Source organism: Ursus maritimus, unplaced genomic scaffold (assembly GCF_017311325.1).
Source record: "Ursus maritimus isolate PB19 unplaced genomic scaffold, ASM1731132v1 scaffold_22, whole genome shotgun sequence".
In the NCBI taxonomy this organism is placed as follows: Eukaryota; Metazoa; Chordata; class Mammalia; order Carnivora; family Ursidae; genus Ursus; species Ursus maritimus.
In genome coordinates, this window is record NW_024424675.1 from 22,595,941 (window position 1) to 22,714,797 (window position 118,857).

General features: G+C 48.1%; 3 protein-coding genes across 12 annotated transcripts in view; 1 reads left to right on the forward strand and 2 right to left on the reverse strand.

Moving 5' to 3' along the window:
- Positions 1-3,013: 3,013 nt before the first annotated feature.
- On the forward strand, positions 3,014-78,354 carry ASXL1 (ASXL transcriptional regulator 1). Of its 4 annotated transcripts, XM_040638148.1 has the most exons (13): positions 3,014-3,108; positions 8,539-8,621; positions 9,611-9,613; positions 10,935-11,043; positions 67,405-67,525; positions 67,602-67,699; positions 68,267-68,360; positions 68,783-68,935; positions 70,210-70,373; positions 70,469-70,565; positions 71,962-72,067; positions 72,349-72,982; positions 73,506-78,354. In XM_040638148.1, exons 1-13 carry the CDS (start codon positions 3,052-3,054, stop codon positions 76,401-76,403), a joined length of 4,617 nt encoding a protein of 1,538 aa, XP_040494082.1. In that variant the 5' UTR covers positions 3,014-3,051; the 3' UTR covers positions 76,404-78,354. The 4 variants fall into 4 exon arrangements, with proteins under 4 accessions (XP_040494082.1, XP_040494085.1, XP_040494084.1 ...); XM_040638151.1 differs by lacking the exon at positions 68,783-68,935; XM_040638150.1 differs by lacking the exon at positions 9,611-9,613.
- Positions 52,945-53,383, reverse strand: LOC103674450 (small ubiquitin-related modifier 2-like; the record flags this gene model as incomplete). The annotated part of the gene is made up of 1 exon (XM_040638647.1): positions 52,945-53,383. A coding segment is annotated over one exon (270 nt), but the record flags the coding sequence as incomplete, so codon positions are not given.
- Positions 78,355-81,819: 3,465 nt separating the features above from the next.
- Positions 81,820-118,857, reverse strand: part of NOL4L (nucleolar protein 4 like) — a 130,232-nt gene continuing 93,194 nt past the window's right edge. For 3 of the 7 annotated variants that reach the window (XM_040638153.1, XM_040638154.1, XM_040638156.1), the window contains 7 exons: positions 110,011-110,152; positions 94,002-94,279; positions 91,837-92,022; positions 91,568-91,759; positions 91,243-91,365; positions 90,724-90,913; positions 81,820-86,405 (listed from right to left, as the gene is read on the reverse strand). In XM_040638153.1, coding sequence (XP_040494087.1) covers positions 86,185-86,405; positions 90,724-90,913; positions 91,243-91,365; positions 91,568-91,759; positions 91,837-92,022; positions 94,002-94,279; positions 110,011-110,152 — 1,332 coding nt within the window. In that variant the 3' untranslated portion in view covers positions 81,820-86,184. Of the gene's footprint in view, positions 86,406-90,723; positions 90,914-91,242; positions 91,366-91,567; positions 91,760-91,836; positions 92,023-94,001; positions 94,280-110,010; positions 110,153-110,281; positions 110,379-110,440; positions 110,540-110,700; positions 110,732-118,396; positions 118,531-118,857 lie in introns of those variants that run through there. The other 4 variants (XM_040638155.1, XM_008703218.2, XM_008703216.2 and 1 more) reach the window with 4 other exon arrangements.

The following is a 118,857-nucleotide window of genomic DNA, read 5'->3' on the forward strand; positions in this document are numbered from 1 at the left end:
ATGTAGGCTTGTTTTTTGGTGCTTCTGACAACAGAATAAACGTGTCTTGCTCACTTAAAAAAATCACAGCTACTTAAGTTTTAATGACTAAAATCATTTTTTCAACATATTTTGTACAGTCCTCTGAACATACTCTTTTCACATGTAACTATGATGTCATTAGTTTCTGGTTGATTCTGTAAGGGCAGAGACCTTGAAATAGTCACATCTGGATTCCCCCATGGTTTGACCCAACTGTGAGAGCCAGTCACTATTGGCTGAAAGAATTAAAGGCATTTTCAGTGTATTCATTTTTTTTTTTTTTTTTTTTTTTTGCCGCTGGAATAAGTTACCACAGATTTAGTGGCTTAAAACAACATCCATTTATGTCTTACACTTTCTGTGGCCCAGAAGTCCGTATATAGTATGGTTCAGTTGGTTCTCCGATAAGGCTAAAATCAAGGTGTTGGCAGGATTGCATTCCTTTCTGCAGACTTGGCGGGAGGGGGGGGAATACCCGCTTGCAAGTTCATTCAGGTTGTGAGAATTCTGTTCCATGAATTTCTAGAACTGAGGTCGTGTTACTTGCTGGCAGGGCGTGTTCTCAGCTTCTAGAGGCTGCCTACGTTCCCTGGCTCCTGGCCCCCTTCAAAGCCAGCAACACTGGGTTGAGTTCCTCTCAAGCTTCAAACTTGATTCTTCTGCATCTCTCCAAAGCATGTCTTCTGTGGTGGTGGTCTACTCTTGAGGGTCCATGTGATTATACAGGGCTCATCTATATAATCCAGGACAATCTCGCTGTTGTGTAGTCCCTAATTCTATCTTCAAAAGCAATTTCCCAGTGGAATGTAACATACTCGTAGGTTCTAGGGACTAGGGCATAGATGGTTTGGGGGGGGGGTGTTGGAGAGGACATTATTCTGCCCTCAGGGCTTGTACTAAACATGTAAATTTTTGAGTGAATCTTTTCTAGTTACTCCTTGGAGGTCACAGGAGGGTGAAAGTTACTCAAGAAGAAAACAGTTGAAACAAGTCAAATGACTTGTCAAAGGTTACTGTGTCAGCTGTAGATTAAAAACAACTTTTGTCAAAAAAATCAGGTCAAACAATTTGGTGGTGGTAGGGGGTTGTTCTTCCTTTCCACTTTCTTGGGGTGAAGGAAGAAGGGGAGACATTTTTTAGTTAACCTTTTACAGTCTATTCACTTTGCGGTATTTTATTGGGCGTGAACATCTGTGTGATGAGCATTAAAGCAGGAGCACTGGATTCCACGGTGTTAGGGTTAGGCAACACGGTATGGGTCTTCTCGAGGCGCTGGCTCTTCCATGTGCTAACATCAGGGAGAGGGTTCTTTCCTCACCCAGGGAAACATTTCAAATGTGGCCTTTGACCCTGCCTCCCTAATTGTTAAGAGCTGTTCATTAATCCAGCCCAAAACTGATTTTAGGATTGTTTCTGGACAAATAAGTACAGAAAACCTGTGTGGTACTCTGAACCTCATTTCATTTCATACTCTGCAACCAAGGCTCAGAGAGGCTAAGTCCATTGTCCATTGTCTCTCAGCTTATACTAATTATTAAACACTCGTTCTATGCCAGGAGCCAAATTATATGGACCTAATGTCACACCCTCTTCCAATCTGCCAGGTGTTCTATGTTAATTTTAATCCCAATAGTGCTGTGAGGTATTAGACTAATGTAGATTAAAAAACTGAGGCTCTAGTTTTAGGTCGATACCCGGGGGGTGACTTAGCCAAGATTCCAGCATCGGTCCACTTGACTCCAGGGCCTGTGTTCTTTTCAGGGTACACCTCTAAAAAGGCCTCAAGTGTATTCTGGTCAGTATGGTCCCAAAGTCCAAGTTCTTTACCCCTCCTTATCACGAAGTTAGCCAAATAGTAAGAATGTTCTAGGCTGCGGGTGCAGCTTCTGCAAACATAGCGGTATTAGGAGCGTAATAGCACAGGAGGAAATGGGGAACTGTTTAGGTTCATCAAACGTGGAATAACCGTTTTACTGGTATGAGTGTCTCATTGTCTCATTATTATGCGGCAGTGAGTCATTTAGGGCAGGACCAAGAGGGAAAGTCCTGTCCCTTGTCATCTTCGTGAAGTGTCGGTGAGAACCGTTTAGGCGGGGAGAGGCACAAAGTGAGCACTGGGAGTCGAGCTACCACCAGTTCTCCCATCTCCACCCTTAACCGCCCAGCTGCCGGGATGCGAGAAGCGCCGGAAGGGTTAAGTGTGGCTGGAGAGCCCAGCCACCGCCCCTTCCCAGCATCGCTTCCCAGAATGCCTCAGGCTCCCAGCCAGTTCCCGCACCTCGCGAGACTCCGCCCCGTCTCTTCCCCGAACGACTGCCCGTCCCCCTTCTTTACCGAGCTCTGGGCGAGGCGGAGGAAGGTAGGGGAGGGCGGAAAAGAACCGCGAGGTACGCCGGGAAGTGTGGTCCAAGCGTTTCTTGCAGCCATATTCTTCCGGAGCGGGGGAGTCCAGAGAGGCAGTCGGGACTACAATTCCCAGCAGCCCTTTCGGTTTGTTTTTGTTCAAAAAAAAAAAAAACCCACACTCCCCCTCCTCACTCTTCACACACACTCACACACACACACACCCACGGCAGACACGCACACACCCGGGCGCCGAAGGGAAAGCCGCGTCTCGCCTTCCTGCCCCACCGCCAGTCCTGTCTCGGCCCCTCAGCAGAGCGGGAAAGCGGAGGCTGGAGCCGTGACCTCTGACCCCGTGGTTATGCGGAGCCGCCGCATTCCTTAGCGATCGCGGGGCTGCCGCCGCTGCTGCCGCCGCCGCCGCCGCCGCCGTGGGCGACTGACGCAGCGCGGGCGCGTGGAGCCGCCGCCACCCCTCCCCACCGCCGCCCTCGCGCCGGGTCTCGCGCCAGCCGGTCCCCGGGCGCCCGCCCCCTCTCCCCGGCCGCACCCGAGTCCTTGCGCGCCGCCGCCGCCACGCGCCCCCCGCCGCCACCGCTGCCCCAGCTCCGCGCCGCCGCCACCCGCCCCGCCCGGAGGTCCCGCGTGGAGCCGCCGCCGCCGCCACCGCCGCCGGGGAGGAGGAGGATGAAGGACAAACAGAAGAGGAAGAAGGAGCGCACGTGGGCCGAGGCCGCGCGCCTGGTGAGGCGGGCCGCCGAGGGGGCTCAGTGGGGGACGTGGGGGGTGGGCTAGCCGAGCCCCCTCCACGGGGAGGGGGAGGGGCGAAGCCCTGCCCACTGCAGGAGGGGGCGGGGCCACAATTTCTCTAGGAACGGGATGGCTTCCCCCCCCACCTCAGGCGTTGGGTGGGGGAGAGGTCCCCCGCCGGTTGGATGTGGCGCCTTTTTCTGCAGCTCCCCCCACCCCCTAAATTCCTGCGGAGGGGCGAGCTGGCAGGCCGGCTCCTCCCCCTCTGGGCGGCGGGGCCCCAGCCTCCCCTCCCCCACTATTTGGCGGCGTCTGGGGGTCTGGGGCAGCTTCGTTTATGCACTCGGGGGAGTTAGGTTTCCGGGAAGGGTCGGAAGCTCCTCCCTCGCTTCCTGGTGGGCATCGGGGTGGTGCGTTTGACTCCAGGGGTCGGAAAACACCCCCAGTTTTAAGGACGCGAGTGACATTTTGAGGTTTCCCAATTTAAGCCAGGTGTGTGGAGGGACGCAAGTGCTCACTCCCAGGTGGAACCCTGAGCAGTGGTTCTCAAACTTTAGTGTCTTGTTGGGGACACTTGGGAGATTCTTAGGAATGCTCGTTCTAGGGCCCTACTTAAGGTCTTCTGAGTCTGAAATTCAAACCGAGTAGAGCCTGAATGTCTTCCTTTTAACCAGTTTCCCATGTTGACTGTAATGCAGGTGGCCCGGGACCACACTTTGAGAAACGCTGACTAGTGTTTTACTTCATAAGCTAGACTGGAGATAGGCACTCCGCAGAGAACTGACTCTACTTTGCAAAGAACGTATGTGTGTGTCCTCCTCTCCTTAGTGTCCTGGTGCATGTATACATGAAGTGTTGGACAAAGACCAAGTGTCTCTGAAGGTACTGCTCACTGAGGACTTAGCAGAGGAGGGAGTAATTGGAGTGTTGAAGCTGCCTAGTGAAGAGGGTTGTGGATTTTATTTTCATAGCGTCAGAGGACTTGTAAACGAAATACCTTCCTTTTGGATTTGCACCCACAAAGCTAAGACACTGTGAGACATGTTCTTATAAAATCTTGGCAGATGACAATAGTAACTTCTCCCAGAGATGTCACTTCCTCAAGAACTGTCACAGCAGGGTTCTAGTGCGGATAGCATACATGTCTCTTGACACCTTGTAGTTTATATATAATTGCTGTAATTCACTTTTAATGATGAATGAAGTTTCACCTTCTAATCTTTTACTTTATTGGGAAGTGAGGTTCCTTTCTCAAAGATGTTGTGCAAAGAGATGACTGTTGTGTTGGGGGTCGTCACAACTCTATGGTACACCTTTTTCTTAGAGCATGTAAAACCCAGTTATTGTAAGAACTAAAGCTGTTTGGTTTACAAGAGAATTTTCACTGGTGTTCCTGATTGTCTTCCCCAGGCACTTGTTGCCCAATGGACACAAATAGCAAGTGTGTGTGCGCTCAGGTTTCATGCTTCAGTTCATTTGTTTTGGTTTGACACATGAAATTGGAAGATTCTGAAGTTCTGAATATTTTTTGATTCAGTCAAAATTGGAAGCTTTGGCTAGCCTTGAGATCTCTTGGAAATTTTAGGATTTCTCCAATGTTGCCTCACCTGGAAACAAATTTAGGCCTGAAGGAGAGGAGGGGAGAGCCAAAGGATGTGCTTGCTCTCTTTCTCCTCAGGGTTGAGTCTTGGGTGTTCATTGAAATTCTCCTCTAAGTTTCTGTTATGCAGGTGTTTATGACTCTGGGCACCAAAAGGAAATTCGCTTGCCAGAGTTTTACTTGTTAGAGGTAGGTGAAAGTACCTTCAAATCCTGTGTTATTTATGTTCTGACAGAATTCTAAAGTTCACTTGTCTCAAAGCTCTTTTGGCTCTTACTAGTTGAAAGACTTCAGGAATTCAGGGTCCACTGTTCTGTTAAGCCTCTTTAGGGTCTCGAACTTACTGTGATCTGAACTCCAGTATCAGGTTGTTAATTTTGTTTTATCATTGGCTTGACTTCATGCCAGATTATCTGAATAAGGTCTTTCTTTTTGTTTTATGGGCCTTCATTAAAAAATACTATGAACAGGAATGACTTTGTAGTGCCATTAAACACGTGAAAGACGACCTGTGGAAACATGGTGCGTAATTGTGCATATCTTTTATTGTTTTTTATTAGAATTTTCTGTCCCTTTGGATGGGACCATTTGGTAGGTGAGGGGCAACTTTTTAGAGTCTTCTCCCCATTTAAAGAAAACTGCAACACCAAGTGCTGGGGAGCTTGTGAGAGCTTATGCTGAACAGAGAACAGTTTTGGCTAGAGAAAGCTGTAATGGCATGTCAGGCAATTAAATCTACTCTTTGGACAGGTGAATTTGGAGTGCTTGCCATGGCAATCAGATGCACTTGCTTTGGGGTGGTTTCATATTGCTCCTGACCTTGCTTGGATGGGTGGCTAGAGTGATACTGGGAATTCTTAAAAACTAATTTGGTAGGAAGGAAGAGACTTCTGGAGAATTTCAGTAGTGTAGTGTACCCCAGGAGATTGACTTTTGCAGATGCTAATTATGTTGTCGAGAAGTAGATACACTTTCCAAACATTCTGTAGTATTGTCTTCTAGATATGAGGTAGACTTTAGAGGGTTGGATGGTATAAATCCTCCTGCTTATTAGGAACAATTTGTTTGGGAGAAATAGCCAAGGGGATTTCCCTTTAAATGGAATGTCCTTAAATGGATTCTCCCTGGCTTTGAGAAACTCTTCATTGTACGCTTTATCTTTCACTTTGATTCATGACTGACCATTCTTACATCAAACATTTTTTTTCTCTTTGAAGTAGGAGAAGAGATACTTTTTTTTTTTTTAAAGTGTGCTAGAAAGACAGGGACTAGGAATAGAACACTGCTGAATTGTTCTTGTACTAAAAGCTGGAGGCATTTACAATTATAATAAAAGCGAATACTTTGTATCTTTTGATATAACTTCCTTTTAGAGATTTTGTTTCCTCTGTCTTAGAGTCTCAGGCTCTTCCTGACTGCTGTTTAAATAATTGGTAACTAATTTGTCAGAGTCATGCTTCTTTTTTAAAAAAATTAGGGTACAAAAATTCGCTAGCTCAGCTCTCATTTAGTATCAAAGAAGTGATATCTGTGGCTGTGAACGTTAGTAGCTTGTAACAGGGTTTGTTGTGGGTTTGTTCAGGTCAACACTGCTTAACTTGGCACTCAGATTCTTGGAATACAGAGATGGGTAAGGTTTCCCTTGAGGAACTTACAGTCTTCTGGGAATGGAGAAGGTCTAGACCCATGAATAGCATTTTACTACGTGCGTGGTAGGTGCCATCGTAGATGTACATATGATAAACAGACATCCTGGTTCAGGCTTATTGTCCAGGCATCATCATGACTAGTTCCTCATTTCACTCACAAGTGTCCCCATTTTGTAAATTACATGTGTTGTGGACTATGAGGACACTGAAAAGAGACATTTAACTCTGCCTGGCAGAGATCAGAGAAGGCTTCCTGGAGGGAGGTGCTTTGCAAACTAAATCTTGAAGAGTGAGTAGAAGTTATGCCCATCGAGGAGGATGTTAGGAGCTGGTGACAAGGAGCTGGTGGTGTGTGCGCACGCTTCTGCACAGGGTGGAGAATGTGGGAATTGGGTAGAACTACACATAGTTATTGGAATGTGAAGTTGTGGAGTATCAGTTTGGCAGCCAGGTAGAGAGACAGGCAGAGACCAGATTCCGAGGGCCTTGTGTGCCAGGCCCGTGAGCAGGTATTTGTGCCAGGCTCCGTAGGCACTTCCATGATCTGCAGTCTGTAAAACAACTCTTAGGGGAAGACATCAATATCCTTCCATCGCAAGTGGGGCAACCGAGGCTCAGGGTGGGTAGGTAACTTGCCCAGGTTTAGAAGGCCAGCATTTAAATCCAGGTCCGTCTGGTTCTAAAGCCTGTGCTTTTCCAGTGAGCTGGTGAGCTCTTCAGAAGCTTTGGCCTTTGCTGTATGTGATTAGGTTGCTGTTGAAGAATTGTAAAGTGGGGAAAGTGTGAGGGCAGATATATTTTGTTGGGTTGACCTCAGGCTATAGCGGGTAAGTTCTGCAGGAGCAGGAATTTGGTCTTGTTTACTGCTGAATTCTGGAATTGTCCCTGGCACAAGTAAGTATTTCATGTATTTGTGGAGTGAAGGGTGGTAGCAGAGGAAGAATGGATTTGAGGAACGCAGGGCTGGTTGCAGCGATATTAGTGAAGGGGCTGTGTGTTGGGTGAGGGAAGGAACTGGGGGACAGGTGAGAGTGAGGGGTGCTGCCTAGGTCTCTGTATTAGGTGATGGAGGAAGAGGGGCAATGGATTGGAGTTGCCAGTTAGATGAATTAGAACAGATGATCAAGGTGGTCTGTCAGTACAGAAGTGAATATTTGAGTTGGAAGCTGGGGAGAAGCCCTGGCTAGAGGTGAATATTTGGGAGTTAGCAGAATATTGGTAGTAGTTGAAGCTGTGAGAGTGCTACTTGAAGAGAATGTAAAAATTGAAGAGAGAGGCTAACAACGGGAACACGGTAAATAGGGGCTTTATTTCAGCACCTGCTTCTCCAAAGCTTGACTTCCTTTAGTACTAAGGGCTCATGTTCTTCCACAGGGAGAACCTTTAGCAGCAGTCCTGACAGACTTCTTGCTTTACATTTTATTTGTGACAAAGCCGCACTTACTTAGTTGTTACAGTTAAGTGGCTGTAAGATGTTGTGTGGAGTAGCCTCAGCGGCCGCTGGTACACACAGTACAAAGATACTGACGGGCTTTTCCCTCCCCAAGAAGGAGAGCATTTCTGAAACAGCTCAGCTCCTTCTCGTGAGAGCTGCCGTTGCTCACTAAGGACCTGCTGCCATGACGTGGTTAGAGATGGTGCTAACATAAATGGGACATTCTGTTTCTCGTTGCTTTGCCTGCACCGGTCCTACAGAATCAGAGCCTCGTGTTGCCAAATGGGAAAAGGTACTGTGACAGTTAACACCAGAATTTCACAACACAGTGGCAAAAACCCATCACTTAAAAATACAGGTACTACTCAGACTTCCTCGGGAAAAAAATCTGAATGCATTTCTGTGTCGTCATTATTGTGTAGCTCTGTGTCTGCTGTGGTTTAGTCGTGTGAGTAACATGAAGTTAAGCAGTAACCGGGGTTGCTGAGGCCCCACCCATGTACCATAGCATGTACGCTAAGAAGATGGGTGTTTTTAGAATTAAGAATTAGAAAATTTACGTTTATTTCAGTCACTTTTAGCAACATCTTAGATACGTAATTTGGTTTCTGACGCAGTGCTAACTGGAAAAACTAGATTGTTAGCAGTGGTACCTCGCAGCAGAACTGTAGCTCAGGATGTAGACTGATGGATGTAAATGGAAATTGTGCACTCAAATCAGAACATTTATATTTCTTCAGGTACTAGAAAACTACTCGGATGCTCCAATGACACCAAAACAGATTCTGCAGGTCATAGAGGCAGAAGGACTAAAGGAAATGAGGTTTGTATTGTTCTTGTTGTTCAAGAGGGTTTCATGGGACATATGTCTTTCTGTAGATACTTAGTGACGTGATTAAGTGTATATATGCCTTCTCTTTCTTTCTGTCTCTCATTCTCTGTGTCTCTCCCCACCTCCCCCCGCCCCAGTCTGGTGTGGTATAAAACTATCTCCCAGGTTGTGTGTCCTCTTGGGTGGAGGGTGGGAGTGGGTGGACATCCATTTGTTTTCATTAGCGATGTAGCGGCCTTCCCTATTCTTGCTCTCCCTTAAATCTTGACATGGAGTGTGTTCCTTTTGTAAGAAATCCACGCATTTTCTTTTGTATTCTCTCTTGCGCATTTTAGTAGTAGAGAAGGGGCAGACTCTGATAGGCTCTGTCTTGTTTAAAACTTCCCTTCTTTCTGTATCCCTGAAGTTCTTTGTTTCAGGATCAAAAGAAGGGTGGGCTCATCACCATAACACCACTAGCCTTTTTTCCTCCCTACTGAGTCTTGCCATTCATCATAGGAATGTACTAAAGTTTAACGTGACCTTGACTTTATTCTCCTATGATGTAGTTTTCCTAGAAAAGCAACAAGTTAGAAACAAAAGGAATTGCAGGCATGAAAATCAGTGGCTGTGTTTAATCCTTTTTTCTCTTCACTCTCACCCCAGTCCCCTTTTTCTTTAATTTAAATGAAAGAGGAGAGCACAACACAGTCTCCCTTCTTGGGACTCAGAACAAACAGCATATGTTTTAGCTGGTTAAGCTTTAGCTGCTTGAAATTGTTGACCTTTTAGGGTCAAAAGACCCTCACTTTCCAGTTATCAGTTCAAATAGTCTCAAGCTGACAGTTTGTGGGGAGGGAGGGTTAGGATCGTGTAGATCACATTCATTTAAATAGTACCTATGCACTGTGTAGTGTTATAATTGTGCTTTATTTTTGTTTTTATGGGCTATTTCCCATCATGCTGCTGTCTGCACTGCTGTTGGACCACTGTACCTATAGAAGGTAAATTAGTCCCTTTGGGACAGATGAAATTGAGAACTTTAACTTGTTTCTGCTTCTTGCTCTTATAGGAATTAATGAAGCAGTCATGGTGGCTCGTGATGAGTGAGCAGCTCTGTAATTTGTAGACAGAGGTATAGTGTGTAGGAGTCACACTGTTCTGCTGAAGGACTCTGCCAGCATGCCGTTCCCCCTTGTAGCAGAGATGTTAGCACACCCACTTGATACTCCAGATTCTGCACAAGGTTTCTTGTATAGAGATTGGTTCTTGGTGAAAATTTTTTTAGCATCCAGTGTGTTCCAAAGCAGAATAAGTAATAAGGTTGTTTTTTTTTAATGGCTTTTTTAGACTCAGAATTTATTTTTAACACTGCATAAATTAAGGCTTCTGGTTCTGAAAGATCTTAAGAGGCTTTACTTAAGATATTTGTATATTTTTAACATACTGGCGAGACGGACGAGACGGTGCACAGGTGAATCTTAGCACTAACATGCTAGTGCCAAACTCAGTTAATATTAATAATGGACATTTGTCTGTGTTTTTGACAGCTGTTCTATTTTAAGATTCAGTAAATGGCCTCTAATTCACTGAGTTATTGTTTTGCAGCCAACTACTGTAGCAGGGAGTGTGAAATATCTTAAGGATCCATCTTTTTTTCATTATTGGGAACCAGATCCATTTGACTGACTTTTCTTTTTAAGTTTAAATTTAAGTGATTGCTCCTGGGTAGATGTAGAGTAAAACCCATTCTCTCCCCATCCCAACAGAGAAAAAGCACATGAAATACTCTTCTTTTGTGTGCTTATTTGCAAATATTTAACTGGGGATAAAAAGGTGTGCTTGTTTTCTTGGGACAGCACCGTTGATTCTGTGGTCTTTGTGTTGATAGTGTTATGTGGCAGTTTCTGAGCATGATATATGCAGGTCACATTACAGTTTTGCTTTTAATATTAAAATTTAATTTTTAAAATTTAATAAAAATATTGGGTAATACTTTTTTTTTTAACTCCCTGAATTTGAACAGTCATTGTGTACTTTTTCTAAATGTCTTTGAGAACTTGGTTGATATTGTCAAAAGGCACTAAGGAAGTGCCAGGTGTGGAACAAGGGAATCACATACCATGTCCTGCCTGGGTGTGGTTGATGGGGATTTCATTTGTTGCCCTGTGCTACTTTCAAAGTGAAATTGTCATGGGCTCTTTTCTGCTGTATTTCTTGCTCTGCTGCTTCTTGATTTAAGAATGAGTTGGAGGGTGTTGAATCTTTGAGTAAATAGGCATATAGATTTCTATAACCCTCATCCATCCTTGTATGTTTTTACAGCGGGACATCCCCTCTGGCGTGTCTCAATGCCATGTTACATTCCAATTCAAGAGGAGGAGAGGGGCTGTTTTATAAACTGCCTGGCCGAATCAGCCTGTTCACACTCAAGGTAAGTAATATCAATTCTGTTATTAAACTTTTAGTGTAAGAGTCACCTGGTAGGTCTGGGATGAGACCCGTGAATTTGCATTTCTAATAGGCAGGTGATGGTGATGTTGTTGGTCCTAAATGGTACTTTGAGATGTTCTAGGGGGAACAGGGTATTAGGAATTCTTTCGTCAGATCAGCTATTTTGTCTTTTCAGAAAGTCGTATCAGCTATTCATCTTTCCTTTGTTCATATCTTTGCAGATTGTATGCAATAGGGGGATAAGAATGTGTGGGGGTAACTGCAAATGTGCTTTAATTAGGATTTTGTTTGTAATAGTATCGTGAAAGATAAATTACTGGGCAGCTAAAATAAGACCTACTCTATGGAATATAACTGACATGTGAATATCCTTGTGGAAATTCGAAAACTCATTAGCTTTTTCTAAGTGATGCTAATTACAAAGGAAGAAAACTTAAATCAGGTAGAGTTCACAGTGAAGCTTAAATAGAGCTGAAATGAATAGGCTAATTATTTTTCTACTATTTGTGATATAAATGGCTATCATTTAAACCAGGGGTTGGCAAACTTTCTGTAAAGGGCCAGATAATAAATACTTTAGGTTTTGTGGACCGTACTGTCTCTATCATAATTATTCACCTCTGCCATTGTAGCAGGAAGGCAGGCATAGACAGATCATAAATGAGTGGGCAAGGTTGTATTCCAATAAAACTTTATTTACAAAGACAGTGAGAGAGCCAGATTTGGCTTTGGGCTATGGTTTGCTGACCTGATTTAGGCGTAGATGACCTGTTGATGAGGAAACTGAAAATTTGATGCCATCCTTTCTACTCATCCATAATGTGGTTATAAATTTCATTAGTCTGTATACAAACTTTTCCCTTTTAGTCTAATTTTCTTTAATTCAAAATTAAAACACTTGTGTGAATATCAATGATACAACCTACGGTCATTAAACTTGATGTTTATGTATACTTCAAATGTATCTTATATTCAGATGTCTGTGCTGTTTTCTATATTTTAACTTCTAAAATTTTGGACTTCTTTTGTTAAAGAGGCTGCATAATGTAATGTCAGGAACTGAACCTTGGGGAGAAATAGAGCGCTGAGTTCAAAACCTAGTTTTATAACCTGGGACACATTTAACCCTTCTTTATGTTGGTGTATGCATACCTGACACAGAGTCAGTCCTTAATAAATGGTAGCTTTTTCTGTATTCCTTTAGGTTCTTTATTATTAATGACATTTTTCTATTACATATTATGCATTGTTGTATATAATATAATGGTACGTAGTTGTGTATAATTGTAATTGTTTGTATTATGTATATTACAAATATGCATGTTGATGGCATATTTCTATTTTAAGTGGGAGGAGAAATACCTTTTTCTGTGAACACAGAGTAGGAATGGAGTTTCATTTGTCTTTATAGCTTGGCCGCAATTTGCTTTATTCCTTTCTACGTACTTTAGAATGTATGTTTCAAGAACAAGTACGTTCTCCTACAATAACCATGATTTCATTATCACATTCAAGAAAATTAACATTGATACAGTAGTATATATAGTCCGTATTCAAATTGTCTCTGGTTCCACAAATATCTTTATAGCTTATTTTTTCAGTCCAGCATCTAATCAAGGATCGTGCGTTTCAAAAATAAGACAAAAACAGAGAGGGAGGCAAACCATAAGAGACTCTTAACTCTAGGAAACAAACTGAGGATTGCTGGAGGGGAGGTAGGTTGGGGATGGGCTAACTAGGTGATGGACATTAAGGAGGGCACTTGATTTAATGAGCCCTGGGTGTTATATGCAACTGATGAATCACTAAACTCTACCTCTGAAACTAATATACTATATGTTAATTAATTTGAATTTAAATAAAAAAATTAAAAAAAAAGAATCCTGCATTTCATTTGGTTGTCATGTCTCTTTAATCTTAGTTAATGTAGAACAGTTCCCTTGCCTTGTTTTGTCTTTTATGGCATTGATATTTTTGAACAGTTCAGGTCAGTAGTTTTGTGGAATTAAATGCATTTTTGAAGGACTAATAAAAGTGTAGAAATCTTGGTTATTTCCGGACTTCTTTCTGTTTTCACTGCTAGATCATGTCCACTCCAGGTTGTAGCACAGAGCCACTCAGCGATGAAGGATGGAAATGATGGGATGTATGGTACAGTGGTAGTTTGGTCTGGTTCTTGCCTATAATAAAGGCCCGGAAGGCACAAGTTATTTAATTACATTTCTCTTTTTTTTCCTTTGGAAAATGCTAGTGATACCTCTGAAATCCTGTGGCGTTTTCTTTGCCTAACTTACCTCTCACGTGTTAAGAAAAAGCATGTGCAGAACGCCTTGTAGTTTTTCTGCCCCCTGCTTAGAAATCTCTTCTAGTGGGCCATCAAGGTCAGAATTCTATTTATCCATGGGATTTTGCTACTTAGTTGAAAACAGGAATTTTTTTTTTCGGTTCTGGATACATTTGTGTGGCTTTATCTATGATTACTAAAGGTTTACTGATAAGCTGGAGTCTTTTGGGGCATGCCACAGGGTTCCTTCTCTGATAAAAAGTTGTTTTGGGTAATGTGATGGTACATTTGACACTTTATATATAGATGTTGCATCAGTCCCCAGAGCTAGTCCTCAAGGATGGATGGGATAGATGAAATCTATCCATGCTTTGAATTCTTGATTTGAATTGCTTTCCTTAAGCCTTTCCTGAAGTCAGCTGTCAGTGTCCATCATTGCCTGGTTGGAGGTAGGATTCATACTGTTTTTTACACTTGGGATTTCCCATTCTTACAAAGCCACTCTGAGTTTCTTTGTAGTGTTCTACGTTTTTAGGACTTTGATGCTGAACTACTGTGCTTTGTCGACTTGGTGGTTGTGTCACTGGTGAGTTTAGCCTGTATTGGTTTTTGCAGTGCTCACTGTCAGGCGTTAACTGTGGTCCTGCGAATGTTGTTCATTTTTATTGTGGAGGGATTCTCACATCGGTAGGTCACTTATGTTACTTACGGCTATTTGCACTTTATTATATCTCACATATGATAAAGGGCTCAGCCTTCAGGGTCTTTTAGCCCAATTTAACAAGCCACGTTGGATTTTTTTAATATATAGAATATTTTTATAAGAGTGTGAAAAAAGAGAAATGGATGACTATACTTAAGTATCCATCCATTAAAATCCAGTTTGCAGATAAAAGAAAGGAAAAAGCAAATGGAGGAAGAGAGGGAGATAATTATTGCAGTCCCACAATGTTATTTATATGACTACAATTAAAATATTCACGTACAACTCCACACTTAAAGCAATTTCAAAGCTATTTATGTTACTGTTAAATACTGAGAAGAACAAAGGAAATAAGCCTAGACTTAGATACAGTAAAATCATGGAGTCTATCATTTGAAAGGCAGTATCAGAGAACATTTTGATTTTTTTTTTTTTAAGATTTTATTTATTTGAGACAGGGAGAGAGAGTACAGAGGGAGAGGGAGAAGCAGACTCCTCCCCCCTGAGCAGGGAGCCTTATGCCGGGCTCATTCCCAGGACCCCAAGATCATGACCTGAGCTGAAGGCAGACGCTTAACCAACTGAGCTACCCAGGCACCCCAACATTTTGCTTTTTGATATGTGCACAGCAAGTAGGGTGGTCTTTTTTTTTTTTTTTTAAGATTTTATTTATATATTTGTCAGAGTGTGAGAGCCCCAGTGCACACAAGCAGGGGGAGCTGCAGGCAGAGGGAGAAGCAGGCTCCCTGCTGAGCAAAGAGCCTGATGCTGTTAGATCCCAGGACCCTGGGATCATGACCTGAGTGGAAAGCAGATATCAACGGACTGAGCCACCCAGGCATCCCAGGGTGGTGTTTTAAAAATGCAGATCACATATCACTATCATGCATATGGCCCTTGGCTACCTCTGTGATCTGCTCTCCTAGCACTTTCCCCTTGGTCATTATACTAAAGCCACCCTGGTCTTCACTTTGTTTCTCAAACACCCACGACTTGTGTCCACTGTAGGGCCCTTGCACTTGCTAGCCCCTCTGCCTAGAAAGCTCTATGGTAACTTCTTGTCATTTGGTTCTTAATGCAAAAGTATCTTTCCAGTGAAAGTATCTCTACCCATCTAATTCCACATCATCAGGAGGGTTTTTGTTTTGTTTTTTTTTAAAGATTTTATTTATTTACTTGACAGAGACAGCCAGCGAGAGAGGGAACACAAGCAGGGGGAGTGGGAGAGGAAGAAGCAGGCTCCTAGCGGAGAAGCCTGATGTGGGGGCTCGATCGCAGAATGGTGGGATCATGCCCTGAGCCCAAGGCAGAGGCTTAACGACTGCGCCACCCAGGCGCCCTGAGGAGGGTTTTTGTTTGTTTCATAGCCCTATGGGTATCAGAAATTACTTGGCTGTTGTTAGCCTCTGCACTAGTGTAGGAGTGCAGGGATTTTGTTTTACTGTATCCCCTGTGTCTGGCACACAATAGGTACTTAGTATTGGCTGGATGAAAAGTAGATGATGGTATCATCAAAATCTTAGCTAGTCAGTTCTCCTTGTAATTCACCTTTCCTTTATATCAGTTTTATTATAGAATATGCATATTTTAGGTTATTTTTTCTTCTCAGCAAGTCGACTTCTAAGAACCCTTTTTTTTTCTTGCCCTCTTTAGAGCAGTTCTACATAAATCTGTGAAAGAATCTGCTGACACTAGAAGTAAATCTCTCCATGACTATGGCCATAATCTGGTTCCTCTTAATTGCTAAAGGCGGAAACTGAGCCATCAGAAACAATTTAAACATTTTAGGCATGTTTTAGATAGGATGTTGTTATTCATTTTAGAGGTTTGAACTTTGATCACTTTGTTAGAAAAAAGAATTTCTACTTTCGTTTAAAACAAGTAGTGACATTTTAAGACAATGTCTTCGATAGTCTGTTAGCCTTATCGAATATATCTTTTAAATGCTTAGAATCTTAGGATTTTAGTGTGGGAGGGGTTCAGGTCATCCAGTTCATTTTCATTGTGCAGTTAGATAACTGAGCTTCTAACAGATTAAACGATGTATCTGTGATCATACATTTGTGTGACAAATGCATATAGCCAAGTTGGGACTAGAACCCAGGGCCCCCACCTTTTGAGTTTAATAAAGAGTTTTTCTGTAGGTTTAATGACGTTTGGTCATTTCATCTTTTGAAGCATCTTGTGAGTTCTTTGATATTTCTCTCTGTAGTGAAAATCCTTAAAATTGTTAAGCCAAATAGCTTTTCATGTCCCTAGATGTGACTCTTTAGTTATGACTGGTTGAATTTCTGCACTCTGCATTAATTATATTGGCATTTCGGATCGTAGGTATTCTTTTCTATGCTAGAATAAGTGATCTATAGTGATATAAGAGCATTGGACTGGGTAGGAGTCAAGTTCTGGGTTCCAGCGTAGCACCTCATGTCTTACTGAATCTCCATTTATACTTCTTTGTCTCTGACACTCAGGAGTTGAAATAGATGGGTCACTTAAATACTTGAGCTGTAAAGTCCTTTTATGTCATGAAATGGAGCTCGGAAATACAAATAGATGGCTGTGAAGCTGCTCCGGAGGGCCCACCTTCTCCGTCTCTTACGAGTTCTGCCATCCCAACCCCCTGCCCCAAGCGCTCAGGGATCTTTCCCAGACCCTGAAACTCTGTTGAAAACCTTCTAGAGTAAAAATTCGGTAAAGATTCTTCCTGTGCTCCCATTCTAGCATCTAGACTATTTTGTATGAAAAGTCAGCATGGGTTATTTTTCTTTCTTGTTCTTTTGTGATGCATTTGGTATTTACTGGAGGCAGACCATTTTATTGTAAGCCCTGTTCCACTCTGAACTGTAGGAGGTCGGCACAGAAGGCCCAAGTTAGTAGAGCAGTACCATTTGCTCTGGCTAATAGTAGTAGCAGTTTGATTTTGATGGAGGCTTTGACCCCTCAGTTGGTAAAATGTTCCTTATTTGTTTGAATAATTCTCAAGGGATGTCTGGATCTGCCTGTGGAAAAGGAGGTATTCTGTTGTTTGGTAGGATTTGCAGCTGGCTCAGGGAGAAGAGAGAACTTGATTGTTCTTAGAGCCCTGGTCAGGCTCTGGTTTTATGTCTAAGAGATGAGCTGCCTTTTGTCCTTCTACTTCCTGAAGTTCAAAGCCCTGTGGGAAAGGTCAGGTACCAGAGGTTTCGAAAGCACTGCCACTGGAATGATTTTGTGGTCGTTCAGGGGGGTGGGCAGGATGATAATTTCAGGGTTGCTAAAGTGATGTATATTTTTAAAACAAAAAGCTTATACTTTTGAAGTGTGATTTTAAGGCACCAGGGTTCTAGGAAAATGAGGAGATTGTTCCAGGCTTCCTTGGGACTGTGTTTGAAAAACACTTTCTTTGGGTCAGCCAGTATGAAAACTGTATGATCTCTTCTCAGTGCTTCAGATCAGACTTTTTGGGAGAGTTATTTGAGGAACTTGTTTAGTCTAAGAAAGTTGCTTCTTCTAGCTTAGCTAAATCCGGAAGGAAAGCTGGAAACTGATGTTTGAGTGCTAACTGTATTCCAGACAGCCATCATACTTGTCACATTGGTCTCTTTGAAACATAAATATGTCTCCTAACTCCTGTAATAATGGGGAAGCAGCCCAAGAGAGAGTTTAAGTAAATGGGACCAAGTCACATTTTTTGGTTGAGAGATTTGTATTCAACACATGGAGGACAGGCTTTAGGACGTTTGAAGTTTTGACTGTATGAGTTGGTTCTCAAATGTTTGGGAGCATTTTTAAATTCTGTGTGCATCCCAAGGCAGGAAAGGGAAGGGCAGCAAAAAAGGTGTCTGTTCCTGTGTTCTGGGAGATGCTTTTTTGATTCATTTGTACTATATGGGCTTTCACATGTGTGCCTTTATGTGTCAGCTAACCCCTTGTTTTAGTCTCTTTGATTCTGTGTGCCAGTTTTTCTTGGGTCAGTTAACTCTGGACAATTTCCTTTGACTTCTAACTTCTTGTAATTTTTTTGGTCTCCATTCCCATTGCAACCACCTTAGTCTAAGTTACCCTCAGAGACTGGATACCAAAACAGCTCTTCCTTTCACTTTTGCCCCCTCAGCATCCACTTTGCTCTTTGGTAATCCACACAGCAGCCAGAGGGATTTTTTTTTTTTTTTTTAAACGTAATTTGATCATGACACATTTCTGTTTAGTGTCTCTCAATGGTTTCCTATGGCATTTACCAAAAAAATCCAGACCTTGCCCAGCCACACTGCCCTTCTCTCTGTTCTTTGAATTCCTTAAGCTCTTTTGAGTTTTGTTTTTAAAGATTTTTTGTTTATTTATTTGACAGAGATAGAGACAGCCAGCGAGAGAGGGAACACAAGCAGGGGGAGTGGGAGAGGAAGAAGCAGGCTCATAGCGGAGGAGCCTGATGTGGGGCTCGATCCCATAACGCTGGGATCACGCCCTGAGCCGAAGGCAGACGCTTAACCGCTGTGCCACCCAGGCGCCCCAGCTCTTTCGAGTTTTAGTGTCTCCCATTTGGGTCTCTCTTCTGCTTTTCCCTGGTTATAGGTCTCAAGTGTCAGTACCTCAGAAACTTTATATCTAAATTAGATTTTCCTGTTGTGCCCCGAACTTTACTTCTGATTACTTACACGTTTACGGTTATATAATTATTTAGGTGATTGTTTGATATGTCTCTTCTGACTAGATCTTGGGGTAGAGAATTGGTATTATTTTGTCCTTGGCTATATCCTCAGCATCTATCATAGGAAGTGCTCAGTAAATGTTTGTTGGATAAATGCAGTAGAAAAACCCATAGAAGGAGATCGTTATTCCATGAGTGGTAGCAGTTCTCTTTGACAAATAGTTGAATTGGTTTAGGATAGTAATTTTTAGTATCAAAGTTGAAATATACAGTATGGAATGTTTACCAGCATCTCTTTTCCATAAAATGAAGTATTTGAAAATCTCCAAAATGTAAGTTTTATTCTCTCAAAAGAAAAAAAAAAGTAAGGTCCAGTGTTGCTTTTGAAGTTTAGTGCCATTTTGATACCTGGTCTTCTGTATATGCCCCCCCACCCCTCCTCCCCTTTTTCTACTGCTAGTATTTGAAAGCTTTTAGAATTTTTTCCATGAGTATGTACTTTAGTGTGGGTCATTTTTCACCCTACGTCCCTTACTCAAATGTCTGACGATCTTGGTTGAGGGACGATTCTTTATTTAAGAGTGAGGCTCTTAAACACTAGTGGGAAATTCAGTACATTGTGGTTTTGTGGCCTCGCTTGTCTCCTGCAGCAGTGGGAATGGTTGTTGCTTAAATGCATGGTGCTGGAGTAAGGATATCTGTGTCCTCCTAATGCAGACTTTTAATAATCCCCATGTTCTCAATCCCATCCTCATCCTTGTCTGCCATGGTTTTTCGTGGTTTAAATTCTGAGCGTCTCTGGAATCTAGGGGATAAATCCACTTGGTTTTCAATACCCCTCTCTGCAACACTTAGATTTCATCTTCCTTTGTTTTTGTAACTTGTTTCCTTTGCTTCTCTGTTTCTTTTTCGTTGACAACTTCCAAAGTAGACCTCCAACCTGGATATTTTTCCCTGGACACCAAACTTGTATCTGTCCAGTTGTCTATTCAATATCTCTATTTGGTTACTGATGGCATCTCAGAATTAACATGTATAAAACCAATTTTCGATTTTCCCACCCCATACCTGTTTCACCCTTGTCTTGCCTGTATCAGTTAGGGGGAAGTCCATGTTCTAAATTGCTTAGGTTAGAAACCTTGGAGTTGTCTTTGACTCCTTTCTTTTGTTTTCATGGCACATGTAATCTTCAGTAAGCCCTGTTTGCTTAACTTTCAGAATATGTCCATTTTTCCACTACCCCGGGGCCACCTTCCTGGTTTAAACCACCATCGTCTTTATCCTTTCTCCTAGATTATTATGGTAACTTCCTAACTGGTCTCCTTGCTTTCCACTCTGGTCACTCTTCTCAGCTCTGGAGCCAGGAAGATTTTTTTTTTTTTTTTTTTTTTTTAATAGCCTCCACTCATAGTGTGGAGCGCATCACGGGGCTTGAACTCACAGTCGTGAGATAGAGACCTGAGCCAAGATTAGGATTTGGACGCTTAACTGACTGAGCCACCCAGGTGCCCCAGGCAGATTTTTTTTTTTTTTTTTTAATGTCAGATCATGTCATTTCTCTGCTCAGAACCATCCAGGGTCATGGCCCCCTCCCTCCCCTTCACTTACGGTCAAGGCCAAAAGCCTTAGAGTTGCTTGCAGGGCCCTGATGAGATTTGCCCCCACCCACACTCTCGTCGCCTTTCTTCTTACTCTCTTCCTCTGGTTCACTCTACTGGATAAACGCACTGGCCTCGTTGGTGGTCCTTGGACATGCTGCCATGGTTCTCTCAGGGCTTTTTTTCCTTGCTGTTTCAGCTGTCTGCCATGCTTCCCCCCCCCCCATACCTTTGTGCCTTGCTCCCACACCCCTTCAAGTCTTGCTCAGATCATACCCTAACCCCTCTGCACCCCTCAGTACTCCCCTCTTCCCTGCCTTATCTTTTTCTTCGTGGTATTTATAACTGGCTGATAATCTGCATATCATTTGCTGTGTATTCACTGCTATTGTCTGTCTCCTTTGACTAGAACATAAACTCCCTAGAGGAGGGGTTTTTAATTTTAGTTACTGTTGTCTCTCAGTAAATATTTGTGTGAGCAAAAGTATCATAGTTTCTTTCTTTTAATTTGATAATACAGTGAATTATGTTAATAGATTTTTTTTCCAGTGCTCAAACATCCTTGTATTCCTAGGATAAATGTCACTTTGACATGGTTTTCTTTTTAAACATACATTGACGGATTTAGTATGAATCATTTATTTAGGACTTTTACATCTGTATTCACAAGTGATAGATCTGTGATATTTTGATTTCAAACCTTATTCCGTTTTGGTATCAAAACAAGCTGTGCTGGTTTCCCGCTCTTGATGCTCTGAATTAGTCTAAGACAGGGCTTTGTTCTATTAGTAGAACACACGTAAAAAACCTGTTGGGCATTTTGAGAATATATTGTTTTTACTTTTTTTTTTATCGTGAAGTATATAATTTGCACAAAAGAGAGTCTATGCAGTTTGTGGTAAAGAGTAGCTGAAAAATAAACGGCATACTCCCGTGTTCACCAGCCAGCTCAGGAACAGAACACCCTTTACATTCTTTGAAACCTCTGAGCATGTCCCTTTCTCTCCCTGCTGAAGAGAACCACTAGTCTGATTTCCATAGTAATCACTCCCTCGCTTTTGTTTCTAGGTTTGCCCATAGGTCTGTATGGCTGAACATGCCTTTTAAAAAATAATCTTTATGTGAATGGAATCATGTATTTTTCCCTGAGTTGCTGCTTTTGCTTATCATTTCTGAGCTTGAAATGTGCTGGTGCATTTAGTTGACATACACCATGTTTTCTGCCGTGTGCTGTCTTACGGTGTGAATATGCCATGGTTTATTTGTCCATTTTCCTCTTGGTGCGTGTTTGGTTGTTGCTAGTTATCTCTGTAGCAGGCAGTGCTGCACTGAGCGCTTCTCTGCGTGTCTCCTGGTGCACGTGTGGAGTAGCTTCTCTAGGGTGTGTGTGTTGCTGGGAATGGGGCCGACCGGTGGTGGGCTTTGCGCGGGATCATCATTACTAGGAAGTACAGCTGCTTTTCAAAGTGGTCATATGAATGTACACTCCTTTCATAGTGTCTGAGAATTTCTTTTGCTTCACAGCCCAAGTATTGTGGATGTAAAATAGTATTTTGTGCTTTTTTCCCCTGTTCTTACGTTGTGGCATAATTTACATACAGTAGAATTTACCTGTTTCGATGTACTAATGTACAGTTCTGTGAGGTTTTTTTAAAGTTCATTTAATTTTTTTAGTTCACATTCGTTTTGACATTTTATTGGGCTGTTCAAAGGTATGCTGTAATGGCTTGAATGCAATTGCTCCAGTAAATGTTGGGGTTAACACGCTCCTCATTCCCCTAAAATTTAGCTTTACATTCGCATACAGAAAAATTTGCCCTTTCTAGGTTATAGTCCTTTGAGTTTGACAAATTATCATCATAATTAGTATTTAGAGCAGTACCATCATCCCCCAGAAACTTTCCCTGTGTCCTTTTATAGTCAGCTGCTCTCCACCCCAGCTCCTGGCAGCCGTTGATTTGTTTTCTATCCTTGTAGTTCTGCCTTCTCCAGAATGTCATATAAATGGAATCATGTATTATGTAGCCTTTTGAGTCTGGCTTCCTTTACTTTGTATGAGGTATTTGAGATTTAGCCATCTTGTAATGTATATCAACAGGTGGTTTCTTTTTTATTGCCGAGTGAAGTCCCATTGGGTGGATCTACCACATTTTGCTTATCCATTCGTCAGCTGATGGACATTTGGATTGTTTTCTCCTTGTGACTATTAAGAGTCATGCTATGAGTATTTGCGTACAAGTCTTTCTGTGGACATTTTCATTTTTCTTCGGTAGGTACCTTGGAGTAGAATTGCTGAGTTGTGTTGTAATTTCTGTTTTTTTGTTCTTTTTTTTTAAAGATTTTATTTATTTGACAGAGAGCATGCAAAAGAGGGGGAGAGAGAGGGGGAGAGGGAGAAGCAGGCTCCCCACTGAGCAGGGAGCCTGATGCGGGGCTTGATCCCAGAACCCTGAGATCATGTCCTGAGCTGAAGGCAGACGCTTAACCAACTGAGCTACCCAGGCGCCCCTGTAACTTCTGTTTAACTTTTCTAAGTAACAGCCAGACCGTTTTCCAAAGCGGCTATACCATCTTACATTTAAGTTTTTTTTGTTGTTTTTTGTTTGTTTGTTTAATAAAATTTCTCCTTTTTTCCTTTGGCAGTTCTTTTTTTCTTTTTTTTCTTTCTTTCTGAAATTGACTTTACTGTTGATAAAGGTGATCCAACTATTTCAAAATCAGTTTTTGCATGTTATAGTTTTTCCATCCTTTTGCTGTTAACCTATCTGTGTCTTTGTACTTAAGGTTTCTTTATATTTCTAGTTGGGTCTTGATTATTTTTTTTTTCCAGCCTAATAATTTCTGCCTTTTAATTGGGATGTTTGGACCATGTACGTTTAATGTAATTACTGATATGGTTGGATTAAGTCTCCTGTCTAGTTCTTTGTTTTTTCTTTTTGTTCTGTTTGTTCTTTCCTTTTTCCTTCTTTTCCTATCTTCTTTTGGATTATTTTTTAATATTCCTTTTTATCACCACTGTTAGCTTATTAACTATATTTCTTTAATTGTTTTCAGAAGTTGCTTTATCTTTTACAAAATGCATCTTTAACTTAAATAGGATTGAATAGGATTATGGCATTTCACATGGGATACAAGATTCTTATGATGCTGTTCTTCGGCTTACCCCCTCCTAGCCTTTGTGCTATGCTTTTCATACATTTTATTTTCTACATTTTGTGAAACATTATTATTTATTTTAAGGTCTTCTCTTTAATTTTAAAATGAGAGGAAAACCTTTTTTTTTAACCCGTGTTTACCATTTCTGGAGTTCTTTATTCGTTCGTTTTCCAGGTTTTCATTTGTTACTATTTTCCTTCCTCGGGAAGACCCTTCTTTAACACTTGCAGTGCAGATCTGCTATGACCAGTTCTCATAGCTTCTCTTTGTTTGACAGAGTCTTTATTTTGCCTTGAAGGATGTTATAGATAGATACCGTTTTTCTAGGTTTAAGAAGTGTGTTGTCCCCCCCCCCCCCAGCATTTTAAAGATATCCTTTGTCTTCTAGTTTGCATCGTCCTGACAAGTTTGTGGCAATTCTTGTGTTTGTTCCTCTCTTTTCTGTAGAAGCCTTTAAGATTCTTCTCCGTATCCTGGGTTTTGACAATTTGAGTGTCATGTATTGTGGTGAACTCAGATCTGTGAGTCAAATCTGAAAAAAAAATTTTGTTTAGGGATTTTATTTATTCATTTGAGAGAGAGAGAGAGAGCACAAACAGAGGGAGAGGCAGAGGGAGAGGGAGAAGCAGACTTCCCGCCGAGCTGGGAGCCTTACATGGGGCTCGATCCCCAGGAGATCATGACCTGAGCCGAAGGCAGATGCTTAACCATCTGAGCCACCCAGGCGCCCCAAATCTGGGAAATCTGTAACCATTATTTCTTCAGGTTTTTTTTTCCCCTGTTCTGTTTCTCCTGGGATTATGTATGTTTGACCACTTTTTATTGTCCCACATCACTTTTTCCACCCTTTTTTCTCCGTGCTTCATTTTGGGTACTTTCTGTTGCTACTGGCCTTTCCTTCTGCAGTATCTAATTTGCTGTTAATCTCAGCCAGTGAAATTTTCATTAGGTACAGTTTTTTTTTAATCTTTAGAAATTCTATTTGTTTCTTTTTTTTATCTTTCATTTTCGCCTCATGTTGTCTCTTTTAATCCTCAGTCATATTGCATGTGTTATAGTAGTTGTTTTAAGTCTTTGTCTCTTAATTCCATCTCTGTTGTTTCTCAGTCTGTGCTATTGACTGTTCTCCTGCTTATTAGTCATATTTTCCTGCTTTCTGGCATATCTAAGTAGTTTTGTTTGGGTGCTGAACAATGTGAAATTCGCATTTTGGGTTGCTACAATTTATCTTCCTTTTAAGAGTGTTGGGTTTTATTTTGGGGGGTGGTTAGGTTACTCTCTTGGAGGCTTGTTTTTAAGCTTGTCAGGGCAGGTTTAGCCCTTAGGATAGTTTAACTGTACTACTAAGGTATTTCCCTTCCGGGGTCTCTACTATAAATGCCTCGAATGTTTAACAATGGCCCTCGCCTCTGGCTGGTTTTAACTCTGTCCCTAGGCTTTCTCCTCTGGGAATTAGTCATTCACTGGCCTGCCTGTGGAGTTTCAATCTATACATATGCAGATTTCAGGAGGTCTTTTCCTGCATAGCCTCCTCCTGTGGATAATTCTGCTGTGCAACTTTGAGCCACCGCAGCCTCACCGAACTTTGATCCCTCTGTTAACTCTGGAAAGTGGTTCTGCTCTGCGTGGGATCCCCCATCCTTCTCTGTTATCTGCATTGTACCTGCAGGCAGAAAGCCAGAGCAAGTCTAGAACTCAGTTTGTTTTGTCTTCTCTTAAGGATCAGTCTTGGGTGCCTGTTTTCTAATGTTGAAAACAGTTGTTTCATGTGTTCTGTCCAGTTTTTTAGTTGGTTGTAGTGAGAGTGTAAGTTTGGCACCTGTTAGTCTAGTGTGGCTAGAGCAAAAGTTTGCTTGCTTCCGTACACATGTACGAAGGTGTGTGTGTGTATATATATATTTTTAAGGCAAAATATTTAATGAGTTCTTACTGATAATCCTGACTGAAATTCAAGACTATAGGTTTTTTGATGGAAGTTTTTGAGTTTCATATGGGTACTCTTTTCTCTCGTGTGAAGTTCTGTTCGCTGTGAAACCACATACTCCCTCATTTGCTTCTTCCAGCAATTTCAGAACAACAATACCAGCAGCACCGACATCAGCAATATGTTCTCTAAAGTGGTTTTGTTGTTGTTGGCCTTAGGGTGTATCTCATGAGACTGCAGTTTAAAATCGAAATTTCATTTGTGGTTATGCCATCAACTTGATATGCAGTTTGGGTCATTACTTTTAGCTCTTTTTTGTTTGTTTTGTAGGGTGGGAGGGATTGCTTTTATGAATTTTAATTTGGGGGCACCTGGGTGGCTCAGTCGGTTAAGTATCTGACTCTTGATTTTATCTCAGATCATGATCTCAGGGCTGTGAGTTGGAGCCTGGCATCATTGGGCTCCGCACTCAGCAAGGAGTCTGCTTGAGATTCTTTCTGTCCCTCTTCCTCTGTCCACCCCCCACTCCCTCCACCCCTGCTGTCTTGTGTGTGTGCACTTTCTCCCTCTAAAATAAATAAATCTTTAAAAAATTTTTAATTTTCCTTTATAATGATGTAAAATATTTATGTGTGGTTAGAGGTACTGCACAATGTTTATTCAGTGAAGTCTAGCTCCTATCCCATCCCCTGCACATGTTCCTTCTTTCCCCTATGGGTAAGCATTTTATTGTTTTGTTTTATTATTATTATTTTTTTTTTTAGTTTCCTTCCTTTTTAGAAATCTAAACAAACAACACATTTGTATTTGTATCTTTTTCCTTTCTTAGAAGGGTACTGTGGGAGAAAAAATAAAATTCCCTCTACCCTTCTAGGTTCTTGGCTGAGACACTCTCTGTAATAAAAGAGAGATTAATAGGAGGAAAGCAAATTTAATTTAATTTCAAATGTACGAGGATACCCAAAGATAGGAGACCCAAAAAAGTGACCAAAAGGTGACAGCTTTTGATACTTTTTAGACAAAGAAGTATTGTAGTTGTGAAGAATTGACAGCACAAAGAAGTTTGGGCCTGGGGTTGGAAATTAATGAAGAAGTTAAGACAGTTTGTTTATACAGCCTTCTGGGCCCTGAATTTCCTATCTCTGGCAATAAGGATGCCTTCTACCCTCCAAGTGCCAGAAGGGTACCCTTCACATGGGGGATTTATTTCCTGCTTTCAGGGGGACAGAGGTGGATCAATGTGTCCTTTTTGCACCAGCCGTTTCTCAAGTAACTTTAATTCAGAGTAGTAGTCCGCATGCCAGGCACATCCTGGGTGGCCTTGCCCGTCAGCAACATACACATATTTCCCCACTTTACTTTTTTCATGTAGCGGTATGTCCAGATTACTGCACAGCTGTATAGAGTCTTCGTTCCTCTTTGTAGTGGTAGAGTACTATATTTTGTGGCTTTACCATTGTCAGTGCTAGTCAAAGTGTGATCCATAGACCAGTGTCAGTTTGTAAACTTTCATTCCTGTTTGTGTTAAGTACAGAAATTGGGAGTATTTAGAAACTGTTACCACAATTTGACGTTGCTGCAACATATGAGCATGATTGGTGGACTCATCCCCACTCTAGGACAGGGTGTAGTTCAGCTTGGGCAGTTTTCCAGCTTGCGCAGTGAGTCACGTGTACTGGTCAGGTGCCAGTACAACCACACGTTGATCTTTGATGGGTTGGAGAAAAAAACCCCAGCTGATGCTTTAACTTAGAGAAATTGAGGAGGAGTGTATTTACTCTGTGTACCCTGTCGGTGGACATGACCCCACGAGTTTTGATATGTATGCTTTTATATTTTTCCAGTTCTAAGTATTTTGGGATTTCTGTTATGAAATCTCATTTAATTCATGAGTGTTTTTTTTTTTTTTTAGTTTTTACATATATATTGTGTTATCCTCCCATCTTACCAATTTTTTTAAATCAGTGTCAAAGAAGTGGTATGTGTGTTTTGGATTCTGTTGAAACTTCTTTTATGGCTTAATATATGGTTGGGTTTTTAAGTGTTTAAGATATGCTTGAATGGTATTTGTATTTTGTACTTGTCTGTTTCTGTATCACAGTATTCTGTATATGTATTATCAGTCAGTTTTTTAAATTAAGTTTTTAAATTTATGTCTTTAATTTTTAATTGGCTTTATGTATCAGTTTGAGAAATAGCCCCCTTTAATTATGGATTTGCCAATTTCTCCTTGAGATCAGATAGTTCTTCCTTTATATAGTTTGAGGCCATGATATTTATTTTTGGTTATGTATTACGGTATAGTAAACCACACCAAAGCTCAGTGTTTTAAAACAATAACCATTTTGATCATGTCTCATGAATCTGTGGATTGACTGGGCTCAGTAGAGTGGTTCTTTGGCTCTATGTGATGTCAGGCTGGTGTTGCAGATACATGGGACCTGTATTAGACTGAAAGGTCCAAAACAGCTTACATGTTTGGCTGCTTGGCAGTGGTGGCTGGAAGGCAGGGCTTAGCTTGGATGCTGGGGTGGCTGGACTTTCTTTCCATGTGGGGTTGAGGCTTTTCCCTTTTCCACAGTCCTTCCTATGCTGTTTCCCTGGCTGGGGTAGGCAACTTCTTCCATGGTAGCTTAGGGCTCTCAAAAGTACAAAAGCAGGAGTTGCCAGGCATTGCTAAAACTCAGGCCAGGACTAGCATAGGGCCACTTCCACCACCACATTCTGTTGTGCAAAGCATATCAAGGGATCAGCTCAGATTCAGCATGAGGGGACTATCCAAGAACAGAAATCCCAGGTGACCTCATTCATTGGTGCCATTTTTGGAGACTAGTTACCAGAGTGTGCATTCAGATTTTTGATTGTTAAAGCTTTTTGGATTGCTATGTGTATTGCTAAAAAATTCCCCTTTTTATCCACAATAATGTTTTTTGCTTTATAGTCTTTTGTCTTTTGTGTGGGATACGTTTGCTGTATCCTCTTCAGGTATTTTACTTTGAACTTTCTCGTTACTGTTTTGCTGTTCCTTTAAGCCTTTTTTTTTTTTTTTTAAGATTTTATTTATTTGACAGAGTGAGAGCATGAGAGTGGGGAGGGGGAGAGGAAGAGGAAGAAGCAGACCCCCTGCTGAGCAGAAAGCCTGATGGAGGGCTCTATCCCAGGACCCCGGGATTGTGACCTGAGTCAAAGGCAGATGCTTAACCGACTGAGTTACCCAGATGCCCCTGCTGTTCCTTTTAAAAAGCTTATAGCTGAAGGGCACGTGGGTTAAGTGTCCGGCCCTTGCTTTTGGCTCAGGTTGTGATCTCAGGGTTGTAAGATCTAGCCTCACACTGGGCTCTGTGCTGAGTGTAGTATCTGCTTAAGACTCTTCTTTTCCTCTCCCTCTGCTCCCTCCCTGCGTGCGCTTGCATGCACTCTCTCTTAAATCCTTAAAATGCTTATAGCAGAATTAAAATATTTAGTCTAGAATTTCCATATTTTAATACATGAATTATTGTGATTGCTAATATATTATCTTCTGTCTTCTTTTAAAAGCTATTTAGCCATACTTGTTCTTACATTATTGCTGTTTTTTACTTAAAAAAAAAAAGTTATTGTTGGGGAGCTTGGGTGGCTCAGTCAGTTAAGCATCTGCCTTTGGCTCAGGTCAGGGTCCCAAGGTCCTGGGATCGAGCCCCAAATTGGGCTCCCTGCTCAGTGGGGAGTCTACTTCTCCCTCTGCCTCTTCCCCTGCTTGTGCTCACTCACTCACTCTCTCTCTTGAATAAATAAAATCTTAAAAAACAAAGTTATTGGGTTTTTTTTTGTCAAATATATATAACATAAAATTTACAATTTTAACCTTTTTTGGGGGGGTACTTTTTTTTTTTTTTTTTTTTCTTAATAAGTGTACTCCTGGCTGGCTCAGTTTGGAAGAGCATGTGACTCGATTTCAGAGTCATGAGTTCAAGCCCCGCATTGAGTGTAAGGGATTACTTACATAAATAAAAACTTAAAAAGTGCACCAGTGGGGTGAGGAGCAGAGGGGGAGAGGGAGTGGGGGAATCTCAAGCACACTCTGCACTGAGTCCAGTCTGGGGCTGGATCTCACGACCCTGAGATTATGACCTGAGCCGAAACCAAGAGTTGGACGCTTAACTGACTGAGCCACCCAGGCGCCCTGATAAGTGTACTCTTAATTCCCTTTACATATTTCACCAGTCCTCCGACTTACCTCCCCTCTGGTAACCATCAGTTTGTTCTCTATAGTTAAGAGTCTTTCTTTTGGTTTGTCTCTCTTTTTTTTTCCTTTGTTTGTTTTGTGTCTTAGATTCCACATGAGTGAAATCATATGGTATTTGTCTTTCTCTGACTCTTTTCACATAGCATTATACTCTTTAGTTCCATTCATGTTGCTGCAAATGACAAGATTCATTTTTTATGGCTGAATAATATTCGTGTGTGTGTGTGTGTGTGTGTGTGTGTGTGTGTGTGTGTATTCTCCCCCCCCCCACCTTCCTTATCCATTCATCTATCAGTCGCTTGGGCTGCCTCCATAATTTGGCTTTTATAAATGCTGCAATAAACAGCTGTGGATATAGCCTTTCAAATTAGTGTTTTTGTATACTTTGGATAAATACTCAGTAGTGTGATTACTGGATCATAGGGCATTTCTGTTTTTAATTTTTTGAGGATGCTCCATACTGTTTTCCATGTGGCTGCACCAGTTTGCATTCCCACCACCAGTGCACGAGGGTTCCTTCTTCTTCACATCCTTGCCAACACTTGCTTCTTGGTATTTTTGATTTTAGCCATTCTCACAGGTATGGGGTGATATCTCATTGTGGTTTTGATTTTCATTTCCTTGATGATGAGTGATGTTGAGCATCATTTCATGTCTCTGTTGGCCACCTGTGTGTTATCTTTGGAGAAATGTCCTTATCTTCTGCCCATTTTTAATCAGATTATTTGGGTTTTGGTGTTGAGCTGTGTAAGTTCTTTATATATTTTGAAATACTAATCCTTTATCATGTATGTCATTTGCAAATATCTTGTCCCATTCAGTAGCTTGTCTTTTTCCTGTGCTGTGCAGAAGCTTTTTGTTTTGATGTAGTTCCAGTAGTTTATTTTTGATTTTGTTTCCTGTGCCTCAGGAGATGTATCTAGAGAAATGTTGGTACAGCTGATGTCAGAGAAATTACCACCTCTGCTCTCTTCTAGAATTTTTATGGTTTCAGGTCCCACATTTGTGTCCTTAATCCATGTTGAGTTTATTTTTGTGTGGTGTAAAGAAAGTGGTCTAGTTTCATTTTTTTTTGCACATAGCTGTGCAGTTTCCCACCACCATTTGTTGAAAAGACTATCTTTTCCCCCCTGTGTACTCTTGCCTCTTCTGTCAAAGATAAATTGACCATATAGTCATGGTTTTATTTCTGGGCTTTCTGTTCTTTTCCATTGATCTGTGTGTCTGTTTTTGTGCTAGTACCATACTGTTTTGATTACTGAAGCTTTGTAGTATAATTTGAAATCTGGAAATGTGATACCTCCAGCCTTGTTTTTCTTTCTCAGGATTGCTTTGGCTATTCAGGGTCTTTTGTGGTTCTATACAAATGTTAGGATTATTTATTCTAGTTCTGTGAAAAATGCTATTGGTTTTTTGATGGGGATTGCATTAAATCTGTAGATTGCTTTGGGTAATAGGGCCATTTTAATAATATTTGTTCTTTTAATACATGAGTATGCAATATCTTTCCTTTTTTTTTTTTTTTTTTTTCCGAAGTAGGTTCCATCCCCAGGTTGGAGCCCAGTGCAGGGCTTGAACCTCATGACTGTGAGATTGAGACCTGAGCCGAGATCAAGAGTTAGTCACTTAACCAGCTGAGCCACACACACGTCCCTGTTAACATCTTCCTTTTTGTGTTGTGTCCAGTTTCTTTCATCAGTGTTTTATAGTTTTCAGAATACAGGTCTTTCACCTCCTTGGTTAAGTTTATTCCTAAGTATTTTATTGTTTATTTTCTTAATTTCTTTTTCTGCTGCTTAGTGTATGGAGATGCAACAGATTTCTGTACATTGATTTTGTATCTTGCGACTTTACTGAATTCATTTATCAGTTCTAACAGTTTCTTGATGGAGTCTTTTGTTTTTTTTTTTAAGATTTTATTTATTTACCTGACAGAGAGAGAAAGAGAGGGAACACAAGCAAGGAAAGTGGGAGAGGGAGAAGGCTTCCTGCCGATCAGGGAGCCCGATGCGGGGCTCAATCCCAGGACCCAACGATCATGACCTGAGCCAAAGGCAGATGCTTAACAACTGAGCCATCCAGGCACCCCTAGGTTTTTTTTGTTTGTTTTTTTTTAATCTTCTAGAACTTTTTTCAAGTTTATTTTTTTAGTAAGCTCTATACCCAAAGTGGGGCTCAAACCTACAACCCTGAGATCAGGTCACATGCTTCTCTGACTGAGCCAGGCAGGCACCCCTAGGGTTTTCTATATATAGTGTCATGTCATGTGCAAATGGTGAAAGTTTTACTTCTTCCTTACCAGTTTGGATCCTTTTATTCCTCTTCCTTGTGTGATTGCTGTGACTAGGACTTCCAGTCCTATGTTGAGTAAGAGTGGTGAGAACGGACATCCTTGTCTTGTTCCAGACCTTAGGGGGAAAGCTCAGTTTTTTACCATTGAGTATGATGTTAGCTGTGGGTTTTTCATATATGGCCCTTATTATGTTGAGGTTTTATTCGCCCTAAACCTGCTTTGTTGAGGGTTTTAATCATGAATGGATGTTATACTTTATCGAATGCTTTTTCTGCTTTTATTGAAATGGCCGTATGGTTTTTCTCCTTTCTCTTATTGATGCAGTATGTCGTATTGACTGATTTGTGAATATCGAACCACCCTTGCATCTCGGGAGTAAATCCCGCTTGCTTGTGGTGAATGATTTTTTTAATGGGTGGATTCAGTTTACTGATATTTTGTTGAGGATTTTTGCATCTGTGTTCATCAGAGATATTGGGCTGTAGTCCTCTTTTTTTGTAGTATTTTTACCTTGTTTTTGTATCAGGGTCCATTTTAACCATTTTTAAGTATACATTTTTGTGGCATTAATAAGTACACTCACGTTGATATGCCACAGTCACCACCATCTATCTCCAGAATGGTCTCCAACTAAAACTCTACCTATTAAACACCAACTCTTCATTCCCTCCTCCCCCAGGTCCCAGGCAGCCACCATTTTATTTTCTTTTTACAAATTTGACCACTCTAGGAACTTCATGTAAGTGGAATCATACAGTATTTGTCCTGTGTGACAGGCTTATTTCACTACCGTAATGCCTCTAAGGTTCATCCATGTTGTAGCATGGAGTCGTTTTATAAATTTCCCCCTCTTACAAAGACTCTGCTGGCTTGGAATTTATTTATTGTATTTCTATCACACTGGTTACCTTTACATTTTTCAACATGAATAATTACAGTCTAAACTGAATGTCTGTCTCTCCTCATGAACAATAATTGCATTTTTTTAAAGTGTTTTAATTCTGAATATTTCGCACATTCCATACTCTTCTCTAGTTTTGAAGTTCTACCTTTTAAATCTCTCAAAGTTAGGCATTAATAAAAGTGTTTAAAAGTTTATATTTATGTTGAGATACTACCGATTTCTTGGTTTACTGTTGTTCTTGCATCCCACCCCCTCATTCTGTTTTCTTTTGTATTAATAAACATCATTTATCAAAATCTTTCTGTATGGATCTGTACATTACAAACGCCCTTTGTGTGTGTATCTTCAGGCCTCTGTGTTACCCTTCCTCTTAGGTGGTATTTTAGCTGTGTAATGATTTGTAGTTGACTGTTGTTTTCCCTCATAGGAAGAGGTTGCTCCCTTGTTTTCTGGCATCTCTTGTTGCATTTGAGAAGTCTGAGGTCTCATTATTCCTACTTCGTAATCACTCTTTCTCTTTTTTGGTTGCTCTATTTTTTGTTTGCCGTTATTGTTCTGCAGTTTTACTATAGTCTATATCTGAGTAAATGACCCTGGCAGTCTGAAGACTAATGTCTTCAATTTTGACTAATGTGTCTGTGTTTTTTTATTATTTTATTATTTATTATTTTTTTATTTTTGAGAGAGAGCACAGGGAGGCAGGCAGGGAGGGAGGAACAGAGAGAGAATCTTAAGCAGGCTCCATGTTCAGTGCAGAGCCCGACGTGTGGCTCAGTCTCGCAACCCTGAGATCATGACCTGAACCGAAATCAAGAGTCAGATATTTAACTGTCTGAGCCACCTGGGTGGCCTCTGCCAATACGTCTTTGAATGTTACTTTTCCTGCTTCCTCTTCTGACACTGGTATTTCACCATGTTAAAGCTTCTCATAGTGTGTTCCATACTTTCTCATATTTTCCATCTCTTTATCTTTTTGTGCTAAATTCTGTGAGATTATTTCAGATCAAGAATACAGTTCACTAATAATCTAGCTTTGACCAAATGTTCTGCTTTAAAAAAATTTTTTTTAAAGATTTTATTTATTTGAGACAGTGAGTGAGAGAGAAAGAGTGCGCACGTGTATGGGAGGGGGGCAGAGGGAGAGAGAGGAATAGACTTCCTGCTGAGCAGGGAGCCGATTTGGGGCTCCATTCCAGGACCGTGGAATCATGACCTGAACCAAAGGCAGATGCTTAACCAGCTGAGCCACCCAGGCACCTCAGTGTTCTGCTCTTGAATCACGTATTTTTATTTCTAGATTTTCTACTTGATTGTTTTGGAAATTTGCCAGTTTTTTTCTTTCTTTTTGCCTGTTCTTATCATGTGGGTTTTTTTTTTTTTTTAAGGTTTATTTTATTTAAGTAAACTCTAGTGTGGGTGCTTGAACCCACAGCCTCGCCGAGATCAAGAGTCACACGCTCTACAGACTGAGCCAGCCTGTCTTGTGTTTTGTTTTGCCTTTTTTCTTCCAAGTGTTTATTTAAATTCAAGTTAGTTAACATGTAGTGTGGTATTGGTTTTAGGAGTAGAATTTAGTGATTCATCACTTACAGATAATACCCAGTACTTATCACAGGTGCCCTCCTTAATGTCCATCACCCAGTTAGCCCATCCATCAACCCTCAGTTTGTTTTTTATAGTTAAGAGTCTCTTATGGTTTGCCTCCCTGTTTTTATCTTGTCTTATTTTTCCTTCCCCTTCCCTACGTTCATCTGGTTGGTTTCTTAAATTCAACATATGAGTAAAATCATATGATATTTGTCTTTCTCTGATGGACTTATTTTGCTTAGCATAATACACTCTAGTTCCATCCAAGTTAGTGCAAATGCAAGATGTCATTGTTTTTGATGGCTGAGTAATATTCCAGTGTGTGTGTGTGTGTGTGTGTGTGTATAAATATCTATATATATTTTTAACTTTTTGGGGAACTTCCATACTGTTTTCCAGAGTGACTGCACCAGTTTGCATTCCCACCAATGGTGTAAGAGTGTATCCCTTTCTCTGCATCCTCGCCAATGTCTGTTGTTTCCTGAGCTAATTTTAGCCATTCTGACAGGCATGAGGTGGTAACTCATTGTGGTTTTGATTTGTATTTCCCTGATGATCAGTGATGTTGAGCATCTCTTCATGTGTCTGTTGGCCATTTGTATGTCTTCTTTGGAGAAATGTCTGTTCATGTCTTCTGTCCATTTTTTAACTGGTTTATTTTTGGGTTGTTGAGTTTGATAAGTTTTTTTAATAGATTTTGGATACTAACCCTTTATCCTCTATATCATTTGCAGATGTCTTCTCCCATTCCATAGGTTGACTTTTAGTTTTGTTGATTGTTTCCTTTGCTGTGCAGAAAGTTTTTTTTTTTTTTTAAAGATTTGTTTGTTTTAGAGCGAAAATGGGAGGGAGGGGCAAAGGGAGAGGGAGAGAGGGTCCCAAATAGATTCCACACAGAGTGTGGGAGGCCAGTGTGGGGCTTGATCCCACAACCCTGAGATCAGGACCTAAGCTGAAACCAAGAGTCGGATGCTCAACCAGCTGTGCCACCCAGGCACCCCCAGAAGTTTTTTATCTTGATGGAGTCCCAAAGTTCATTTTTGCTTGTGGATTTTATTTTATTTTATTTTAAGATTTTATTTATTTATTTGACAGAGACAGCCAGCGAGAGAGGGAACACAAGCAGGGGGAGTGGGAGAGGAAGAAGCAGGCTCCCAGCGGAGGAGCCTGATGTGGGGCTCGATCCCAGATTGCCGGGATCACGCCCTGAGCCGAAGGCAGACACTTAACGACTACGCCACCCAGGCACCCCTGTGGTTTTTATTTCTAACTTTATTTCTGCATTTTTAAAAAAGATTTTATTTTATTTATTTTTATAAGTAGGCTCCATGCCCATGAACTTACAACCTTGAGATCAAGAGTTCCATGCTGTACTGACTGGGCCAGCCAGGGGCCCCTGTACGTTTTAAACATGATTATTTTAAAGCCTCTTTATTATTCTACTGTATCTATGTTTTGAGATCTGAGTTTGCCTGTCTGTTGTGTCCGTTAAAAAACCCCACCCCTTTCGGGGGTTCTATCCTTCATATACTTAAATTTAGACTTACATCTGTAGGATTTATTTTTTATGTGAGTCGGGTTGTGGAGGTATCCCTCTAGGGAAGTTTTGAGTTTCTGCTGAACCTGAGAGCTTCCCTTAGTGACATATCTACCTGTTCTTAGGCTAATTTCTTGGCTTGAGGTTTATGAACCACTTGGGTAGAGTGATTTTGGAAGCCATATCTGTGATAATGGAGTTTCATTTTCTCAGAGGTAAAACTTCTTTTTCATGGGTGGGAATTGGAGTTCATGTTATTCCTGTGTAGGTCTTTGTGGCTTTTTGGTATTTTAATGCATCTAAGTCATTTTCAGTTTCTTGTCTCTTAGTTTCTTGCAGGCATTAAAAAAAACACCTATCTAAAGCTCTAAGACCTGCATCTGGTTTAGGTAGCCCTGAGAGTTAACCTGGACTTGAGTAGCTTAATTGTTTCCAGCATCAGGAAATTTCCCTTTTCTTGCTTTTGGGCTTGCCTGTTTGCATGGGTTATATTTGCCCACCTTTTCTATGCATTTGGACTGGGTGATGAGTGCTTCTGTGTCTGGCCTGTCTGCCATATTCACTGCAAGATCTATGATACATTTGCTTACTTGTACGTACATCCTGTAAAACAGGTGTAACTCCCTAGAACTAAAAGTGCCTGAGTTTTGGGGTGCCTGGGTCGTTCAATTAGTTAAGTGTCTGCCTTCAGCTCAGGTCATGATCCTGGAGTCCTGGGATCGAGCCCCTCAGTGGGCTTCTTGCTAAGTGGAGAGCCTGCTTCTCCCTCTGCCCCTCACCCTGCTCGTGCTCTCTCTCTGTATCTCTGTTTCTCTCTCTCTCTCTCTCTCTCTCTCTCTCAAATAAATAAATAAAATCTTAAAAAAAAAGTGCCCGAGTTTTGTCAGAACTCATGTGCTACTTGTGGTGTAGCTGTGATGTCCCTCAGATTGTTTTCACCTCCCTGTAAAGCATTGTGTGAGGATGCAAGGATATGTCAGTTGACACCACAAATGGGTCCTTTGCAGCTCACTGGATCAGAGTGCCTGAGGCACAGCTCGTTCTCATCAGCAGTTCTTATGGGAAAGAATCGCTGCAGTAGCCATCTTGTTTTCTGAGGAAAAGTTTAGCTATATCTGGGGATAGAGAAAAGATTCCTCATTTTTCCTGTAATGTTCTAATCTTAAACTATCCTGCCTGAGTAGGCAGATGCCTAAATCTCTCTCTCTAATTCCAGAACTCCAGATCTGCATATCCAATAGGACATTTCCACTCAAAGATTCCACTGGTATCACAAATCCACCTCTTTCTTCATCTGCTGTGTTCTTATTGACATCACAAGTTGGCCTTCCTCTTAGATTTCTTGTTTCTGTCTGTTCTGTCCCTGTCTTCTCAGTAACTCAGACACAAAACCTGACTTACTCCAGACTGCTTTTTTTCCCTCCTGTGTGCAGTCAGCTGCTAAATCATGTTAACATTTCCCATAGAAGTCCTATCCTTTCTCTTTCCATGACATTATCAGGGTGACATATTCCAGATTAAATCTCATTCTCTGTCCTAATATCCCTCTCCGATCAGTCTGTCTGTCTACCATATCTACTTAGCTCAGACCAAGATCCCACCTTCTTATCCTCCTTTCTCATCCTAAACTTTTGGTTAAATTCCACAAGGCTGTTTGTGTGGTAGGGATATTTTTTCTTTAGGAGTATTAGGACATAACTAGAAAAAGAACCAGAAATGTATTACCCGTTTTTGTTCTGTTTTAAACAAGTTAGTGAGCTGTTATGAAATTGTGTGTCGTGGTCAGGGTGGGAAAGCCTGATCCTAGAGACTTGAGTTTTAGGCATTAACAGAATGACTTCGGTAAATTAATGATATTCTCTGAGCCTCAGTTTCATCATCTATAATATGAGAAGTTGAATTAAGTGATTGTTATAGTTAGCATTTATTCGGCTTTTAATTTGTTCCAGGAACTGGGCTAATAGCTTTCATGTATTGCCATTTTTTCAAAATTATTAACACTTAACATTTGTTAGCATGGATGTTGTATTTTCTCAAATGCATTTTCTGCATCTACTGAGATGAATACATATTTTTTTCACTTTTAGTCTGAATGTTAAAGTAACCTCTGGGGTAAAACTCATTTGATTATGATATATTATCCTTTTTATAAAATATTATTGCATTTGATTTGTTAAATTTATTAACAATTTTTGCATCTATATTCATGACACATTAAAGTGTCGTTTTCCTGTAATGTGTTTGATTTTCATGAAAGTAAAAGTACTGCTGTCCTTGTCGAGTGAATTGGTGTTTTAGTCTGTTTGGGCCACTATAACAAAATACTGCAGACTGGGTAGCTTACAGCAATAGAAATTATTTCTCAGTCTTGAAGCTGGAATTCCAAGGTTAAGGAGCCAGCATGGTCAGATGAGGGCCCTCTTCTGAGTCGTGGACTTCTTTCTGTTAACTCACTTTAATTGTAAACTCTGTGGGATTTTTTTTTTTGTAAGAGCACTAATCCGCCCTCACGACCTAATCACCTCCCAAAGGCCCCACCTTCTAATACCATCACATTGAGCCTAAGGATACCAACATGTGAATTTTGGGGGGATACCTTCAGACCATGGCAATTGGGAAATATTTCTTCCTTTCAGATTTTCTGACAGAGTCTTTATAGAATTGTTATTATTTCTTCCTTTAATGCTTGATAAAATTCACCGGTGGAGCCATCTGAGCCTGGAAATTTTTAATAACAGATTCATTTTCTTCTACAGATATAGAGCTATTTAGGTTATCTATGTATTTTGGGGTGAGTTTTAGTTTGTGTCCACTTCATCTAAATTGTCACAATTATAATCATAAGGAATAGAGTCTGTTGTCTCTGCTCTCTTCCTTACAGTAGTGATTTGTGTCTTCTGTCTTTACGATTACTCTGGCTAGTGGTCCCTGCATTTTAGTGATCATCTCAAAAAATCAGCTGTTGGTTTCATTGATGTCTCTTGTCTATTTTATTGATCTTTATTTTTATTCTTTTCTTTATGCTTGAATTGGGCTTAATTTTCTCCCTTCTCTTTTCTAGTTTCTCGTGATTAAAGGTGAAGTATTTGAGACCTTTCCTTTTTTCTAATTTAACGTGTACCACAAAATTCGATATGTTGTGCTTTTATTTTCATTCAATTCAAAATACCTTTCAGATTTTTCTTTTGATTTCTTCTTTTTTAAAAAAGATTTTATTTATTTGAGAGGAAGGGAGAGAGAGAGCACACATGCACACACACATGAGTGGAAGGAGGGCCAAAGGGAGGGAGGGGACAAGCAGACTCCTTGCTGAGCGTGGAGCCCAACATGAGGCTCCATCCCAGGACCCCAAGATTATGACCTGAGCTGAGGTCAGATGCTTACCGACTGAACCACCCAGGCACCCCTTATTTCTTTATTGGTTATTTAGAAGTGTGATGTTTAGTTTCTCTATATTTGGGAAAGAGAACTTTTCTGTTATTGATTTCTAATGTAATTCCATTGTGGTGAGAGAGTATACCTTGTATGATTTGAATCCTTTAGAATTTTCTGAAGCTTGTTTTATGGCTCGGAATAAGGTCTGTCTCAAAATTTTCCATGTGTACTTGAAAACAATGTGTATTCTGTTGTCACATGGTGTTGATTAGTTTGTTGGTTGATAGCATTGTTCCAATCTATATTTTTATTGATTTTCTATCTGCTTACCCTATCAGTTATAGAGAGAATTAAATCTCTAATTGTGGATTTATTTCTTATTTTAGTTTTATCAGATTTTACTTTATGTATTTTGCAGTTAACTTAAAAGGTTCATAAACATTTAAGATTGTCTTCTTCATGAACTGACTCCTCTGCCATTTTGAAATGACTTTCTTTAACCCTGGTAATATTCTTTGATCTGAAATTTACTTCTTTTATAGTAATACAGCCCCTCCTGCTTTCATTCAGTTAATGTTTGCATGATATACATATTTCCATCCTTTTATATGTCAAGTGGAGTTTGTTAGTTTGCAGGCATCATATAGTTATTTGATAATCTCTGCCTTTTTGTTGGGCTGTATAGACCATTTACATTTAAAGTGATTGCTGTGGACATTGGGGATGGTATGTGTTGTGGTGAGTGGTGTGTTTTGTATAAGACTGATGAATCACAGACCTGTACCCCTGAAACAAATAATACATTATAAGTTAATAATAAAAAAAATTTTTTTAAAGTGATTTCCGATGTTGTAGAGTTTAAATCTACCATCGTGTTAGTTGTTTTCTTTTTGTCCCATCTGTTCTTTTTTCTTTTTTTCTTATTTTTCTGTCTTCTTTTGGATTAAGGATTTTTAAAAAATATTTTCATTTCCCTTTTTTTCTCTTAGTTGTATGTCTTTTTTTGTTGTTTTAGTGGTTGCTTTAGTATTTATTGTATAAATATTTTTCACAATCTACCTTCAGGTAATATCATATCACTTTACCTGTAATAAGAACCTTACTAGTAGTACACTTCCACTTTCCCTCCTAAGTCTTTGTGCTGTTATCATACTCTTCATTTCCATATGTTTTAAACCCCGCAGTACATTATTATTTTTCGTTTAAACAGTCCATTGTCTTTTCAAGATATTTAAGAAATAAGAAAAAAGTCTATTTGTACCTGTATATTTTCCATTTCTGGTGCTCTTCATTGCCTGTGGGTTATATCCAGATTCCCATCTGGTATCATTTTCATTTCGATAGGACTTCCTCTAATGTTTCTTGACATGCTGTCGACTGCTGATAGTATTTTATTGATTTATTGATTTATTAGAGAACACATGAGTAGGAGGGGCAGAGGGAGAGAGAGTCTCAAGCAGACTCTGCACTGAGCTCAGAGCCCAACTTGGGGCATGATCTTAGGACCCTGAGATCACAACCTGAGCTGAAACCAAGAGTTGGTGCTTAACCGACTATGCCACCCAGGCGTCCCTACTGATGATAGTATTTTAAAGTGTTTGTATATCTGAAAAATTATTTTCTCTTTTTAAAAAGATATTTTCTTGATACAGAATTCTAGGTTGACTGTTTTTTCTCTCTGTACTTTAATGGAGTTGCTCCACTGTGTCTAGCTTGCATTATTTCTGATGGGATATCTGCTATTATTTTAATTTGTATTCCTTAATGAGTAATGGGTTTTTTCTCCTCATTTTTGGTAAATTTTAAGATTTTCTTTTTATCATTGTTTTTCAGCAGTTTGATTATAATGTACTTTGGTGTAGCTTGCTTTCATGCTTCTCGTGCCTGGGTTTTGTTAAGCTTCTTGAATCAAATTTGGTAAATTTCTAGCCATTACTTTTTCAAATATTTTTCTTCTACACTTTCCCTCTCCCTTTGGGACTGTAATTACATGTATATTTGGTCATTTGAAGTTGCAGCTTACTGATGTGCTGTTCATACTTTTTCAGTCTTTATACTTTGTTTTGGGTGGTTTCTACTGGTATATCTTCATGCTCACTCATATTTTCTTCTGCAGGGTTCATTTGGCTATTAATCCAGACCTTGTATTTTTTTCATCTCCAGAAGTTCTTTTTGGGTGTTTTTGTTTTATATTTTACACGTCTCTGATTGATGTGTTCGGTGTTCAGCACATGAAATACAGATACAAGAACTTTTTAAACCCTCTTCTAGTTCTGTCTTCTGTGTCAGTTTTGGATCTTTATCTGTTTAATTTTCTTGTCATTATGGGTCAAATTTTTCTGGTTCTTTGCATTCCTAATTTTTGATTGAATGAGACATTGTGACTTTTACTTTGGGTTCTATATATTTTTGTACTTGTGTCACTATTTTTGAGCTTTGTTCTGGAATGCAGATAAAATTACTTGGAAATGTATCCTTATGAGTTTCGTTTTTTAAGCCTGTTAGGTGGCATTTATCCTTCCTGTGTTTATGAAGCTATACAGATATATATGTTTTCTTATTTTCTTTCTTTTACAAAAATAGCTTTTGTGTCTTCTTTTCATCCATTCTTAATGCTCATCACAGTCTTTTTCCTCACAGTTCTGACATCCTTCTCCGGCAGTAATTACTTCTGGCGTGACTACTGCATTAGTCTCTCAATACTTGTCTGTTTTTCACATTCTTTGCATCTGTGATGCAGTTTTCAAACTGCTGTCAGAATGATGCTAAAGCATTACTCTGATAATGTCACTGCAGTGCTTTTCAGTGCCTGTGGCAGTGGGATTCACGTTTTATGTATTATTCCCCTGGGGCACCTGGGTATCTCAGTTGTTTAGGGGTCTGACTTTTGGTTTCAGCTCCAGTGGTGATCTTAGGATCGTGGGATAGAGCCCCCAGCCAGGCTTCACACTCAGTGCGGAATCTGCTTGGGATTCTCTCTCTCCTCTCTCTCTCTGCCCCTCTCCCCACTCACGCAAGCACGTGCGCACACACGCTCTCTAAGAAATAAATAAATAAAATCTTTAAAAAGTTATCCCCCTAATGGTAATAAAAATGTTTGAGTTTACATCCTCAGTGTATATATACTTTTTTATACATTATAACTGGGTATAAGTTAGCGTATAGTCTTTTATAATATGTCCAATGAGAAATACACTCTAAAACAGAAATTTAAAAATTATGGTATATTTAAAAAAATAATTCATTAACATTAAAGTGTATTAATGATAGAGGATATATTATATTTCAATTAGTCTTATACTTTTGGATAGTTTGGGCTAACTTCTTTTCAGGTCTAATATGCTCATCATTGATTTTACTTTTAAACATACCTGATGAAGAGCTTATATATTTGGGGTAAAAATGTCAGTCCTGCTGTTTTCTGGGTGTCCTTTGTACTCTCATATGACATCATCATCACTCATATTTTTAGTGTTATCTCAGATCTGCTGTTTCTTTATGGTAATGTTTTTAAGCCTGATTAAAACTAGATAAGAAAGTTGTTTATCTAACAAGGCATATTAAACATGTTGAGAACAAGTTAAGTGACTTTCAGAATACTGAATGTGAAGTAGGACTGATATAGGAATTGAGAAGGGGCAGCAGTGTCAATCCATATACTAAATACGTGAAGCTTCATTTCTTTTATTTTTAGATTAAGAATGTGTGTGTGTGTGTGTGTGTGTGTGTGTGTGTGTGTACATTTCCTTGTGGCATTACTGGCCCCATCAGTAGATTCATTTCTGCCTGATCATTGAGCCCCTCCTGATTATTCCATATGGCTAAGTATTTTATGTGTGTTGTGTCCATTAGCTTTTGCTCTGTAACCATTCCAAAACTTGGTGCCTTAAAACAATTGTATACTTAACTCACAATTCCTTGTGAGAGTTGGTTGGATGAGCTGGTTTTTTTGGTCTGGCCTGGGTCAGATTATCTGAGGTGATTTGGGCTGGGCTCTCATGTATCTGGTCAGCTGGAGGGATGGCTGGAGGCTAGATATGTTAGGCAGAATTCTAAGATGATCTCTGATAACCCGTGTCTTTCTGTTATCTCTTTATCTGGCATGGGGGTGAGAACTTCAGGTTGCTTCTCACAATAGAATGTGGCAAAGGCAAAGAGATTTTATAGGTGTAATTAAAGTCCCGGGTCAGATGACTTTAAGTCAGCTCAAAGAAGGATTATCTTGAGTTGGTCTGACCCAGTCAGGCAAGCCCTTTTTTAAAAGAGGACTTGGAGGTCTTGATGGAAGAACCGAACAATTCTTGCTTACTTTGAAGAAGCAAGCTGCCATATTGTGAGAGAGCCATATCACAAGAACTGTGGGGATCTTTAGGAGCTGAATTCAGGCCCCAGCTGACAGCCAGTAAGAAATTTACCTTAGTCCTACAACTGTAAGAAATTGTTTTCTGCTAATAGCCATGTGAGCTTGGAAAAGGACCCTGAGCTGTAGAAAAGAAAGCAGCTTGGTTGACACTTTGATTTGAAACTTAATGAGCCCCTGAGCAGAAGACCCAGCTAAACCATGCTCAGACCCCTCACCCCTGGAAACTTGAGAAAATAATAAATGTGTGTTGTTTTATATCACTAACTTTGTGGTAATTTGTTACACGACTATAAAATTCATCTGCTGGATAGTCTAGGATAGCCTTATTACAATTTTATACTTTTCAGAATGGAATAGAATCATATAATATGTTCCCTTTTGAGATTGGTGTTTTTCACTCAGCATAGTACTTGAGATCTATCCACATTGTTATGTTTATCAATACCATTTCTTTTATTGTTGAACTGGTATTCCATTTTATGAATATACCACAAGTTGTATATCAATTCTTCCATTGAGGAACATTTGAGTTGTTACTAGTTTGGGGCTGTTACATATAAAGCCACTGTGAAAATTCGTGTACAGGTTTCAGTGTGAAAGTGTTTTTATCTCTAGGATAAATACCTGTGAGTGGAATTGCTGGGTAATATCTAAGTTTAGCTCTGTGAGAAACTGCCACACTTTTTTTCCAAAGTGGGAGTACAGTTTTTAATTCCCACTAATGATGCTATGAGTTGTTGGTGCTTTCTCAGCAGCACTTGGTATTAACAATGTTTTTTCTTCTATCCATTCTAATAAATGCTGGGTAATCTTGCAAGACTTAATTTGCATTTACTTAATGGGTAATGGTGTTCAGTATCTTTTCATGTACTTACATTCTATTTCAGTATCTTTTGGTGTACTTTACATTCAGGTCTTCTGTTTCTTTTTTTCTTTTTTTATTTATTTATTCGACAGAGATAGAGACAGCCAGCGAAAGAGGGAACACAAACAGGGGGAGTGGGAGAGGAAGAAGCAGGCTCATAGCGGAAGAGCCTGATGTGGGGCTCGATCCCATAACGCCGGGATCACTCCCTGAGCCGAAGGCAGACGCTTAACCGCTGTGCCACCCAGGCGCCCCTCAGGTCTTCTGTTTCTTAAGATTTTATTTACTTACTTGAGAGAGAGTGAGAGAGCACAAGCCAGGGGAGCAGCAGAGGGAGAGGGAGAAGCAGGCTCCCATCTGAGCAAGGAGCTGGAAGCAGGGCTCGATCCCAGGACCCTGAGATCATGACCTGAGCTGAAGGCAGATGCTTAACTGACTGAGCCACCCAGGCATCCCTATGTTCAAGTCTTTTGTTCATTTTCTGATTGGGTTGCTTTGTTATTATTGAATATATAGAATTGTTGAAATACAAATTATTTGTTGGATATGTGATTTGCAGATATTTTTTCCAGCCTTTTGGCTTATCTTTTTATTTTCTTAAGAGCATCTTTTATAGAGTAAAAGTTTTGAATCTTGATGAAGTCTAATTTATTGATTTTAAAATTTTAATTTAGTGGTGCCTTGCTGGCTCAATTGGTGGAGTGTGTGACTCTTGATCTCGAGGTCATGAGTTTGAGCCTCATGTTGGGTGTAGAGGTTACTTAAAATTAAGATCTTTAGGGGCACCTGGGTGGCTCAGTCGTTGAGCGTTTGCCTTCGGCTCAGGGCGTGTTCCCAGAGTCCTGGGATCGAGTCCCACATCAGGCTCCTCCGCTGGGAGCCTGCTTCTTCCTCGCCCACTCCCCCTGCTTGTGTTCCCTCTCTCACTGGCTGGCTCCCTCTCTGTGAAATAAATAAATAAAATCTTTTAAAAAATAAATAAATAAAATCTTTTTTAAAAAGTGCAAAATTTTTATTTTATAGGTTTTTTTGTGTTTGTGTGTCATGTATAATAAGAACTTTGTCTAACTCTAGATAAAATTTTTCTTATATTCTAGAAGTCTTATTTTTTTTTTTAAGATTTAATTTTTAAGTAATTTTACATCCAGTGTGGAGCTTGAACGCCCCAAGATCAAGAGTTGCATGCTCCACTCACTGAGCCAGTTGGGCACCCGTAAGAGTTTTATATTTTACATTTACGTCTGTTACTCCTTTTGAGTTAATTTTTGAATTAGGTGTAAAGTCACATCAAAGTTCATTTTTTGCCTATTGGATAGCCACTTGTTAAATTACCATTTATTTGTGAAGACTATCCTTTCTCCATTAAATTGCTTTTACAGCTCTGTCAAAAATCAGTTGGCCATATTTTGTAAAAGGTTTTACTTTTGGACTCTGTTCCATTTACCTATATGTCTGTTCCTCTGTCGGTACCATGCTACTTCGATGAGTGTTGTAGTGCCGTATGATAGGATGTAAAAGCAGGTGGTATGATTCCTTCAACTTTTATTATTTTTCAAAATTGTTTCAGCTGTTCTGATTTTTTTGCCTTTCCATGTAGAATCATCCTATATCTACAAGTTTGTTTTTTGCTGAGGTTTTCATAGTAAATACATTTCAACCAGCAGATCAGTTTGGGGAGAATTGACATCTGACTATGTTGAGACTTCCAGTCTGTGGATCTAGTATGTTTTTTTATTTGTTTAGATCATCTTTGATATTTTCATGAGCATTTTGTAGTTTAGGGTACAGATTTTGCATGTTTTGTTAGTTCTGTACCTCAGTATTTAATTTTTTGGGAAGCTATTATAAATGGTATTGTGCTTTTAATTTTGGTTTCTAACTGTGGATTGCCTGCATATAGCAGTATTGATTTTTATGTGTTGACCTATGTCCTGAGGAATTTGATAAACTTAATTAGTAGTTGTAGTGATTGTTTGGGATTTTTTATTAGACCATCATGTCATCTGTGGAAAGGGCCAGTTTTATATATTCTTTCTGATCTGTGTGCCTTTTATTTTAATAGTTCTCCTGACTGATTTCACTGGCTAACATTTCAGGCTCTATGTTGAATAGGAGTGGTGAGAGTGGATATCTTTGCCTTCTTCCCAGTCTTCAAGGGAAAGCATTCAGTTTTTCACCTTTGGTATGATGTTAGCTGTGGATATTTTGTAGATATTTTGCTGTTTATCAAGTTGAGCAAGTTCCCTTCTGTTCCTAGTTTGTTGAAAGCTTTTATCATGAATGTGTGTTGAATTTTCTCAGTAACTTTTCTGCATTAATAGAAATGATCATGTTTTTCTTCATGTCTCATTGTTTTAGTTTACATTTTTTTCTGATGATAAATGATTATGAATACATTTTTGCGTGTTTATTGACCATTTTTGTCATCTTCCTATTCGAATGTTTATTGTTTTGCCCATTGAAAAAAAAATTTTTATTTTGTAACATTGATAAGCTTTCAGAAAAGTTTTTAAGTACAGAACAAAGAACTTCTTTTTTCTGTATTTAGAATTATACCTTTATTTTTTTATAATAATTTTTTATTATGTTATGTTAGTCACCATATAGTATATCCTTAGTTTTTGGTGTAATGTTCCATGATTCATTAAGAAATACACCTTTATTAACTGAGTGTTAATACTTTAGAGTTCCATTATACCTTTACAGCCCCATTTAGAGCCCCATTATACCTTTATTCCTGAGCGTTAATACTTCAATGTGTACGTGATATTTGCTACAGTGGAAGAATTGATATTGTTAAAATGTTCATGTTGCTCAAAGTAGTGTACAGATTCAGTGTAATCCCTATCAAACTACCAGTAGCATTTTTCATAAAACTAGAAGAAATAATACTAAAATTTGTGTGGAACCACAAAAGATCCTGAATAGCCAAAGCAGTTTCGAGAAAGAAAGGCAAAGCTAGAGGTATCACAATTCCAGATTTCAAGATCTATACTACAGAGCTGTAATAATCAAAACAGTGTGGTCCCGGCACAAAAACAGGTACATAGATCAGTGGAACAGAATAGAGAGCCCAGAAATAAATCCACATTATATGGTCAGTTAATCTACAACAAAGAAGGCAAGAATATACAATGCGAAAAAGACAGCCTCTTCAACAAATTGTGATGGGAAAACTGGACAGCTACATGCAGAAGAGTGAAACTGGAGTACTTTTTAACACCATACACAAAAATAAACTCAAAATATACACAAAAATAAACTCAAAATAGATTAAAGATCTAAATGTGAGACCTGAAACCATAAAAATCCTAAAAATGTCTCCTATGGCAAGGGAAACAAAAGCAAAAATAAACTATCAGTATTATATCGAAATAAAAAGCTTTTGCACAGTGAAGGAAACAAAACAAAAAGACATCCCACTGAATGGGAGAAGATGTTTGCAAATGATATATCTGATAAGGGGTTAATATCCAAAATATATGAAGAACTTATGTACAACTCAACACCAAAAAAAAAAAAAAAAAATCCAATTAAAAAATGGGCACAGAACCTGAATAGATTTTTTTTCCCCCAAAGGAGACATACAGATGGCACACAGATACGTGAAAAGATGCTCAACGTCACTCATCATCAGGGGCACCTGGGTGGCTCAGTCAGTTGAGCGTTCAACTCTTGCTTTTGTCTAAGGTCATGATCTGGGGTCCTGGGATCAAACCCTGTGTTGGGCTCCCTGCTCAGCAGGGAGTCTACTTGAGATTCTCTGTCTCCCTCTCCCCCTCACCCCCGTGTTCTCTCTCTCTCTCTCTCTCTCTCTCTCACTCTCTCTCAAATAAATAACATCTTTTCAAAAAATCCATCACTCATCATCAGGGAAATGCAAATCAGAACCACAACGATAAACCACTTTACACCTGTCAGAATGGCTAAAATCAAAAAGACAAGAAATAAGTTGATGAAGATGTTGAGAAAACCCTCATACACTGTTGGTGGAAGTGTAAACTGGTACAGCCACTGTGGAAAACAGTATGGTGATTCCTTAAAAAATTAAAATTTGAAATGCCATATGATTCAGTAATTCCATTCTTGGGTGTTTACCCAAAGAAAACAAAAACAGTAATTTGAAAAAATATACACACCCCTGTGTTCATTGCATTATTATTTACAATACCTAAGATATGGAAGCAAACTAAGTGTCCATCAATAGATGAATGGATAAGGAAGATGTACACATATATACACACATATGCGATAGAATATTATGCAGTCATAAAAAAAGGATGCGATCATGCTATTTGAAACAACATGGTTGGACTTAGAGGGTATAATGCTAAGTGAAGTAACTCAGAATGAGAAAGACAAATACCATATGATTTCACTCATGTGTAATAAAAAAAAAAACAAATGAATAAACAAAAACAGAATCAGACCTAATAAATACAGAGAACAAACTGATGCTTGCCAGAGGGGAGAGGAGTTGGGGGCAGAATGGGTGAAGGGGAGTGGGAGATACAGGCTTCCAGTTATGGAATGAGTAAGTCATGGGAATAAAAAGCACAGCATAAGGAGCAAAATCAGTGATATTGTAATAGTGATGTATGGTAATAGATGGTAGGTACACTTGTAAACATAGCATAGTGTATATAAACTTGTATATAAACTGTTTTGTACATCTGAAACTAATGTAACATTGTGTGTCAGCTAGACTCAGGAAAAAAAAAAAGGATGTCTACTACATGTCCATAATACATCCATCAAATTCAGAGAATTAATTTGAGACATTTTTATCATCTAATCAACAGATTCCATTAAAGTTCTGCTGAATGTCCCTGTAATGTCCTTTATGCCTAAAGGATCTACTTCAGAATTACATGTTACCTGTAGTTGTCATAAGTGTTTGGTCTCCTTCAGTGTAGAACAGTTCTTTCATCTTTCTTTGACTTTCATGACCTTGACTCTTTTGAAGATGACAAACCAGTTATTTCATAGAATGCTGTTCAGTTTGGGTTTTCTTAGGTTTTCTCATGATTAGATTCAGCTTATGTGTCTTCATCAGTTGTATCAGAGAAGCGTTGCTGTGTTTTTAGTGCATCCTGTCAGATGGCTCATTATTTCAGCTTGTCCTATTAATAGTGTCCACTTTTATCACTTGGTTAAGGTAGCATCTGCTAGGCTTAATCACTGTAAAACTCCTCTCTTTCCCCTGGGGAACTCTAATGTCCCATTCTCCTTCTAAATTTCAGTTTATTTATATTTAGGTAAAATCATGGTTTTCTATTTTATTCAGTGGGTTATAATCTATTATTACTTATTTAGGTGTTCAGATTGTTTCCAGTTTGGCTGCTAGGGCTTTTGTCAATCTGGCTTCTGTGTCCCTTTGACATACTCCCATCATTCTTGGAGTAGCTCTTGCCGGAAAGGTGATGTAGGTTCACTTTGTTCTTTCCTTGCCCCAGCTTTCAGTATTAGACATTTCTCCATGGAGCCCTGCTTCTTTTGGTATATAATGGTATTCAGAAGCCAAGATTTAGGTTCTAGATGTGCTTGCTGCTATTGAGGTGTTGCTGATACCAGTTCCTCCCAGGGAGAAGAGGCTAAGGGAAATTTGGGTGTATTCATGTACATATACGTACATGCAGTTACATCTGTATTTATGTCTGGCTTTATCTGAACATGTTAAAAACCATGAGCTTATACCAGTACCACAAATTCTAATGTAAGCCCAGAGGGTTCATTCTAAAGTTTTCTCCTTTTCCATATTTGTAACTACCTTCTCCAGCAGTAAGAAATCTAGCTCCTATTTTTCCTGTTATTTAATATATTTACTTGTTTAATCCTTTCATCCTCTTATATAATTAATCTCCTTCCCCATCACTATTGCTGCCTTTCCCTGATGGAGATGTCCTCTTTATCCCTCTTGGACTCTAACACCCTATATTGGACTGGTTCCCCAGGGATGATTGCCTCACCTTCTTCAGGCTCTGATTGCCCACAGCAGTGCCCTCGTATAAATGCCCTCCTCACCCAGCTTGGCTTTGATACGCTGCCCCTTGTCATTCCTTATTGGGGCATTTTATCCTTCTTGAGCTGTGACTCAACAGAGTCAACACCATGCCACCCTTGTGCATGCAGACCTTCTGTGCTCCTCTTGGGGTCTGATACCCTACTATCATACTCAGGGCTCCTCCTCTTCTCCTGATGTAAGGAAAGATTAGTTTGGGGAAGAATATGCAGCTTCTCCCTTTTAAAAAAAATAGTTTGTCCTGGGGCATCTGGGTGGCTCAGTCAGTTAGGTGTCCGGCTCTTGGTTTTGGCTCAGGTCGTGATCTCGCAGTCATGGGATAGAGCCCTGCATCTGCCTCTGAGCTCAGTTTGGAGTTTGCTTCAGATTCTCTCTCCCTCTCCCTCCCACTCACTGTCTCTCTCAAATAAATAAAATAAATAAATATAATCTTTTTTAAAAAGTTTGGTTTTTTTTTTGTAGAATTTAAAAAATATATATACTTGGATACAAGTCCTTTGTCAGATATATGTATTGCAAATATTTTTTTTCCAGTTTGTTGGCTGCCTTTTTATTTTTATTAAGGTGTCTGTGATTAGAAGTTTTCAATTTTGAAAAAGTCATTAAGAAATATATAGTTAATGTTTTTAGAAATCTATCCAATAACAATTAATTAATTAATTAATTAAAGTAGGCTTCATGCCCAGCATGGAGCCCAGTGCAGGAACCCTGAGATCAAGACCTGAGCTGAGATCAAGAGTTAGACACTTAACCAGCTGAACCACTCAGGCACCCCAACACAGAAATATTGTATTGTATTTCCTTCTAGAAACTTTACATTTTTGGCTCTGACATTGAGGTTTATGATCCAAATTAATTGTTGAGTGTAATTTGAGATAGTGGTTTAAGTTTGTATTTTCCTTTGTCTGGTTGTTTCAGCCTTATTTAATGACTTGCCTTTCCCCCTTGAATAGTCTTGGTGCCTTTGTCAAAAATGGACTGTATGTATGTAGATATGTTTTGATACTCTCCTGTTCCAGTGGTCTATTTAACTTTATACCAATATCCTTACCCTCTTGATTTTAATAAGTCAAGAAATCATGTAGTGTTATTAGTAGTGTGAATCTTATAACTTTTTCAAGATTGTTTTGACTGTTCCCTGGTCCTTTTAGTTTTCATATAAATTTTAAAATCAACTTGTTAGTTTTTCCCAAAAACAATGCCTATTGGGGTTGCATTGAATCTATAGATTAATTTGTAGATATTTCTAGATATTTGTAATTAATTAACATTTTAACATTGATTGTTAAATGTTAACATTTAACATTTTAACATTTAACATTTTACATTTTAACATTTAACAATGTTAACATTTAACATTTTAACATTGATTTCCCCCCCCCATCCATGAACATGGTATATCTTTCCATTGATTTAGGTCTTCTTTGATTTTTCTTTCTTTTTAGCAGTGTTTTATAGTTTCCATTGATGTCTTTGCCTGTCTTTTGAAATTTTTAAAGTATTTTTAAATTTTGATGCTATTACAAGTGGAAATGATCTTTAAATTTTTGGGTTTTTTTCTTTAATGTATTCAGTCGATTCTTTTAAAAATTTTTACATAATTTCTCACATTATCATATTTGCTTTGTCATTCTTTGCATATTATTTTTGTTCTGTACCAGAGTAAGTTGCAGACATAATGTCCCTTTATCTCTAAATACTTACTAAAAACAAGGAAATTCTCTTTTATAACCACATTGCATTATCAGAATCAGAGAATTAACATTGACATAGTATTGCTTGCTGGCTAATCTGCATACTTAATTCAAATTTTGCCTATTGTTTTACTAATGCTAATTATAAAATTCTGTTTGAGGGTACATCCAGTCCTGGATCACGTGGTGCATTTTTGTGTCAAGTCTCTTTCATTTCCTTTAATCTGGAAAAGTTCCCACAAATTTTGTCTTTTGTGACCTTATTATTTTTTGAGTACAGGTCGTTTACTTTCTTTTTTTTTGTTGTTTTAAACAAGAAGTTTATTTAAACAACAAGATGCTTGACTTGAAGGGAAAGCTATCTTAAGATTCATTTCTTTTAGAGTAATTTATCCCTACTTAAAGACAGATTGCTGTGTGTGTAACAGTTATGTACAAAAATGTTATAAAATTGTCCTTGGTTTTACAATGATAAATGAAAAACATTAAAATTCTACAACCGAACAAGGAGTGCAAGGATTTTTATGTCCTTTTTTGTTTGTTTTAACAGAGCAAAATAACTTACTGGACTGTAAAGATAAGAGCTGAATGAGCATGCTACTAATGGAGAAGGGGGTATTCTCACAGAAGCCGTATTTTTCCCTACCCCATCTGTGCTTTATGTTGATCAAAATAAACCATTAGCCATTTAGTTAAGAAAAAAACCCAGTATGCTTGTGCACATCCTGGTTACTTTATGTACAATAAGGAGTGGGGAAGGGGCAAATGAAAGAATCGAGAAAACTGTATCACAGTAGTCAGGATGTGGTGGAACCAAATTGCGGTTTTCTCATTGAGAATGTCTTCTTGGTCTGTAGAAACAGAGTTTTAGAGTAAAGTAACGGGTTCCCTTCTTAGTAGACGCCTGTCTGCTGCTGGAACACATCAGGGGTATCTTCATCCTCCATTTCCCGCTCTGCAGGTGTGTCTGTTTCGTGGATTGGCTGCCCATGAAATCGGAATCTGATCTGCCTCGTTGACAAGCCCTGTCGTTGACAATGGGCTTTCATGAGTTTACTAAGTGGTTTATGCCTTTTAAAGTGCACTGCAGAACCATCCTGCCCCACCACATTCAAGTTAATATGATCGTTGTTCTCAGTCTTGACTCCATTCCTTGGGCGTTTTGACGGTCATGGCGAGCGCTGGAGTCTTTTCAGGTGTCGCTTCACCAAAGAGGTACCGGGCCCACGCCAAACAAGCACACAGGCAGCACCAGGAGTGGCAGAAGGGCCGTTTACTTTCTAGAAAGCTCCCCAGTCTGGATTTGTCTGATGTTTTTTCATTATTAGATTCAAGTAATAAGTTTTTGACAGAAGTATTTCAGAAATGATGTCCTTCTCAGTGCATTAGGAGACAAATGACTTCTTTATGTCTGATTTCTCATAATAACTTCAGTCACTTGGTTGAGGTGGTGTCTGCCATTTTCTCCACTGTAAATAAGAATTATCTTGTGAGGAGATACTTTGAGTTCATATCATTAGTCTCATCTAACTTTCATCCACTAGTTTTAGCATTCCCTGATGAATGAGTCCTGCCTGAAACAGTCTCTATCTGATGGTTGTCAGGTGGCGATTTTTAAGTCATTTGACATTTATTAATTGGCATTTTGCAGTAAGGAAGAGCCTTCTTTTCTCCCTCATTTGTTTATTCATTATGGATTTATGGATTCTTATTTTGCTATTGAGTTATTTGTTACTGTCATTAGCTTTAATGCACGAATTGTGCAAAGGTGGCCAGTGGGACTCCCTTTACCAATGGCTTTTGTGTCCTGACAGGTCCCCCTCATTCTGAACATTTTTTTTTACTTTTTTGGTTTCTGGCCCAGCAAGATGTCTGTGCTTATTAGCTTATATTTTCTAGCCCCAGCTTTGGAATCAGCCATTTTCCCACAGAACTCAGGGTCCTCTTAGTTCAGAAGAGTGTACATGTAGACATCTATGTCTGTTTCTGTATTTGACTGTCTTTACATATGCTGGTTCATAGTGATACCTCAATTCCAGTCTCTTGCTGCAGGGTTCATTCTAGCTTTACCTCTTTCCATATTTATAACTTGCTACTCCAGTAGTGAAAATCCTGGCTCGCATTATCTACTTTACGTCTCATCATTTGCTCAGTTCAGAATAAACATTTAATGGTTTCAGAATTTCAAGCCCATTCCACTGTGAAAAACAAATCTATTAAAAGGAGAGCTCACTGTTTATAGTTTATTTAGTTCTTGAGCCCAAGTGTACATAGTTAAAATAGCCTGTTCAGAAAGTTCCTTCGGGCTAGATCCACCTCTGCCTTCCTTCAGTGTGGTTATGTCAGTCATTTGAAATGCTTTAAAATTTTCTGCTAATAGCACAGTACTTTGTCGTCTCAAGGCTCAGGGAAAACAGGCGCTCTCACACATTGCTGTTAGGAATACAAATCCATGCAACCTTTTTTGAGGGGGCTTTGGCATTGTTCACAAAATTACGTTTGCTGTTAACCTTTGACTTGGCATTTCTACTTCAGGAATTTACTCTGAAGAAGATGCACCTTTTTTTTTTTTTTTTTAAGATTTTATTTATTTATTCGACAGAGATAGAGACAGCCAGCGAGAGAGGGAACACAAGCAGGGGGAGTGGGAGAGGAAGAAGCAGGCTCACAGCGGAGGAGCCTGATGTGGGGCTCAATCCCGGAACGCTGGGATCACGCCCTGAGCCAAAGGCAGACGCTTAACCGCTGTGCCACCCAGATGCCCCTGAAGAAGATGCACCTTTAACAACACAGAAGTACAGATTAATGGGGTTATTCAAGATAGTAGTATTTCTATTTGTGAAATGTTAAAAGCCACCTAAGTGCCTGTACATGGGCTAGTGGGTGTATAAATAAACTTTGGTACATCTGCATCATGGAATTCTATGCAGCTGAGAAGAGAATGAAGACTGTGAAATGATCGATTGCAGGACATATGGTTAAGTGAAAAAAGGAAGTGCAAAATACTGTGTATGGCATGTAACAGGTTTAAGGATAAAGGGGAAATAAAATAGATGTGTATATAATCATTTGTGAAAAAAAAAAAAAAACAAAACAAAAAACCAACCCCGAGAAGAAACTGGAAACTAACGAAATTGGTTACCCAACGGGATGGGTAGGAGTGGAACATACAGTTGGGGGTAAAAGGAGGGAAGAGAAGGGATGAGGGCAGTGTCAGTTTCTGAGCATAACCTTTTATGTAGTTTGGGCTTTTATAATCATGCTATTTCACGCACTTAAAAATTAAATAAGTAAAATAACAAAGATGAGGAGTAAAAACCAAAATGGATTACAAACAGAAAAGATGAAGCTAATGCTTCATTCTCCAAAACTGTTTAACAGTGATAAAATTCTTGGTATGGTCAGACACACAGTTTCAGTANNCCTGCTGAAGGTCGGTCTGGGAGCCGTCCTTTCTCCTGTTCCTGGTCTGTTTGTAGGGGGTCCAACTGTCCTGAGAAATTTCCCGGGGCACAGAACTTGTAGTGCTAAAACTGGGAAAGTCCCAGGCAAATTGGGGTGAGTTGGTTACCCTGTTAGACATACATCTGTCTGTTTTCCTGGACTTTCCCTTCATCACCACCTTGGGAATTCTTTTCTTCTTTTCACCTGTCTTCTATGATATAGTTTCTTTCCTAGATCTTGTGTGGATATAATTTTTGTTTTAATTTAGTTTGGTTTGTTGTTTATTGTTGTTATTTATTTGTGGAAGAGATTCTCCAGTTACTTCTGAGAACAGATGCATAGGAGGTATATTATTTGAAACTGTACCTATCTTTATCCTGGGTTCCCTATCGGATTCTGGGTTTGACTTAAGAATTTTAAAAGAGGGGCACCTAGCTGGCGCAGTCAGAAGAGTATGCGACTTGATCTTGGGGGCATGGGTTTGAGCACCATATTGGGTGTAGAAATTACTTAAATAAATAAAACTTAAAAAAAAAAAACAATTTAAGAAAATATTACATTCTGGGGCGCCAGGGTGGTGCAGTCAGTTAAACGTCCGACTCTTGGTTTTGGCTCAGGTCGTGATCTCAGAGTCATGAGATTGAGCCCTATGTCGGGCTCTGCGCTCAGTGAGGAGTCTGCTTGAGACTCTCTTTCCCTCCATCTGCCCCTCCCTGCACCCACTGGCACATACTCTCTCTAAAATAAATAAATCTTGAAAGAAAAGAAAAGAAAAGAAAGGAGGGAGGAAGGGAGGGAGGGAGGAAGGAAGGAAGGAAGGAAAGAAAATATTACATTCTCCAAAACTGCTCTTGAGAAGCATGATGCATTCTGATTCCTTTGTGATGTGTTCTCTCTGAATGGAAGATTTTTGTATCTCTTTTTCAATTCTCTTTTCTGAAATTTCATGGTGCAGTGCTGTGGAATGGGTCTTTTTTCATTCATTTTGCAGGGCATTTTGCCTTATTAAATCTGGAAGCCCAGGTCTTTTCATTTTGGGGAAACATATTTCTGTCTTTTCTGTTTTCTTTGGAACTTGTTTGTTGTGGGACTTTCTTAATGAAACCTATTTTCTTTTTCTTCTGAGTCAGTTCTTTGGGATATAACCTATTGTTGCTGGGAGTTTTGTTTGGTATTACTTTGTGTTTCTAGCAGATTGCTCACGTTCACTGATGTTCCTTTATTTTTTTTAAAGAGCGGTCTGTACTTTTTGTTCTGGGGCTATCTCTTTGAGAGCATACACTGTGAAATCTTCGTTATCTTTGTTTCCTTTCGCATCCTTTTGTTTTTGGTTGCTGTTTCATCTGACAGTTGTGCTCCGATATCTGGTGGCCCTTGATAGGTCGTTCGCGGGGAGAGAACTGGCAGATTCTGGGCTCGTGGGCTTGTGGGCACTATTTGTTGGATGTGATGGAGAGTGGGGGCCCGGGTGCTTTTTTTTTTTTGAATCTCCAGTTCTCTACCAGAAGGTGTTTTCTGTTAGGCTGGTCACTTTCTGGGAAGAGAAATCCTTTCCTTTCTTGCCAGCTGGCTGAGAGCAGGCTAGGGCTGGGGTTGTAGGGCTACCACTGTGAGGAGACCTTTGGGAGCCAGATTGGAGAAGGGAGCTGATGGCGTCACTTTTTGTATGTCATCTTTGACTTACTGCTCCTGTTTGGAGCGAAGCATCTCGCTTCCTCCCCCATTCCTTGAGCTGGTGTGTCTGATTCTGGACCCTCTCTGGTTCAGTCCAACCAGAATTAAATCTCCTATTTTCTTCTGAGGTTAGAGATGAATATTGCCTGATTGTTTGGGGACAGAGAGGAGACCTGAGGGGTCTAACTTCTGGCTCAGACTTCCAACCAATTCTCCTGTTTTCATTCCCATGCCTCACTCTTGTGTGCAGTGGTTCCTGGACCTTTAATCACTGGCCTCTTGGGGGTTTTGCAGTGCTAACTGGCCAGCTTTTTGGCTTTTCCCTCTGTAGCCTCAGACTTCAGCTTTCTTTCCCCTGCTGAGTCAGTTACTGCCTGTCTTCCTGCTATCCATCTTCCAAAATTCTGTTGGCATCTCTCATCTTCCTTTTCCTCCCCCTTTCCCTTTGTCCATTTATACATTTATTATTCCCTCAGAGTCAGTCCTAAGAGGCCGCAGGAGGATGCAAAGAATTATGTCCATTTGCCATGGTTAAACGGAAGCTCAGGCCTTTGTGCAAAGGAAGTGAGAAATGGCTTTGACTTCCACAGTTCCACACCAGACCCTACCCTACCCCTGTCCCTTCACCTGCCACCCAGGACTATGGCCCTTGTTCTTTCCCAGTAGCAACCACTCTCATTAACGTGCATCCTTCCTGTTCTTGTGGATCCATTAAAAATGTGTGGTCTGTTTGTTTATATAGGTGTATTTTTATTTCTTTCAACTACTGTTTAATAGTGTATCATACCAATATACCTGATGGTATTTATCCAGTCCCCTATTATGGATATTTAGTTTTTTTACTATTACAAATACACTGCAATAATCTCCTTTTACTTTTGTAGTCTCCATGTGCAAATGCATGAGAGTTTTTCCAGAGGACTATTTCCTTAATGTTTTAATGGGTAAAATGGATGTGGTTTGGAGGCTTTCTTTGAGGCTTGATGAAAACATTCCATTAATTAAAAAAAAAAAGATTTTATTTAAGTATTTATTTATTTGAGAGAGCATGAGTAGGGGTGGGGCAAAGAACAGAGAGGAAGGGAGAGAGAGGGGGAAGGAATCTCAAGCAGACTCTGTGCTGAGCGTGGAGCCCAATGTGAGGCTCCATCCCACAACCTTGAGATCATGATCTGAGCTGAAACCAGGGGTTGAATGCTTAACTGCCTGAGCCACCCCTGTGCCCCTGCAACCATCATTTTTGACCACAATTTGGTTTATCCTATAAAGTCGAAGATGTGCCTCCCCTCACAATCAGTAATTCTACTCTTAGGTATATATCCTAGAGAAATTCTTGCCTGTACAAGGAAGTTCATAATCCCATTGTTTGTAATAGCAAAACATAATAAGCAACATAATGTAAGTAACATAATGTCCATCAGACAAAAGAGTGGTAAATAAATTGTGGTATATCTATAGAATGAATAATAGCAATGAAAAGGACTGTTGTGTGTATCAATATGTAGGAGGCCAGGAACATAGAATTGGATGAACAGCAAGTCTCAGAAGAGTACCTACAGTATGCTATTGACACAAAGCTAATTCAAAAGCATGTAAAATTTAAAAATACATTATCTAGGGGCGCCTGGGTGGCACAGCGGTTAAGCGTCTGCCTTCGGCTCAGGGCGTGATCCCGGCGTTATGGGATCGAGCCCCACATCAGGCTCCTCTGCTATGAGCCTGCTTCTTCCTCTCCCACTCCCCCTGCTTGTGTTCCCTCTCTCGCTGGCTGTCTCTATCTCTGTCGAATAAATAAATAAAATATTAAAAAAAAATAAAAATAAAAATACATTATCTAAGGATATATACATATATAGTTGAACCATTAGGAAAAATAAAACTCAAACACAAAACTCAGAAAACTGGTTACCTGGGGAGAAAGGAGGACAGAATCAAAAGGGGCAACCAGGGGGATTGATGGGATTGGTAATATTGTGTTTATTAAGGTGGGTTTTTATTGTTCTTTATCCTTTATATATATTTTTTTAAGTTACGTTTTTTGGGTTTTATTTTTTTATTTAAATTTAAGTAATTAACATTTAGTGTATTATTAGTTTCAAAGGTAGAGTTCACTGATTCATCAGTCTTCTAGAACACCCAGTGCTCGTTACATCACAGGCCCTCCTTAATGTTCATCACCCAGTTCTCCCATCACCCTCCCTCCCCTCCAGCAACCGTCAGTTCGTTTCCTAGGTCGTTAATATCTTTTTACATTTTATTTTATACCTGTGATGAGAAAAGTAGAATTACAAAACTTCCAGATCTTTTCAAAAATTTTACTGAGACCTTTCTCTACAGTCCATAATCTCTTATTAACGATTCTGAAATTTAAAATATTTTTTAAAGATTTATTTCTTTGAGCGAGAGAGCACTCGTGCACACTGGGGAGGAGCTGGAGAGGGAGAGAGAAAGAAGCAGACTCCCAGCTGAGCACAGAGCCCAGCTCGGGGCTCCATCCCATGACCCTGAGATCATGGTCTGAGCTGAAACCAAAAGTCAAAGGCCCAACTGACTGAGCTGCCCAGGCGCCCCTAAAATCTAAAATACTTTGAGAACTGAAATTTTTTTTTTCCTAACTCATTTGGCAGTAAAACCTGTCCTGTCTAAACTCATTTGGTGGCAAAACTCTGATCCAGCCTGACCAGGCTATTTATTTTAGTTGGTTTATGCATGCATATTATTTCAAAAAACATCAATGTGTGTTTTATGTATGATACATTAAAACCCTACTCCACTGTATTATCACCCCCAAATTCAAGAAATCCTGAATTCTAAAGCACATCTAGATCCAAGGGTTTCAGGGGAGGGGTCATAGACCTGTGGTCACATCACCATCGACTAGAAACTTTGCAGTGGTGGGTGGCAAATCATAGATGAGAATTTGTTTTATTTCTGGTTGATGGAAGCTTCTTTTTTATCTTTAAGAAGAACTCAATTTTTTTCTCTTTAAACTGTATTCCAGGAGTGTGTTCATTTTAAAAATAACAGCTCTTTTCTTTCTTTGACAGCTATAATATTGAATCTGCTTTGATAATGCAAGTGGAGTTCAAATTCAATAGAACTTTTTTTTTTTTTACATTAAGTATTTTTAAAAATGATGTCTTAGGCATACACAGGGGTTGCTTTGCTAGTTTTAATTCCTCTCTAGGATTCATATAACAAAATTAAAACATCGCTAATGGACCGTTTTGGTTCGATTATCTAAAGTGGAAGTTTACCTTTGGATCTATAAACTTTCTGTACACATTAATAGTTCTTACGTTGTTTTTACAGATTCTGGTTAAATTTTTCATGTTTGCAGAGCTGTCAGTTAAATTCAGTAAGATGTTTTTAATCCAGCTTTATTGGGATATAACTCCCAGAAAGCGTACAGGTCAGTGGCTGTTAGTGGATTCATAAGGTCATGCAGCCATCACCATTGTCTGACCCCAGAATGTTTTTGTCACTCCCAAAAGAAACCCCATATCCTGTAGTGGTCGCTTCTGTTCCTCTTTTATCCTGTTCTCTATTTGCCTAATTACCAGAGCTTTCTAAAAAAAGCAGGTCCTCCCTTTTTTTTACTTTTTTTTCAAGAGCGTTTTGGCTCTTGTGGCCCTTTGCAGAGTCAAGTTGTATTAAAAAAAATTATGTTTCATTGAAATTTTATTGAATTTACAAACCATTTTGGGAAGAATTGACATCTTTACAATGTTGAGTTTTCTTAATACAGAAGATGGTGTGGCTCTCTCTTTAAGTTTTCAACCTTTCTCTATAAGGTTTTATTTTCTTTATAAGATGATTGTATTTCTTTTGTGAAATTTGTCCCTGAGTATCTTATATCTTATAGTCTTCTTATAAATTACATTTTCTAATTGGTGATGTTATTGCTGAGTTTTTAATGTGCTCTTGAATCTCACAACCTCACTGAATTTCTTCTAGGTTTGAATCTCTTGGCTCTTCAATGTAGATAATTATACTGTCCGGAAATTTGAACACTCTTTCTCTTCTAATCTCTTTTTTAAAAAGAGGTATTGTTAGGAATTCTAGTATACTGTTGAGTGGTCGGCATGCTCTTAGTTTTTAATAATTTATATTCGGCAGCTCTCAGATCAGCCTTCCCTAAGAAGTCATACTCATTTCTTGCTCAGGAAGTGCTTTTCAGCTCTACAAAGAAAGAAGAGGCATACCTGAGATTTGTTATCTGTTTTTCCAGTTCAGAACCTAATCTTGGGCAGTTGAAATTTCATCAGTTGAAATTTTAGTGTTCTATTTTATTCATGTTTTGGGCTTGTTATATTCACAGTGCCTTTTATTATTATTATTTAAGTATTATTATTTAAGTATTATTATTATTTTTTTTTAAGTATCTGACTTGGGGGGTGCCAGGGTGGCTCAGTTAAGCATCTGCCTTCTGCCTTAGGCTCAGGTCATGATCTTGGGGGCCTGGTATTGAGCCCTGTGTGGGACTCCCTGCTTGGTGGGGAGCCTGCTTCTCCCTCTCCTTCTGCTTGCTGCTCCCCCTGCTTTTGCTGTCTCTCTCCCTCTCTCTCTGTCAAATAAGTAAATAAAATCTTTAAAAAAATGTTCTTTTGGGGCACCCAGGTGGCTCAGTCGTTAGGCATCTGCCTTAGGCTCAGGTCATGATTCCGGGGCTGTGGGATCGAGCCCCTCATCCGGCTCCCTGCTCGGCAAGAAGCCCACTTCTCCCTCGCCCACTTCCCCTGCTTGTGTTCCCTCTCTCACTGTCTCTCTGTCAAATAAGTGAATGAAATCTTTAAAAAAAATGCTCTTTTAAAAATAATAAAAAATCTGACTTGGGATGCCTCGCTGGCTCAGTAGAGTGTGTGGCCCTTGATCTCGGGATTGTACATTTGAGCCCCATGTTGGGTGTAGAGATTACTTAAAAATAAAATCTTAAAAACAATATCTGACTTAGGGGAAAATATTTAGGTTTATTTATTTAGTAGTAGTAGTATTTTTCATCATTAGCTTCTTTTCCAGTTGCCTTGCCAAACTAATATGCTTTGTGTATTTTAAGAACACTTACTTGTGTTAGGAGGTGAATATGGGTAAAAAGTATAGACAGTATTCTTTGTGCTGCTTTTACTCTTCCAGCTTTTCTGTAAATTAGTTCCAGAGAAAGTGTTTAACATGTATTTGTTTGTAAAAGTAACATATGCCCATGATCAATATTTAAAAGGTCCCAGAACAAAGAACTCCTGCAACTATATTAAAAAGACAAATGACTCCATTTAAAGATGCGCAAAAGACTTGGACACTTCAAAAGGGAAGATAAGAGAATGGCCAGTAAGCATATAAAAAAGTGCTCAATATCTTTAGTCATCAGAAAAATGAAAAACCCCCTGTGAGGTACCACTGCACCTGCTAGCATGGCTAAAGTAAGACTGACCACACCATATGAGGAGGATTTGGAGCGTCTGGAACTCTCCATACAGTGCTGTTAGGAGTGGAAGTCTTTGGAAATGTCTGGAAGTTGTTTTCTTGTTTGTTTTAATTAAGCATTCATTCATCCCATATTCAGCAGTTCTGTTCCTAAATATTTACACACGAGAGATGAAAACCTGTCCAGAAAAAGGTGTGTGCAAGAATGTTCATAGTAGCTTTGTGTTCATAATAGCCAAAATCTGGAAATAATGCAGATGTCCTTCAACAGGAGAGTAGGTAAACACATGGTTGTCTATAGGAATACTACTCTGTAATAACGGATAGTGAACGACTGATGCCTGCAGCAACGCGAATGAGTTTCATCAACATTAGACTGACACATAAGAATATATACTGTGTGATTCCATTTCCATAATGCCGTGAATAGGCAAAGTAATTTTTCGTGATAGAAATAAGAACAATTGTCTCAGTGGGGTGGGAGGGCAGTGTAGAGTCGGGGTTGACTAGGAAGGGGCACAGGAACTTTTAGGGATGTTGGACATATTCTGTATCTTGATAAGCATTTGTCAAACTGATGAGATGGTATACTTAAGATCTGTGCGTTTTACTCTGTGTAAGTTATACCTCATTTTAAAGAGTAAGGAAAGGGACACAAGGGATATACATTGATCCAAGAGCATTCCCCTTTATATAAGTGCGATGTAATTATCACACTCAGGAAATTTAACATTATTGCATCCCTTCTATATCTACTATGCAGTCACATTTAAATACCCCAGTATTGTCTTTCATAACATTTAAAATTGGGTTTCAGCAAAGGAGCGCTCCTTAACCTGTTAATTTTTTAAGTTTCTTTTTTTTTTTTTTTTTAAGATTTTATTTATTTATTCAACAGAGATAGAGACAGCCAGCGAGAGAGGGAACACAAGCAGGGGGAGTGGGAGAGGAAGAAGCAGGCTCATAGCGGAGGAGCCTGATGTGGGGCTCGATCCCAGAACGCCGGGATCACGCCCTGAGCCGAAGGCAGACGCTTAACTGCTGTGCCACCCAGGCGCCCCAGAATTTAAAGTTTCTTGATAGAAAATATCCTTGCAAAAAAATTTAAAGTCTTGAGTCTGAGAGCATATTATCTGATGCCTATAATTCTCAGCTCATTTCATTTTTTTCAGATGTCTGTAGTTAATGTTTGGAAATTTATGATATCGGATGTTTGGAGTTTAAATGGAAAGATTAAGGACCTTTAAAAAGGCAGAATTAGAATTGCAAATCTTGCTTTCATTTTCTTAAATGTTTTGTTCTGTTTTTTACTGAAAATACATGGCTTTGGAAATTTGGGGTAGTAGTTTGAATTGCAAACAAGTGGGCAGTATTTCTGTTTGTTTAATAATGAGATTTGTAATCAACACTAGGTTCCCCTAGACTCTGGGACCTAGAGGAAGGAAACTCACTTTTGGTGACTTAGCTGTCAAAGAAACATTTAGCATTATAATTTTTTTTTAAAGATTTTATTGATTTATTTGACAGAGAAAGACAGCCAGCGAGAGAGGGAACACAAGCAGGGGGAGTGGGAGAGGAAGAAGCAGGCTCCTAGTGGAGAAGCCTGATGTGGGACTCGATCCCAGAACGCTGGGATCACGCCCTGAGCCGAAGGCAGACGCTTAACGACTGTGCCACCCAGGCGCCCCTAGCATTATAATTTTTTTAATGTTATTTTTTTATCACAAAAAATACACGTTAATTATAGAAAATACTCCAAATCAAAAAGAAAGTCCTCACAACTCTGCCACCTAGGGGTGCGATGGCTATAACACGTGAGGAGTGTCTCGCTTGCCTTTTGTCTGTGCACACAGGCTCACATGTTTTTTCTTTTTAAATAGATGATGTAATCATAATGTGTGAATTTAACTGCTTAATTCACTTGGTGCGTCATCAGCCTTTCTCATTAAATATTCTACAGTTTTATTTCAAATGACTGTCCACAGTAGTGTTCCTTGCCGGAAATTCTGGAATTATCTTTTGTTTTAAAACTTTTTTATTGTAAAAATGTAAGAGTAAAATACATGCAACATAAATGTTCAGTTTAATGAATGTCATAAAGTAAACACCCTCATACCTGCCACTGCAGTCAAGACTTGGAGCGTGGCTGGCAGCCAGCAGCCCCAGTACACTTTCCCACCGACGGCTCCCTTCTTCCCCTTAAAGGTGGCTACTGTTCTGACTGTTCCGAAGTTCTGTTCTTGCTTTTCTCTATTGTTTCTCAGCTGTGTTTGTATCCCCAACAGTGTAGTTTAGTTTTGCCTGTTTTTGAACTTCTTACAAATGGGGTCATTACAGTGTGCATTCTTTTGTGCCTGGCTTCTTGCGTTCAGCATTTGGTTTTTCAGAGGCGTTGGTATTGCTGAAGTTCATTCGGACTGTGTGCTGCCGTGTTTTGATTCTACTGCTGGTGGTCACTTCAGTTGTGTATAGTGCAGGTTTTACAGATGTCGCTGCCATGAGCACTGGATGTGCTTCGTGGTGTGTGTGTGTGTGTGTGTGTGTGTGTGTGTGTGTCGTGTGTGTGCGCGCGCGTGCGCATCTGTTTATTTCTCTAGGGAATCCAAATGTAGGGCGGACATTGCTGGGTTGTAGGATGTTTTACCTTCAGCTGTGCCAGATAATGCCAAACTGTTCTCGATTGGCTAGATCCATTTTCAGTGTACCTGTTTCTCATCCCCATTAGCGCTACTTGGTATTGTTTCGTTTTAGCCATTCTTATGGATGTGGTGACATCTCCTTGTGTCTTAATTTGCATTATAATGTATTTTCCTTATTGTTAGGTTAAATAGGTTTATGTGTGAAGGTCCGGCCCTTTGGATATCCTGTTTGGTGCAGTGCTTAATTCATGGTCTTTTGCCTATTTTTTTCCTGGGTTTCCTTTTTCTTACTGATTTATGTATTTAGATACAAGATCTTTATTAGTTATATGAGTTGCAGATACCTTCTCCAGCTCTGTAGGTAGCTTGCCATTTTTACTCCGTTCATGGCGTCTTGTACAGAAGAGAGGATCTTAATTTTAATGTAGTTCCATTGATCGACTTTCTCCTTTTAGGGATTAATGCTTTTCATGTCCTGTGTAAGTCTTAGAAATGGAAGTGTGGGGTTAAGAGGTTTCTAGATGTTAACTTAGAGTGTGCCTCTGCCACTGTCAGTGCATGAACCTTTTGATACCATCTTCACTGTCACCGACAGTGTAGGCGTGATTCCCCCACCCTCTCGCCGGAACTGGAGTTCTTTGTCTGTTCATTAATGAGTATTGTATCTTAGTTTGCTCCTGAGACTCACAGAATGAGTTTGTTGCATCATTCTGTGCACACGGCAGCCGCTAAGCATAATTCCAAGGTTAATACTAAAAATGCTCTTTAGCTTTTAATTCTGAGGAACATTTACAGCTGGTAGGAAGAGAGCTAAAGATCTCAAAAGCCGTCTTCTTTTTATTAATTTAAGTTAGCAGAATTTGGGCTTAAATTAATGACAGTAAGTTGATGAAGACAATATAGTGGATCATGGGACGCATGAAATTGATGAGTTAGAATTGTGTAGATTTCCTTTATAAATTCCTGGTGTAAGAGGTAGAATCATGACTTTACTCTTCTTCACACACTTTATTAAAGAAGACATCCTTACCCTGACTTAGCTCTACTTCTCCTCTCCTCGCCCCCCAGTATTCATTCATTCGGAGTCCTTTCTAATTGTGAGGTTGGAGGTGGCCCCTTGGTTTTCCTTGGGAATGGGTGGCGTTGAACTCAGACTGACACAGAGCCTGTTGGAAAGAGCCTCGCTAGGAGATGAAATCGAGCAGCGCTCTCGCCTGCTTTCCTCCATCTTCCAGTTAAGTCGCTGGCACTTTCCTGAGCCTTGTCACCGTCTCAGTCCTCCTCCTGCCTCCAGCCTTTCTGTTACTGCCAGGGTGGAATCCCTATAACTCCCATCATGCCCCTCTCCGTGCCCTTCAGAGACTTGCAAACAGTCCCTCAGCAGTGTCTCACCATCTGCCTGGCGGCTTGCTCTTGACCCTCATGCACCTAGTCCCCCTGCTGAAATCTGCAGTTCCCTTGCATTTGGAATGTTCTTCCACATTTGCTCATCCCATTATCTAGAACTCCCTCCTGTCTGCTACTGCCAAGTCATTCCCCTGCTAGCTAACTTCTTTTACCTCCTTGCAGGCCCTAGTTGCATGCCGTCTTTCCTCCAGCTCACTGAGTTAGCTGCCCCCTCTTCCGGACTGCCACAGCTCTCTCTCTGCCTCTGTTGCTGTGCGTTGTATCGTGATGCATTGGATTTTCTTTCTTACTCAGTTGAGCTCCTTGAGGGCAGGGCCCCAATTCCCCCCTCTTCTGCTCCCCGCCCCCAGGAACTAGCATGGTGAAGCTTATAGGAGGCGCCCCATAAACATTGAGTGGACTGAATGCAAAATCATATCTAACTTTCGTGACGTACATATGAAAAGAACTTGTAGAGAAAGAGGTCAGTTAGAAAGGGATAGGAATTTATCAGTATTCTAAATCTCTCTTCTCCTAAAGCAGTGCGCATTTAGGAGTGACTGCTGTGCCTGTAGGATCTGTGGGGTTTTGCTCACCTGAGTTGTGCCTTGCTGTCACAGAAGGATGCCCTGCAGTGGTCTCGCAGTCCGGCTGCAGTGGAAGGAGAGGAGCCAGAGGACACAGCCGACGTGGAGAGCTGTGGATCTAACGAAGCCAGCACTGTGAGCGGTGAAAACGATGGTAAGTACCCGTCCCGGGATGGGCTGAGAGCCACAGGCAGCTGCTGGAGACTAATCTTTATTTCCCTCTCTGCCAGTTTCTCTTGATGAGACATCTTCGAATGCGTCCTGTTCTGCAGAATCTCAGAGTCGGCCTCTTTCCAATCCCAGGGACAGCTACAGGACTTCCTCACAGGTAGGGAGGAGAGTTGGTGGCTAGGCTGGGGGTAGGTGAGGCCAGGCACGAGATAGGATTCTGCCTCTGCAGCAAACTATGAGCATATCAGGAGAGTGGAGCAAATCAGTGTGGTCTCCGCCTGTTAGTACAGATACAAGTGAGCATGGATCTGAGAGCAGAGTGGTTGGTTTTTCCTCATTACCACAGATGGGTAGTTTCGCTCCTGCTTCGACAAACACGGCAACATCTGGAACATGGATAGCACAGTGCAGAGTGGGGAGCACGTGAGCTTGGGAGTCAGCACTCAGAATGATGGCCCTGCTGCTCGCTAGCTTTGGGACCTTGGGCAATTCCTTATCTGTGAAACGGGGTGACAGTACATTCCATTCTGCTTGGGGTTGTGTTTGACACAGGGGCCCACACCTGGCTTAGTAACATGAGTCCGTGCTCTCACCGTTACCCACCTGAGCTGGTTGAATGTGAACTCTGTTGTACCAAACGGTGGGTGGAGACATGGTGGAGAGGAACCACTCTGGTGGCCCTGCAGGTGACTCAGGCTCCTTTTGTAATCCCTCGGGCATCTAGGCAAACAAGCAAAAGAAAAAGACTGGGGTGATGCTGCCACGAGTTGTCCTGACTCCTCTGAAGGTAAACGGGGCCCACGTGGAATCGGCGTCAGGTACGTGTAAACTTGCGATGTGATGCTCCTTCCTCAGATCTTGGGGCCTGCCCCCTCTGGCAGCAGTGTCTGACCTAGGTGGCGTGGTGCCCGTCGAGCCAGGAGGCCCTCTGGCGGGCGGCACGCCGTGGTGGTGAGGCCTGAGCTAGGTTGGCCTCGCAGGGCGGCGTGAGGGTCCGTGAAGAGTGTGCAGGTGCTTGGTAAAGGCGCAGTGCTGAGCAAACTAAGACGGCGGTTTGGCGTTCTTACGGATCCTGTAACGCCAGACCATGTGGTGGTGATCTCTGACAGCCCAAGGTTGGGCCATGGAAGCACCCACTATTGCTGGCAGTGTCTCAGGGAGAGCTGGGAGAAGTAAGCTTGTCTGAGAGCCCTGGGCGCGGCGGGTGATGCTTTTGACCAGTGGAATGCTGTGCCTTCAGGGTTCTCGGGCCGCCACGCCGATGGCGAGAGTGGCAGCCCGTCCAGCAGCAGCAGCGGCTCTCTGGCCCTGGGCAGCGCTGCTACTCGTGGCCAGGCCGAGGTCGCCCGGGACCCTGCCCCGCTCCTGAGAGGCTTCCGGAAGCCGGCCACAGGTGAGTGGCTCGGCACTCATTTCTCTGCCTGTAAGGGGGGCCCCTGCAGGCCTAGTGAGAAGAGGACAATCTTCTGTTCCACTTCCTTTACCAGTTTATTTTGACTTCTTGGGTGGCCCTCTATTCTTTTGTTTGTTTCTTACCTTGTATTTTGGTTATTTCACATATAGATCTTCTCTGCTAGACTGTGAGGGGACTTGTGGGCAGAGATGGTGCCACATTGTTCCTTGTATGTCCCTGTAAGGGCGTGGCCCATGCCTGCTTTGGTACGGCTTAGTAAGTGGGTGAGTGAAAATTGCTTCTGAGCTGCTCAGTGAAGAATTCCAGCATCCGTTTTCTTTCTATGGTAGCATCCTGTCATGTTTGTTCTTCACATCCAAAGTTTCGTTCAGGCACCCTTTTTTCTAGCCTAGTCATAACATTGAGTGGAAGGAAGTCTGTTGAGTTTGAGGTTGCAGACAAGTTCATTAGCATGCTCCTCCCACCCCTCAGTAGGGCTATTTGCAAGGCCAGTATGCTGTTTGCTAGGCCAGGATTCATTTCTCAAAGCCCACATGCTGGTCATTTGTAGATGGGCTACATGAAACCATTAAGAAGACTGGCTTTGGCTTCTGAAAATTAGAATGAACTATTGCCCAAGTGAGAACTGGGTTTGCTGTCTTGCTGCTTTTCCAACTCATCAGCAGTGCTTAATCTTAAGGTCTCATAGGTCTCTATTCTAAGTGATTTTTTCAAATAAAAGTAACATTTGCTGAGGTTTCTGTGAGAGATATCTGTTGATATCTCAGTGGCTTTAAACAGCCTTCTGCCTTTCTGTGTGGAGGTCATAGCTCTCTACCCTGCTCAGGGAAGGCTTCTGCAGAGTTTCCTGTAGAATGCTAACGAGATTCGCTTTTAGACAGCCACCATCGTTTCTCCAGTTGGCTTTGTGGAGCCTGTTCTCCAGCTTTGGAGGGAGGCTCACATCACAGCCTGCCCCCTGCCTGCTTTTCTTGGGGAAGAGTGTCCTCTTTAGCCTGTGTCACAGCCCGGTACAGAGTCTTCTCTGAGAGGATGCAGGCCCAAGTGTTCTCTTGGGTTTGATGGCAACAACCGTAACCTCCTGGACAGAATTAATCGTGATGCGTAGGTCTGGGTGGACTGGATGTGTGCGCAGATTAAGTTCTGGGTAGTTCGGGTGCGGCCACTAAAATTTTTCCCTCAGTTGGCATTTGCTCTTTTGCTTTGAAAAGCTGAATATCTATACCTTGCTTCTTGCTGCTTCAAAATCACAGGTCAGATGAAGCGCAACAGAGGGGAAGAGATAGATTTTGAGACGCCTGGGTCCATTCTTGTCAACACCAACCTCCGGGCCCTGATAAACTCTCGGACCTTCCATGCCCTGCCAGCCCACTTCCAGCAGCAGCTCCTCTTCCTCCTGCCTGAAGTGGACAGACAGGTGCAGATGGGGAGCTGCCTCTTCGCCTCTCTCTGGGTGGGCTTCTGTTCGCTTTCCGAGTTTCTTTATTGTGCTTTTCGCCTTGATCCTTCTAGGTGGGGACAGATGGCCTACTGCGTCTCAGCAGCAGCGCACTGAATAATGAGTTTTTCACTCACGCAGCTCAGAGCTGGCGGGAACGCCTGGCTGATGGTGAGTGGATGTTCTGAGACGGCTTGAGAGGTACCTCCCGTGTGTGGTGTCACTTGTCCTTGGTATTTAAAACCCAGACATTCATTTTGCACCAGTTCTCTTTCCCTTTTTTTCCCAGAGGGTCTTTAGTGTAAGGCAGGCTTTCCTCACAGTACTGCCGAGTGTGGGGGCTGTTAGTGTGCTCTGTAGCTTTCGAGAAGGTACAGAGTGTTTGGGCTTCTGCTGTTCTGAGTGTATGTGTCCACCTGCATCACCACCTCATCATTAGCGCTCTAAACTCCTGGTCTTTCCAGCAATCCTGGTGTCGTCTAGATGGGCGGAGGGGACTGTGCCGTGGCATTGACTTACGTGTTGGGTTCTACCAGGTGCTCTGTCTTTTTAGACACTGCCACTTGGAGTGACCGTCGGCTTCTCTTAATTTAATTTTATGGGGAAGCTACGTGGGGAGTGTGCTGGGAGTCCCTAAGACTCTCTCTAGGTTTGATGATTCACTAGGAGGACTCACAGGACTCCTGCCGTTGTACTCAGGCCTCACAGGACTCTTCCTGTAGTTGTACTCATGGCTGTGATTTATCCCAGTGAAGGAATACGGAGCAAAATCAGCAAAGGGAAAAGACGCTTGGGGCGAGGTCCAGGGAAACCAGGCGCAAGCTTCCAGCGTCCTCTCCCAGAGGAGTCACACAGGATGTGCTCAGTTTTCCCAGCAATGAGTTGTGACAGCACGTGTGAAATGTAATCTGCTGGGGAAGCTCGTTAGAGACTTGGTACCCAGGTTTTGTGTTTTTTTTTTTTTTTTTTTTTTTTTTTTTAACTCAGAGCTGATTGTGTGGGAAGCCTCTGCCTGGCACATAACCAGATTCCAGATTCCCCGAAGGAAAGCAGGTGCTCGCCATAAACCATCTTGTTTGCATAAACAGTTTAGGCACAGTAAGCCATTCATGTCAGTTAGGGGGGTGGGAACCCTCCTGAAATCCAAGCTCCCAGATGTCAGCCAAGGGCCAACCTTGTAAGCAGGCCTTTCCAAGAATAAGCCATCGGGCCTGCTCTGTTAACCTTTTTCTGCACAGGGAGAAAGAATGGTTCTTTTGTTTGTTTCCATTTTGCTCTTTTGGTTGATCAGTGTGTTGCTTGTTGTTGGAGACTGATTATCCGAGGGAAAAGTAAATTTCCCTCATCGTGGACATGTTCTGTCATGACCGTGAGCATGCTGTGGCTCTGGAGGAGACAGGAATGAGCGCAAAGGAGGTAGGGTTAAGGAAAAAAAGAGCTCCACGCCCACCAAACTCCTGTGTATTTTGAAAAGTCCTGATGTGGTGGAATTGCAAGATTTGGCTTTCCATAAGACAGACTGTAGTATCCTGAATGCACACACTCCAAAAGCTTTCTTTCTCTTTAGGCGAATTCACTCATGAGATGCAGGTCAGGATCCGACAGGAAATGGAGAAGGAAAAGAAGGTGGAACAGTGGAAAGAAAAGTTCTTTGAAGACTACTATGGACAGAAGTAAGGCCCTTGGTGCTGCGAGTCCTGGTCTGGGCTTTGGGGGGCAGAGAAGCAGATGCTGTGTGAGTCGTGCACGCCAGCATCCGGGGCGAGCACAGGTTGGCCGCGGTGGCTTACCCGGCTTGTTTAGCTTAACGCCATTCGTAGGAAAGCTAACATACATTTTCCTATGGGTAGTGGCATGTAGCTCAGATTTATTTTGTTCTGAGATATCTAACAGCTACAGTAAAATAGGCATGCTCTCTCTGCCCTGTAACTGATGGTGTGAGTTTGGTTTGCAGATTGGGTTTGACCAAAGAAGAGTCATTGCATCAGAATGTGGGCCATGAGGAGGCTGACATCAAGAGTGACTTGCGTGTCCCAGGAGAATCAGCACGGCCACAGCGTGGTCCAGCCACCCGGCAGCGAGATGGGCATTTCAAGAAACGCTCTCGGCCGGATCTCCGAACCAGAGCCAGAAGGAATCTGTACAAAAAGCAGGAGTCAGAACAAGCAGGGGTCGCTAAAGACACACAGTCTGTGGCACCAGACATCCCCCTCTACAAGGATGGGGAGGCCGAGAGCGACTCGGCAGAGGCAGGCAGCCCTCATCTGCCTGGCACGGCCTCTGTAGCACCCGACCCAGAGAGTGCCGAATTCCTGACCCAGCCTGTGGCTTCCCGGACGCAGACTGATCCAGGCGACCTGGCACGCGCCTCCGTGTCTCCAGACAGGATTCCCAGCTTGCCTCAGGAGACTGCGGATCAGGAACCCAAGGATCAGAAGAGGAAGTCCTTTGAGCAGGCGGCCTCCACATCCTTTCCCGAAAAGAAGCCCCGGCTTGAAGATCGTCAGTCCTTTCGTAACACAATTGAAAGTGTTCACGCCGAAAAGCCACAGCCCACCAAAGAGGAGCCCAAAGTCCCGCCCATCCGGGTAGGAGGCTGTTTGATTCCTGGCTGTCCTGGGGCCAGGTTCCCCTTGAGGGTCAGGAGATGTGCCGAGCCCCTTTGCGGAGACAGAAGGCTCCGGGCGCTTGTGTTAATTATGTGAGCGTGTAGAGCCCTGTACAAGAGAGCCATTCATGAGACTGACTTGATGGTCAGGGGATAAGGTTCTTTTCTTCCTCGCTGCTTTGTTCACTCTGTTGAAGTTCTGTCTGGAGGTCAGAATCCTTTGGGGTTTTTAAATCTTTTATTAGGTGGTGGTAGATTCTTTGCGCAGTGTCTCACACATCCCACCAGAAATTAAATTTAGAAGCATGGTATACGACGGCCCTTGAGCGGAGTCGTCTCAGAATGGTGTGGTGTCACGGACAGCCATTTTACCGCCATTATTTCGTTTTTAAAGGAAATTATTTGATTCTCCCCCTAACCTACTAGAATCTTGGTTTAGCTGTACAGTTTCTAGGTCACATCACCCAGTCAATTAAAACTGTTTTCCACTTCTTCTCTTGCAGATTCAACTTTCACGTATCAAACCACCCTGGGTGGTTAAAGGTCAGCCCACTTACCAGATATGCCCCCGCATCATCCCCATCACGGAGTCCTCCTGCCGGGGCTGGACTGGTGCCAGGACCCTCGCAGACATTAAAGCCCGTGCTCTGCAAGTCCGAGGGGCGAGAGGCCACCACTGTCATCGAGAGGCGGCCACCACTGCCATCGGAGGGGGGGGTGGCCCGGGTGGAGGTGGCGGCGGGGCCACCGATGAGGGAGGTGGCAGAGGCGGCGGCAGTGGTGATGGTGGTGAGGCCTGTGGCCACCCTGAGCCCAGTGGAACCCCGGGCACCCCTGGAGAGTGTGCGTCAGATCTACAGCGAACACAACTACTGCCGCCTTGTCCTCTGAATGGGGAGCACATCCAGGCTGGGCCTGCCTTGTCCAGAGCCAGGAGAGAGGACCTGATTGCTCTCAGAAAGGAGGAGAGCTGCCCACGGCAGAGGGTTCCAGATGTCCTCACAAGTGGGCTGAAGGATACCTCTCAACTCCCCATTGCTCCCACTGGGGACCAGCCATGCCAGGCTTTGCCCCCACTGTCCTCCCAAACCCCGGCCCCGGAGAGATTAGTTGAGCAGCCTGCGTTGCATCTGGATGTTAGAACTGAACATGAATCTCGTACCACCTCGTGGGAAAGTGATGGTGAGGATCGAGGACCCTGTCTTCCCCCAGAGAGTGGTCCTGTGCAGTCTCCAGTGGGGGATGTTGTATTGGAAGGAGGACCTGGCCAGGTTCTAGACCGAGACAGTAACCCCACCATGAAGGATCCTGTGAATGTGACTCCTAGTTCCGCCACTGAACTGCCATTGGCTGGTTGCCTGAAGGATAGACCGTGTGATGAGGAATTAGGACTTGGTGATTCATGCCCACCCACAAGGGAAAGTGCTACTAGACAAGAAGACTTGACAACTGAGGTCCTCGTTTCTGATGGTGCTGCTCTTTGGGTGCCTGGCCTACCAGAGGATGAGGCAGTGGGACAGCCTGGACCAGACTCCAGGAAACGTGTCCCATCTGTTGAGCCCCAGGCCGTGGAAGAGTGGGAGAAAGCTGCCCCCCTCATTCCTGCGTTACTTGGGGATTTGACAGCTGGGGAGGGGCTAGACCCCCCTAACCACTTCCCTTTGCTCTGGACAGTGCCATCTCAAGGGTGCGCTGATGACGGTGCTGGCAGTGACCGCAAACTGGTGGAAGGTGAAAAGTTGAAAATCAATGGAGACTCTGAAGCACTGAGTCCTCATGGCGAGTCCACAGACACGGCTTCTGACTTTGAAGGCCACCTGTCTGAGGACAGCAGCGAGGCTGACCCCAGTGAGGCCACCGTGGTGAAGAGAGCCTTGGTGGCGGACACAGATGAGAAACGCAATTGGAACCACTCTGCCTCACTCTCCAAAGTGAATGCTGACCGGAGTCTGGTTACAAGGACAGACAGCATGGCTACTCCTCAAAGCTGGGTGTCTCGTGTATGTGCAGTCCCCCAAAAGATTCCAGATTCTCTGCTGCTGGCCAGCACCGAATACCAGCCGAGGCTCATGTCTTTGGGCAGGCCTGGGTCCTCAGTGGAGGCCACGAACCCACTCGTGATGCAGTTGCTGCAGGGCAGCTTGCCCCTAGAGAAGGTTCTTCCTCCAACCCAGGGCACCAGCAAACCTGAATCCCCACGACTCCCGCTTATGAAAGAGCAGAGCCTTGGCGGCTCCCTGGGAGTGGGATCTTTGCAGGATTCGGCAGAAAACAGTTGTGCGGTTGGCAAGAGCAGCCCCCGTTCTTTAAGAGCTTCAAAGGAGCCTCTTCTGCCTGAGAGCTGTGAAGTAAGCACTGGTCTTGCCAGGCTGGAGCCCACGCAGGCTCCTGGAGCACCCCAGAAGACTTCCAAGACAGTCCCAAGTCTAGACTCCCTCTATCCAGGGACAGAGCTGACGGCTCCCTCTGGGAAAGTGGAAGAAGTGGATTCCAAAGATCAGAAGGAAGCCCGTGACATGTCCCAGGGCGGTAATTCAAATGCTGCCCCAGGCAGAAGTCTAGGAAATCTCACTACCTCGAGAGCCCCTTGTTTCTCATCTCCACACGCAGTCTCCTTGGATCCCAATCAGACAGGTTGGGCCCTGGGTAATCAGAACAGTGCTGGAGGCCAAGGGAAGAAGCTCTTTGGCCCCAGGAATGAGGCTGCAGCCCTTCAGCGCCCCAGACCCGTGGAGCCAATGCCACTACCGGCCGATGCCCCTCCCGGTTTTCCCAGTCGGAAGTTGGGGCCAAGCAAAAACTCTGTGTCCGGTGGGGTACAGACCGCTAGAGAGGACTGGGCTCCAAAGCCACCACCTGGATCTGTTGGCGGCGGCAAGAATGAGAAGATTTTTGGGGGCGGTCCTCTCAAGGCAAATGCCGAGAACAGAAATGCCACTGGGCCTGGTCCTCGGGAGCTAGTGGATCACTTGCAAGGGATGCCCTTTGTCCTTGACCTGCCCTTCTGGAAATTGCCCCGAGAGCCTGGGAAAGGGCCTGGTCAGCCTCTGGAGCCTTCCTCCATCCCCTCCCAACTCAATATCAAACAGGCATTTTATGGGAAGCTTTCCAAACTCCAGCTAAGTTCCACCAGCTTTAATTATTCCTCCAGCTCCCCCTCCTTTCCCAAAGGCCTTGCTGGAAGTGTAGTGCAGCTGAGCCACAGAGCAAACTTTGGTGCGAGCCACAGCGCGTCCCTTTCCTTGCAGATGTTCACCGACAGCAGCACGGTGGAAAGCATCTCGCTCCAGTGTGCGTGCAGCCTGAAAGCCATGATCATGTGTCAAGGCTGTGGTGCGTTCTGTCACGATGACTGTATTGGACCCTCGAAACTCTGTGTATTGTGCCTTGTGGTGAGATAATAAATTATGGCCATGGGAAAAGTTGTATATTTAGTGTGCGTATTTTGATAATGATTGATCCTACATCTGTATACAGAATATCATTGATATAATAGACTCTGTTTCTCCAGGCAAGAACACTCTGGCCCCTCCCTAAAATTTATAGTGCTAAAGCCCCTCTGTCAACTTATCAGCCCTTCCGGTCCTGCTGGAAGGGTTTCCTGCTGGGCAACTCATTGGGCTGCCCAGGGCCGGCTGGCCAGCTTGAGCTCTCATGCAGACAGAGCCTGGTGTGGCGTGGGGAGCCTGCCTTGACACCCAGAGGGACTTGAAACTGAAGAAAGAAGGTTGTGTTCCCCATCAAGGGAACTAACCTGCCCGAACTGAGTAGGCATGTCAGTCTTCCACTGCCCCCTCCCTGCCATCTTCCCTTCTGCTACTCCCTCTGGGGGAAGCCGATGGCTGGGGAAGCCAGCACAGGGTTAAAGTAACTCCCAGCAGTGCCCACCAGGGGGCCCAAGCACCTGTTGACCTCAGGGTCACAGTTCAGTCATTTGCCAGTTGACAGGAGCCAGTTTGACCTTTGGTTCTGTTGCTGAAGCAAATTTAGGACTTTTCCTGTCTCGGTGCAATGCACTGTCCCGCAGGACCATGGGGCTGGGCATTGGTTTGTCTTTCCTCTTAAAATGCCATCTGTAGACCTTGTGAGTCAGATGTCCAGAAGTTTGGCAGGTGAATTCCTCTGCTTGACACCCTCCCTGTCACTTTGGACTCGATGGGAGTGGGCATCTCCACGCACCTGTGTATGTGAAAGTCATTTTACATTTCAAAGCAGTGTGTGTTTCTTATTTTTATATTTTTAACTCTTTATCCTTGGATGTATAAAGTGAACTTTTTGGCTTCTGTAAGTATGCTCTATGCACCTCTAATGTTTTATCATGTATTTATATGTTGTACACAGTACTGGCCGATTCTGTAAATGGATGTATTGTACAGAGAACACGAGTGTCTCTCCCTTACTATCCGTCTCCGGCGTCATCGCATTAAAGTGGTGTGCTTCTCTCCGCCGGTGTCAGAGCCGCCACGTGCTGTGCTGCCCGACAGGATGGTGGAGCGACTGACTTGTGATCTGCCAGCATGGCCCAGTGCCCTGTCCTGGTCACCCGGTGGACCCGCCGTGGCCTGCAGAGCCACGGCCAGCCCGCCCGCGCTCTGCCGAGCAGACGTGTCTCTCGCCCCTCACGTCTCCTCTCTTCCGACCTTCCACTGGCCGCTCACTACCATACGTGACAAATCGCCGCCACCAGTGTTAAGTGCCCTGGAGTCAAGGGTGAGTGCCCTGGGCAGCCCCAAGCAGGCTTTCCAGATCGGGCTCCAGGGTTCCCACCTTCAGCAGTACCTGGGACCATCTGATGTACTTTTGACAGCAGGTTGGGGAAGAAACAGCCACGCCTGTTGCCCGCCTGTTGCCCGCCTCTCTCCCCACACACCTCCAGCACGTAGACGTCTCCGTAGTTGTCTTCCCTCGCCTTGCTTCCTGCCTTATTTCTTACACCTCGACTCTTTGCAGAGTTGAGAGCCCTCCTTTTTGACTTTGGTCTCCCTGTGTGAGTGCTTCTGTGTGAAGTAGAAAATTGGTGTGACCTCAGCAAGTCTCGTTTCACCTGAAAGACCTCTCCCCCACCCCCATTTCATCCACTGTGGCATTTTTGTCATCGGAAGCATGGGTGAGAAGGTGGCAGTCACGTGGTGATGTCAATGCAGTATTGGCCAAGTCCGAGTTGTCAACTTGCAGAGTCTGTTTACCAAAGACAGGGAGCAGAGGCCCGGGTGTGTGTGATCCTCTTCTGCCGTGACCTTTGGTGGCCTCTAGGCTACAGGTGGAAACTGGTCTGGTCCGTGGGGCTGTCCAGGGAAAGCTCTGCCCTTGTATGTCTCTTGTGGTTTTGGAAAAATAAACCTGTACAGCCTGCGCTTGTGGTCTCCGTCGTCTTGTGTGGCCGCCCTGCTGGGCTAGGAAGGAAGGCCAGCAGTACAGAAGCCAGCTCGCTTCACCTTGGTTCCAGAGCCCGTGTTCTCGGCCTGGGAGCTCTTCTTCTGTGAGGTTAGTGCTGAAGGCCCGACTTGCCACTTTTGGTGGCCTTTAGACCCTGGGCATGGCGAGCAGACCCCTAGACTGGGAGCAGAAATCTCATGAGAGCGGTGAGGGTGCCTATCGCAGCTGGCCCACGGAGACACACTGCCCAAGAGATTCCTGATGGCTGGTGATCCGTGGGGGTGGTGACCAGTCCTGACCTTGAGGAGCCTGTCAACACAAGTGCCTCTCTGCACAGCAGGCAGCCGGGAGGGGCCAGATACTTGCGTGGTGGGCCTGAGGGTGACAGGCTGCAGTCCCCAGACCTACCTGGAGTACTTATGTGCGTGATTCTGGGCTTAGCAGAAACTACCCTAGTGTAGAAATAAGCCAGAACTAAAACAAAAAGCCCGCGGGAAGTACAGCTGAATGAGAACACGGGTGTGTGCGCTTGGCCCCTGTGAGCTGGTGAGAGGCTCTCTGCGGTGCAGTAGCTTCTAGGGCCCGGAAGTGCCGCTGGAGAAGCGGCTTCGGTGGCTCTGCGGTGACTGGGCAGCCTCCTAGTGGCGACGCTGTGCGTGTACTGGTGCCGTTGTGGCACAGCCCCTGCCAGCTTGTCCTCGGGAGCTGAGAATGCGTTAGGATCCAGGGCTGGGAGCTCATCAGGGAGGCAGCAAGCTGCCGTGGGGTGCGGTGGGGTTTGCGGGCAGGCCCTGTGGCCCCGGCCATTCAGCTCCCCGCCCGCGCTCTCGTCCCTGGATGGGGACAGTACTTCCTAGTTCGCAGACTCGTCCGGCGGTGAAGGCGCTCCAGACCGAGCTCGCATCTGGTCAGGGCAGTGGCTGCCTGGCTCGGAGTGCAAGTCTGTGTGGCTCCTGCCACCTGCCTGCCCCTTGGCCCAGACGATGGCTGTGGGGAGTGGGCCATGTGCGCTGAGCGGTGGCGCGGCCTCTCACCAGACATCTGGCGCTCGGCCTCACGCTACAGTTGTCGCGTCCTAAGTTTAGAGACTGAGTCCTGGCAGGGGAGACCGTTTCACTCATGATCTAACAGACGAGGAAACCCTACTAACGTGCAGAATATGGAGAGGACGTTGTTTTATTGGCCTGCTGAGCATCATGACGCTTTTAGGTCCATCCTGCTCTTGAGTCCGATCCTGCTTGAGAGGGCTGCGTGGGGGTGCGTGCGCTCGATAGAGGAGCCCGCTTGTGATAGGGGCCTCGGGGGACCAGGGCGCTGCCCGCTTGCCTCCCGAGGGGAGGTGGCGCAGGCTGTGTTGTGCTTCTGTGCGGGCCCCGTCTACACTGATGGGGAGAGTGCACTTTGTGACCTTAGAGACCAAGACCTGAAACCAAATGTTGACAGTGCTCCCGCGCTTCCTCTTGTCTCCGTGCATCAGTCTGAAAACCCGGACTAACTACCAAAAGATGTAGACAAAAGCCCTATAAGGAAAATCAAAGCGACAAAGAGACCGCTCTCTGTGCAGTGGCTCTTAACCTTTCTGGGAACACAGACTCCTTGGAGAGCCCGACGGAAGCTCCGGACCTCCTCTCCCAGGAATGCACTTCACGGGAAGTCGTGCGAACTATTTCAGAAGGCTCATCTGCTCCTTAGGCAGCTGGGACCCCTCATTTCAGAGCCCCCTGACTGGTAATAAACCTAATAAAATCTGGGTTTATATAAAGATCGAGGAGGGAGCGAGGACTTTACAAAGGATTCTTAGGTTTCTGGTAAACTGGGCTTCCCTAGTGCATCATAATTTTATTTTTTTTTATTTAAATTCAGTTAATTAACATATAGTGTATTAGTTTCAGAGGCAGAGTTAGTGATTCATCAGCTGCATAAAACACCCAGTGCTCATTACATCACGTGGGCTCCGTAATGCCCGTCACCCAGGTACCCCATCCCACCACTCCCCTCCCCTCCAGCAACCCTGTTTCCTAGAGTTAAGAGTCTCTTATGGTTTGTCTCCCTCTCTGATTTGGTCTTATTTTTCCCTCCCTTCCCCTATGCTCCTCTGTTTTGTTTCTTAAATTCCACATGAGTGAGCTCATAGAATTGTCTTTCTCTGATTGATTTATTTCGCTCAGCGTGTTCTCCCCTTCTCCTCCCTGAGTAAAGGGAGGTTTGCCTGTTTGGTCACTGAGTCAATTTTAGGTCACTGTTCTGTGGGGGCATTCCTATTTGATGTCGTCCTGTACGCTGTTGACAACAGTGGCCCTGGGGCCCCATGTAAAGAAGCCAGGCGGGGATCAAGCAACGCTTCTCTGTCCTTGAGCGATGTCTCCTCCTCTTCTTCGACCCCGGGCCTTCGTCCTACGGAGCGGCAGCGCTTGGTCTGCAGGTAAGTGCTCTCCTGGCGGTGTGCGCAGCGCGGTGGGGCTGGGCTCCGGATGCCTTGGCCCAGGTTGTGGAGTGTCGTGGTCCCTCGGTGATTCTCAGCAGTGGTAGTTCCGGTTAGGACGGCGTCTCATGGTGTCGTGGAGGCGTTGCTGCCCTTGGTCCCTACGTTGTGTGAAGAGAGGTACATCGCTGCTGTCTTTGGCTTTTATAGTCCCTGCGATCTTATGAACCTTGGCCCCATGCTGGGTTCCCTGGGCGTGGTGGCTGCAAACTATCGCCCCTGTCTTTTTATCTATTTCCTATATTTGGGTATTGTACAGAATTTCAGTTTTAAAAAGATTCTTTTGCCATTACAAAAAATGTTTAAAAAACTGCCATGTAATGTGTGTGTGTATATCTGTACACAGACACACACAATTTTAACAGTAAAACTAACATTTATGCTTGTAACTCGCAGAATTGTTTTTAAACTCATGATGGGTTTGCCCCCAGCCATATTCCTGCAAGTTTTCCTCAAGGTTTAGCTAAATGATGTATGTAGGATGAGAAAAAGTCTGTGCACAAGTCAACAGCCCTTTTCCCTCAAGCTGGGCTCGGGAGTTTTGGGTCCAATGGAACATCAAGTGCTGAAGGTTCAGGACCTGTCTTCCAAGCCACCACTGAGGGGCCGGTGTGTGTGAGCCTGCTTTCAGTGGGGCCAGGGGAGCAGGGAGGGCGTGTGTCTGCGGGGGGACCACTGTGCACCCCCGGGAAGGTGCGGCCTGCGCCTGCCACCCGACGAGTGCCAGTGAAGGTTCGTTTCCTTCTCTCTAATGGGCTAGGTGTCGAAAGAAATGACAGGCTTATTCGTTTGAGGAAAGTGGACCAAGGTCTTTCCGTGGGGGGCTCGTGCGCCGGCCGGGAAAGGCGGTCTGTTTACTAGCAGAACGGTGGATCGGCGCCGCCCAGATAGATTTGCGGGGACGAGAGATTGCTGGCGGGGCTGCTGAGAGGACACGGTGGGAATGAAGCAGCCGGTTTGTTATTCAGTGTTTATTAAGTAGATTCAGTCTTATATATGATATACAGATTCAAAAAAAAAAGGATTCCACATACTTATGAAATCAGTGCATTTAGCAAGTAATACCATGGAGATAACAGCTCGATTAACAGCTCATTGGTCTTTTGTTAAGTGAGGGAGAGGGACTTGGCCTGTGCTAGTCATTCCACAAACAAAACAGAATTTAGTTGCATCACATAGAGAAGACACATTCTAAGAATTAAAATATTAAGCCACATTTACTGGAAAAAACTCACTATATAGAACACAAATCATTTTTATAGAGCATTGAGGAGGAAGTCCTCACCTGCTTAGAAGAGCCACGTTAAGTTGCATAGGTGCGTATCTGTAAAAATATAATTTAGAGGTGTAGCCATTGATTAATAAAGAGTCACCTTTAAAAGTTGGTGCCACCCACGGGTTGTCTCAAGTGCCATATGCTTCCTGTCTGGAGCCCCTGCCCTTCTGCAGAGGTGAGGCCTCCGGCACGAGCTGCCTCCAGCGGAGCCCTGAAGGAATGCTTATACCCTCCGCACTGGGACGTCCTGAAACCCCATCTCTGATAGGGAATTTGCGCTCTCCCAGAACGGGTCTACATGATACCAGAGGACTGACAACCTCTTGGGTTGTCCGTAAATCCTGGGTGGCTTGACCCTGAAGGTCCTACGAGTCATCTTGACCTCCCCACTGCCAGGCTGCTGGGAGACTTCCACCGCCCCACAGCTCTGCTGCGAAGTCCCACTCGCACGCTCCGCGAGTCCCTGCACATGCCCGCCCCCGGCTGCTGGGGTCTCTGCTCTGCCCCCTGCTCCGAATGGACCACGCCAGTGGCATAGGGGCCATCTGCCACACGGAGATTTTTCTGAGCTTAGAAAAGTATTTTTCAGCAAATCTTGAGTTCTATGTGGTGTAGGGTTCTCGTTTTTGTTTTTAGGTGGAAACACAGGTAAAAAGAGAGGTTTTTGTTTTGTGGCTTTGCTAAGCAGGTGAGCTTAGTGAGGGGCACCTTCCTCCTCAAGAGCGAGTCTTGCAGAACACACAGGGACTGGGGCGTCTGTACATGTAAACAGTACACTTTCACTGAGTCCAAAATTAGGAGCAAAAATACAAAGGTTCACATTGGTCTTAGGTAGATACAGGCGAAAAAGGATTGAGCTGTTTAGCTCAGAAACAACAAAAACAAAGTTTCTAAAGCACCACTAAATTATATAAAAATCAGACCATGGACGGATTGAAACTGGTATTCTGGTGAAATACTTTACTATCTTGTAAAAAGTTTTACAAAAAATTACAAATTAAAAGTATCAACCCTCTGAGTTCAAAGCAGCATTTTGAAAATGAACTGGTAGTTAATCCTGTAACCACCCCTGGAGTCGTTACGTGGCCCTTAGGAATAGGGACAGCCGGGTTCCACCTGTTTGAAATCCTTGAAAACCCTGCTAGTCCCCTCCTGTCCCCCTCCCCCTCAACGCTGTCCTTGGGTATAAACTGTACTGGAGGTGGCGGTAAAATGAATTGCAGATGGGTCACACCATTGCTGGCCTACTAGGTGTCTACCACGAAGACCAAATTCCCATTTCTCCTGATTCGGCCCTTCTGCTGGAATCAGCTCCCTGCAAAGACTCTGGGATTGGCGTATTCTCCTCGTGAGTTACCTTTTAGCTTAGGATCCCCGTGACGAATTTGTGCCCTGAGGCCCTCCGTGGGAATTGTAAATGGCCGGGGCAGGGCGTGGAAGCTCCCTTTGGGAGAAGGCAGCCCCTGGGGCGAGGGCGTGGGTGGGACGGCAGCGAGCTAGGCCCCGCAGAACCAGCTCTTCGGTGCTCGCCAGGTCAGGAGGAGTGGGGAGGGGTCGAAGCTGCGTCTTTGAAAACAAAAGTAAAACAGCACAAGTTCCCTGACTGCACTAGCGAATGGAGTCCTGTTTCCACACGGGGACTTGCTCCTGCTCCTGCCGTCGCCGGGGCTTCAGGTGTAGCCTCCCAGAGAAGGAGCCCACCCGGTGGCGGGGTCACCGTGGCAGAATGCACTGTCCCGGGGGGCCGCGTGGCCTTCCCGTCACACCAGCGGGCTAAGGCAGGCTGGGGTGGTCAGCCTGGGAGGGCAGCACTAGCCCTAACCCCTCGCGTGGGGTGGTGGCGGCAGCCCCTCCAGCCCTCCTCTCTCCGGTCTGGGAGGAAAGCACTGCCTCCGGGCCTGGCTTGGGGCCTGTCTCCGGGACAGGGAACGACAAGTTAGCAGTTGGTATCAAGACTTCTAAGGCGGCGATTGTCTCTGCCAGTTTTTAACATTAAGATTCTCACAAATTGCCTGGGGTAACATTTTGCAAAAGACCTACTGATTACTTTGTAGTATTGTTCACACACAAAAATAAATATTTACACAAATTGAAACGTTGGTCTGGGAGTAGCACTGAGCAGGTGGGGGCTGGACGTGTGGATGGCTGGGGTGGGGGACAGGCCTTGGGCACTGGAGCTTGTGCTGTGCTAAGGGGGAGTCTCGGGTGTCCTGGCCCTGACCAGAGGCCTGGAGATTGGTCAGATGGAAGGCAGAGGTGGTGTGGCTGGGTGGGGTGTTGGAGGCCACTTGAGAGAGGAAAGACCACCCCCAACTACGAGGGGCTGGAAGTAAGCACGGGGTGGGGCACCCTACCTTTTGGAGCTCTGGCTCCAAGGCCCATAGCTTGGGCGTGGGTGCCAGGCAGGGTGGGGCATCGTGCAGGAGCCCCTTCCTGGCCCTCCCGAGGGTGGTCCGCCATAGTGCCGGGAGGCAGGTAGATGCAGAAAGCTGGTTTGGGAAGGGGTACCTGCTCTGGGGTCGAGTGGCTGTGGCCGTCCTAGGGTCCACGTGGCCCTGACTCCCCTGGGGCCTCTTTGCTCTGAGGGAGGAAAGGCAACAGAGGGCTTCTGCCAGCTCTGGGCAGGGGCGGGCAGCAGAGAGCTGCTGTCATGGCTACGGAGTGTTGCATGGAGAGGCCCTGTGGGCCTTCTGAGGTCTGGGTGAGTCCCTGGTTTTAGCAGCACTGGTAGGTATTGCACTGAGCAAGAGGAAGTGCCTACTGGGGAGGAAGGAAACCAGGCCAGCCTTTTCTTTTTGCCCTTTTTCACACTCCAGGGATTATAGGTTTCTTCCAGGACTGGCCCCTCCAGATGGGCAGGTCCTAGGAGAACCCAAGTGGCTTCTCCACTTCTGTTGATGGTCCCTTTACTCCAACCACGGGGGCAGAGGAGAGGACAGGAGCTGCAGTCCAACCAGGGGCTCGCAGCTGCTTTTCCTATTTGGTGGCTGCCTGACAGCTGGGGGCCTACCCTGAAGAAACAGGCCCTTCCCAGCAGGTGTCTGAGGGCCCTGGGCCTGTGCGGAGAAGTATTCAGACCTGGCCCCCTGGGGGCAGGTGAGGGCAAGGGCCCTGCTGACCAGCTGCTGTTCCCCCCGCACTCTGTCCTGTTAAGCAGCCAGGAGGGCTGGGGCCAGGGGGCTGCAAGCTGCTGCTTAGGAGGGTCACAGCCCTCTCTGGGCTCCAGCTGCTGGCCACCCCTCTGGACTTACCTCCCAGGCAGACACCTTGTGTGGGGGAGTCGGGAGACAGCCGTTCAGAACGGGCTCGGGGCACATCCTGGAAAAAGCCCACGCTGGAGTGTGAGGTAGAATACAGGTGACCATGTGACTGGGGCTTCTGTGGAATGGGGGTGGGGGAGCCATTTCTGTTTGTCTTTGCTTTGCATTGGGTGTGGGTGAGGTCCTCCGGCTTGGCGGTGCTGGGCGCTCGGAAGGCCAGCCAGCCCGGCACCCGCCCCTCTGCACCCCGCCCTGCCGGCCCCCAGCCCGCGCCAGTGTAGTGATATGGAATGTTAGGTCACAGGGATACAGCCTTCTGATCAGACAGACACAGACTGGCAATCTGTACAAACACAAAAGAATCCATTTTCAGAAAAATAAATTACTAAGGGGAGAGGAAGAAAGGGTCCACTTTGTTTTTCTCAATAAATATGCAATTCTGCTCACCTAAGACTTGAAAGGTAATTATCTGGGGGTGGGATTCTAACATCAGGGTCCACGAAGATGATTCTAAATAGAGCTGCGTCCCCAGCGCCTTGTCAGGGGAACCCCAGCCCTTCCAAAGCTGCCCCATTGGCCTCTTCCAAGCAGGTCAGAGCACCCGTGTGGTGAGATTCCAAAAAAAAAAGTGTCCTTGTGCCCAAAGTCGCAGGTGCTTGGCGTGTGGCTAGAAACAGCTCTTTTGGATCCCACCTCTTTCAAAAAACAAAATGTACCAAGTGGCGAGGCAGGAAGCCGGGCCGGGACAGCCTCCTTCTCTAGGGTAGCGCACTCCGGGTGCCGCGGGGTCAGTTCTGCTGTAAAATGAGGTTTTCCAGTTCGTCCGCGGAGCGCAGCAGGAAGGCGGCAGACTCTCGGTAGCCGGCGATGAGCTGCCGCACCGCACTGATCTCCGTGGGGCTGAGCTGCGCGGCGGGCATGGTCCTGCTGGTGCTGTTGCTGGAGGGCGTGGGCGTGGGCGTGCTGGAGGCCGTGGCGGCCCCGCCTTTCATGCTGAGGTCGGTGGGCCCTGTGGGGGGAGAGCACAGTGAGGAGGGGAGCCGGCACCTCGCGTGGCATCTGGGAGGTGCCGTCACTGTGCGTCGTCTTGGGGGCCTGCTGGGGCTCAGGCGCTCGGGCCTCTCGACAGTTGTACCCTAGTGCCTAGAAGGGGGCCTGTACCAGCAGATGAGACGTGGGGTTCTCTGTTAACCCTCAGGGCGATCCTGCAAGGAAGGGGACCTTATCGTCCACAGGTGGAAGCTGGGGAGGCCCGGAGGTCGGAGGGTTGCCCCGGGTCACGTGGTGAACGTGGCAAACGCGCGCGGGCTTCTGCCTTCCCTGGGGCAAGCGCTCGGCCTCGAGCTCCCTGGCCCTGCTCATACGTCTGCAGCTTTCTGCGGCCCCTCCGGTAGACCGCGCTCCCCTGACAGGCGCACATCCCAGCTCTGGTCGCCAGGTAAGCAGGAGGCCTCAGGACTGTCCTCACTGTGGAAAAGCAGAGCCTCGCAGGGGAGCTGGCGGCAGCCGAGCGGAAGTGCGGGCCTGACCGCGTGAGCAAGGCCACCGGCATCCGCCTGTGCCGTACAGACGGCCGCGTGCCGGCTGTCCCCGGACGGGGTGGCTGTCCAGGGAGCGGGTATTCAAGACGCCGCAGGTAAGCAGGCACCTTACACCCTGAGGCACGCGTGTGTGGAAAGGCCTAGAGTCCAGAGTGGAGCCACAGAAGACCAGGAAAAGAAACACCGTTGTGTGTGCTCAAAGGAAGGGCTTCCGTCCGGGTGGAGGAGAAAGGCCAAGTGCCCTGCCTGGCTGTGGGAGAGGCTGCGGCTAGCCCGGCCGGAGGGTGACGGCGCCCTGCAGGGGACGGGCTGGGAGCACCAGGTTGGAGGAAGGTGCTGTGGGTGCTAAGCCTGTTTCTGATGAACCACGGCACCTGGAATTCCCCCCCAGCCCCTCTGAGATCTTCCGTGGCTGAGTGAGGGGAAGGTTAATGTGCCGGGGCAGGTGTGAGGGGCCAGGGTGGACAGGACCCAGGGGCGCTATCTGGAGAAGCCCCCTCCGCCCTCAGAACGGCGGCAGCAAAGAAGGAGCCTGAAGTCTTCCGAAACATTCTAGGGGCGTGTGTGGTGGGGGACCGCCCAGCTCTGTCTCCTCTTTGCCTTTCCCCAGCTGCTCCACGGGTGCATGGCCGGCTTGGGAATCAGGCTCGCCTGAATTCGAGGCCTGCTCTGCCACGCCGCAGGCAACTGTAGGAACGCTGGAGGCTGCGGGGGGCTGAGCCAGGCCCACGGGGAACAGCCTTCCGGACAGGTTTTGGGGCTTTCTGAATGGGCTCCCAGGAGAGACGGAGGCTCCTGGAATTAGAAACATTCTTTCAAGGTGTGGAGCCAGAACACAGCCAAAGAAGAGCGTATCTGGGGGTGTGGGAGCAGGAGCGTCCTCGGGGAGGCCGTCTCCCTGCGCCTGCCCGCCGCCCAGTCCCGCCTCGCGCTGGGCTGTCTTACCCTGGCGGGCAGGCGCGGGAGGCTGTCGATGCTTGTCAGCCGTCTCCCCACGACCCCGTGGCCAGCACCCCCATTACTGCGTCTACAGGGCCGCTACAGGGGCACTCTCTGCCGCTACAGAGAGAGATGGACAAGCTGTGGTCACTGGGGGCCTCTAGACTGGAAGGAGCACGCCGGGGCAAACTGGAAACGACTGCCGTTAAATGCAGCTGCTGCGGCCCCGAACGGGGAAGGAGGCTGGAGTCTGAGCCGGGCCCATCTGTCACCGGGGCTGTTTCCTCTCTAACCAGAGCACGTGGACGTCAAAGAGGAAGCCTTGGAAACGGCTTGCTAAGGGATGTCCTTGGAGTTGAGAGTCAAGGGAGCAGCTAAGTCTGTTAACATGAAACGCAGGAGGAAGGAGCCGGGCTGTGACTTGGCTGGAAACAGCAGCCACCCCCTCTTAGTGGCCAAAGGGCTACGGGGACAGGCTAGGAGCAGAGGTGCCTCTGCTGACTCCTGGATGCTGCAGGGGCTGACCCCGGGTTGGGGGGAGGAGTGGCTCCCCGACAGCAGAGGAAGGCTGGAGCCGCCTGCCCCAGGTGCTGTGACCTGGCCCCGGGGTTCCTCTCTCCCCTATCCCCCAGGCTTGTCCTCTTCGGCTCTGTGCTTCTGTCTCTCTTGGACGGTAGCTAGGTAGCTAGGGCCTGGAGACCGTCCCATCTCCTGCAGCCCATCTGCTCTGGGGCCATGCGCCCGAGGGCTCTGGTGCTGACATTCAGGTGTGGTTGCTGGAGGGGCAGGAGTGGGCGCAAGTAGCCCAGCACCCCAGGAAAGGCAGGCAAGCGGATTCCGTGGAATCTCAGTTGCATCTCCTGCTGACCGCCCGAGGAGCCACTAGCAGGGCGGCCCAGCCGACGCGCCCGTGTGACTGAAGGTATGGCTGACAGGGCCGACGGCTGCTGGGGAGGGCAGCGGGACTGGGACAGCTGCCGGTGGTCTTCCTCCAGCTGCTGGGCTCCAAGCCAGTGCTCCCGGGACATGGGCTGCCCCAGGCCGGGAGGTGAATGAGCAGATCTCTGCCTCAGTGACCTCCCCACCGACCTCTAAGGAAGCAGGGTGCTTACAGAAGGGAACAGAGGCCCCAGGGAGGCAGAGCCTCCCTCAAAGGGAGAGCTGGCCACTGCTGGAGCCTCTCTGGCAGGTGTGAACAGGGCCCAGAGGGCAGCAGGCCCAGTGCCCTCCCCCCGCCGGCTGAGACAGGCCTGAGACAAACGCTGCATGGCCCCAGGTGGGGGCTGGTCACTGCCACCTGTGGCCTGGGAAGGACGGAGCCTCGGGCTCGCCATGTCCCTCTAGGGGTATCCATCCCTGCCCTGGGACCTATCTTTGGATACTCTAACAGGGTCCCCACTCAGCAGGGCTGTCAGATGGCTCTTCTTCCTAGAAGAAAAGCAGCCCTTCTGGGACAGCCGTTCCTCCTCTCGCTGCGGCTGGCCGCTCTGGCTTCAGCTTCGGGGATTAAGGCCAGGCAGCCTCTTATTTTAGGTTAAGAGGCATTAGGAAGGGATGAGAAGTTAAGCCCAGGCAGGAATCTTCCAGGGACCTGCACACACTTCCTGCTGGTAGGGGGCAAGGTGAGCGGAGGGGGCTCCGGGCTTTCTGCCGTGGGTGGGTCCCGCCCCTCCCTTGCTGCCCAGGAACGTGAGGGGTCTCCTGCAGCCAAGGACGAGGGCTTGAGAGGAAACTGGCGGGCATGTTCAGCCAAGACCTCAGACCAAACTTTCCTGGCCTGTGGGTGGCACCTTCTTCCAACCTGCTCAAGCAACTTGGGGTCACCCTCAGCTCTCCTCCTCACCCCTTCGCCTTTGAATGACCCTCCGTGCACATAACTTCCGCCACCTGTCCTTCCCATTCAGATCTCACCACAGGGGCAGGCAGAGCGCAGTTCACAGCCCTGCTTTGCTGTGGTTCCCACTGCACACAGAACAAAACCCAAGTGCCCGGCCCAAGAGGCCCTGAGGTCACCCCACCCACCCCCTGTCCGTTCCCCGAGGCTACCAGGCTGCTCTCCACCAGCAGAGCCTATTCTTCCCCCGCTGCCCCTCACCCTGGACTCAAGTGGGGCCCACTCTAGTTCCCACTCAGGGCAGCACCTAGCACCACAGGGAGGTCTGCGTCTTTTCAGGGACCATTTCCCCAATATGGGGCTGCGTCCCGTCTGCATCAGGGGCATCCGGGAAGTACTGCAGGGAGCACCCAGGGAATCACCAGCTTCAGAAGCTGGAGTAGGGGGAACAGACGGTTGGTTCGCTGTGGCCCCCGGTGACCTAGATGGGGCTCTATAGTGCAGGGGCACGGGGCTGAGGCCTGGAGAAGATGGTAACCTGCCCAGAGCCACTCGGCAGGCCCCCCAGGCCACAGCAGAACTGGGCCGCACCTGGGTTAGATGCTGGCTCTGCCACCAACTCCCAGGGACCACCCCACTGAGCCTTGGTCGTCGTGGGTAAAGCAGGGTGTGGAGAGGATTCAACTCAGAGCAGGGCCTTGGCTGCAACGGCAGGCTCACGGTGGCCCTCGGGGAGCGGAGGCAGGGAGAGGCCCGGCAGGGCGCCCACTCAAGCCCCGGAGCAAGCCGCCTTGGAGTGAGAAAGGACTGGTAGGCTTTTCGTTTCAACCGCCTGAAGTTTTCCTCACCTTCCCATCTAAGGCCTGGTCAAGACTTTCAAATGGGGAAGGTCCCTGTGCCGGGAGGGAGGCAGCTTCCCCGCCTGCCCTGCCCCCCCTTCCCGGAGGCTGCACTGCACGCAAGGGCCTGGGTTCTAGTCAGGGAGCCAGGGAGCCTGGGTCCCCCTCACTCACCATTACTGTGATTTCCTGTTTGGAGGGAAGCAGGGGGCTGCAGGTTGCTGCCCAAGGCCCCGTAGCCGTTGAGGCCGCCGTTGACGTACACAGGGTCCTGGGAGTAGGAGGAGGCTGGCAGTGAGTAGGTGGAGTGGGTGACGGCTGCGGAGTCCCGGGAGTGCTGCTTGTCCAGGGCGATGGGCTCGTCCTGCAGAGGGGGAGGGAAGCGCTAGGGAACCAGAGGGGCGGCAGTCCTGACCCTTGTCCCTGGGACGCAGTGCTGTGACCTGTGGGACTCCACTCACGTCTCTGTGGGCCACAGCTGATCTGTTCTGCCTGGCTGAGAACAGCCGAGGCCGCACTCCGGAGGTGCGCCGGGCCTGTGTGCCGGCTCCTGACTCCGCACATGCGCCCCACCGAGGCTCCTCTGACCCCAAGGATCCCCCGGCGCCCGCGGCTGGCCTGGCTGGGGGTCTGCGGCGTGACTGCTGGCTGCCCTCGCATGCCTGCCGCCCGGGGCTGCTGGGGGGCAGGTACCTGGGAGGACTGGTAGATCTCCAGGCGCATCCTTTTGGCTGCTTTTCTCGTCTCGCTCTCGCAGGCAGCTGCCAGGATGTTTTCTGCCATGGCCGAGGTCAGGTGGGGAGGCGTGGGTCTGGTCTGCAGGCAGAACAGGGACGGAGCCCGTGTTGGGGCTTCCCCAGACCCCCACCCTAGAGGCGGCTGGCACAGGGCTGGGGTCCGGGCTCTGGGCCCGCGATCTCTGGAGGCGGGTCGCCTTTCTGGGCCCCAGCTCCCTCCTGTGTGTCTGGGACCGCAGGAAGGGGGGGCGCCTGGCCGGGGGCCGGTGGGCGGGGCTCACCATCTCCATGCCGTTCTTCTTCATGCGTCGGCAGGACTTGAGGTACGTGCGGATGCGCTTGCGGGCCCGCTCCTGGAACTCAGGAAACTGCCGGCTGCAGGACTCGATGATGGCCTGGATCTTCTCCTTGGGCTGCTTGGAGATGGGCACCATGCGGTCCAAGTTCTCGTCCACGAAGAGCCGCACGAACATCTGTGGGAGACAAGGGCTGTGGCGAGGACCGGCCGTGGCTGTGGACCCCGCCCTGCACGTCCCTCGCCGGTGCTCACATTGAAGGCCTTGAGGCGCTCGGGGTCCATGCCCTCAGAGTCGTTCATCTTGTCGTTGTCCTCGTGGTCATCGTGGTCATCGTCATCGTCATCTGCTGTGGGGGCCCGGCCCACCGTCAGGTCCTCAGGGCAGCCGCTGACCTCAGTCTTGATGGAATCATAGCTCCCGGAGCTGTAAGGGGGCGACTGAGAGAGGGCAAGGGCCGGAGAGTCAGACCGGGCCCGCTTTCGGTCTGGCAGCCACGGTGAGCTTGGGGACGGGGTTGGTGAGCACACCCGGCTGCCTCGCGTGCCACAGTTTTGAGGTCCTGCGTCGCCTCCCCCCCTGCTCCCTTCTCCTAGGAATCGGAGGCGCCAGTGTCGCCACCCCTCCCAAGACTGCCTGCCCACAGTGGTGCCAGTAGAGGCCCGGGGACCAGGCACTGAGCAGAAGTGTCATCACTGTACTTGGCTGCTGAGCCCACGGCAGGACCTGCCACATAGTGCAAGGGACAGGCAGACGCAGGAAGGGTTCCCACTGCCAGCCAGCCTCTTCTGGTTCTGCCAAGACTGGTTCTGGCTTTGGGGTTTTCCTCCCTGATCCCCAAGGGGCAGCCACCCTGAGCTGGCAACCGAGCTGTCACACAAGCGGCGAGTGTGCTGTCTGTCAGGGAGGAGGAACAGATGGGCTGGGAGAGGGAACCAGCCAAGGCGACAGGTCCATTAGAGTGCATTCCTGGGACTCCCGGGCTGGGGCTCTCCTGTCTGCTGCCACCCCCGGGGAGACCCTGTGAGCCCCCACGCAGACTGTGTGTGTAGAAAGGGGGAGTGAGAACCAGGGCTGGCCCACCAGCGAAGACGGGACCCTGCTGTCTATTCCCACCACAGGCACTCCTCCCAGAGTAAACCCCTTCTGGGGATCACAGCTCTTGCTGAAGGACAAACGGATGAAGGTGGACACTGACCAGTGCCCAGTCCTGCAGCAGCTGCCACCACCAGGCTTCCTGTGACCGTCCACAAGGATCGGCCCTCCCAGGGCCCCTGGGCTCGTGCCTGGCTCTTGATCCGTACACAGACTTGACAAGGGGCAGAGACACCTAGGTCCTCCAGCCTCCTGCTGGATCATGCCAGACTCGCCGCGGAGAGTCAGAAGACCTCCTGGGCCCTGGGCAAGTCACATTCCCACGCCGCTCCTTAGCCGAGTCCTCTGCCAGGGCCAGAGGAGACGGCAACTGGAAGACACAAGCTGTGGGTGGCACCGGTGCCCCGTCTCACTTCCGTGGCCCACACATGTGGCCTGAGGTCACGGGGGCACACTTCCCTTCTGCGGCTCTCTGCTCAGTGCAGGTAGCAGCTAGGCCTGACGCTCGGACTTAGGAGGGGAAGGCCATGCTCTGGCCGCCACCTGCTCCATGGCCAGAGCTCAGACACACAGTGACAACTCATCTGTAAAGAACTTTCCCGTGAGACATTCCATCCGAGGCAAGCCCTGGCACCCGCCCCACACCCTCTGCAGCAACAGGCAGCCCAGGGTAGGGGAGGACTGTGTAGGGTACACGGCTGGAGCCCAGGGGTACAGGGCTCCAAGAAGTCACCTCTGGGCCCCCAGCCCTGGCAGGAGAAAACTCTCTCAAGAGTTCCCGTGCCCAGGGCTGCACTGCAGGAAACCTTAGTGGCCCAGAGGCGGCTTGCAGAAGCGAGGGGGAGGTCCCGAAAGGCAGGGGGGAGTGCTCGGTGGTGGGGGCACTCGCATTGGCCACCCTTCCCCCATGCGCACCCCACATCAGCCTGATCTACTGAATTTCAAACATCCCTGGGCTTCGGAGGCCTCTTCTTTCTCTGCACCATCTGCAAAACCAGGACAGGCATGCAAAGTAGCCATGAAAGGTGGGGCCTCTGTGCTCAGTGCGGCCCCTTGCTCCTGTAATTTGCAGCAGACTCTGTTCTGGGGTAGAGGGGAACAAGGCCACACATCCCCCGCCACCTCCACTAAGGCCGAGGCCAACCCCTCTTCACAGGCGGTGACACAGGCTCGGAAGGGAAGGCCTTGCCTGAGATCACGCACAGTGCGATCTCATTCCAGAAACTCCGTGTTCGGCCGTGGCTCTGGGCACAGACGGCCTCGCACCCCCCTGACGTGCACAGGAAGGGGGCTCACGGCTCTGGGGGCCCACAGCCCCACACACCTCAGGGGTGGTCTTCACCCCGTACTTGACACGGCCCCGCAGTCCATCGGTGCCACAGCCGTCGGAGGGGTAGGAAGGCGTGCCGAGCGCCGTGCCCGGCGGGAGCTTGTCGCACAAGTTGATGGGCTGATCTTCGGAGGTGGCGGTGAAGTCCATGGGGGCCACGGCGCCGTTGCCATTCATCTCGGGGAAGGCGGGGTCGCCCTGCGTGCTGCTCGAGGTGGATGGGTTCAGGGTGGAGGAGCCATTGCCGCTGCCACTCTCAGAGGAGGAGTCATCTGGAACAAGAGGCCTGGGGGTGAGGCTCCACCGCAGCGCCCACGGTCCCCTCAAGCTCCCCGGGGCATCGTGGCCATGGCAGCCACAGGGAACACTTGCCCTGTCTTGTTCTCACCAGCATCTCTGGGCAGGAGGTGAGCACGGCTGTCTCCTTTAGGGGCTCCAAGCGGCTAGCTCTGTCCCCGCCTGACGTACGGGCAGGGTCCCTCTGCCAGAAAACAGGCCAGCAGGGGTGGAGCGGCTGTCGGCTGTGCAGGGCATGGTGGTCTCCTGCACTCCACACTCCACACAGTGAGTGGCTGCAGCCTCAAGTCTGATGAGTCTGCAGCACGCCAGAGGTCCTCGGACACCCCAGAGGTCGCTTGGGGCCTGACCAGCACCCTCCTTCCTCTAACTCACCACTGCCTTGCCCCTTCACACCCTTTCCCCACAGCAGGCTCTCAACTTCCTTCATCCACCTAAGGAGAAAGGGATAATGCCTCACTGTGCTCCCCCCCTCCCCCAGTTACCCACTCCTTTCTGCTGCCAGCAGGCCGGGTCTAGTCCTGGCAGCCTACCCACAGCCAGTGTGCCCCCCACAGCCGCCTTCGGTGTCAGGCCACGTGGCCTTGGACATCCCGAGCCAGGGCTGCAGGGTCTGGGGTCTGCATTCCCTGCACCTCAATGGGCCATCGCTGCTAGGTCCAGAGGTGACAGCCCAACTAAGCTCTGCTGAGGGCGCCCCCTGCTGCGGAAAGCACAACACTGCCTGGGGAATCCGGGGAGACAAACTTGAACGAAGGGGCTAGACAATTTCAGATAAAATTCCAGGCCCCTTTCCCCAGTCCAGGCCCAGCCTCCTGCTTGATCAGCTGAGATGGCAGAGGCCAAAGCTACTCGAGCTCCCGGGGTCACTGTCAGGTGAGTACCGCGTGGTTCCCTGTGGCGCCCAGGTGCCCGGGCGGCTCGGCACCAGCACCCAGAGTCGCTGGGGGAGGGGCAGCCACAGGGAGCCCCGACCGCCTCCCAGGCCGCCCCTTCCCCCAGGCCAGGGTCGCGCAAGACCCCACCCCCACTCTCCCAGCCAGCAGATTATGAAGATTTAGTCCCCGGGGCTGGGCATTGGGCACGCGCACCGCCAGAGCGTCCCCATGGTGACCGAGCGGCTCTAGGGCCCCAACCAATCGCCGGCCTCCCGGCTGCCCGGGGGCGGGGCCGGGCTGCCCATCAAGCCGCCGAGCCCTGGGCAGAGGGGGATGGGAAAGGCCGCGGTGAAGTGGCACCCCTCCCCCTCGGCTGCCGCAGGTCCCCTGGGCCAGGCCGCCCCTCCTCCTCCTCTTCCTCTGGGCCAGCCACCGCTGCCTGCATCCTCCTGCTGGTCAGCTTCAGGCTCGGCTCAAAGTGGCCCCACAGCTTCCCTGCTTGCTCGGTACACCCCAGAGTTTCCCGGCCTGGCCTTCGGCCCTGCAGCCTCTGGGCCCTCACCGCCCATCCGCCCGTCCGCCGCCCCCCTCCTCCTCCATCACAGAGGGGCCGGGTTTTCCTCCGGCGGTATTTCCAGCGACCGATCTAGACGGTTGTGGAATGAACAAATTACCCAGCAGTATTTACTGAGCACCTACTGCAGGCTGGCCCAGTCCCAGGCTGGGAAACAGTCCCGCTGACAACCGAGGCGCCAGCCCTCGTGGAGAGACAGTCAAACATCACTGAACCACAGGACAGTGGCTGCCCTCGCACCCCTCAGTCCCACCCCGGTCTCCACCCCACCTTTTTCATCACTCCATAATCCTCCTGTTGCCCACAGCCCACTGAATAATATAGAATAATATATCCAGACTCCTGCCTGCTGTGTTCTTAGTCCCGTGACTTCTGCCCAGGTCCCACTCTGCTGGCCACCACGGGGCCTCATGTCTCCAGGCTTTTCCTTGGGCTCTGCTGTCTGCCTGCCATGCTGCTTCCAGCTCAGAACATTTCAGTCTACCTTCAAGGCCTGGCTCAATGCTGCCTCCTCCTCTACTGTCCCTAAGAAGGAGGTACCCACAGCCCGGACGAAGCCGGTGTGCCCATCGCTCCTGGGGATACTGCACGCCTCCTTAGCCCGGCCCTGGGTGAGTCCTGACAGCGGCCCACCTCCTGCCGGGGCAGGACCTGTTGCTGGAGAAGCCTCCACACAGTCAGAAGCGTCTTCTGGAGCCCAGGCGCTGGAAGGCGAGGCTGGACACCCATACTGATGATCACGTGAGCTCCTGTTTGCTCTGGCAGGTGCCCGTTCTTAGCCCACCCTGCAGGTGAGACTTCGCACCCTGGCACCATCTCCAGGAGGCCAGCTGCTTGACCTTGGAGGGCTGTGTCTTCTCCAAGAGGAGGGGTTACTACGAGGGCACCATGCCTGGCACACATTGAGCCAACATCCCAGCGCTCAGCATGGGCATTGGGCCCACAGGCTCCTGTAGCGCCCCACCCCTGCACAGGCCCGGACGTGGCACCCCAACCGCCTGCCTCCCTGACCAGCCTACCTCCTGGGAGGATGGACCTCCCTTGCCCTAAACCTCTGGTGTGGGGTGGGGAAGGGGGGGGAGGCGAGGCAGGCCTACTCGCGGCCCCTTGCAGCTCAGGAGCCCAGGGCGGCCGGGACTCCTGGAGCTGCCGACTCCCTGGCCCCCGCCCCGCAGTGCGGCCCAACCAGCCCGCCACAGGCACCGGCTCCAGGCGGGGCGGCCCTTCCCACGATGCAGAGGCTGCCCTAGGCTAGTGAGGAAGCGGCTGGGCAGGTGGGACCGAGAGGTGCCAGGAGGCCAGATCGCGCGTTCCAAATGTTTAGAAGAAACCGGAAATCTGCACCATTATGTACAGATCCAGACTTTAAACTATTAATGACTGACTTACATTGTTTATATTTTTAAAAACTTTGCCAATAAATGGATAAAATAAAATGGGGTCTATCCATGCAAGGGAATGTTGTTCAGCCATGAAAACGAATGAAGTCCGGACACCGGCTACACCACGGAAGGACTGCGCAAACAGCTCGCCGAGTGAAAGAAGCCGGTCACAAGAGGACGGACACTGACCGAGTCCGCTGCCATACAGCGTCTAGACTAGGCACCTTCCCAGAGACAGCAGACCTCGGAGGGCTCCCCGGGGCTGGGAGGAGCGGGCGCGGGAGCTACTGCTCAGTGGATGTAGGGTTTCTCTTTAGGGTGATGAAAGCCGTATTTTGGAAATAACGGTGCTGCTCGCACAACACTGTTAATGGACTTAATGCTGCTGAGCTGTATACTGAAAAACGGTTACAATGGCAATTTTAATGTTATACCTATTTACCACAAAAATCCCCCAAACAAACACAATCAAACCACCCCAAACCCTGAGCTGGCCAGTGGCCCCAGTTCACGAGCTCCGTGTGTCCCCAGAGGCCGAGGCTCTGCCGCCTCCCCACGGCAGCCGGGGCGGGGAAAGCCAGCCACACACAGCCATCACTGGAGGGACAGAAGAGCCCCAGAGGCGTGCCCCCCCCCCCCGTCACTCTGCTCGGGCCACCCTCAGCCTGTGTGCCGACCGCGTGCCTGCCCTGCTGCCTGCTCGCGGCGCTGCCAGCAGCTCGGGTCCACTTTCTGGCAAGCGGAGAGGCCGCGAATGCAGGGGGGCTGAGGAGTGGGATGGACGTGGGCTGCGTAACCTTGAAGATGCCACTAGACCTCCCTGAGCCTCAGTTTCCTTTCCAAAGGGGTGTCCTGTCAGTAAAATAGGATTTATAAGATATAGACAATACCTGGTATAGAGAGTAGGTGCTAAAAAAATAAAAGCTGGTTCTCCACACCCCCCCTCACTTCATGCATCTACTTCCTACACACGCACACACGTGCGCACACACCACACACATGCGTGCGCACACACACCACACGCACACGCACCACACACGCACACACATGCACGCACACACACCACGCACACGCACCACACACGCACACACATGCACGCACACACACCACACGCGCGCGCACACACACCACACACACGCGTACACACACACCGCGCACACACCACACACACGCCTCCGAGGGCCCCTGGAGCCCAGCCCCGCGGGAAGGTGGGAGACCTGAGGTGGGCACAGGGAGGGGGAGGAGGGAGAGGGCAGCGCCTGGAAGATGCCCTGCCCGCCCGTGTCCCTTCCTTGCTTGAACACTTACTGGGCGTCAGCCCGTGCAGGGCACTGGGGACACAACAGTGAAAAGAGAGGGGTGGTCACTGTCCTGGGGGCTCATACTCTAGTAAGTCAAAAACCAAACATAAGGGTTCTAGAAGAGACTGGGCTCCAGAAAGAGAGTTGTAAGCTTTCTGGCCCTTGATCCCTGCTTCTCAACCCCCCAGCCCTGACCGCAGGGCCCGATGGAAGATGGGAGGGAAGGAGGGAAGGCTTTTTGGAAGTAGCCCATGGAGGAAGCCTCACTGGAGGAAGCTGAGAAGGCCACGCTGGTGGGGGCAAAGGGGCTGCTGGGGGGCGGGGCGAGTGGATCTGTCCGTCAGCCCCCCAAGGCAGTGGCAGCTGCAGGGACTGAGTTCAAACCCCTAAGGGGGAACCAGACTCCCTCCAGGGGCGCCCCCCCTTGCTGTCACCCCGCTTCAGCTGTACACCTTTCCACCTGCTCTTCCCTCCCAAGACACTGTCCCCAGCTCTCTCTGGTGCATTCCCTCCCCTCCAGGGATTTGCTTCAAGGTCACCTTCTCAGTAAGACCTCCCTGCCTCCACCCTGACACGCTGACCCCTTTACCTACTTTTTCCAGAGCATTTTAATCACCTTCTCACGTACTATGTCTATGGCCCATGCCCAACCCCCTGCTGTGAGCTTCCCCCCCCCCCCCGCCCGCAGACCCAGAGTTAGCAAGACTGTACGGGGGGAAGGCTTAGATCATTCCTGCCTCTCCAGAAACCATACCCCTCCCTCTGGTGAGGGCACCCCGCGTCTTCCAGGGTGAGCACATGCCCCACGCCTGGCCGGGCAGCCCAGCCCATCCCAGTGATCAGTGGGCACCTGACCAAGGTGGACCCATGAAAGTCAGCCCCCAGGGCTCTGGCTGAAATGTTTGGAAAGAAGTGCTCCTCCCCACCCCCCAGGGCTGCCGGGCCCATCAGGGCCGAAGAGCTGGCTTGGACAAATCACCCGAGTCCATCCGTGCCTAAAGCCAAAGAAGAACCTAGACTTTTTGGTTACAGGAGCCAAAAATGTCCTTAGTTGGAGGCAGGTTTCCATCACGTGTGTCTGGTCTAGTCTCTGAGTAATCCACAACCTTCCCTCGGGGAGGAGCCAAGGGACAGGGGCCCGAGCCAGGCCCACCACAAACCTCGGGGTCTATACCCCTGGCTCTGTTCTGAGGTGGCTAGTACCCCGGGGGTGCCCGGGGCAGCCGTGGCCCCTGCAGCGCCTGGCACCGTTTGGGAAAGAAGGAACAGAGAGCAGGGTCAGCACTGCAGGCTGAGGTTCTGGTCCACTCTGAATTCTTCCCTCCTCCCCATTCCCTCCAAAAAAGTGTGATTTGAAGGAGCTATAGATGCGTACTCAAACCCATGCCCCATTCCCGAATGAGACCAGCGAGGGGGTGGGGGGAGCAGGTGCGGGGCCTCGCTGTCTCCCGACCTTGGGCACAGCCTGTCTCCTTAGCTCCTCTTATCTGCAGTCCAGGGAGTTGCCGCTGACGCCCTTTTGGGCTCTGACACTTTATGACCCTGTGAAAGAGCCCAGCCGGCCCCATGGGCAGCGGGGGCCCGACCCGCGGGGCGCAGGAGTTGGGCCTTCCCGGGGTGCAGGCCTCCGGCCACGGAACTCTTTGGGCAGGCATGTGTGCCAGCCGAACCTGCCCCACACCCAGGTGGAAGTGGCCCCCTTGTCCCTGCCCCGGCCTCACCTGTGCTGCTGGGCCAGGAGGCCCCTCCAGGACAGGCACCCCGCCCAGGACGGGCACCCCCTCCGGATCAGGCACTCTGCCCGGGGCCAGGCTGTCGGAGCCTAGAACAATGCCCGGCAGCACAAGACTGCCCCCCACCTGTGACTGTATGAGCGACGCAGAAAAGGGTACGCCGAGCGGCCATGGGGGAAGCAGCTGGGGAACGCGCCCCTTCTGAACATTTCCCCCAAACCAGGCCTCCCCAGCTCTGGCGAAGGGCAACGCCCCGATCCGGGCAAGACGCAGAGCCCACCACCTGTGCCCGGAATGCCTAGGGCAGGGAAGGACCGCGGTGCCCATCTATTTACCGTGGGGCAATGTGCTGCTATTCAAATGGGGGAATTAGTGATGAATGGGGGAAATTGTTCCTCCCTCTGCCCCGTCTCCAGAAGGAGACAAAAACCCCTTTTACCTCGGCAAACAATGCCCTTATGTGGGCGCCAGCGCCCCGCGGCCCACACAAGCCTGGCTCTGTGCGAGCCGCCAATCGCCACACCGGGCTCTGGGGCCCTGGCCAGCAGCACCCTCTCCCAGTGGGTGACCCACACCAGCTCCCGTGGCGGGCAGGGCCAAGGTGGGAAGACCCTCTGTCCCTGGGACCCCACGCTGGGCATCCACCCGGGGCAGGCTGCCCTCTGCAGCCAGAGGTGCTGCGGCTGAGGCCGCACCCCCCCTCCGTGGGCTGCAGGCAGCGCAGCGGCCGGGCAGGGGAGGGGAGGGGGCGTCAATAATTCACACACAAAAGAGCCGGACGGGGGGTGGGGGGGAGGGGGGGCGGGGGGAGCGCTTGAGCCGCAGCCCCACCTTGGGCCAGGGCCGTGGAGACACCAGTCTGAAGAGCCAGCCCTTCCTCCTCCTGGGCACCGTGGCTCCAGGCTGCAGTCTGGGGGCGCCGGCCCTGCTCTGAATTTGGGTGTGCACCTCACCAGGGCTGGCCCTCACCGCGTGACAAAGGCCAGTGGCTTGGGCCGTGTTTACATGATGCATAGTTCCCAGGAGCACCAGGCTCCTGGCAGGCTACCCTGCTCTTCCTCCCGGAAGGAAGGGGGAGGGCCTCAGGGTCAAACGGGGGACACAGAGGCGTTGGAGGCAGTACCCCTGGGATCCCACCGTCCGGCACGATGTGGCCACACTGGGTGCCCAGCCCCCCGTCTGGCGTTCAGGCCCCGGCTGCCCACCTAGCTGACCCTCGTAAGCATCCCACCCGAGCCTTGAGCTTCCAGCGGCGGGCCGGCCCCTGCTCCCCGCAGGGCTCCTGGTGCCGCCAGCCCAGGGGCACGGGCACCGGCACCGACCCCGGGGCGCTGGGAGCCTAGAGCAGCGCTGTCCAAGAGCCACGGGCCGGAGCCACATACGGAACTGCCCACTTCCTAGCAGCCACAGCGCGGAAGTGAGAAGAAACAGAGAGAACGAATTTCAATCATCTATTTTATTGGACCCAATATATTCAAAATCTTATTTCAACAAGTAATCAATGCTGTGCTAAAATGGAGCTGCTTTACATTCTTTTCTCCTACGAAGGCTCTGAAAGTCAGCGTGAGTTCCACACGCACCGCACCCCCGTCTGCAGGGCCTGGTGGGGAGCCGTCTCCGGCCACGCTCTCCGCGCAGACCTAGAGTTTCCGATTTCCCCCTAAAGCCGAAATCCTTTCTCTCAGAGCGGGAACCCCGGGGGTTCTGACCCCTGGGGGGGGGTCCGACCCAGCGATGAGTTTGGTGCCACCCGCGGTGAGGTGGACACTAAGGAAAAGTGGGGCGCGGGGCACACTCACTGTCCCTGCCTTGCACAGCACCCCTGCGGCTGGCTTCAGGCGGGAACCAGAAGTTCCCTGAGGGAAGTCACTGTGTCACACAGCGTGAGTGGCCAAACTCACGTGAGCGTGAGTGGCCAGGCTCCCGATTCCCCAGAGCACCCACCCTCTCTCTCCTCTGGGCCTCCATTTGCCCATCCGTGCTAGGGGACGGCCCCCACCTCTGCCACTGCCCCGCCTCCCCCTGCTTCTCCCCCGACACACGCCCGTCCAACGCGGCCACTGCGCCAGGCGGGGTCTGTGTCTCCCCGGCCGACATCTCCCCGGCCTCGCCCTCTAAGTCAGGCACAGGCAGTGAGAAATCGATGCTAACTCAATGTACGAAGCTCTAGCCAAGATGCCCACTGCACCCTCTCCTCCCCCCAAAACAAATCATGTGTTCTGAGAGCAAACAGCCACTTCAGGCGACCATGTGTGAATGATTCACGGGGCCGGCCCGGGCCCCAGCGCCCGTGTGTGCGTGCGGTGTCGGAGGGCCCTGGCCGGTCCTCCAGCAGCCCTCCCGGAAGCCGGCCCGGGTTCGGTGCACCCCAGTCCTTAGGTCAGAGCGATGACGCCAACGTGGCTCCGGTCACTTCCTGGTTCCCGGGAAGGTCGTCCTTGGACAGGCTAGGGGCGGCAACGTCTCTCCAGCACGGCCCCCCCCACCCTGGGCCTTCTCTCCAGCACAGCAGGGGCTGCGTCCGCAGAGGGTCAACAGGAAGTTGGGGTCTAATGCACCCTAGACTGAGGGGCGGGAGCAGCGGGAGGGCTCGGACTTCCCTGAGTGCCCAGCAGACCCAGGCCAATCTTCCAGGTGGATGTGTGGGGTCTTGCTCTCCCTTTCTTAGCAGGTGAACCTCACCTCAGGCTCTGGAGCCCGTCCTACTCTAATGTCCTCCCCAGGCATCTGGGTGCCTCAGACCCTGGCAGCCTGCACAAGGCCAGGGCTGTGCGGGCCCAGCCTGCTCCTGGGATAAAGGGATCTCTCGGTGCTGTCTCCCAGCCTCTCTCACCCCTCAGTGGCCAGAGGCCAGGACAGCCTAGCATTGTCTGTGCAGCCTGCAGCCCAGCTGATGATGGACACTTTCCTGTGACCCGGGACTGCCAGAGTGGCCCTTAGCCAATAACCGGAAGGACTTGGGCCCCAGGTCTCTGTTCCTTGGGGGAGGGGAGGGCAGGGGGATCATTCCGTGAAGATGTTTGGAGTCTTGAATAGGAACAAACAGCTCTTGCTCTGGAAGGAGGGAGTATGACCTGTAGCCAGAGAATGAGGCCCAGGCCCAGCTTCCAGCCTCACCTTAGACAGGTAGGGTCACGGGGGTGGACAGGGCCAAGATCAACAGGTGTGGAAGAGAGAACACTCAGTATAAAAGCCCACTGCAGGAAAAGTCCCTTAGAAGCCATCCCCGGCAGGCCATGGTTAAGGGGCCACAATCCTCCCCCCGACGTGACGGTGAGCAGGGTGGACACCCAACCTTGAGTGTGGGGTGCACGGGGAGTCAGCCGCCGCAGGCCCCGGAGCGCCAACCCCAGTCATGGGCCTGTGGGAGGATGGGCGCCATCTACAGAGAACTACAGAGTTCTCTCTACAGAGAACTAAGTATCCAGGGCTCACGGGTAATGCTGGTGACGGAGCCCCAGTGGCCCGGTCCCAACTCCTACTCGCCCCTTCCTCATGAGCAGTACAGCCCCCCACCCCCCTCACACGAGCAGCATCCACCCCTTGCCAAGAACACTCATGTGGCATCCTCGGGCCCGGCACAGTGGCTGGGACACAGGAGGCAAGCCGCTGCCCAGAAGCCTTCTCCTTGGACAGCGGAACCAACTCACAGCAGCCCGCTAAGCTGCCTGCCAGTGTGGAAGCTCGGGACAGGGTTTGCCAGATCCAGAAGCAGGGTACTGGAGGACTCAGGGTCCTGGCGTGTGTGGGTGGGGTGTGGGACAGGAAGTCACGAGATGCCAGGACACGTCGTGAGCACCTGCCCTCCCACTCCAGCTCTCTTTCCAAAGATGCAAGACTCGGGCCGGGCTGGGGCCGGGGGAGGAACAGGACCAAGGGACACTGGCGTGGTGCTGTGATGAAGCTGTGGTCAGGACGACAGAGGGTTCATGGGGCAGAGGCGACCCAGAGGGACCTGAACAGAGAAAGAGTCAGGACCGGACCAAGTGGGGCTAATGAAGGGTCTGGAGAACGGGAGGAATGAGGAGGAGGGGCCCCCAGCCTGTGCGTGCAGGCTGGCAGAGGACCCCGGTGCCTGGCGCCCCAGCACCATGCACGCCACTGACGAGGAAATGGCCCCACGACCACTGGCGGAGCCGCCCCGTCCCAGGCATGTGCTGAGCTCTGTCATTGCCTCATCTGGCCGTGGTGGGGGGAGAGGTGGGAGGGTAGAGCGATCTGCCCTAGGCCCCACTGCAAGGAGTAAGGAGTAAGGATCGAGCTGAGGCAGGAAGGAGCCTGGGGCAGGGCAGCGAGGCTGTGGCCGGCCCACTTCCCCAGCACACCGCCCTGCAGGGACAGGGGAGGCACCCAGGGAGAGGCCCAGGCCAGTGAGAAAAAGAGGGACGGCCCCTGCTGCCCAGGCTGCATTTCTGGGCAGCGGAGGGCCCTACCCAAGGACACAAGAGCCAGCAGGCAGGAAGCCTTGGGCTTCTCACAAAGAGCTCCCAGGGAGCCCAGGGTCAATGGCCACAGTCACCAGGCCACCTTAGGCAGGAGCCAGGAATCAGAGCCAACAACTTGCCGAAGACCACCTTGCAGGGACAGGGCAGGCCAGAACAGCTCAGGAGACCCACGGCGATGGCCCGGGGCCTGCCTGCAGGGAACCCACGGAGGTGACCCCACCTCTCTCCATCCTCCTGGCTGCGGCCCTCTGCCCCGGCTCTCCTGTTTGGAGCTTGGAGTCGAAGGAAGCTTCTGGTGTTCAGCATCTTCTTCCCCGCCCAGCCTCCACCTGCCCCCACTACCTGAGCTCCCCAGGCACGCCAGCCTCCGCCAGCCCTCAACATCACACCACACGCAGCCCGCTCCAAGGGGCTTCGCTGGTCCCCCAGCCCGGCCGCGAGATCTCAAAGGCCGTTTGTGGAGCGCTACTCCGTGGTCGGGGCTGGGGATAAAGGCCAGAAGAGGACACTTGGGCCGGTGCAGGGCCTTGGCCCTACAGATGCTCCCTGTGGCACCGTTTGTAATAATGGAAAAGAGGGACTTGAATGTCCTTCCCACGGATGGCCCAAACGCCGGCTCCAGAGTCAGAGAGACCCTTGTGGTCGCTTGTGGTCTGGGCAAGTCACTTCCCTCTCAGGAGAGAACATGTCCTCCCTGTAGGAAAGGCTCGGTCATAGCCTCAAGCGCACGGCAGGCTCAGGAATGAGGAGTCCAGTCACTGGGATGACTGGACAGTCTTTACAAAATGCCACATCACTGACAAGAGAAGCAAATGACATTAGGAGGAAAAAAAGTGGCTACAACATGACATGATCCCCCTGCCTTTTTTTGTTTTTTAAGAACACAGGACTTTTATCATATGCACAGAAGAGACTGAGAAAAATATGCCCCAAGTATTGGTCATTTTGATTTTTTTTTTTGCTCCATTTTTTCCCAAAATTTTTTACAATAAATGTAATACTTGTGAAACAAGGGGAAACAGAAGATATGTTTCTCCAGCGGCACGGCTGCCCTCAGGCAGCTTAGACCCCCAGGGATCCCTGTTCTCATGCCCGTCCCTCTCCTCAAAGGCAGGAACAGGGCTTATCAGCTCTAGCGTGAGGAAACCAATTAAGAGCCTGAAAGAACCAAAGGCCCCTCAGTGCCTGGTAATGGGCACCAGAGGGGAGGCTCCTCCAAACCCTCCTGGCTGCAGACAGGAAGTGCTGGCACCCGGCACTGGAGGGAGGGAAGCGGGGAGGCCCGGGGGGTCCCAGAGGCCTGGAGGAGTGGTCTCATCTCAGAGGCACAAAGCAGAGGCCCTGAAAGGCCCCAGGACACCACAGGGCTGCGGCCCAGCAACCCCCACCCCCACGACCCTGCAGGAAGACCAGGGCGCAGGAAGAGGGAAGCGGGACCCTCTGCTCTCCCCTGGCGCTGGCTTCCTGTCTGCCGGGGAGGTGAGTAATGTCCGCTCCCCACCCCCTCGCATCCCTTCTGGAGGCCGGGCCTCACATTTTCCGTTCAGGAAGGGGCAGAACAAGAGGCCAGTGAAGCACATCGAGGGGAAATCAAGGAGTGGGCCCTCGCCTGGCCCCGCCAGCTGCAGCCCCAGAGCCTGGCCTAGTCCCACAGGTGAAGTTCCAGATGCCCGCCGGCTCACCTGGGCTGTGGGAGTGCTCTAGGGCGCCTTTCTACTCACGCATTCCTTTACCAGACACTTCCCCCCACCTGCTCCGTGCCGGGTGCTGGGGTCCTAGCTTCCAGGTGCTACGCTGTCTGGGGGAAGAGGTGGACATCACACAGAATCCCCGTGACTGGGCGTAATTACAGATGGACATACTATTCGGTCGCAAGTCAATGCTAGACTCCAGTGTCTCTGGACAAAGTCCCAACAGTTGGCTTCTCTCTCCCCCCAGAAGGCAGCCCCTGGGCCAAGCGCTTTTCTAGGCACCTACAATGTGCACAGAGCTCCATTCGGACCCAAAGCCTCAGGTAGGGCTTAGCAGCGGGTCTGGAAAAGACGCGGCCACACATGGGCAAGAGGCAGCAGCAGGAATAGCCTGGGTCACTCTGGTCCCAAGAAACCAGTGCTCCGAGCATGTGAGGGGAGACTCCTCTCGTTCCCAGGCTCCCTGCCCGTCTCTGGGGAACTTCACGCATGGCCGACACCTGCCAAGGCGGAAAGAGCAATGCAGCCTAGGCACTACCGCCTGAGTTTGGACAGATCACCCAAATTTTCTTCGTCTCCCATGTCTGCTGAGGTGAGGACGAGAGTGATGTGCTCACCGAGGTGGCTACAGTCCCCACAGAGGAAGCACTGTGCGCGTGGTGCCCCCCAGCCCAGGGTCTGCCGCCATGATTCCAGGGAGCCACGAACAGCACCCAGACAAGAGACCTGTGATGTGAGTGCTTGCAGGCCGCGGTGGACTTGGGGGAGGGAAGCACACGTCTCCGAGCAGGCACGCTCCGGCTCCTGGGGAGCCTCAGGCACAAGCTGGGGCGGGGGGCGGGTGTGCTAATTCATTTCTGGTCTCAGCCTTGGGACCTGTCCTGCCTGCCAATCTTCATCTGCATTTGTTACAGTTTGAAGGGGGGGAGGATGAGGAGGAGGGGGAGAAGAAGGATGGAGAAAGAGGACGGCTCCGACACACCCACCAACAGGTGTGAACCATGTGCAAACCACCCAACTTCCTGAGAGGCTTCTGGGTGGCATGACTGCCCAGCAGGGGTGGTGCTACCTGGCACAGCCTTGGGGGTCCCCACATTTTCTGGCTAAGGGAAAAGACCCAGGGGCTCAGATTGGGGATGTCCTCAGCAACAAAGAGCCCAACTTGTCCCCAAAAAGGAGTGGGCCTCTATCCCCTCTGGATGGTGCGCTCGGGGGTAGGTCTTGATAAATGTTTGTTTCTTTATTCATTTAGGCAACAAATATTCAGCAGGCCCCTATAACGTGCCAAGCGTGCGGCTGACATGGTCTGCGCCTTGCAGAACTCACAATGGGGGCTTCTGACCTCATCTTTCCAATTTGCCGGTTCCATGGAGGACTAATGGCCAGAGACCACACAGCAAGCCACCACGAAGGGCTACTGGCTGGGTTCGGAGTACAGGGTCACCCCGAGGCCCTGCCTGGCCTGTCCCCACCCCAGCCCGTCATTAACAATGGGGGACATGAGAACACCCTGTAGTCCGACAGTCTCCCATTGATTCACTGATGGGAGCAGGATCTCGGCCTGTGTCCACACTGTGAGCACCTTCAGACAGGGGAACTGGGGGCTGGAGGGTGGGACCTCCAGGTCTGGACCCAGCCAAAACCCTCCGGAAACCCACTGCTCTGGAGAGACACAGCAGTCACCAACAGATCTAGAACCAGAAGGGGCAGCAGAGACCGGGCCGGCCTTCTCAAGGCCTGTGACCCCCTGCACCGGGTCCAGGTCTGCCTCTGGCCAGCATATCAGCCCATAGCCTCCAGACACAGCCTCTGATTAAATAATTAAATTGATGGTATCACAGTCAACACCATCCTGCCTGTCTCCAGCTCTGGCTGCCTGCCCTGATAGACACCCGTGTACTGTCAGCAGGCCAGCCACCCTCAGCGCTGGTACCAGGAGGGCCTGGGGCGACGGGAGGGGCAGGGGGATATGCATGGCTACACCCAGGTAGGCTCCCCCGTCAAGCTCCCGTGGGACCGGCCACTGGGTGCACTGACCCTACCAGTCTCTCTGTTTCTCTCCACCTCGTCTTCACGATCAACCAAGCCCCACGCAGCTGGGCAACTGATGCTGAGGCGGCTGTGACCCCCACAGAAACACTCTCTTCTACTTCCTGATCCTGTTGACCACCCCCCACCACCCAAAGCACCAAATCTCCCTGCGAAGAGTCTTCAACAGAGATCAGACTCCCAAAGGATGGTTTTGAGCAACAATAACATAAGGATTTTTCAGGAATGAGTTGAAGGAATATGGCCCCCATTCAGTCCTACTACTCAGGTTTTTAAAAAAATGTTCTGGATCCTTCTTGGGAAGGTATAATCCTACGCCCTTGGCTGAACTCTGCTGGCCTGGCCCTTGGTGTGGCCTTTGGGTGTGGCCTCCGACCAGCTCAGATGAGGAGGGAGGTCAGCTGCTGGGCACTTCCCAGCCCCAGAGCCCCCAGCAGCATGTGGCTGCCCCCACCCCGTGGGAATACTGGGAGGTGGCCAGGTATTGGTCTGGGAGGCTCTGGTGGGGAGGCTCACAGCACGAGGGGGTCTTGCTGACCTCACGAGGTGTCAGGGCACAAAAGTCTTTTCTTTCCCAGCAGCCTTTTACCCCAGTCCTGGCAAAGCCACCCTCTGGGCTCCGCAGCCCCTGGCCCAGCTTCCCCAGCTGCCTCCAGGCTGGGTCTCCTCCCAGACAAAGCCGGATTCAGGCCTGTGAGGGCAGTCGGGAGGCAGGCGCGGGTTCTGCCATGGAGACGAACTTTGACCCAAACTGCAAGGCTCCTACCCCTTATTTACTCTTTAAGGCTAACCCGTTTCGCAGAGTTAACATTACACCCCTTTTTCACCCTGCACTTCCCTCCTGCATTCCAGGCCCCGACCTTCGACCCCTCCTAATTGCAGGCTCTACACCCCACATCTCTGAGGCTCAGCCCTGGGCTCATCCCCCACCCCCAATCGCCACCCTGGAAACCAGACAGAGCCCCACCAGAGACACGACCACAGGTGCCACCCCACACCCACAGCTGTGCAGAGCTGACAATGCGCTGGTGCCCCCAGAGCCCCGGCCCCCTGGGGGCTCCACAGAAGTGCTCGAGTGGACCCCTGGGATCTGACTTCTGACTCCAACTCTCCCATCCCAAGGAGAAAGCAGAGGGCAGCGGCGCAGGGCTCGGGAAGCTCCTCAGTCGGGCCACTTCTCATCCTAGGAGGCTGGGCACACACAGTGGACAAGTACACTTGCTGCTGCTCACAGGTGATAGGCCGGGACCCTGTCCTACAGCCTCATGTCAAGCTACAGAAGCCCAACTCTTGCTTTCACTGCTGGGCAGTTGGACTGTGCTGGGTCAGGCACACCGGCTAAGAACCTTCCCAGACCTGGACTGCGGTAACTTCGACATCCATATCCCACCAGCCTGAGAGCATCAGGGCACACAGACACGACACCCTGTCGGGCTGCCAGCCCCCGAGAGCTCTATCCATTTACCCTCAAGACTTGTTCCCCCTGGAACCAGGGCCGGGGCACCGGCAGAGACACCCAGGACACCAGGGGCAGCTGGAAGCCCAGGCCCAGGCCACACCCAGAGGCCTCAGCCCAGATCCCACTACTCCAGATTCCTAGCCCCCCAGCAGTGGGCGCGGCCCCTCCCTCGCCGGCCACCAAGGGTCACTCACCGTCCTCTTGGCTGTGGAGGTTCTGAGGGCTCCGCATCCTCTCGTCCTGGCTGGGACTCAGGCTGGAGGCCAGGTGTGGGTCAGCTGACATCCATGTGGAGTCGTTCATATCAAAATCTTCACTGCTCACAGAAGTTTCATCCTGATCGGGGACAAAGAAGGGGGATGTGCAACAGGCACAGGTCTCTGCAGCCCCAAAGCAGCATTTCTGGTGAACCCCGGGGCCGGTGAGTATTCGGAAGGGCCCAAAGGCCACAGGGAGCCCCCAAACCTTGCAGTAGGGGCTGGGTTGCTCCCCTTGCCCCCCGTGGAAGTGGTTCGGGCTCTGGTTCCTGTCGGAAGCCAGGGCTGAGGGCCGTGCTGTCTGTAATTGAAGACAATTACGAGGTCTTGCATCCTGTAAGGGCGGGTAGCAGGGCCTGGCTCTTACCCTTGTGAGCCAAGGTTGAAACAAGCGCTGTAAACAAGGGCCACCGCTCCCCACTCCCTGCCCACAGCCCCGGGAAGAGGGCTCACTGCACAGGGACAGGCGGCCAGAAGGGGGTAGCAGGACCTGCCCGCACTGCGAGGCCAAGCCCATCGCCCCCACTAGGCCTGCCGCCCCAACTCCCGCTCCCGTGGAGCATGCATGGAATTCCTTTCTCCCACTCCCCCAACCCAGAGGACATTTCTGTCTTCCTCCTTCCTAACCTTTGCTGTGCTTCAAAGATATGCTCTTGGGCAGCTTCCAGGGCTGAAAAGGCCAGCCCCAGAAGTGCAGAGAAGGAAGGGGGTGGGGCAGGCGAGGAGGGTTCGAATCAGACCGCAAAGGGGGTTTGGCTCAAGGACCTGGGGGGCCGCCAGGGCCTTCCAAACAGCCGGAGGGCCTGCTGGAGAGGACCACGCCTGCCTCCTCTCCCCTGGCTGGCTTCAGTGAGCCCCAGGCCAGTCATCTGGGAACCCCCAGGGCAGGGCCCCTTCAATCCAGCCCTCCAGTGGGAAGGGACCCCACCTCCTACTTGGCCCGGCCTCTTTCAGGAGCTACGAGCAACTGTGTTTGGGAGCTGGCTGTACAATGCAAGAAAGATGACCCAGCAGCTCCCACACCCCGGCTGGCTTCGCCCCCCCCTTCTCCCCTCTAGCAAGATACAATGGCATCTGTGGGCCCCCGGTAAGGACCTGTGGCAGAGCCCCCCCCCCAAAAAAAAAGCCTCCCCTCCAGGGCCCCCTCACAGACAACTCTTTTATAATGAGCAAACACGCTTTGGTTCGAACTTTTCTTCGGAGGCTGTCCCCGAGGCGGACACATCTGTTCTCCAAGTGCTAGGGAACCAGCGTGGATTAGCCTCTACCCCTCCCCCACCACGCTGGGCTGGCAGGGAGTTTCCTGGAATTTACAGCTTCTGTGCAGCCAGTGTGTACCCTCTGCGGCTGGCTCTGGAGCACGGGAGCTGGGCCACCATGCCAGCTCTGCCCAGCTCGGGGGTCCCCGCGAGGCATACCCGGAGCCTCGGGGGACAGAGGCCATGTGTCCTCTCGTGCCCTCTCCCCCTCGCGCCCCCACCCCCCCCCACCCCCCTTACACTCCGCCTCCCTCGCACAGGCTGCCCTGCTCCTTCTTCACGAGCACATCCACTCAGTCTTCCTCGGGTGAAAACGCGCTCACTCACATTCACTCACTCTGTTCTCGCACCCGGAGGGACACACATGTTCAAAAGGCTCTCTCTGCACAAAGGGCACAGAGGGACAACAACACTCTCCCCTGTAGTCCCAGGACGGAACCTAAGAGTGAGAGGGGAGGCTGGCCGGAGAGAGGACCCTTGGAGGTACAGAGCCCACCCAGGCTCCGGGAGCCAGGAACGCGGGCACCCTTGCTTGGGTGCTCGCTCCTTCCCGGCTGCCCAGGGCACGCTGTGCTCAGGGTCTGACCTGAGGTAGGAAGGCCCTCTCCCGGCCCTGGGGTGTTGTTGAAACACTCAGGATTTAAAAGACTGAATCTATTAGCATCCAGAAGCACCACCTACTCAAAGCGCTGCTTGCATCCAGTCAACAAGCATTTACCGAGCCCCTACTATGAGCCAAGCACCCTGCTAGGTGCTGGGAAATTGTGCAGGGGGGAAGACAGAGTCCTGGCCGTCCTGGCACTCACCGTCCAGCAGGGGAGGGGATGGACAATCAGCAGAAAAACACATCACCACCGGGGTGGGGAGGGCTCCAGGGCAGAACAAAGCAGGGGAGGCGGGAGAAGGGCCTGCAGGGCTGTGGCTGTCAGGTGGCCGGGGAGGGCCTCCATGCTTAGGAAGCACCTGAGCGGAAGCCCGCAGGAAGTGGGGAAGGTTGCCATGTGGGGGTCTACACAGGGAGCCTTCCGGACACCAGCAGGGCCGGAATGCGGAGGGTCTGAGGAGCAGCCAGGAGGCCACTGTGGCCAGGGGGCTAGGCCGGGGGCAGCAGAGCCACACAGGAGTGATCCCCGCACATCGCTCGGGCGGGGCTGTCTGCAGCCCAGAGAAAGGCTTGTGGACTGTTCCAGTAAACACACGGCATCCTGAGAGCGGAGCAGGGAAAAGGCAGGACCGCTGGGTGCAGTGCTCAAGGTGCCCACACTCTGCCCTCACTCCGCTGAGCTGAAAACATTCACAGATGCCAAAGTTCATCAGGTGCCAAGTGCTCCCCTTGGCCCTCTCATTTCATCCTCCCCGCAGGCCCCCCAGGTAGGTCTCGTTACCAGCCCCTGTACGGCTGAGAAACTGAGGCTCTGAGGGGTTACAGCGCTTGCCCAAGGTCATGAACTTACAAGAGACGGAGCCAGAGGTGTTCGATCCTGAAGGCCCAGGCACATACTCCTTCCTGCCAGTCTCTGCTCCCGCTGTCCCCCTCAGCTGGAATACCCACCCTACCATGGCACTCCACAATGCAAGTTCTGAACACACACCTGTCCCACCCACCAGCCGCGGCTTGGTCTCCATCATTCGTTCTTACACCATCTGTCCGCTGCTACGGCAGTCCCAGCACCGAGCACACGCCCCTCAGCTTGGGCGTGTCGACACACCGTGGGGCTTTGCCCTGTCTTTCCCTGGAGAATCTCAAGTCCTTCCAAGGGTGGGGACGAGGCTGGCGGTTTTCTGGACCCCCACCGCCGAGGCCTGTGAGATGCAATGAACTGGCCCAAGTGCCTGGTATGATGCTGGTGTTGAATGAGGACGTGGCCCGAGTTTGACAATGAAGGACTCGGCCCCACTGCACACAGTTCCTGAACGGAGACCAGGTGAGACCTGGATCCTGGCGGGCAGGCAGGCGGCCACGACCTGCCCTGCAGTGTTCCCCTGCTGCGGCTGCCAGCCACCCCCCCCTCCCCAAGAGCCTAGGGTTTCTCAGACTCAGATTGCTTAACTGTCCACCAAAATGACCCCCTCCACCCTTCTCTCCCCCGACAAGTCTAATTAGAAAGAGGTGAGCTACCTGTCATATTGACTTCCCAACCACCCAATAATGAAGAACACCCAGTGCCCACACACGAGGGCCTTTGGGGCAAGGGTTTTAGGAGATTCCCTCAGAACGGCTCCATAAAAAAAGGAAAGAAAAGAAAAGAAAGAAAAAGAAAAAGAAGGCATCCACGTCAGGCCCATCTCGGGATCTGGTACCTGCCCCTCGGAGACCTGTCCCTGGCCGCCCAAGGGCACCACAGCTAGTTGCAGAGCTGGGCTCCGAACGCAGGCACTCTGCTCCCAGGGCCCACAGCGCAGGGCGGCCGCACCTCCTCCCTTCAACTGAGAGAGCCAGACTCCGTAACGACAAAATGTGTCCGGATGAGACCCAAAGGAAACTCACGGGAGACGAAGCTATATTTACACACACTCCCACACGTGCTCTCTTCAATGAGGCAACCACATTTACTGAGCATCTGCTATGTGCTCGTGTTGTGCTGGGGACAGAGGGCTAAGGTTCCTTTCCTCTAGGACCTGTTACCTAGGGGGAGACACCAGCGAGAAATCCCGACCCGCCCGTAACGCCGAAGCCGGGGGCTGTGGATCCCCCTCCCGTGTTACCTACGGACTCTCGAGCTGGCCCGAGAGTCTTCTCCCGGCCGCCAGGGTTCTGCTCCACGAATCCTGGCGTGGAAGGCGCTGGTTCTATTTAACATTTTGATACTACTGCTACAGCCATTTTTTAGGAGAATCAAGTGTGGTCAACCTGACTTAAAAACCGCGAACAAGTGAGTCCGGGTCGCACTTACACAGCTGCCACAACTTTACTTTCGAGGCTGTCTTGGGAGGGAAGCGTGCCCAGAGCCCTGCGCAGCCTGCCCGCGGCGCAGCCTGCCCACGGCACAGCCCCCGGTGGCAGAGGGCAGACTGGAACCTCACCCACTCGCACCGAGCCAAGGGTCCGGGAGCGGGCTCATTACACAGGCAATTACCAGCTCGCACGGTTCCGAGTCGGCCGCCGCTGCCCGGGGCGTGCGCTCCAGTCCGGAGGGAGCCGGGGGAGGCCGCCTGCGCAGGCTCGCAGGCCGCAGGGACGCGGGCCGCTGCCCCGACCTAGTGCTCGCCCTGCTCAGCCAGGGGTCACAGGTCACCTCTTGCTTTTCCCTCCTGGACGCTCAAGGGAATTTGGTCTACTAATTTCTCTCTTTCTGTAAACAAGCTTCAGTGACATTTTCATTAGAAAATAAGAGTATATCCAATCCAGGACTTCTGGGCCCTCTCTCGCCAGGCTCCCTGTGAGTGCCCAGACAGTCACTCCTCTTACCTCCGCCCTCAGACACCTTGAAGCCTACAGCCTTGCCACCTGTTGATAAAAGTCCATCATTCGGCACCAAAGGGCCTGAGCCATTGCGGGTCTCAAGGGGGCAGCGACAACCGCCTTCCTGAAGAGGGAACTCAAGAATGTGTGGGGAGCAGGCGGGCAGCACCCAGCCAGCGGCTGGGACACACCCCAGTCTGAGAGCCCTGACTCTGCGCAGGAGAGGAACCGACCAAACCCTCCCTGCTCTTATCTGCAGTCCAAAATTCATGGGCAGGTTCAGTTTCTCTCCACCCAGGTTCTGTGGCCCTTCCTCCTCTGCAGGCAAACTAGCACCAACCGCTGCCCAGCCTGGGAGGAGGAGAAAATGGGAGAGCAGAGGGGAAACGGTGGAAACGCGCCTGTATCCATGGCGGGTAACTAGGAGCAGGTGCTATCAGTAACCTGATTATTTTACAACTGGGGTCAATTTCTTGGGAACTAGGTTCCTGGTGCCTCTGAAGTTGAGCCATTTGCATCCTCCAGGACAGGGATCCTGGGGCGTGCCTCACACAACATTTTCCAGGCCTTTCCTCTGAGCTGTAACTCTATCTCTACCACTTGCTTTGAGAGAGGAAAAAAAAAAAAAAAAAAAAAAGAAGGAGGATTTGCTGAGAATTTAGTGCAATTGTAAGCCATAAGCCCTGACCAGGAGCCCCGGGTGTGTGTTTCAGAGAAGGGGGCGGGGGGAGGGCAGGGATGTGCCGGAGGTGTTTCTGGGCCAGGCAGGAGACAGACCCCTCGGTCTCACCCCTGTGGTCTGTTTGATGAGAGGCTGAAGCTCTTGCCAGAAAGATCACCGGGCTGGGACAGTTGCCCCGGCACTAGCTCTACCCCAAGCGGGCGGCACCAAGATGTCGAAAGTGAGCACCTCCTTCTGGAGCACCTGCAGGCTCCTTCCAGGCCCTGGAAATTCTTCTTCCCCTTGTCTCGTGTCAGCGAGCATTACACACACAGCCTTCTGAGCATGCCAAGAAGGTACTGAACCGCATTTGACCCCAACTTAACCACTTCAGTTCATCAGATGGCTTATTAATGGAAGACGAAAAACCCCCAGGATTTAAAGCAACAAGGGTTCAAATCCCTGTAGTGAAGGGATTGCACAAATGAAGTCTTAGGGTGGTCAGATCCATAGCTCCTGGGAGCTGCGGGGTCCCAAGGCAGCCGGTTCTTGCTACACTCCAAGCCCACCTGGCCACCAGGGGCGGAGGCCAGCCTCCCAGGGACACTCCCTGCACAATTCCACTCCTTCCTGCGAACATACCTGCTCTGCTCTAGTCATAAGTCATAGAGGCCCTACTGGGAAATGTGAGGGGGGGAGGGCTGAGACAGCCAATCACTACCACCTTTTTGGTGTTCTCTCTCACATACCTAGGGTCTGTCGGAAACACACATATCTAAGGGGATGCTCTGTTGTCCTTGCTGTCATGAACGCCTGAATGCGGGGAGTGAGCATTTTCAACACCTTCCTACTAGTGTATCGAGTGTAAAACGGGCTTTTGTTTCCTAGGCAAAGGCAACTGGCTGTTTTCCCAGCACTCCTCACCACGAGGGCCTCACTGACACCCCAGGCCCTGGCATTAACAGGGGTCTCTTTAAGAGGGTGGCTGGAGGGATGAGCTGCAGCAGACGGGGTTCTTCCAGCCAAAAGGAGGACTGGAGAGGAGCCACTCTGAGCTAATCCCCTGCAGGAGTTTCCTTCCAAGGAAAGGACCCAGACAAGACAACAAAGTTCTTAAGCAACTCAGGGTGGCCAGGCTCCACAGGAGCTCAAGGTGCCTGAGGCCACAGAAGTTCCCCCAATCCACCTTCCTAGCTGGAAGGAAAGCTCTGGGGGTGCTCTGCTCCCACTGTTCTGTAGGAAGGTGCTGAACGGGGTCGTGTCACCCAGCCATGGTACAGTGGGTGTGGGAGGAGGTGCTGTCTTAAAATCTACTCTATAAAACAAGCCCAGAGCTGGGATTAGACAGGAGCTTGGTATTATTTAAAGACACATTTAGGCCCTAATGGTTTTCCAATGAAGGGGTAATTTACTATGTAAGGACTAAACTGCCACCGGGGCCTGGGCCATCCATGGGTCTTTCCCCCAGACCAACCTACAGCCCAGAGGCAGGGGACAAGACGTCACCCCTAGTCCCATCACACAGATGGTTCTCCCCTGAGGAGCTGTGAGAGCCCCAAACACCTCTCCCCACAACCCCCACCTGGTAGGCTGGGGGCCCCAGGCTGGGGTTTCCAGCTGATTCTGGGATAAGTAGGGCTTTATCTCAAGGGAGAATCTATTTCAAGCCACAATCCTTCTCAGAAAGAGGAGGAAATCACAGAGTCCAAACACCATTTCAGGTGAAATCAGGAGGTTATTAATCTCCCCTCAGAGCAGACAGAAAGAAAAATCAATGTTTTAGAGGGGGGAAAAAGGTTCCATTTGAATTAATGGGTTTGTGGCTTCTCCATTGATCTGCGCCTCTTCACACTTTCTTTTTGTGCTTTTGTGCTCTTGGGGAGGGGGAAGGGAGAAGGGAATGGGGAGGAGGGGGGTGGGCCTCCTGGTAAGGAAAAGGACGGTCTAACCTTAACCTTTCTCCAGGAATAATGCTAATTAGCCAGGCTTAATGAGAACTTCCCCCAGGAAGCGCGGCCCAGTAGGGGCGACCGGACTCTGGCAAACGCTGCTCCAGGTGGGAAGGGGGGCGGGGGGCGGTCACTTCTGAACTCGAGCAGCTGGAATAAAAAATGTGGATTGCACACCCCCACCCTGCCCCACGAGAGAAAGCGTCCGGCCCAGGAGGGCTAGGTAGAGAGCGGAGAGCGGCCGGCGGAGGTGTAAATTCAACTTAACGCGGACGCGCGCCCTCACTCCGGCCAGCTGCCCCCGCCCCACGCGTCCCCTTCACTAAGGAATGCCCCTTCGCCAGGGGCAGCCGATGCCCCCGGCTTCCGCTCCGTTGGTACACCTGAGAAGGGCAACCGGTCCCCTCCGGGGAGGGACAGGGACCTGCCGAAGTGGGCTCAACTCTGCAAACCTCGTCTCAACTCCCCGCGCCGAGGCAGGGAGCCCCTCCCAGCCACTCAGCGCTTCCCGTCCTCAGATCCCCAAACACAGTCCACTTCCCTTCTCGCGGCGGCCGCGGTGGCGGCAACCCGAGTCTGGCCCCCACCCGGCCGCCAGAGAACGCCTTCCTCCCCGGGACGCGGTGCCGAGCCCGCTGCAAACGGTGTGGTCGCCGCACAATACCGCGGCGCGGCGCACACAATCACCGCCCCCCAGGACCGGCGGCGCGCACGGCCCGGGAGTGGGGTGCGCCCAGCGGCCCCCCGGCACTCGCGGCCAGGCACACCTCTCGGGCACCCCACAGCCCCCAGAGTGCACCTCCTCTGCCCGCCCCCCCCACTCGGTCACACTCACCCGCCCCCCGCCCCAGCCCACTCCACCCAGGGCGCAGCCGCTTCCCTGCGCCCCCCTCCTCAGCCCCAGCGCAGGAAGCTCCCCCCAGTCCTCCTCCCCAGAACCCCCCAGCCCCCCCAGCCCCTAACCGCAGCTCAACGGCCGGCGGCAGGAGGGGGGCGGCGGCCGGGGGCCCGGAAACGGCCCGATCGCGGGGATCCGGGCCGGACTCCGTACCTGGGCGGGAGGCGAGGCGGAGACTGGCGGTGGGGCTCGGCGAGTGAGCGGGGCGGGCGGCAGTGACAGCCCCACAGCTCCAGCTGCTGCTGCTGCTGCTGCCGCCGCGGCCGCCCGGGGAGAGGGGCTGGCACCGCCGCGGCGCGTCACTGCCCGGCCCGGGGGCGGGGGTGGCCAGGGGGAGGGCCCAGGCGAGCGGCGGCGGCAGCGGCGGCGGCGCCGCGGCCGGGAGGGAGGAAGGGGGAGGAAGGGCACCGGGCACGGGGAGGCGGGGGAGGGGGGGCGGGACCGGGCACGGGGCGGGGGCCGGGGGGAGGGGAGCGCAGGGAGGGCGCACGCTGGGGGAGTAGGAGGAGCAGCAGGAGGAGGAGGTGGAGGGGCTGACGAGAGGGAGGAGTGGGCACGGGGGGAGGGGGAGAGAGAGGAAAAGGAGGCACCCAGAGAGAGGAGAAAGGAGGGAG

What these genes read in the sequence shown, in the direction of transcription:
- ASXL1 (XM_040638148.1), top strand. Translation starts at nt 3,052, where the DNA reads ATGAAGGACAAACAGAAGAGGAAGAAGGAGCGCACGTGGGCCGAGGCC. An exon ending in GCGGGAACGCCTGGCTGATG is followed by an intron (nt 70,566 to 71,961) that starts GTGAGTGGATGT and finishes CTTTCTCTTTAG; the next exon opens with GCGAATTCACTCATGAGATG. An exon ending in GAAGACTACTATGGACAGAA is followed by an intron (nt 72,068 to 72,348) that starts GTAAGGCCCTTG and finishes TTTGGTTTGCAG; the next exon opens with ATTGGGTTTGACCAAAGAAG.